Source organism: Amphiura filiformis, chromosome 16 (genome assembly GCF_039555335.1).
Source record: "Amphiura filiformis chromosome 16, Afil_fr2py, whole genome shotgun sequence".
Lineage (NCBI taxonomy): Eukaryota > Metazoa > Echinodermata > Ophiuroidea > Amphilepidida > Amphiuridae > Amphiura > Amphiura filiformis.
In genome coordinates, this window is record NC_092643.1 from 32,756,378 (window position 1) to 32,900,556 (window position 144,179).

The 144,179-nt window shown below is 36.5% G+C and overlaps 6 protein-coding genes across 6 annotated transcripts in view; all 6 read left to right on the plus strand.

The window, feature by feature from the left end:
* The window catches only part of LOC140136566 (solute carrier family 23 member 1-like), an 8,465-nt gene extending 3,889 nt beyond the window's left edge, over nt 1-4,576 (plus strand). Inside the window, exons 4-7 of the mRNA XM_072158262.1 lie at nt 110-253; nt 688-783; nt 1,636-1,833; nt 4,201-4,576. Coding sequence (XP_072014363.1) covers nt 110-253; nt 688-783; nt 1,636-1,833; nt 4,201-4,271 — 509 coding nt within the window. The 3' untranslated portion in view covers nt 4,272-4,576. The remainder of the gene's footprint in view (nt 1-109; nt 254-687; nt 784-1,635; nt 1,834-4,200) is intronic.
* A 15,235-nt stretch (nt 4,577-19,811) lies between these two features.
* Nucleotides 19,812-22,239, plus strand: LOC140172570 (solute carrier family 23 member 2-like). Its single transcript, XM_072195713.1, has 5 exons — nt 19,812-19,912; nt 20,276-20,364; nt 20,662-20,723; nt 21,147-21,328; nt 22,233-22,239. Exons 1-5 carry the CDS (start codon nt 19,812-19,814, stop codon nt 22,237-22,239), a joined length of 441 nt encoding a protein of 146 aa, XP_072051814.1.
* A 13,668-nt stretch (nt 22,240-35,907) lies between these two features.
* On the plus strand, nt 35,908-50,353 carry LOC140172571 (solute carrier family 23 member 1-like). The gene is made up of 13 exons (XM_072195714.1): nt 35,908-36,190; nt 36,987-37,144; nt 37,779-37,867; nt 38,542-38,603; nt 40,363-40,544; nt 41,844-41,964; nt 44,162-44,318; nt 45,199-45,452; nt 45,763-45,880; nt 46,731-46,874; nt 47,459-47,554; nt 48,696-48,893; nt 49,941-50,353. Exons 1-13 carry the CDS (start codon nt 36,032-36,034, stop codon nt 49,997-49,999), a joined length of 1,797 nt encoding a protein of 598 aa, XP_072051815.1. The 5' UTR covers nt 35,908-36,031; the 3' UTR covers nt 50,000-50,353.
* Nucleotides 50,354-56,417: 6,064 nt separating this feature from the next.
* LOC140172572 (solute carrier family 23 member 1-like) lies at nt 56,418-76,719 on the plus strand. Its single transcript, XM_072195715.1, has 13 exons — nt 56,418-56,603; nt 57,443-57,600; nt 58,270-58,358; nt 60,222-60,283; nt 61,058-61,239; nt 62,349-62,469; nt 63,744-63,900; nt 67,085-67,338; nt 67,672-67,801; nt 68,648-68,791; nt 69,383-69,478; nt 73,095-73,292; nt 76,580-76,719. The coding sequence occupies exons 1-13, from the start codon at nt 56,418-56,420 to the stop codon at nt 76,717-76,719; spliced, it is 1,917 nt and encodes a 638-aa protein (XP_072051816.1).
* A 575-nt stretch (nt 76,720-77,294) lies between these two features.
* On the plus strand, nt 77,295-83,778 carry LOC140172574 (solute carrier family 23 member 2-like). The gene is made up of 5 exons (XM_072195716.1): nt 77,295-77,480; nt 77,849-78,006; nt 78,832-78,920; nt 81,786-81,847; nt 83,614-83,778. The coding sequence occupies exons 1-5, from the start codon at nt 77,295-77,297 to the stop codon at nt 83,776-83,778; spliced, it is 660 nt and encodes a 219-aa protein (XP_072051817.1).
* A 20,139-nt stretch (nt 83,779-103,917) lies between these two features.
* LOC140135884 (organic cation transporter protein-like) overlaps nt 103,918-144,179 on the plus strand; it is a 45,200-nt gene continuing 4,938 nt past the window's right edge. The window contains exons 1-8 of the mRNA XM_072157545.1: nt 103,918-104,029; nt 135,499-135,855; nt 137,709-137,801; nt 139,325-139,462; nt 140,862-141,058; nt 141,836-142,091; nt 142,489-142,643; nt 143,985-144,119. Coding sequence (XP_072013646.1) covers nt 135,511-135,855; nt 137,709-137,801; nt 139,325-139,462; nt 140,862-141,058; nt 141,836-142,091; nt 142,489-142,643; nt 143,985-144,119 — 1,319 coding nt within the window. The 5' untranslated portion in view covers nt 103,918-104,029; nt 135,499-135,510. The remainder of the gene's footprint in view (nt 104,030-135,498; nt 135,856-137,708; nt 137,802-139,324; nt 139,463-140,861; nt 141,059-141,835; nt 142,092-142,488; nt 142,644-143,984; nt 144,120-144,179) is intronic.

Consider the following 144,179-nt stretch of genomic DNA (forward strand, 5'->3'; position numbering starts at 1 on the left):
ATATAAAGCGGCAGTTTGATACAAAACCAAAGGTCTTATAATCAACAGTTGTAGGCACATTTTCATCATATTTGTAAATAAATATATCAAATGATTATTTTGTTTTCAGCCCTGGCAATTGGAGTAGGTTTATCCCATCTACAATTCATCGATCTAAATAGCACTCGTAATTTGCTGGTGGTTGGGTTTTCACTCAGTGGTGGTTTTGGGATTCCACTGTGGTTGTTAATGCATCCTCACGCGATTCAAACAGGTTATTATACTTATACATCGAGGGTTGAGAGCCAGAAATTCTCAACTCACAACCACTTGCTCCCACAAAATAAGCATACAGTCGCCAGGGCACTGTAGAAGATATAGTCCATTAATCATGACAAAATTCAATAGAAAACAAAAGACATTGTGGGGGAAATATTGATTTTTGAAGACCAAAGCACGGAGCCAACTTTATACTCACTTTGTGGGAGCTGGTCATGGTGCTTTCTGGTTCTGAACCCTCGACATGGACTTTTCAGCATGTTCAGGTAAAACAATCGTTAGAACATCATTTTTTGGCATATGGAAAGGTATTAGACTATGATTAGTATTAGGTCTACGAATAATAGCCTTACTGATTACGAACCGAAAATAAAAATCATCTCCATTTATGTAACAAACCTTCATTGCTCATATCATATAAACGTGTAGGTTCATCTGATTTAGACAGCGTCTTGGCAATTGCTTTAACAAATGATGTTTTCGTTGGAGGAATGATAGGTTTCTTCTTGGACAATACTATTCCTGGTAGGTACAATAGCTTTTTCGACTTGTATAAGTACCTTTCAAACCACAAGTAAACAATACGACCTAATTTAAAGGTGGTTCAAAATGTCGGTTGAAGTGTACTAAGGACGCGTAGAAGGGTCGTAAACAAGATATTTAGGCCTAATTACTGATTTTCAGTAACAGCTAGTAACTTGAGCATCTTACGTCAAAAGAGCTATCACAATGACGACTGACCTGAGTTGTAGGTAACTTGTTATCTCAATATTTTTATATGATGCTGCGATGCCGATTTTCCCACATTTCGGCAGGTCTTCATTTTTGTGCAAAATGTCGAGATGCCGATTTGCCTATAACTCGACAAGTCGTCACTTTGTTGCAAAACACCAAGATGCCGAGTTGCCTATTACTCGGTAAGTAGTCATTTTGGTATGCCTAGATAACGAGTTGTCTACAACTCTCAGATAGGTGTATCCTTGGTATAAGATATGAGACCAGTGTAAATACAACATTGAGCAAGCAGCTTTCGAAATGAACCTGTACGATATGTCAATAGAATATATCTTTACTAGGTTAATTCCGTGCTCGAAGGATAAATCTGCAAATCGTCATTTTTAAGTAAGATGTTGAGATGTGAACTCGGCAATATCGAGATATCGAGTTTATCATTGATTTTAGCTTTTCATATCACTCAACTGGATAAATAAATTTTAAAAACTTGACACACTGTTTTCATCAAAACTATAATATATGATAGTCATATGAAGTAAGACAAAATTTAATTCCCAGTTTTAATTGCCAATCTCACATTTTCAAATTATTAATGCCAATTTCACAGGCAAATCTTAGCTGTAACGTTCCTGCTACTTTCAGGTACCTTAGAAGAGCGTGGTATCCTGCAATGGTTAGAAGCAGCGGATGAAAATGACCCGACTCTAAGCTCTATAAAAGGTTACGATCTTCCGTTTGGTATGAACTACATAAGACGATCAGCACTTTGGAGATATTTACCCTTTAGTCCAACATTCCAAGGTTTTCCATGGGATAAGGATTCAGTGATCCTATCCAAAGGTAAATATTGTACATGGAATAGAATTCATGATTGTACTCTGTAAAACTAGTTTTTTAATGAATACAAATACACCAAAAACATGAAATGCGGTCGTATTATACAGGGAAGAAATTCTTAAGGGATCTGGAATGAGCGTTTTGAGCGTTTCGACAGTATTTTTTGTGGGACATGAGAGCACATCATACATATCGAATTGCAATCTGAATACGAAGAATGTCTTTATGATATCAAATAATTTTCATTTTTTGAAATTCATGATATAATATAAATTTTATGACAAATTATTTGAATAATTTGTAATATTTTAATAAAATATCAAATTTTAACAAATTTGATATTTTTCACATTTTTGATATATAACACTCCTCGAAGTAAATTTTAAAGTGTATGTTGCTGGGAGGAAAATCCGACCATCAATTGAAAATTTTGACCTTTCATATTGAAGATTGTTTGAAGGATTTTTTGGTGTTTTGGGAACAAATCCATATCTTCAATACGAAAGGTCAAAATTTTCAAATGATCGTCGGCTTTTCATCCCACCTACATACACTTAAAGTATAAATCATCAGATTTATAAAGTTCGAGTACTGTTAAATATCAAAAATATCAATTTTTAATTATTTGCCATAAAATGTGTATTACATTGCGAATTTCAAAAATATCAAAATTATTTGATATCAGAAGGACATTCTTCGTATTCAGAATGCAATTCGGTATGTCTAATGTGCTCTCATGTCCCACAATAAATACTGTCCAAACGTTCATACCCCATCCCTTAAGGGAATCTCCAAACGAGGTCTCGAGGAACTGACGGTCTGCACAACATGTGGAAGGATAGGTCTTTAGAGTTAACAAATCAGGTACTTTAAGGTTTTAAGAAACAATTAAATCCGCGTTAGAGAGGAAACCCCGCCAGATCAGCTTTTCTGGGGTTAGCCAAATCTGCCTGGTTATCAAGTTGATCAGTGACAAGTATATTTCTAAAATTTGATAGGTGCGAATTGATGCAATAACATTAAAACATCAATTAGCACCTATCAAATCCAGAGTGAAAAATGTGGGATTTCGTTAAAAAGGGGGCCCTAACTAAATAGAGCAAGTATGATCTGAGATCAAATGGTATCATGCTACATGTATAGCAGAGTGATTCATCAGAAGAATACATATGTGTGAAGTGGTGACGAAATGATATCAAAGGTTTAAAGCCAGAAGCATCTATGTCCAAAATTACATATTACTCATTTCGGCAACAAATGGATGGTTATGCCCTCCATTTGTGGATAACTAACTGTTTAAGTGACTGTATATACCCCAAAGTCACTTACATTTAAATTTTATGGAGGGCAGAAGTAATCGTCCATTTGTTGCCGAAATGAGTAACATGTAATTTTGGACATAGATGGTTCAGGCTTGAAGCCCTCGATATAATCTCTGAATGTGCTGGAGGACTGGCTGCCTGTTCAAAATTAAATGTGGATGTCAAAATAATATTTTTGGGGGACATACGAGGGTCATTGAAATGTTCTGTTTCCACCCTCATATCTCAGCTTCTGCATATAGTAGCCCTTTCATATTTTCCATGATTATAACTTAGGGCATAACAGTAAAAATTGGATACTAGTGTATTTTTTTAAAAGTTAAAATGCATTTTAGTACTTTTCATATTAATGTTTGGTTACACATGTGATTTTAATTTAGTTTTTTTACGGTTTCCCGTGTATCAAATATGATTTTGGTTCTGAGGTCACCTACAAAAATCTATTAATATACACTCCATTGTATAATCATGCTAAGTTTGCAGAAGTTACCATATAGCCTACAGAACAAAAGTTATAAAAGAGGAAGTAGAACTTATTGAATAAACTGCGTTGGTACTTAGCGTAGAAACGAAACACTCACAAGAATAATGTAATAGTTTGTAATGCCGTAATGGAAATTTATATAAACATCTCAAAAAAGCAAGTAACCCCCCTTAAATAATGGCCTTTATTCAAAATCGGGCTATTGTAATACAAATCTGTAAAATGCGTTGGAAGTAGAATTTATGTCTGCGTATTTTGACACCTCACTTGATACGATAACCCAGAAAACAATAAAACACAATTTAATGTAGTGAGGTCCTGATCTGAAAGTTACACTTACAACAATACAAAAACACTCAGATTATCATTACTCAGATTTCTTTTCATTTTACAAAATGTGCAGAAATAAATTCTGCTTCCAACGCATTTTACAGATTTGTGGTACAATTGCTCGTTTTTGAATAATAGTCATTATTTAAGGGGGGCTAGTTACTCTTTTTGAGATATGTAAAGAAATTTAAATGAAGAGTTTTGACAAATTGTTTTTCTTCTGGTTTTGCCTAGATGATACTAAAGTTCAGAATGCTGATATCCAATTGGATGTGAACGACGAGTGTGAAGACCAATCAATCTAACTTGGACATGACGACTAGACAGAAATATATTAAAGATCATATTGGTAGTATTTAAGGATTATAGGACAATTGAAGTAGGTAATGGGGTCGCGCATTATATATGATGCACAAGAACATTTACATACGATGTGGAAACGAAAGAAAGAAAAGTTAACCCATAGTGTTTTAATTAGATTTAATTAGACAACTTATAAATGGCCTGCGCATCATTGAACCAAAACCAAGAGCATGTGCCGGCATGGGGCTCGTAAGCTTGTAACTGATGCTTAATCATCACCAGCATATTATAAGTAGTTAATGGGGTTACGTATCCTGTACAAGAACATTATAAGGCCAAAAAGAGTACTCAAAATGTTCAAACTCAAAACTAACATTCAACACGCCATGACTATGTTTACTAATTATATGTATTAATTACACAATTATATCCATCAAATGCTTATAAAATATAATGATTCTGCATACCACAATAGAAATATCAATAATTTCTGCTAGTTGTATTCAAAATAAAGTACTGATTGAGGCAATATGGCTGTTACAAGTGAAACATGGTGAAATCAAAACGGATATTCTAACAAAACTATAATATATAGACTCGTGCGATGTGCTTTATAGCGAACTATATTAGTTAAAATAATATAAACGCTAAAAAGTCCCCCCAAAAAAAAAGTATATCAAAGCACTATGGTTTTATCTGACATTACTAAATGACCGATGTATCTCAGAATTGTTTTGATTTCAACATGTAGCAATCGACTTCCAGCACAACTATGCATAACAATAGAGAGTTGTGAGTAGCGTTCTGAGTAAATGACTCTAGCTAAATGTGTTTGACCAATTTGTTCAGTCAAATAACCGTGCCACAGTATACAACTTTATTATTCAAGTTGAAAACCCGAGAAGGAAACGCTAACAGGCAAATTCTCCAATACGTCATTTGAATTATAATTTGTTTAGACAATGATACATTCCATTTCGAAAAAATCCCGAAAGCCATTGCGATTGAAACCCCAGATGCAGCATGCTGATGCGCACATTGCTTTATTGGCTACTGCGCAATGTACACTAATAGCCAGAATATAGTCAAGTGACTCTAAAAGTGGAGTAAACTAGCACTGACTCTCAAAAGGAGTCACCTGACTGTCACAAGAGTCAGTTGACTCTACCCGTGGAGTCAATTGACTCTACATTCGTCGACGGAGTCAAGAAATTTATGACACTGCAAGAGAGTCGGACTCTGGAATAGTTTGGCCGTTGACGCGCGTTGTATATTCTCCCATTCCTAAGGGTTCAGCCTAAATTTCGTCATCCTGTCGTCTGACAGGATGAAGAAATATGGCGTGAAACTCAAAGTAAAGTCTCCTATTCCGGCATCTTTATGTACATGGGTATCATTATTTTGTGCTAATTCAGAACTGTCGGAGTGACCCTGTAATGGAGTTAGAGTGACTCTATAATTGGAGTCTGGGTTACTCTAGAAGCAGAGTGCAACCACTATGCGACTCTATGTCTAAAATGACTCCATATTGGAGTCAAATGACTCCTGTGTAGAGTCATCAACGGTGACTCTTCCGCGGAGTCAAGAAATTTATGACTCTTCAAGGTAGTCAGATTACTTTCAATATGGAGTCATTTTAGAGGTACCCTGACTCCAGTTTGGCTTTCAGTGCACGCATCTATCGAAAAGAATTATGGGATATACCAAAAAGGTGTATTAGTATGATGAGAGTTATGTCTTTTTGAAGATATCTGTCAATTGTTGTGTTCAGAAATCATAAATTATGACCTAGGGTGACAAATATGTTAGCCACATCTGGAGATAGAGTTAATGACCTAAAATGTTCGCCGCCCCGACAGGCTATAATTCCACAATAATACTTACCTTTGTTGCATGTATGAATACAAATGTTTGACATATTGGGCAAAATGCTGTATAGCCAGGAATATGTTGTACGCGTGCACATTGGAATGGGCGAGTTTACGGGTGGGGTATGTGCGGTTTTGTGAGAGATTATTTTAGGTAGTCATGTCTTCCATAGGGGCGTATGGATTTCAACTGGAATAGCTCAATAAACCAACTCTATGGTGCGTTTCTTTGTGTTCTAGAATTTCACAATCTCATCAATTCAATAACTTTATATGACATAAATATGAGTCGATGTTGATGCACACAACTCGAAAGATATTATAAAAGTCACGTCAAATTACAAATCAAATAATTCAAAAATATTACTCTCTTCAGCTTCATTATTTTCTAACAATGGCGAAATTTGTAATGAAGAGATTTATGCAATTTAATCGTTCTCTGTATCTTTTTAATCGTGAATCGTTCAATCTCTAAAAGGGGCACTTCGTGTTCAACAGCCTCATCTCCCATTTGCTCCAAAACGATTTACATTTTCATACCATGATAAAATCAGGACTACATAATGTCTGTGTGGATAACCTTTCCTGTAGACTCGCTTGTTTGACAAAGACATCATCCAATAAGCCCAATCGCCATTGTAATGGTTTTTGAGAGAAGTTTTGGGACGCTTTGACATCTAACAAATCTAACCATTTTTCTGAATTTCCCAATAGGTCAAAGGGCAAAGTGTCCCAAAAATGCAAAAAATGCCCCACAATGCATTGCAAACTTCCAATGCCGATTTGGCTTATTTGCATATTCTAATTGTCGACAAATTACAAATGAGAAGTCATTTTGGGTTTTTTCATGGATGCTTGAGAGGATGCTGGAATCGCGTAATGCCCTTTTAAAGCAAATGACTTTGCAAAAACCTTTTAAGGTTCAAAATTAAACCTCTTACAATTTTACAATGATATCGTATTACATTATGATCAAACACGTTAAAACTCTAAAGATAACAGAACATACTAGCATATCGTTTTGGTCCATTTAATATTGCCTTTCAACCATTAGTAGTTGAAGCAATGTATATTTGAATTTTATGGATGACTAGAGTAGACTAATAATATTGGGAACACGTTTTATGTAACGAGAGATGGATGCACACAATTAAAAGAGGTATACATATGAATACATGAATACAAAACCCACCCAAGTCCATGGGAAGTAATTTTAAGAGAAAAACACGTGTATTATTTTAATTCCTTCAGTTATATTTACCTGGTCAATATGGTAAGTCTTAGGTGCAAATGAGTGGGTTAAACTGTATTAAGTATGACGATTAGCATTTCAGGGACTTCGTGGGGTTCACTTTAAATTTTGGACTTGGGTGGTTTTTTGAATCATATACAAAGACAACAATGTTTGAATGAGATTATCACTAGTAAGATAATACAAAATAAAGCACACAGGTATGTATAATGTTGATAAGCATTCTGCCATGTAATATAAACCACACACTTTCCTTTATTAAACCCATTTTTTTCAAAAGTCACTCTGAAGCAATGAATGTGTTACAAGCGGACTTTTATACATACTGGATTTCAATCAATGTGTTACAAGACTCAAATCATGGACTTGGGTGGTTCTTTCATACATGCTCTTTTTCACATGCTCAATAGACACAGTGGATGAATTTGAGTTGTTTTTTCATACATATGACAGGCCTATGCATAGCAACAAAGTCCCATGCTTAAATCAATTTGGCCACAGTATGGACTTGGGTGGCTTTTGTATTCATATATTCATATGTCTGGTGAAGTATTTGTGATGCGATCAAGCAAAATCAGTCGGAACTCGGAAATATTAAATTTTCAGTTTCTTATAGGATAGTAAAAAGTACTTACAAATCTGGATTTTGCAGGAAATCCCGTTGAAGTTGAACATCCAGTTCCAAAGATATGATCAATTACAGAGTTTCCAAAACAACGGGAAACAAAAGGAAATATGTCCCTTGTTTGGCTATATCTCAAAATCAATATTTCCGAGTTCCGACTGATTTTGCTTGATCGCATCACATTAAGTTCATTGTAGAGTAAAAGGTGTTTCTGTTGTTGAGATCAACTGATCCAATGGATTACCATTTATGTCATTACAGCTTATTGTCTTTTTCATCACGCGTTCATAATGCTCAATTGACAGTGGTTCAGTTCTTATAATCCACAAGGCCTCGAGCTGAAAGACGATGCTTCTCCTCTTTCTCTTTCCTTCCCTTCGTCTGCGCATGGAATTAGGAGACAGGAGGATCCACAACGATACAGATTTTGTAATTATAATCCTTTAAACAGAACAAAGAATAAAAATAGAGTATCTATCGCTTTGAGCTCATTCCTCTAGCCGCAGTTAGTAATCAGTAGTTACAATGATAGGAACAGCAATATCATATCAATGCATTCTTTTGTGTAGTAACCCCGGGGAGTAATTTTAAACTTAAAAAGAATTTTTGTATCACCATGATCCACCGCTCTTTGATCCTATAAGAAACAACTCCTTTAAAAATGTGCGTCGTAAGCTTACATCGCAAAATATGTAGTAGTAGTAGCAAAACTTTATTTATTCAGGGTAAACTCAATTCAGTAATATGATACGGGTCTCCCATAAGACCCTGATACAAAACAAATTAAACATCATGACACAATTTCGATTATACCATTATATTTTTATTATTGTAACTACAAAGCAATGTAATAAATTTATATGTCATGCTCAATAAGCTTCAATAGGAGTTTATAGTCTTCGACCTAATTTCCTGTAACCTAGGGAAACAAACATCGAATATATCGTCACCCTGCTACAATAATTGCCTAAGTCATTTTTGTAATTTTGAGAACAAAGTTTGATTATTACTTTTTGTTCAAAGATTAGTGAATAAATATATTTAAATGCATGATTGAACCATATTTTGTACTTTGTTCTCATTAAATTACTTAGGCAATTATCGTAGCAGGCTGACGATATGCGAAACCTATTTGTTATTTGAATTGGGTTAAGGGGGTACTACACCCATTGCATTTTTTGCATTTTGTGGAGAAAAAGAAATTGGACAAAGTGGTATGCAAAATGAAGGGGCAAATCTTCTCGTTCAATTGGTGGCATCAGTATCAATGAAGCTTCTAATGGTATAAGCCAAAAATTGGTACATCACTGATGTTTTAAATTCACTTCATTTTGGAAAGCTTACTATCAACGGATTTCGTTAAAATTTTGGATAATTGTTGCTAACACATTAGGGAAATAATGTTGATATGTAAAATGGGAATAAGTGGTCCCTGATTTCTTTTATGACTTCATGAACTTGGTGCTCCACAACTATCAAAAACGAACCGGTTAAAATGCTTCTATTTTAAATGTTGAGCTATATTTTGTATTTTGAACTTGCGACACTATTTCACTGAAACTTTTTCATCAGTACCCATTAGAAGGACTTTTAGTAACTACGGTGTTAGCGTTTTCTTCAAACCGACCCGCACACTAAGACAAATCCTCGTGTCACCCAAGGATAAGACAGATAAGAAGGACATTACAGGTCCGGTATACTACATCCCATGCCAGGGCAAAACTGTTACCGGTACCGGACAGTGCAAAGAAGCCTATATTGGCGAAACTGAACGCTCTCTGAAAACACGTTTTAATGAACACAGGAGACCCAGTAGTACAGCATCAGAGGTCTCAAACCACATCCACATCGAGTCTCCGGGACATTTTGTGGTCTTGGATAAAGTCCGCATACTTGACAGAGACAGCAGGTGGTTCCAACGCGGAGTCAAAGAAGCAGTTCACATCAAAGCCAACCAACCATCTCTCAACAAAGACGTGGACCGGTTCGAGCTTTCAGGAGTCAACGAGTCTGTTATCAGGTCAAAGGTCAAGAAAATCACGACCTGATACAGTCACTCACTTGCTGATGAAAGATGGAGTACCATCTGAAAATTCCGAGGTAGGAATTAATTCCTTGTGTTTGGATCAAAAGTTTGAATCAAAATCATGATTTCTACCAACACAGATGAACTTTCATGAACAATATACTTCTAGTGTGCTTGTATTACATAATGTACCCAGTGTCAGTTAGATAATCCTTACAGTTACTTGGTTAATTATTACTCCGGCCTAATTGGAGTTAGCAGAGCCAAACGCCGCCAACGGCAATGCAGTGGTCAATTACGTAACAGGGGGATACAAAACCTTCAAAACCACCCGCCCACAATAAGTGTGACAATATAACGCACGTATGAAAGCAGGTGAAGTATCAAGGAAACTTGACTCCGAATCCGCGATGAATGGCTGCTAACGGTTTTGTTTTGCATGTGTCGTCTGTTTCAGAGATTATTTACACAACCTTGGAATTAACAGCAAAACTTCGCCGTTTTGAAAGCTCATGTGTCGTATGATTTTTGAGAAGTAACGCAACATAATTTCTAAAATCTGCAATTATATATTCTTATGAAATATTCATAACATCTACTAACGTCGTTGATAACAAAGACTGACTCTGCTGGATAAACCATGTAACCCTATCTATATTAGACTTTTCCATGTTTTTCTCATAAAGTGTTATTTCAAACATTTTGTTTTGATGACTTGTCACCCATCATAACGTAAAAAATAATATTTCTCAACATAGGTTTAATGAATTCACCTAAAAGTAACCTTTCCTGTAATGAACCTCGGCCTCTACTTTGGGTAAAATATTTATGACGATCTTATTCCGACAGCTTGATTCTAGAAGAGCTTTTCACTACGCAAAACGGGTAAAATGTTCGGGAAAAGCATTCGCAATATACCATGATGAAGCTGTTGGCACCAATGAAATACCTACTATTTTAATGTAACGCGTTAAATTTTTTATTTAGATCTAAGGTAGAAGCTTTCAATATAACGAAAACCAAGCCTTCTCCCAAAAAAACCTACAGAGAAGTTAAGAAACGAAACCCTTATACGGGACTCCTTGAAAATATTACTTGCATAAGATGATAATAATTGGAACTTTTTTACATTTTCGTCATGAACAAGCGATTTGTGCTTCAAAGCGCATGAAAGTTGTAAATAGATCGAGCAGACTGAAAACTGAGGGCGACATACCAATATACGACCCAAGACCCATACATGTTGACCAAAGTGTTATACAGGAACATAATATGGATACACTTTATCTATTCAGTTTATATTTTTTTTTTTTTAATTTAATTATAATTCTAATCATTACAAAATGAAGATTTTGTGTCCCTGCCGTATATGGAACCCTATTGATATTCTTCTTGAGTTTGGTATCTACAAGAAAAAAATCACATTGATTTAAATGCGACGATGCATTTTTTGTGTTTTACATTTTAAATTTGTGTTTTAAATTTACATCAAGGCCCGTAACCATTAGTTTGCGTGAGCGGATATTGACCACTTGACATGTGACGTCATTGCCCGACGGTATGCGCGCGAATTATGGCAATTTCCATTGTTCTTTGCCCATTGTTCTTTGTAGTTTGCTCAGGGCACGTGTATTTTAAATCGCCCACCATAAAGCCATTGAACATTGTAACAAGCATATCATAGACCAGTCCCTCGCCTTTGTTGATAAACAATGATGTCAAGTGGTATCAGTTTTGTGAACCGGATACCCCTAAAATTGTCTTTTTGGCTAATTTGAGTGGTTTAAAATGAAGAATTCCCTTTTTTAATTTGAGGAGGTACACACCGGAGTCTGAATACATCAATAGTTTATTCGTCCTAATTACCTATTGCTTATTCGATGCATGATGTATCTTTGTTCTCGCAAGTACTGTAATTCTTAGAACAGAAAAGGTTTGGGAGTGCACTTGTGGGAGTGTTAAGTAGGACACACCGTGACTAGATAGAGCTGATAATGACCATCTTCAAAAGGCATTACGTGATGATACTTAATCAGATTTTCTTTCCCCAATCTATAATATTTCCCTATCCACGCCATACAGCTGGTTATTTCAATAGATTTCAACTGATATTTGTGACGTGTCATGTCAAAAGGAGACACTTTTGGGCAGGATCGGAAATGGAGAAATAGACAAAAATCTGCCCGGGGTGAAGTTTTCACAATTTGGGTTTGTTGCGAATTTGTGATGTTATTAATGTTTAAAATATTGTCTGATAGTTTCAGACTGGAATATAACTGGCATCTTATATTTTTTGAGACATTTTTCAAGGTTATTCCTACTCTCAACATTGTCAATAATATATTTAAAGGCCGATATCTCAATTTCCATTTTTATAATACCATAACTTACGAACTCAATATCTTCGCTTAGGAATGTCCCATTTCATTGGGGAAAACAGCGTTGTGGAGCAAAATATCTCTATATTTAAGATATGTAAAAACCTCAAAATTGATAGCCTGCCCAAAAGTGTCTCCTTTTGACATGACACGTCACATTTGATGGCCGAAAAATGTAGAGCGGAGTGTTGACACCGATACAATTATCTTCTTGAATAACCAGTTGTCATGGTAGTTCAGTGATCTGACATTTTGGTATATCATAAACGCAGGTGTATATTAAACACTTTGGTCATTGTATTTTGTTGCTAAAGTTTAGTTTTTCTAGTCCTTCCCATTCAATCGATTTAAATAGACTTTTTTTATATCATACGATGTTAATGATATATCATGATGTTTTTGTAGAAAAGTATCGCTTTATATCGCTTTATATCCGCTAAATCTGGGTATCATCGCGGCGCCGTATGAATGGAACAGTCTACCAGAGTCTGTCAGACGTGCCAAATCTTTGCAATGTATCAAGAACTCATTGAAGACATATATATTTAATCTTTGAGTACATTCACTGTTTTCTTCAAATTTTTGTTGCTGAACACTGTTGTATAGATTATGGTGTATTTCAAACATGTTTTATTATGAAGTGACATGAATTTTTGTTATTATATTTGCTGGACATGATGTTTTCATCATATATATTTTCTTTAAACTGTATTATAATATGTAATGACTTTAATATGTAATTTATAGGTGTATTCTTATATGCTTTTGATGTAGTTTAATATTTTAGCTATGTTCTTCTGTTTCTTTTTTTTTTTTTTCATATGTATGCGCCTTCGGGTTGTGTTTTCAATGTAAGGCGTGTTTTATAAATCCCACTTATTATTATTATTATTATTATTAATCTTCCCGGAAAATCTTCTCACAAATCTTTCGAAACATACCAGTCTTTAAATCGGCGCAAGTTGACTGTTAATTAAACCAGGCCACAATGTTCTACAAAATCCAGTTTAACTTGGTCTACATTCAGCTGCCATCATATCTCCAAATATCAACTACAGCAAGTCGCACCCAACATGGTTTCAATTACCAGCAGCCATCCTCCAACGTTGATGTCTATGTGTATTCATATTACCCAAGAGCAGTCCGCATTTGGAACAAGCTACCCATCTCAGCAGTGAGTGTTCCATCAGCTGAGATGTTCAAGACGGCAGCTCTTCCAGCCATCAGGGAGATGCGGACGCCACCAACCCTAAAAAGTCTCTAAGCATCACGTCTCACCAGCACCAGCACACCAGTGTATGCACCTTCTTTGGCACCTTTTTGAGTTCATCGTTTTAATTGATCGTCCTGCACCCTGAGTTTCCACCGCACCGGATGAAAAGGTCATCGATCACCACTCCTAGTTTAGCCAGGATGGCTGCTATAAGGAGGAAACTACTGAAGACTGAAGACTGAATTGCCAGGTTTTGTAAATCATCTGCGGGAGACGAAGGAAGTGAAACGAAACCGTTTTACCAGAAATTTGCAGCCATTAATCTTGGATTATAAAGTTAGACTTATATTTGCTCAGAAAAGTCAAGTTTCCTCGATCGATATATAAAGCACCTGCCCGGCGTTAAAGGCTATGAATATGGTGGAAAACACTACCCTATAATAAGAAAAATAACATGCTAATCATGATCTTTTCTGTTGACATCCACAAATGTTCCCATTTTCGAGTACTCGGATTTATGAGTGTTAAGGAAAATTATTTTGTAAGCAAGATGTTACCCGTAAGATCATACGTGTTGTGAGTGACTCGTGCCTTTCGAATTTCGTTTCAGTACACGTATACTTTGTAAGTGTGAAAAGCACAACATCTATTCATATAACTTTTATTTGTATTCTTGAAATGATCTACTTCACTACTGCGTCAAAATCCTTAAAAGTATTCAAGGTCATCCTGGATCTAATTGTCATGTTCTTCAACCTAAAGACCTTATTTAAAATCTGTACCCGATGCTCTATTTGTATGTTTGTTTGTTTGCTAGACCAAGTAAGCCTATGTATTTGTATGTTCTTTAAACGCGCGTGTAGGTGGGGTGGGGGTGTGTGTGGTGGGGGGGGTGTCGGTACGAGTGTCTTATTTTTTGTGGTCATTGCTCCTTAATCTCAAAAGCAGATGTAAAAGGTACAAAAGGTAAGATACATAAAGCATTCAAAATCACTTTTTATATTCAAAGAATAATGGCTTGAAGGCGAAACGATCGATTGTAAAGATAATTACAACATTCTTGAAATTTGAGAGAGAGATATGTGATCATTGCCTCTTGAAAATAATTCTTTAGCTGTTGTCACTACCTCGTCAGGTCGTACAAAGAAACCGAGGTAATTTGAAAAAAGAACCTACCTACTGTAAATCCGGGTACTATTCTTAATACGACAGATATTCCCATTCACCATCCAAATGCTTTGGTCAGCGAATTTGGCTCAACTACGGACATGTAAACGTCACATAACGAGTAGCCTGCATCTGAAGCTGCAGTTAGAATTATGTTCGCCACGAAAATAGCAGTGATCGTTGAGGTAAATCTATATGCCAAGAGCGCGATTGTTGCCACTGTTCCTGATACAACCTCGAAGGTTATAAGATCTCTGGACAGAAAAGGCACATAGATTATGTGTCCAATTAAGGGATGGGGTATGAACGTTTGGACAGTATTTATTGTGGGACATTAGAGCACATCAGACGTATCGAATTACTCGAAGTAAACTTTATAAATCTGGTGATTTATACTTAAAGTGTACTCTCTAAATGTGAAAGAGTGAAAAATCACTCAAAAAGAGTGAAATCTCACTCTTTCTAAGAGCCATCTGAGTGACAACTCTTTTAGAGTGAAGCTCACTCTCAAGAAAGAGTGAAAAAATCACTCCGGAAAAGAGTGAATCAGAAAAGAGCATTTAGGCCAAAAAAAATATTGTTGTGTTGCCCTCAACCGTCCTACCCTAAATCCTGAAAAATCAGGGTCGCAATTTTTTTTAATTTTTTTTTTAATGATGATTTTTACAGATTTGTTCAAAAACTCAACGTTTTTCACTTAAAATTAATATTTTATTGTAAGACTAGTCTTTAATTGTTGTCTAACAGGTATCCAAAAGTCAAAATTGACAAATGTCCCCTAATTGAACAAGCATTATTTAATATTTGAGGGGAGTTTAAAAAACGGAAGGTTTAACAAAAAAAGAAAAAAGAAAAAAAATAATAATAATCCGACCGTCCTACCCAAATTTCCCATTTTTCAACTTGAGGGCAACACAACAATATTTTTTTGGCCTTATTTATTTATTTATTTATTCATTTAGGCCTATTTTATATACAAGAATATCACAGCAGTTCATAACAGCTACTATGTGCTTTAAATTGTTGTGAGGCTAGGCCACAGGTTAGGGTAGGGCACGATCTAGGACTGTTGAACTGGTCTAAAGCTTAAGCACATACACAATGTGTCGAACTTCAGTGTGGGATGAATGATGAAAAACTATGGATTTAGTGAAGCTAATAGTCAAACTGTTCACACTTGGCAAATACCATGTTTACAGACCACAGTCTGGAGAAGCGTGATGCGGCGTAACCTACATAAGCTTACATATGCGTACATGTAAACCGGCAACTGGGCCGGTAACAAACTGCTCACATATGACTTAAGCTTACTGCCGCCGTTGTCTCCAGAACAAGTGTTATGACCTATACATAAATGTAATTACTATTGAGTATGCTGTCTATTTCTTCATCAAATCCGCTTTCTTTTCGCCATTCATTCGCACACTGTTCGATATCTTGTTACACAAGTTCAACAAACATCGGCCGATTTTCGGCTCTTCTGATTGGCTGACAGTTCACTCCAATAAAGAGTGAGATTTTGCGCCACTTTTGAGCGAGTGAGGCTCACTCGAAATCGCGAGTGAAATTATGTGTACTGTTTTCACTCTTTTAGAGCTAAAACCCACTCTTTTAGAGCTAACTTAAATTCACTCTGAAATTCAGAGTGGTTTTTCACTCTTTTACATTTAGAGAGTATGTAGGTGGGATGAAAAGCTGACTGAAACTGAAAATTTTGACCTTTCGTATTGAAGATATGGATTTTTTCCCAAAACACCAAAATTTATTGGGTCTTTTGGGAAAAAAATAAGAAAGGTCAAAACTTTTTAGGATATATTATTAGATTTATGAAATTTACTTTTACTTTTACTTTTAATAATTTGTCATAAAATTTGTATTATATCGTGAATTTCAAAAAATGAAAATTATTTGATATCAGAAAGACATTCTTCGTATTCAGAATGCAATTCGATATGTCTGATATGCTCACATGTCCCACAAAAAATACTGTCGACACGCTCAAAACGCTCATTCCAGATCCCTTAAGTTAGTAAATCCAGCAGCTGTTGCTAAAAATGAAGCTTCATATGGAGAAAGTCCTTTGACCAAACAATGAGGTATGAAATATACAATCCATCTGGTAAACGTGCTAGTAATACTGAACAAAATGATGAAGAGGATTGTACTTCATATGACGAGAATTAAAAGTAAAATGAGCTATTCTAAGCTATTCTAGTTGAGTTGAAATCCGCACACCCCTATGGAACATATGCCCTTAATCTCCCAGACTAAGGGATGCAGATTTAAAAGCAACCCCATTGAAATTCACACTCTCTGTGTAGAAGATCAAGGTCATGTCTTCGATATGGGGTGTATGGATTTCAACTGCAATAGCCCACTATTATTTCATATTAACTCCCAATCAAGCATGTTTGTAAGAATATTAATAGCTAGATGTCATATACCGATTCTAAGGCCTGTGTCGCATGTGTAAGCATGTAATCATATCAATTAAACGATTTTGTATTTTAAATGAAACATACTCTTCTAAATAGCGCCAACCATTTTCTTTTAGACAGAATATCGTTTAACTTTACATCATTGAACCATCTGTGTACTTTCATTGAGTTGTAAAAAATCCGACAATTCAATGAAATGGATTTACATTTTAATGAAAACAAACCCGAAAATAACTCCGACCATGTTCTTTTCATTTTCTGATTAGCATGTATGTTTCCGTATAACATGACATCATTGAACCAGATGCGTACTTTTATCGAGCTGCAGCTAGTAAAAAGAAATTACAGAAAATTCGAAGTCATTTGCACTTTCAATCCCGGGGGCACTCACTAAAAATGGGTGACGGGGATGTGCATCCACATTGAACCCCATTTTTCAACTCCCTCCTTTTTGTTTTACTGAACTATATTTTTTATATCTTGACCCACAAATTTTCTGTCTCACGGAAAGAACCCCTTTTTGGTAAGATTTTCACCAGTCTCACCCAAAAACATCCATTTTTGGAACCTTCTCACCAAAAGACTCACTTTTTGGTGTCTAAGCTCTCACCAAAAGACCTCTAATATCGAACTACTGTCCGCATATCCCCATCACTTCCAAAGTCGAGTGCCACCCCCTCCGGCCCACCCCTGCAAATGTCAACTTTTGGAACACAATATGCAAACATTAATTGTTTAGATATAAATGTATGCGAAGCATATTAGAAAGTTCCTATAGAGTTTTTTTTTTTTTAATTTTAACCCATTCTAAACGTTGATCAGGCGGCATAGGACACGCAACACGGACGTACGAGGCTGGCGAAGATACAGGGCTGACAGCCCCATTCACAATACACGGTTAGCGATTATAAATGGACAATTAACATACTTGCAGTGGGGTACTTTGCAGAACCCCAACGGTTTTAGAGTAAGATAATTTTGCTTTGACACCACATAACAAATTTAGAATTGTTTGTGAAGATTTCATGATTATGTGTTAATCCAATGGCGACGTCAAAAATAGCGATATCGCATCCACCATCATCTGACGTTGATGGCATTTTGGCTCGACGAACACAAATCAGGCCGATAACAGCGAAGCAGAAAACTAAAAGCAAGGACGATTGTGTATCTGGCTACATAGGTTTTCAGTTTTCCGCTTCCCTAATCCTGACCTGATTGGAGTTAGCCGAGACAAAATGCCCTCAACGGCTGCAAGGGGCCAATTATAATAAAGCTCTATACTGTTTTCAAAGCTGCTTTTTAGAGCGTTTTGTTTAAAAAGTGTCCCATAAATGTGTGTACAAAATCAACCCCCCTCCCTCGACCTGCCTTAAAATGCTTACTCCACCCTTTTCTGACTTCCGAACAAATCCCCCACCTTACATACGGCTCATTATTACCTTGGGATATCCCCTTTCTGTATTTCCCCAGTTGCATAATAAGTATATCATTATGCTATCCAAAAACCCGACCCAAATTAATGCAGAGTTTAGACTCGAGAAAATTTAAATTTATTTGCTTTAATATGAAATGACACTTGTCATATTTGTTTAGAGGTGCAGTTTCAGGTCACTGATTATTTAACTATGTTGCTTTTTGATGGTATTACCCTTTTGTCAGTGTCAAGTGACCCCCGGGACCCGAGACTGAAATAACTATAATTTTATTTTTACTTTTTATGTAGCGTCAGCTGTTGTTATTATTACCAGACAAATGAGGAATCCCCATAGAACACATTCACGCGAAATAAGGATGCAGCAGTCTGATATATTCTTGCAAGGTATGAATAGTGATACGCAGGATGGTGAAAAGGGGGAGAAAACTTGAAATCATGAGGGAATAAAACCGCCTGTAAATTATACACGACAAGTGGTCTATGGACTGGAAGATGTGCCGCCGTGGTATGCTACCATTGCGTTTGGATTCCAGGTACTGTATACCTTCGGTCTTCCTCCACCGGAAGATAGAGGTTGTTCTCTTCCTGCTCCTTAACTAGAATAGTAGTAGTGTATAGTAACATCACCAGAACGCACGTTCCATAGGGAGGCTAACTTTGAAACAGATTTGGTAAATGTATTTTTGTACCTGCAAACATGAATATATTGGCAAATGTGATGCGATCAAGCAAAATCAGTCGGAACTCGGCAATATTAAATTTTCAGTTTCTTATAGGATAGTAAAGTGCATTTACAAAGCTGGATTTTGCAGAAAACTCCATTGAAATTGAACAACCAGTTCCAAAGATATGAGCAACTAAAGAGTTCCCAAAACAAGAGGTAACAAAAGAAAATATTTCCTTTGTTTTGGCTATATCTCAAAATCAATATTTCCGAGTCACAAATATCCATCCTCCTTTTACATCAAAGTAGAGCGTTTATACTCAAATTCCTCGATCAACACAAGAATTAATTTGGGGGGGTGCTTTAAAGACATCAGATGAATTGACCTTCGATTACGTTTGTACTTATTTTCACAGCAATTTCTAGCGAGTTTTGGATCTATCATTGCAGCTGAAATAATAATTGGTATTAAGATGTGTATGTCGTTTAACACGGTGCTTATGGGGCGTTTAATGAGTACGGGATTCCTAATCTGTGGCATTGGAACATTTCTTCAATCTTCATTTGGATGTAGGTAAGAACCCAGACACAAGGACCGCTGTGTAAAAGAGAAAGATTATCATAGCAAGAATGCTAACAGTGTATCAAGTACGTAGTGTTCGATGTTTGAAATGTAGTGTCGTCACAGATATTGTTGCCTTTTTTTCAGAGCAACGTGATTTGAACGGTTCTTTTCAGCGCAACCATTATAAAGTAGTTTTTGAACAAGCTATCGTTATGTAGGAGTTCCTTTGAGGGTAACTCTATACATTGGTCGCGTGCATGCATGCATAACTCTCAGAGAAAAGGGTTAGTGCAGGTGATATTTTTAAAGCCCTCCGCTAATGCTAAAGTATATCTGAATAATGAGCAAAGATTTGCCATTTTTTCTATACAGATTGGCAATTATTCAGGGTTCAGGTGCATTCCTCGTTGCAGTAGTCACTATCCTAGACCTGAAGGGTCCTTGTCCTATTGTTACGCCAGGTAAGTAAGGGACTGTGTGTTAAGATCAAACTCTTTTTAGCTTTTCATTTCGTTAACTTAATCAAACAGTGTGTTGGTATGTATTCGTGTGAGAATTGGAAAATGTATATTTGACCTTGCGTCTTTACGGCTCGTAACAATATGTAAAACTTTTATAAAGTATAATAGTGTCTTACGCCGAAAAGAATGATCCAATGCGCTTTAACTCAAACAAAACCAAAATAATACCATAAATATTTCGAAATATATTAACCTCTGGGTATTTTTTCTCGTTTTGTTAATGTGTTTATCTTTTAGGAAACGCTACACAGGAGGAACTAGACAGTGCTGATGAAGAATGGAGAAATCGTATGCTGGAGGTATTATCTTTTCTTTCCAAATATTATTATTCCTCTTCTTATAAATAATATTGTCAATATTTATATAATATTGAATGGAGTTTCATGTGATGCAAGAAAATATTTTTCTTCCGAGTGCAATATACTTGTATCGCACGAACATAAACCATTCAATATTATTATTATTTATATCAAACTGATTTGGTAAAAAATAATAATAATATTGAATGATTTGAATTAATTTGACTGATTTGACGTAGCCCAGTGCGAGTATGATGCACAGTTAAAGCTGTACAATTTTGAAAGACTACCATAACAATGTCATGGTAAAACAATTAAGAAACATACACTGCGGATTTAAGTTAAATGGCTCCTGACATTTCACTCGCCTTAAGGAATACAATCAAAAGTAAAATCAATTGTTTCAATTTTCTTCTTTTCTAGATTTCCGGTGCTATGGTGCTCGCCTCTTTTGTACAAGTTGTTCTCGGTTCAGTTGGGTGCATCGGGATGCTTGTGCATTATGCTGGGCCTATGACAATAGCTCCTGCCGTGGCATTGGTCGGAATGAAAGTTGTGCCCATATCTGTTGTTATGTGTGGTGACCACTGGGGAATTGCAGCAATGTATGTTTAAAGGGATCAATGAACAAAATATATCAGATATGTTTTATAAACTGAAACATTAGAGAATGAAAGAAACGATTTCACTCTACACTTTTTTAAAGTAAAATGGGCTATTCTAGTTGAAATCTTATTCGGATAAATACGATTTGAACTGATTCAATTCAGAACAATATTATTATTACGAACTCTCCCGCGTTACAGACAAAAAACTTAAATGAACGAAGCCCTCTAGTCATAATAATACAAAAGGACGCTGACGTGGACGGTTTAGTAGTGATCGGTTATTTGTCCGTATGTTGTAATCACCAGGGTAATCAATTAAAATGAATTAAAATAGTCCGTTTCTGATAATTATTAAATATTTTACCTGTTTGGGATAGGGTTTTTGTTTATGTGGGGGGTGTGTGTGTGTTTCGACTAAATAATGAAACTGTTATAACGTTAATGTGATATTTTCCACAGGACAATTGGTTTGATAATATTGACGTCACAATACTTGGCCTCATTTAGTATCCCAATACCAGCTTACAATTCACAGAAACGTTTTTATATAGGTAGAGCACGAATCTTCCAATTTTTTCCGGTACGTTGATGAAGAAGTACATACATGAGATTACGGTCGAGTGCAGATCCGTCGCAACACGCTTTTCAATACGGAATGCTAACCTCATCGTGACATCGTCCAAGCAGCAAAGTTCATTTCCAATTGAAAAAAGCGTTATCCGACGGATCTGCAGTCAACCATTCTGTGATTATTATATAAAAATAGATTAATCGTCAATCTGACCTTCATAGAGTGGTATATAAAGTGGTCAATAATATCATGACGATGACACTGATGCAATGATAATGTGATCATGGAGCTGATTGTTGTTCTTATAATTGTTATTACTATCATTATCAGATCATAATCGCAATCATAGCAACGTGGATATTATGTGTGATATTGACGGTAGCCGACGTATTTCCCGATGATCCGACTAATCCCGCGTATAATGCACGTACCGACATTAAACATGACGCTCTCGTTGGTATGCCGTGGTTTTTAGTTCCTTATCCTGGTATGTAAAGGTCTATAAAATAATTTGTATGAAACAATTGAGATGTTTTTACGAGTCATCTACGGGTCAATCCATACCATATCAAGGAGGGCTCCTACCTGACCCTCAATATTTTACTCATATATTGTATCTGAAGAGATGTTAAAAATTTGCAATTTTGAGGTATGTAGCTCTTACGGATGTTCTGTGGCAGCCGTAAAGTTGGACCCAAAGGCTGCCTTTTGAATAAATTTCATCTTTTTATTCACCCTATTCGGCAAAGCAATTCCGAAAAGTTGATAGCCCTGGGTAAAATGAGTTTTTGTAATACTGGGGAGAGGGGGTCGAAACAAAAGCACAGCTGTTTACGTTCCGGAGGTTGGGTCTGGGGTGGGTTCTTAAAGGGGAATATTGGAATGTCATCTTTCCCTGGGTAAGATCAGGCAGCAAGCCACTAGGCCACGGCTAGATGGTGACACGAGTAGCTTTATTTCACCTTGAAGGCATGAATAGTCTTGCAAATACGGGATAACTTCCCCTAGGCCATCTAGTATGCCTGAATTAGTAGGACTACAACTGGTATCTACTGGTCAGTTTATATTCTTTATTTTTACATCTGTTATTTTTATGTGGGCCTTTAAGGATAAGGAAAGGGTGGTAGTGTGCCGGTCGGAATTTGTATTGATTTGTTGTCATGTTTAATTGAAACACTTTGGGTTGGTAAACTGTTCATTCTTTCTGATAAGGAAAAGCATAAACGATGGCAACGTCACGGCGCTTAGCTAGGATGGAGGATTGGCATCGAGCAGCAGGAGGCATAAGTGATAAGGGGACATACGCTATACATCTGCTTGCATAGTTTTCCTGCGGTTTTGTGTGTGACGTCCCTTTTATGTACCCCAGAGATGATTGGAACAACCTGTGTAACAGCTGCTAAGCAATGCGTGTTTCTAATTCCCACTGCTCTCATTTCTTTCTCCTACCTCCTCTTATCTTCCTTTAATCTCTCCCGTAATCTTTTCTTCAATTTTTCTGAACTATTTGTCTTCAACGTTGTACCTTCTTCAATAAAAGCAATTTTATTTTATTCGTTTCACCAGGGCAATGGAGAAGACCACATTTTACTGTCGGGGCCTTTTTGGGCGTAACTACTGGAGTTGTTGTTTCTGTACTAGTTTCAATTGGAGATTACTATGCATGTGCAAGGGTATCCTCAGCACCAAAGCCTCCTTATCATGCTGTAAACAGGGGTATATTGATAGAAGGCATCGCCTGTATATTTGCTGGTGCATGGGGCACTGGCATCGGAGTGACTTCTTACAGCGAATGTATTGGAAACATTGGACTTACCAGGGTCTGTATAACATTTGAATACGTGAACAAACATATGAAATAGTAGTCTACTACTATCATTAATAACATAAATTCATAACGACCGTCAAGTACAATTAGTAATAATTGACATGATAGATAGATAGATAGAGAAACGCTCCCTGTTTTCAATTTCAGACTTTGTATCACTCAAGTATTTTAAATTGATGGAATGTCTCGTTTAAAGTGTGTGACGGGTTCAGAGGAAACCTAGGATTCATAACCTGTCTTCGCAGTAATAAAATTTGGAAGAAGAACACATTATGTACCATAAAAGGTTGTACCATAAAAATGTCCAAACATTCTAAAACCAGCAGTCGAAACATTTGATTTCAGGTTATGATAACCTTGGCATTTTTTGCTAAGGTTGGGGCTCTAATTGCTACTATGCCATACCCGATCGTTGGTGGTACTTCTCTTTTCAGTGGAGGTAAGAGCATCACTTTGCCTTTAGACTTTAGGGGACAGATCACAGCTAGTTATATATAATATTTTGCTACTGCGTTTTATTTATTTTGTTAAGGGATCTGGAATGAGCGTTTTGGGCGTTTCGGCAGTATTTTTTGTGGGACATGAGAGCACATCAGACATATCGAATTGCATTCTGAATACGAAGAATGTCTTTCTGATAACAAATAATTTGATTTTTTGAAATTCACGATATGATATAAATTTTATTTTTCACATTTTTGATTATAACAGTCCTCGAAGTAAATTTTATAAATCTAATTATATATTCTTAAAGTGTATGTTGGTTGGAGGAAAAGCCGACGATCAATTAAAAATTTTGACCTTTCATATTGAAGATATAATATAGTATAGTATTGTATAGTTTGTGGTGATCAGTCAAACATTCAATTGGCAGGGGAAATCAAGCAAATATTGCTTCACAACGCCTCTGGTAACGCCCTTTCCTACAAACCAATTTTTCGGTTATTCGTGGGGGAAAGCCTCTGGACGAGAAAATCCGCAAAAGGCGTGCGGGCAGCTCCATCCAGAAATTGTTAAACACTTTAATTTGGGGCAAAAATAGTGTAATGTTGCAAATTACCACAGCATATAACCTTTGTTCTAAAAGAGTGTAAAATGGAAAGGTATTGCGCGCTTCGTGCGCAATTGTCCCAGTAAAACAGGCCACAAATTATGACCATCAGAAACATTTTCATCGCCGTTCACTGCTGATATGCCACATGGGACACGAATATAAAAGCAAGTGTGCAGCCTGTATGGCATATATAAACTGGCCTCAAAAAGAAACTTATAATTTTTCACAAGGTCATATCTTAAAATCCTCTCCATAAAAATGAACAAAAATTGCACACAGGATTACTTCAATACTCTACTCTAAACACTGGTCAGTAACCAAACAGTTTTCCAACTGACACAACAGCAAAATGCACTGACATGCAACACCTTCCTGGACCACTTTCACAGCGCCAGTTTACCTGGAAACGTGACAGCTTGATAATCAATCCCTCTGGCTCAATATCGGGACTTTTTTATTTACAATATTTACAATATTTATGGCCAAATTAGTGTGAAAAAGGCTAAAAGCGCGGCTTTCATCAATCTTTTCTTGCGCTTGTCCTTGGCTTTTGCCAAGCCAACGGTCCAATTGCAATATGCTCGACTTCCTTAACCCTTTCCTCGGGGTCTGTCACTGCGATTTCAGCTCTATAAAATAATGTCCTGATGATGCTTAGTTCATGAGCGATAGGATGGTGTGAATCAAAATGGAGGTATTGATTCGTGTGTGTGGGCTTTCTGTAGATGGAGATACTCACGGATCCGTCAGCGTTTCGTGAAACTTTGGTATCCAAGAAGGCGAGGTATACATTAACTTCCGATTCACTTGTGAACTTGATATGCGAGTGCTGGCTGTTGATATGCTCCGTGAAAATGTACACATCGGTTTCGCTAATGATTACGTATGTGTCATCCACATAACGAAGCCATACGGATGGTTTAACAGATGAATTGCGCAAGGCTCAAAACTCAAAATGTTCCATAATACAGGTTTGCGATCAGCGGACTGACCGGACTTAGTCTACCCATAGTACAACCCCCACATTGTTGATAAAATTGTCCTCGGAAAACAAAGTAGGTGGTGCTGAGGCAGAATTCCAACTGTTGTATGACTTGGTCAGCGGTAAGCATTGTCTTTTCTTTCCAGCTGACGTCCTTTAGCAAATCCTTGGCTACATCCAATGCGCTATCCACGGGGATACTTGTATATAATGCAGATACAGCATAAGAGATCTGAATTTCACCCGGCTCAAGGCACAAGGATTTAATACGCTCAATAAAAGATTCAGTGTTTTTAATATGATGCTCACACAAAGTATCTGCAAGGTACTTAGCGGATTCAAATGTTACTGAATTGATGCTCGAGACAATTGGTCGGAGAGGTGCTCCCTCTTTATGGACTTTCGGTAGCCCATAAAACGATGGCATACAACATGATGAGAGGTACAACTTGTAATCTGAAAGATTACCCTCCGACTTAAAGTCGTTCAGTATTTTGATAAGCTTATTTTGGTAGGTCTTGGTTGGGTCTTTCTTAAGCTTAACAAACGTATCTCCACTGTCTAACAAAGTATTAGTAATCTTCCGATCATACTGTTCAGGGTCAAGTACAAAAGTAGCCCTGCCTTTTCTGCAGGCAAGATGGTAATGCTACGATCCTTCTTTAGAGTGTACAAAGCATCCCGTTCCTCTTTAGATATGTTGTTCTTTGGCGGTTTGGCAGATTTTAACGCACCTGTTATGCGAGCCTGTAATTCCGCCGCCGAATCATAATCAATACGAGTGGTCTTGTTGTATTGAAGACGCTTTATCGCGTATTCAGTTTCGGTGATGATATCTCCGACTGGTATATTCTTCGGAGACGGGGCAAAATTCAACCTCCGCAGTGCTTAAATTCCGCGAGGATAAATTCACAACCCACTTATCCTTGTTAAAGTTGGTATCCTTAGTCGAATTCCGGCGATAATTCCAAGTTTTCGGGAAGTGATTTCAGTCGCTCAAGCTTCCGAATATTGCGCTGTTTGAATTGCGGACGCCAGAACTAAATCGTGATCAAGGACTGGAATTGTCAACCCTCTACAACGCCCTCATTCGACCAAAAGTCGCCAATGATCAACAAAAGGGCATTACAACATCCTAGGACTTCTTCTGATGAAGATGTGTGTCACACATCGAAAATTCAAGGTTAGTTGGATTTTTGTGCTGAATGTCAGTTTAAACTTTTAGAAATTGTTTATTACAAGCACGTATGAACTTACATTCGAAGTAAGGGACAATAAAACTGTGGGTGCACTATTCTACTTCAGTGCCAATGAGGTTAAGAAAATCTACCTTACAAAGAGTGTGCTGACATTCAAAATTTATATGTCTCGTGGACAAACATTAAAATTGTGTATCGCTGTAAAATGTGCCATAACAACAGAATTACGGTAAGTGATAATTACTTCGTTTTTTCAAACAAGGTCACTAATGAATATATCATGTGTTTTACACCCTAGAAGTTCAATCAGGTTATAAAATAAAGATGGATTCTTTGCACTATTGCAATTGTTTGACTCACCCTGTATATTGCTTGTGGACAATAAACACCCTGTTTATGGACTGAACATCTTAGTGGTTTAAGTTGAGCACTATACAGTACGACAGCAACTTAGCTCACTTCCGGTAATTTTTACCGGCGTGACCTTTGCTGTTACGTAACGTAATGTTGAAAATCAGGTGGCAAATACAGTTTTTCAGAAAACATTAAAAAAATGGAATACACGAGTGGTTTCTCCCTTCATTTCCATATTGAGCCCATAGATAAGATATGAAACATGAGTATAAGGCAAACAGTAACGTGTAAAAGTTCAATTATTGTGGAGAAAATGAATGTTTATTGTGCGCGAAGTAGCCTAAAAAATTTTAAAAAATGCATGTCACGATCACCAAAATGGTTATATCTGCAACTATGAGCCAACGCCGGTCGTATGCTTTTCTGTAATAATAGATATTAGCTAACTTGAGCTTGTATTAAATTTTCAGCGAAAATGATTGGTGGAACAATCGAGTCGTAGGTTGGAAAGTTGCTTTCAAAACGGCTTCCCCTCGCAATCTTGCGTGACCATAAGTGACCAGTGTCAGCAGGAAAATTAACAGCCGGCCTTGTCCATATAATCGATTAATAATTGTCAGGATCGTCCAGTTGACTACAGTGATATTTATTTATTCATACAAAATACTGCTCTGTCATACAAAATATCGAAGTCAATATAAAACGTAATTTCAAGCCATTTGACTGAACTTACAAACAGTTTATAAAAGATTATTGTTGAACGAGACACTGAATTAGAAATAACATTGCAAAAGGTACGAGAATAAGTTAGCAGGTTGTGATGGTCTAGTGGCTAAGTCCGTGCCTGAAGTGCGTGAGGTTGGAAGTTCGAACCCTACCATAGCGGTTTTTGTGTTTTTTTTGAAAATATTTATGATATTAGTAAATAACTTTCAGGAAGGGTTTCTGATCATTTGAAGCAGAAATGATGAGGTAAAATGAAAGAAATCATTTTTTTTCATCTTGACCGCTTGTGGTGTTCTATTGAAGATAATTAAAGTTACTCTAGACAACGAAACGCTGATTCCAATTATGTGTATGTCTGGGTATGGTGTAAGAACGGTGTAAAAATTACAAATAATATTATGCCAAAATATCAGGTTTGAAATTCGTAAATTATGGCTGACGCTATCTTATTTTTTTTAATATGTAGGCCTACGCATAAAGAAAAACATTGCAAACGTGTTGCATAGAAATATTTTTAATTGATCATAATACTGACGGGCCTACACCATAGGCCTAACAGAACAAGAGAGAAAAAAATCGAAATACTGTAGGATTCGAACCTTCAGCCTCTCGCACTTCAAACCACGGCGTCAACCACTAGACCATCACAACCTGCTGTAACATGCTTGTATCTTTTGCAATCTTATTTCTCATTCAGGGACTCGATCAACAATAATATTTTTAAAACTGCTTTTAAGTTCAGTCAAATGAGGTGATATTACTTTTTATATTGACTTCAATATTTTGTAAGTCAATGCAGTATTTTACTTGAATAAAGAAATATCACTGGAGTCAACTGGACGATTCTGACGATTATTATTCGATATAATGACAAGGCCGGCTCTATTTTGCTAGTGACACTTGTCACTAACGGGACACGCACGATTGAGACACGGGCCGTTTTGAGAGTAACTTTCCAACCTACGACTCGATTGTTCCACCAATCATTTTCGCTGAAAATTTAATACAAGCTCAAGTTAGTTAATATCTATCATTACAGAAAAGCATAAGACCGGCGTTTGCTCATAGTTGTAGATATAACCATTTTGGTGATCGTGACATGCAATTTTTCTCATTTTCAATATTATTCAACTTTTACTTGTTTTTGTTCTTTGCACAAATGTTTGGTATCTTATCCGTGATCATGGTACACAATTTAAGCAAAAATCGACCCGTGTCTCCCATTTCTGGAGCTATTTCGCTAAAACATGTTTGCCGGCCAAATTTTCAACATTTAGTTACGTAACCCGTGTTCACCAACCCGTAAAAATTTTCTATCGAACAAAAGAGGTCACGAAGTTGCCGTCGTACTGTATAGATATTTAGTTCATGAAGAGTGTGCTTAATCTTTTGTAATGAAATTTGTATGCACCTTTTTTATACAATTTGCCGACAACTTATGCACCTTTGCATCACTAAAGTTGCAGAAATATTATCACATTTTGAGAACTTTACGCTACTGCGCGGCAGGTTAAGAGCTGGTAGGGAAACGTGTGTATTTCATTCAACATTTAATAAAGAGGTTCTGTGTACTTTTCTGGAGTTATCGAAAATGATAATTCAATTAAATGAAATGACATTTTAAATGAAACCTGCCCTTCTAAGTGCAAAAGGATTTTTACAGATATTAATTTCGTGCAATTGTAGGCACCTGTGCAATTGTATGCATTTTTACAGAGTTTGTATTCATTTTTGCATATCAATACCATCAATACCATAGACTTAATGACATTAATGATCATAGTGTGTACTTTCATGGAGCTGTAGGTAATTAAAAATAACGACAAGTCAATTAAATGAATTAGCGAAATACATTAGTGAACCAGACATGTATCAAGTGTATATCATTAGATTGATAAACTTTACGTCGGGGACTGTTTAATGTCAAAAATATCATTTTTTAATAATTCGTCATAAAAATTCTATTATATCGCAAATTTCAAAAATTCAAAGTTATCTGATATCAGTTAAAGCCATATTATAACATCGCAAATTACGCACATCATGGGTTTCTCTACCGGATGTTGAATTGTGGGAAGAAATTCCGGTACAAACAGACTTCCGGTAGAGAAACCCAGGATATGCGTATTCACCGCCGCGATAACAAGTTAATCATCACCACAAATCGTAAACAAATCGTTTCTGAGTTTGATTGACGGGTGACATCAGACACAAGCTAGTTTTTAATTCAGTCTCCGGATATAAGAAGAAAAAAATTATGTTGAGTGCAAAATTTAGTACCCTTTCAATTGAAAGATTATGGTTAGAAATCGTGTTTGAACTGCATAGCTTCCACTGTGAAATCATGTTACAGCAGAGTGATTCGTCAGCAGAATAAATATATGCGAAGTGCGTGGAATGACATCAACTGTGATGAAATAATATGATCTCTTAAATACCATTGAATATCTGGCGATGTTAAATTAATGATATATTTGGACTGTGTATAATTGTATCACCTTCCAGCGTATGTTACGACATCAATTATTAGGCTTTGAAACAATGTGGGTTTTTTTTTCTCCTTAATTTGTCCAGACGAAACTAGAGTTCAAAATGCCGATATGATCCAGTTTGATGTACATGATGAGCGATCAATCAAAATTGAACATGAAGACTAAATATTGTAGCCTGTATAATGTAAAGCGTAAATTGCTTCATTTTATACAAGTTTCTGCTGAGTATCTAGCTCAGCTGAGCTTGCTCGCAATATTGACATTATATCTTTCACTTTGAAGTTCAAATTTGTGTTTGTTTATTCACAATTATCTCAAACGACATATTTGTAGGCTATGGAAGATCATGCGTTCCGGAGGTTAAAATAACCAAGAAAATAAAGGTAAATAAATAGATAAATATTTACCAGATAATATTCGTTCATATAATATTCAGCTAGGCTGAAGAAGACAGTCAGACAGTCATTACTTCCTGGGAATGGTAACAGTTAGTTACCGAAAATATTACTAGGTAAATGTTTATTTATTTAATTTGCCTTTAAAATATTCTTGGTAAAAATAATAATTATCACAATCTATGATGCAATTTTATCAGTTTCGGCGTCGAGCAATGATTAAAGGAGGAAAGAGGAAAAGTGATCCCACCCGGGAATTGAACCCAGGACCTCTGATTTACGAGACCAGCTCCTTAACCACTTGGCCACGGGAGCTTCAAGATTAGGCAGACTGGGAATTCAACCTATAAGCGGTCACTTAGCCCTACTTCCTCCGTGCAAGTCATCCCGATGTGGCTCGGGCTTTGACAAGCGTAAATAATGCCGTCCTCACTGTAGAGGGACATAACATGAAAAACAGCGGCTTTTTTCGACAAGTAAGCATACAAGAGATTGTGTGTTATTTTTAGGGGAAACACTTATTGATTGCAAAAAAAGTTCCCTCCCTTCTCGCCATGTCAAAAATTACTTGCCGCCCACCCCCGGCATGCCCAATAATCTTTGCCCCTCCCCCCTCCTCAATTTTACCATCCCCTGGGCTCATTGCACAAGTGACAGGGAAACAAAATCATTATTTTTAATGAATATAATTAAAATTAAATTTAAAAAAATTAAAGATTAAATACAGTGTATCTGTGATATTGTTTAAGATGTATATTTATGGGTCTTTGGTCGTCGATTGCTATGTCGCCCTCAGTTTCCAGTCTGCTCAATCTATTGACAACATTCATACTACTCCCCGAAACACAAATCGCTATTTGTTTTTCGTGCTAAAAAGGAAAAGGAAGATGCACAGGGCAATTATTGCTTTATATAATTATAGGGGTAGTTCCCCATTAGAAAAAGGGGGCATCCCCACCGTCCGCCTATGGATGTTTTTTTTCCAGAAATTACTAAATGTTTCAAATGGAACAGGTAAATGTTTCCGGCAAAGGGAGTGACCGTCATTGGTCCTGAAAAATGAGTTACAGTAATGTGTGATGTGCCCTGGGTAATTTAATTTGATCATTTAACTTTGTTTGCAATTTAATGCTATTTCGTGAAAGATGGGAGCACCTTCCAAGTAATCATGCAAGAGTTTGTGTGTTAAGACATGTTTAGGGGAACACTTATTGGTTGCAAAAACAATTCAGCCATAATTTAATAATATCTTGGAAATCTCCTTATCGCTCAATGTCATCATAGTGTTGCACCGTTATGAAATGAACAAATGAAAACATGTTTTCGTGGCAGATCTGAGTTAGAAAGTTGTTGTAGGCTTTCCAATGTTTTTATAGTCAACAAAGTGATCTTTTCTTCCCAAAAGAGGAATATATTCCTCTGTTAATTTGCTGAAGTCTGGTTTATGAAACAACACATCTGTCAATGTAAGTAGCGTAGGTGTAAAAATTCTGTTTCCTGAAGAAAGCGAGTGATTGGTGAAAGCAGCACCATTTTTGGAAATTGTAATCTGTGCAAGGATTTGTGCGCAGAGGATATATAAATTATTCAAGTCTACAGTGATTTTCGCAGGACAAGTTTGAATCAGGATATACATCAGTCGTCCGGAACATTGAGTTGAGTGCAACAGAACTTTGTAATCAACAAGAAGCAGACTGTCGGATAAGTAGTTTTTAGTGTGATTGTTACAAGTCGTAAATGATTCAAGGCCAAAAACACTTTAGAATGCACTACAAAACACACTGTTTGATTAAGTTAACTATATCTGAATCTTTAATGAAAAGTCAAGTTTATCATTGATCTTTCAAATGAACATTAATACATCGACAATCATTTAGAATCAATAAAATGGAATGTTTTAACTGTTACTTAACCAGCAGCCTTCTTCTTGTTGTTGATTGCAAAGTTCTATTGCACTCAGTGTTCTTGATGTGTATTCTGATACACCTGTCCTTCGAAGATTCAAAAAGCAAACGAAATAAAAAAGGAGAAAGCCCAAAATCTGGTTTTACATTTTAGAAACGTGTAATATTTACTTATTGTTAAATACAATTATAGCTCATTACCAATAGTCATGATAGCATAACGTCTTTTACCCCTTTGATTCTGTTTCAAAACCCGGCGGTGAAGCATATTTTATTCGTGTTCACTCAGATCTTCAACGTCGCTGTTCTATTTGCAATAATACGTCCTGAATAAATTTGAGCTCGCTTAACATTAAGGGTTAAAAGCAAATTGGGCTATTCCAGTCAAAGTCCACGAAGTCCATACACCCCTATGGAAGACATGACCTTAATTTTCCATACAGGGGGTGCCATATGGAAAGGTTTCTATACGAAAACAATTACACCTGAGCACACATTTTCGTCCAAGAGCTCTCAAGCAAGCAGTGAATTGTATCCGCACAGTCTTTGATTACACTACACGGTTGAGTGCATAACAATGTAAGAGCTGCGGAGCTTCTAGCTGAAAATTGGTCTCTTTGATTGTTTTTTGTCGAAATCTCAAGTGTTCCCTTCATCCAATCAGAATTTGTTTTATATCAAACGAAAGCTGACACTTCCTCCTAAAAAGATTTTTCGTCAACTAGGTCAACAGATAACACAATTCAATGTTATAGCAAGGCGAATGTGGAAACTCTGTTGAAAACTACCTATCCAAGCACATTTTTTGACCAAAATGTAGGTTTTAAAAGTCAAAACCTCAAGTGCTCCTTACAATATTTTTCAAATTTTATGTCATTGAATAAAAAAAGCACACTTATATTGTCCATACACTACCGTCATTAGAATGAGCAATGGTCAAATCTCTTTAAATTGCAAATCTTGTGCAAAAGTCACTATTTTCTCCTATTTTGTCATACGGTTGTAAATTCAATGAACTATGACTTTGCTAAAGAGCGCTTACATGGATTCAACTGCAATAGCCCACTATTATTTCACATTAACTCCCAATCAAGCATGTTTGTAAGAATATTTATACCTAGATGTCGTATACCGATTCTAGAAATGAACTTGTTATAACCTAATATAATCATGCAGGCCCTCTTCTGGATACGTTCAATCATCAAGGACAGCAGAATATCGTTTAACTTGACATCATTGAACCAGATGTGCGCTTTCATTGAGTTGTAAAAAGCCGACAACTCAATTAAATGAATTTACAACCATTGTAATAATTCCAATCATTTTCTGATTAACATAATTTTTCTCAGTGAATCAGTTTAACTTGACACCAGTGAACCAGCTGTGTGCTTTTATCGAACTGTAGCTAGTAAAAGGAACAATAATCAGGTCATATGCATTTTCAAATCCCCACTCCTGCAAATGCCAACTTTGGGAACCCAATATGGAAACTAGATATAAATGAAGTGTGGGCGTAGCGAGCAGGAAATGGATATATGTGACCGTCCACCACAAAACGCTCGTAAAGTCGACGGTTGTATTCATATGTACCTCAAGTTGGCGCTGCATGTTTCTCATTTTGCTAGTGCCAGTCAAACACATTTTAAACCAATCATTGATCGTTTTGTTGAAGAGGATAATAAGCTTTTACTTATGTATAGAATTCGTAAATAGCTCTAGTCTTTGTTTGCTTTGGCTAAATCCTGTTCAAGTGGTGGTTAACCAACAATGAACAATGAAAGGACATTCCTGAACCTCGTTGACTTTGGGATGATTTGAAGTGACTGCCAATTATAACCATTTGATATTTAATACCAGCAATGTGGAAAAAGAGAAATAATGTAGCAGCGAAATAATGTACCCTTTTGCTGAAGGAGCAAAGTTTAACCAACTATAATTCGGCTTCTTGGTATCGTTTGAAGTCAAATGATATACTAATTTTAAGCTTATGATATATATATTTTCTAAACACGGAAGAAAACAAAATTGACCAGGTGGTGGACGGTAACATTTAAACGTTCATATAGAGTTATCTTATTATGGCCCCTTCCAGCCGTTGATGACTTTTTAGCTCGGCGAACTCCGGTCAGGCCGGAAATAACGAAGCGGAAAAAAGCGAAGACGAGTGTGTAGCTAACTACACAAGTATTTAATTTTCCGCTTCGCTAATTCCGGCCTGATTGGAGTTAGCCGAGCCAAAACGCCATCAACGGCTACAAGGGTTCAATTATAAGAAAACTCTATACTATTTCCAAGCATTTTTAGAGATTTTTAATTTTAAAATGTCATAAATGTGTGTCAGAAATCCCCCCCCCCCTCGATCTGCCACAAATTGTGTACTCCACCCCTATCTGACCTATAATTACTGCAGCCCCTTAATGAGTTTCAGTGTTTTCCCAATTGTATAATCAATAGTTCTGTATCCCGAAATCTGGCTATGAGCTAATGCAGAGTTTAGGGTCGAGAAAATTTAAGATTTATTTGCTTATGGAGTATTAATACCCTAAACAGGTACTCTAAAAAATGACACTTGTCATATTTGTTTAGAGGTGCAGTTTCAATGAGTATTTAGTTAGGGTACATTTTGAAGGTGACACCCTTTTGTCAATGCCAAATGACCCGGGATGCGAGACTAAATCGCTATTTATTCTTGCAAGGGAAAGTCCTGGTGTAAATTAGTAATTTTACCAGGCAATACTCCAGGACCTCTGACCTATCAATATTTCCTCAAAATAGAACCAGGACTATTTTTCAAGACATATTACACTCTCCAGAGAGTTTATCTGGAATATTGATGACCTTTCCACACTCTTGGTTAGTTACATCTATGTCCCCATGTAGAATGCATCGCCAGGGCAAGTCATCCATCAAAATAGAGTTTATGGTTATTATGCAGGCAAGGCATGTGTCCTCGTGTAAAACCCAATTAAAATAGCTATAATTTTTTATTCATGGTACATGTATTTTTATAGCCTCAGTTGTTGTTATCATTTAAAACCCCGCAGTGATTTATAGTGCGCTACGCACAGGCACAACGCCTAGACGTGATATCCACAAGCCTCAGCACATTTTACAGGTCTTATTACCACACAAATGACGAATACCCATAGAACACATTCACGGAAATAATGGCACAGGAGTCTGATATAGTCTTGCATGAACAAGTTATGTGTAGTGATACACAGGATGGTGAAAAGGGGGAAAAAAACTTGTAATCTTGAGGGAAAAGAACCGCCAGTAACTTATACACGACAAGTGGTCTATGGACTGGAAGATGTGCCGCCGTGGTATGCTACCTTTGCGTTTGGATTCCAGGTACTGTAAAAAATTATTCTTCCGTTGGACCCACTTGTTCTCTTCCTGCTCATTTCCTAATTATTATAGTGTAGTATATAGTAATATAATAATAATGCTAATAGTAAATCAATGGAACATGACATCGCAAGACGTACGTTTCATAGGCATGCTAATTTTGACACCGATTTTGTACATGTATTATTGTACCTGCGAACATAAATTGGCAAATAGGCATCCTCCTTTTACATCAAAGTAAAGAGGGTCTACTTCAATTCCCTGATCAAAACGAGAGTTATGAACGATTCGACGGTATCTTTTGTGGGACATGAGAGCACATCAGACATATCGAATTGCATTCTGAATACGAGGAATGTCCTTTTGATATCAAATAATTTTTATTTTTTGAAATTCGCGATACAATACAAAATTTATGACAAATTATTTTGATGTTTGATATTTTTTGATATTTAACAGTCCTCGAAGTAAACTTTCTAAATCTAATGATATGTACTTAAAGTGTGTGGAGCTGGGATGAGAAATTTGTCCTATCGTATTGAAGATATGAATTTTGTTCTCAAAAACACCAAAAATCATATTTCAATACGAGGACTAATAAATATCAAAAATATGAATTTATAATCATTTGTCATAAGATGTGTATTATATCGTGAATTTAAAAACGAAAAGGATACCAGAATGCAATTCGATATGATGTGCTCTCATGTCGCACAAAAAATACTGTCCAAACGTTCATACCCAGCCCTTAAGACATCAGATGAATCAATTTTGATTACGTTTGTACTTATTTTCGCAGCAATTTCTAGCGAGTTTTGGATCTATCATTTCAGCTGAAATAATAATTGGTATCAAGATGTGTATGTCGTTTAACACGGTGCTAATGGGACGTTTAATAAGTACCGGATTTCTTATCTGTGGCATTGCAACATTTCTTCAATCTACATTTGGATGTAGGTAAGAACACAGACACAAGGACCATTGTGTTAAAGAAAGTGTTAAAGAGTGTTAACAAGTCCGTACTGTTCGATGTGGAGTCGTCAAAAGTAATGTTAATTATTTTCAGAGCAATATTATACTTTGAACAGCTCTTTTCAGCAGCTTTCAGCACAACCATTCTAAAGTAGTTTTTGAATAAGCTATCGTTATGGAGGGGATAGCCTACTATGAACAGTTCCTTTGAGGGTCACTGTATACATCAAAGAAGTACCATTTAGAAAATTACGAAAACCAATGTAGGCGAAATTCTTATAGTTTGATAAGCTCGTAATCGGCGGGGCTTATAACATCGCGGATTAATATCAATATATTTTATTTTGAGAACTGCCTTGTGACAACTCGCCAGAAGTATCACAAATTGTTTTATAGGTCCTATATTTTGTCTATATTTTATTGAACACGCACAATATAGACCAGACAGGTCAACAATATGATCGCTCTTAACCTGGGTCTACTTTTCGGCGTAGTGGTCAAAACCTAACAATACCCGCCGATTACGAACTGATCAAACTATAAAACCCTCCATTAAGACTAATGCTAAAGATATGTATATCCAAATAATGAGCCAATATTTGTCTGTTTTCCCATACAGATTGCCAATTATTCAGGGTTCAGGTGGATTCTTCGTTGCCGTAGTCACTATCCTAGACCTGAAGGGTCCTTGTCCTATTGTAATGCCAGGTATGTAAGGGACTATGGGTAAATTTCGAATCAGGCGAATAATAATAATAATAATAATAATAATAATAATAATAATAATAATAATAATAATAATAATAATAATAATAATAATAATAATAATAATAACTGAAGTATTGAACTTTTGTTCACAACACACAAATTTGCTCACCTGAAATTTTCGATTCTTAAGACTACAATCTTCTTCAGCAGACTGATCCAATTCGTTGATCGATTTGATGACTCTTGACTTGTGACGTCAGAACTGGATCGTAGACTCTTGCTAAGTTGTAGCGCCCCCGGATGTGAATGACCTCTTTGACTCCTCGACAGAGAACCACGGTACTTCGAAAGAGGAGTCAAAGAGGCCATTCAACCTTTTTTGAATAAGGACGGGGTCTTTCAGAACATTATGTGCAACAGAACTTTGTAATCAACAGGAAGACTGACGGATAAGCAGTGTTCGAATTATATTTTTTACCTTTGGTGCACGTTTTCATCTGATGCAGAGCTATTTGAAGTGCAGTCTCAATACAATCACAATAAATTTACAATTTCGTAGGAATCTTCAATATGGGCCTGAACATAAAGCACATAGACTAAATAATAAGATGATACCATTAATATATGTTAGGCTCCGTTTTCTTTCTCGTTTTGTTAATGTGGCTATCTTTTAGGAAACGCTACACAGGCGGAACTAGACAGTGCTGATGACGAATGGAGAAATCGTATGTTGGAGGTATTATCCTTTCTTTAATCCGTATATCATTGGTAATATTTATATATAATAATAATATTTATATATAGGCCTAATATTGAATGGATTTATAGAGCGATTTTAAATTCATATTCTAAAATTAACAGAACCACGTTTTAGCGTGAATTTACGTCAGTTACACAGTTGTAAAGTTACGAAGTTGTAATAGTATTGAAAGACTACTGTAGTCTCCTCCGCAGCCAGTTTGGTTACGCTCCCTTCACACAAACAGTCTGCCAATGATAAGGAACTGGTCCTTTTTGATTGGCTAATGGTTTTCTGACGACGTCATCCAGCTTGACTTCAAACAAGGCTTTCAATTGGTCGATCGGCTAGACGGCTACTTCATATTCATAAGCAATTTTGACCCGGAAGTAAACACTTGCGAGATTGCATCGCTCGCCATCTGACTGAGGTCAATCAAGTTCCCGTATGTACAGCTCTATGTGGACCCAATACACACATATTGTACATGGAAAACACTGTGACAATACGTAGTGTATTGTCACGGTGAAGACCGTGCTTGGAAGAGTATGCTGTATGCTAGCATACGTATGGTCACGGTGTATAACGTTGTCAAAATACCACGTAATTTAGTACAGTAATAGCGCCCTCTGTTGGTCATAACTCACTTTAAAACGTAGTTTCAACGTAGTGAAGAAATATTTTAGGTAATATAACACTATAGAATATAAAAACTAGTATTTTTAGAAGTTACATTTCAAGGTCGTTACATTAAGGTTACTCAAGGTTTTAACATTAAGGCTGTTGTTTTTTAATTAGAGACAGCCCGTCACCCTTAAGGTTACTCCTTGTTGTTTGTTGATGCTTGGGCCCAGTATCAACCAAAAATATCAAGGCCGCAGGGCCGGTAGGCCTGAGGCCGGAGACTCCCATATGACGACTAAACACTCCAAGTGGGACCCCAATATAAGGGCCCCGCAGGGCTATAAAGCAAGAGTAACCTTAAGGATGACGAACTGATAACGAAAATTCTGTTAGATTTACGGACAGCTCGTCACCCATTACATAGGCCTACTTTTACACTTTTTTTTTACTCTTTACCCCATAATTTCCCTCATTCTTCAGGCCCTGCACTCTATCGGGGGCTAATTTATAGTTTAAGCTTGTTTGCTATTGTTTTTGGAGCAACATTGTTTTTTTATAAGCCACCCCCAGCCAGCCCCATACCTCATTTTGATTATTCTGCTTTTTATATTCTATGGGGTCGCATATTACCTCAAATATTTCTTCACTACGTTGAAGTTACGTAATTATGACCAACAGAGGGCGTTATTACTGTACTAAAGTACGTGGTATTTTGACAACGGTGACCATACGTATGCTAGCATACAGCATACTCTTCCAAGCACAGTCTTCACCGTGACAATACACTACGTATTGTCACAGTGTTTTCCATGTACATACGTGAGGATCAGGTGTACATACGTGTAGCCAATCAGAAACGTCGTTATAAGTGGCCATTGGCAGACTGTTTGTGTGGAGGGAGCGAAACCAAACTGGCTGCGGAGGAGACTAAGACTACTGCAACAATGTCATGGTAAAACTAGAATATGTACTTTTGGTTGTACTATAGTCCTTACTCTTAATATTAAAAAGAAGTATACACTCTAGGTTTTAGTTAAATGGCTAACACTGGAAAAATATGGCTCTTGCCATCTTTCTCGCCTTGAGGAATACAATTTAAAGTAAAATATATTTTTATGTTCTTCTTTTCTAGATTTCTGGTGCTATTCTGCTCGCCTCTTTCGTACAAGTTGTTCTCGGTTCCATTGGGTGCATCGGGATGGTTTTGCGTTATGTTGGGCCTATGACGATAACTCCTACCGTGGCATTGACCGGAATGAAAGTTGTGCCCATAGCTGTTACTATGTGTGGTGACCACTGGGGAATTGCAGCAATGTATGTTTCAATGGGATCAATGAAAATATATATCAGTTCAACAAAATATATCAGATATGGTTTTAGTTTTTTAAAAAACACTTTTCACTATACGCTACTAAAAAAGTTCTTATTCGGGTAAATACAAATTAAACCAAAAACTAATTCAATTTAGCTTTATTGCGGCACCGTGTGGAGGTTTGAGTTGAGTTGCCCGCGAACATTCACTGTGCCAGCTCTGCGGACCTTGCCGGGCTATTCCTCGCACTTCCGAGCGATTGCGATGGAACGCTTTTGGAAAGCGATGGGCAATCGCCTAATTTTGCGATGCATCGCCCGTCGCATTTGCATTTATACTTATCACGGCGATAGCGATTGCAGACGAAAATTAAAATATTCTAAATGCCAAAAAAATACATTTTTAAAACATCAGTTGCTGTCAATGATTATTGCTTTGAATTAAGTCATCACCAAAAGTTAATAATCGAGAAAGGTAAATTAATTAGTAATCGATCCAGTTGGTTGTTTATGGTTGGTTGACGCATTTATGTGTCAGGCAATATCGCTGGGAAGTTGAGATTTCTTCAACTAGCAAAAGCGACGTCGTTTTTGCCTCAGCGATTTGAATCGATTGATCGGCTCGACGCTCTGGAAATGTAAGTAAACACTGAGCAAAAGCGATCGAGTATAAATTCAGCTTTAGCTTTTATATTCTATGGTGACAAATATTTATTAACAACGTTCTTTTAAAATACGATTATGATAAATATGATTAAAAGCAACAGTGGGCGCTATTACTTTTTCTCATAAACTCAGGCGGCATAGGAAGCGTAACACGTGACGTACGAGGCTGGCTAAGATACAGGGCTGACAGCCCCATTCAAAATACACGGTTAGCAATTACAAATGGAAAATTAACATACTTGCAGTGGGGTATTTTGTCGAACCCCGACGGTTTTAGCGTAAGATTTTTTGCTTTGACACCACATAACAAATTTAGATTTGTTTGTGAAGATTTCATGATTATGTGTTAATCCAATGGCGACCTCAAAATTGGCGATATCGCTTCCATCACCGCCTGCATAAACTGCCGTATATGATCAGTTTAAGATCATAACTGACTATATACGGCAGTTAAGTTGGGAGACCAGGTTGAATCACCAGGGTAATTACAATGATATGAATGAAAATAGTCCGTTCTTAATTAATTATTTGAACATTTTTCCTGTTGGGTTGGGATAAGGTTTGTGTGTGTGGGGGGGGGGGGTGTTTCGATGAAGTACTAAAACTTTTTAAACGTTAATGTGATGTTTTGCACAGGACAATTGGTTTGATTATATTGACGTCACAATACTTGGCCTCATTTGATATCCCAATACCAGCTTACAATTCACAGAAACGTTTATACATTGGCAGAGCACAAATCTTCCAATTGTTTCCGGTACGTATAAAAAGGTTTATACATGATTATTATATAAATATAAAACAATCATCAATCACCTTAAAATGGTAGATAAAGTGGTCAACAATACCATCAGATGACTATGATGCAATGATGATATGATCCTTATGCCTATTGAGATACCCGCATGCAGAGCAAACAGTGGTTTCTTCTTCTTATACCCGCATGCGAAGCATGGACGGGTATATTGCCAAACTGTGGTTTCTTCTCCTCCTCCTCCTTCCATCAAACACTTCATTCTGTCAAGGCTAGCGCTAAAACTACAAGGGCCCCAGGGCCCACATGTGGTACACTTATGGACCCTACCCCGTAGATGTGCCTTTTGCCCATCTCGGCCCCAGAGGTGAAAGGTAACGGGCCCAGGGGTCGAAAGGTAAAAACACAAATCATGCCGTTTCTCATCAGATGAAACAGCCTCAGGGTCCTGAGTTGGTACACTGATAGCCCATAGGTACTCTATAAATACAAGTATACATGAGCCCCATATGTTATATATTATGGGCCCAGGGCCCCAATTGTTAAAAATAAGGAGCTCATATGTGGCACATGTATGAGCCCTAAATTGTAGATGTGCCTTTTGCCCATTTTGGCCCTAGATGTTCAAGGCTAGGGGCCCCAGAGGCCCAAACGTTAAAACAAAGGACCGGCCGTTTCTCAGCAAATAAAGTAGCTACAGGGTTCAGATTTGGTACACTAATAGGTCTTCAACATTATATTGTTATATGTTTATATGAGCCCCATGTGTCACACAATATGGGCCCCAGGGCTCCAAACGCTAAAACATAGGGCCAGCCGTTACTCAGTAAATAAAGCAGCTACAATGCCCTGCTTGAGTCAACCGTAAGAACTAGAGAATTATACTTCAACATACGTACATGAGCCTCATAAGTCAAATATTATGGGCCCAGGGCCCCAAATGTTAAAACAAAGGGCCGGCCGTTTATCATCAAATAAAGCAGCTCAGAATTTTTACACAGATAGCACATGAGAATTATATTGTTACTACATGTAACATAATTCCACCCACCCCACACACGTAGGACTAAACAGACAGATCCGTATTATAATATATATGATGGTAATTGGAAATAGCAGCGTGAAGCGCTAAGGCTGTTCCAGTTAAATTACATACCCATTGGCTGTTATATTTAATTTACATACTCCCTCTGAAATGGCCCCAAAATAGGCTGTTCCGTTTAATTTACATACTCCCTCTGAAATGGCTGTTCAATCTAATTTGCATACACCCTCTGGAATAGTTTCCCCAATCATATTGCATAGCCTCACTGCGAATAAGAGAGACTGACAACAGCAACCTATGGAGAGTAAGATGTGTGGTTGACTTAACGAACATAAACTTCTTCCCACCCACCAAGTCTGAGCCCCGTACAACCTACTACGTTCTCACATTAGCAGTCACAGACGAAGAGGCATATCTTCAGACAAACCTTCAGACATATCTACAGAGAATAGCGTATTATTATAAACATGTAGATATGTACATATATATGAGCCCCATATGTAGCATATTATGGGCCCCAGTTTCACTATTTACACATTTTTCGCCTAATTGGGCGACTTTTTAAAAATTTCTCTATATGTGGTTCGAGTGTGCAACCTGCATTAAAATAAAGCTCGTGAATTGGACTTTCAGTTTTTCCACATTTTTCACCTATTGTGCGACTTTTTACAATTTCTTTATTTTAAGTCCTCAGCAAATAAGGACTGTAAGTTTATCTACACCGATAACATGCGGGTATAGCCGTATTTGTGTACAAATATAAGGCCTTCTAGTTCTCTTTCCTCTTCCTTTCCTATCAAACACATCAAAGTGACAAGGCTAAAACTAAAACTATCAATATGTGGTAGGCCTACACTTATGAGCACTATCCCGTAGATGGCATTTTGCCCATCTAAGAGGTCACGGGCCCAAATGTAAAAATACATATCATGCCGTTTATCATCAAATAAAGCACTGATAGCCCCAGAGGTATTCTATAAATGAGCCACATTATGTCGTATATTATGGGCCCAGGGCCCCAAATGTTAAAATAAGCGTCAACAGATTGACAAAGCCAGCTCTAAAACTTCAAGAGCATTATAGCCCTATTTGTTTTCAAATATAAGGCCCTCTTTTTATTCTTATAATATTGTTATTACTATATATGACCATCAGATCATCATCGCAATTATTACAACGTGGATATTTTGTGCAATATTGACGGTAGCCGACGTATTTCCAGATGATCCGAGTAATCCCGCGTATAATGCACGTACTGACATTAAATATGACGATATCGTTGCTACGCCGTGGTTAGAAGCACCGTATCCTGGTATGTAACAGTCCGGTGGCAGATCATGGTAGGTTGGTTTTGCCATTTGTAGTACAAAATGAGATTTCAAATGGTGTAAAATTGTCACCCCATGGCAATTCTAGATATCCAAGGTCAATGACTACGACTTATCGTTGTGAAGTTATGAACAAAAAGGTCAAAGGTTAAAAGGAAATTCCACAGGGGTTAAAATTAAGGGAAATTACCAAATGAATTTACCAAAGGACGATTCCTGATTCGGCTGTCTGCTGAATTCATAACGATATGTATTCTGTGGTGTCAAAACGAGTAATGTATCAGTGTAAGATCATTTGTAAACTAACTATATGCGGCAGTTTAGTTGGGAGACCAGGTTTGGTGATGACATACCGGTATTTCCATGATCGGTAACTCAAGTAACGAGAAAGTAACGAGATTTAAAATAACAGTGCCAACAATTTGTGACCTGTTGGCTTATAGCTCCGGAACTACAAGTCGAAGGTATGTCACACTATACATTTTTCTGAATCCTTATGATCAGAGGAACATTAAAAACAATTAGGCAATTTTGAATCATGGCCCTGCCAAGGGCAATTCTACACCCCATCTTATTTTGTACAACCTATAGAAAAAGGCTTTAACTGGCAAAACCATCTAACCTGATAAAAAGAAATAGTTTGTAGCCGGACTATAACGGTCTATAAAATATTGTTTGAAACAACTGAGAGGATTTTTACCAATCATTTAAGGGAGATGGGACATACTGACGTCACACACAAATGAACTTTTGTAAAACAAGGAATCAGCGGATTCAAACGTTCAACAAAATTATTTGTAATGTATTTTCTTCAACGTTTCACCTTCTCCGATGAAAACAATTGAATTTTATTTATTTTTCTAGGGCAATGGGGAACACCATATGTTACTGTCGGGACCTTTCTGGGCGTTATTACTGGCGTTCTTGCTTCTGTACTCGATTCAATCGGCGATTACTATGCATGTGCAAGGGTATGCTCAGCACCAAAGCCTCCTAACCATGCTGTAAACAGGGGTATATTGGTCGAAGGTATCGCCTGTATATTTGCAGGTGCATGGGGCGTAGGCTTGGGAATGACTTCTTACAGTGATTGTATTGGAAACATTGGACTTACCCGGGTGTGTATAACATTTTAATATATACATGAACAAATATAGGTAATATTAGTCTATGATCATAGCATGTCATCAATTCATAACGACCGTCAAGTACAATTGGTAATAATCAATATAGTTTCAATTTTGCACTCCCATTCATAATTGATAAATAATATCTAAATATTATTAGTGGAATGTGTCTTTAAAAGTATCAGGATGCAACACTAGCCATCTTTAGCCATAAATTTGAGAGAATCATACATTGTGTTCCGCAAGGGTCTATTAGCGGTCCGTACATTCTTAAGCTATCAGTCGAAACATTTGATTTCAGGTTGGTAGCCGAACTGTGGCTCAAGTGACCGGAGTGGTTATGATAATCTTGGCATTTTTTGCTAAGGTTGGGGCTCTATTCTCTACTGTGCCATACCCAATCTTCGGTGGTGCTCTTCGCCTTTCGACTTTCGACGTTAATGGACAAATCTTAGCTAGATGGACATTTTTTTGCTATTGCATGTGATTTATTTAGTTGAGGGCTCAAAGGACAAATTCATTCTATGAAAACGCCTTCTGCCAAAAGTTTACCACGCCTATTATAGTGCTAACTTTATAGCATAATAATTGTGCAAAATAACAATTTTAGCATTGAAAAGCGCAATTTACTACTTTTTAATCTGAAGAGAAAACAACGCGAAAATGTAAATGATATTTACGACTATCTGCGCATGAACATACGATGTCAAAACATGGTTAGCAATCGGAAACGAGCGACAATCGGACCTTACATATTTCCCTGATTTTCTCAACAAAACGGAAACTGTGGCGTCATTGTAGAATGTATTTATCAAGTCATTTCTCTCTTTATCATACGTAAAGGAGAATATTGCTATATGTGACCGTACACCACGAATGAGCCGTAAATGTCCTCAATTGTATTCTGAGTTACAGTGTAAAATGGGCATGAAGGTCGTATTCATAGGTACCTCAATTTGGTGCTACGTGTACCTCATTTAATGAGATACACGTAGCACCAAATTGAAATACCTATGAATATGACCTTCATGCCCATTTTACACTGTAACTCAGAATACAATTGAGGACATTTACGGCTCATTCGTGGTGTACGGTCACATATTTAGTTTATTGCTAAATCATGTTATTTACTATTTTCTTGGATTCGGGCAATGCAAGGCGGTCCATTGATAAACAAAACCAAAGGTCTTATAATCAACAGTTTTTAATTTTTTTAATGTCAACCTATATCTCGTAAATAAATGTACAAAGTGTTTATTTTATTTTCAGCCATGGTATTTGCAGTAGGTTTATCCAATTTACAATTCATCGATCTGAATAGCACTCGTAATTTGCTGGTAGTTGGCTTTTCAATCAGCGGTGGTTTTGGGATTCCACTGTGGTTGTCCAAGCATCCTCACGCGATTCAAACAGGTTATTATACATGTATTTTCAGGCAAAACAATCATTAGAACATCATTATCAGATATACGGCCTATTAGTGCACACTTGTTATTGATTCAAGCATTGTGCACAGCCCCCGGGACAGCCATTACACCTATAAAAACCATCTGAAACTTCGTGGTTTCTACTATTATCGAACAATATTTGATAACGATGATTGTGACGAAGATAATGATGACATTAATATGATGATGATGATGATGATGATGATGATGATGATGATGATGATGATGATGATGATGATGATGATGATGAGGAGGAGGAGGAGGAGGAGGAGAAGGAGGAGGAGGAGGATGACATTAATATGATGATGATGATGATGATGATGATGATGATGATGATGATGATGATGAATGATGATGATGATGATGATGATGATGATAATGATGATGATGATGATGACGACGACGGCGATATTGATTCCCTGTGCCCAACATTTCCCATAACTTATTGTTGGGTACATGGAAGAGCATTAGACCATTACGAAACGACAACCAAAATTATCCACAGTTTATGTAACCAAATTTTATTGTTAATATCATATATACATGTAGGATCATCAGAATTAGACTCCATCTTGACAATTTGTTTTGTAAATGATGTTTTCGTTGGAGGAATGATAGGTTTCTTCTTAGACAATACCATTCCTGGTAAGTACTATGTAGAAAGTGTTTTCACCATAAACCGACGGTAATTACTGTTATATTGGTTGTAGTAAGCTGTCACGATTTGACCACAAATTGTCTCAAGCAAAACTCACTTCCTAGGAACTAAACGCCACACAAGAACATAAGATGTCTCATATCCCTGATTTTATGTAACTCATTGAACCAGCTGTGTCATATAATGCCTTTAGCTACAATGGCAGCCTAGTAATATGGTTACCTTAGTGACATATATCAACCTCAGTAGGGAATTCCAGTCGTAATCAATTCTGTTCAGAACCATAAACAAGAAATAATTTTCAAAATTAATTTGCTTTGGTGACAAGCCAAAAAATCGATCACCGTCTAGTACTTTCCCGGGAGTACTCTCAAGTATGCGCTATTGTAACCGTGACAGTTCAATTATGCGCTATTGTGATCTCGAAATAAACATACCGACATTTGTTAATCTCTCCGGTTATGTACTTAAACCAACCGGCGGTTGCTACTCAAGCATTCCTGAATATTAATATTCTGACAACCGGGCGGAACCGGCGGGCAACCGGTGGTCGAGTCTTGAATTGATCTCTAAGGCAGCATCTCGTATAACCCTCCTTATTTATAATTCCATAAAACATTTGATAAGATTTTCACAAAGTTTTAAATTAAATCAAATACTGGAACTTACATTTTTGCAACTTGCTACGTTGCGTCTGAAACCATAAGACTTCATCAGGCAACTGACCCGCTGGTCTGGTCATGTGACACTTTGACAATGTGAAGTTTGATAGTTTCAGACGCAACGTAGCAAGTTGCAATAAATGTAAGTTCCAGTATTTGATTTCATTCGAAACTTTGTGATTCTAATGACTGAGAATATTCACTATATGATAAGATTTTATAATTGATTTTGGCTTTCCATGTCACTGAAATGAATAAATAAAAATAAAAACTTGACACACTGTTTTTTATCAAAATTGTATGAATGTGATAAAATATGACATGATCTAATTCTCAGTTGAAATGGCCAGTCATGTTTGTCAAGCATATGTTTCATAATTCTGTATTTATTCACCACAGCTGCATTATTACCATTATAAAAAATAACAAGGGAAAATCTTTGATGTAATGTTCCTGATACTTTCAGGTACCTTAGAAGAGCGTGGCATGCTGAAATGGTTAGAAGCAGCGGATGAAAATGACCCGACTCTAAGCTCTATAAAAGGTTACGATCTTCCATTTGGTATGAACTACATAAGACGATCAACACTTTGGAGATATTTACCCTTTAGTCCAACATTCAAAGGTTTTCCATGGAATAAGAATTCAGTGATCCAATCCAAAGGTAATATTGTACATGGAATAGAATACATGATTATACTCTGTAACACAGATGCACACATCTTTTCGTATCTTTTAAGGAAAACAAAAATACCCAAAAACTTGGAATATTGTCCAGAAACATGCAAAAACATGCAAAATTATTCAGGGAGACTTTCAAGGGAGTCTCGAAATGAGGTCTTTAGAAACTGACAAAAGGAATAACATTTGCAAGGATTAATGCACGGAATAGGTCTTTGGAACCAGCAAATCAGGTACTTCAATGTTTTATAATCGGAGACTGAATGAAAAACACTAGTTTGCGTCTACCGATCAACTCCCCATAGCCCGTAAAAGGAAGTTTCACTCATCTGATTCCTCCATCGGGAAAAGGAATTGCAGAAAAAATATGCCTATAATTGAAAACCGAATTAAAAAGACTAGTTTGCGTCTGACGTCAGGGCGCGGCGTGATTGGTTGCAGTCCTGCGCAGTGCGGCATTTTTGGTCTAGTTGACAGGACGTCATACGCAAACTTGTCTTTTTAATTAGATCTTCAATTATATTACCTTGTGAAAGTAATAACGGTACAAACTGACTTCCTGTAGAGAAACCATGATATGCGTATTCACCGTCGCCATGATATTTCAATCATCACGACAAATCTTAAACAAATCGTTTCCTAGTTTTAATGTTCAGTCTCCGATTATAAGAAGAAAAAACATTTTACATTGAATGCAAAATTTGCGATTTTGATGAAAAAAGGAGGTCATATAGAAAAATAGTATTTATACCATTTTAAAAGATTGTGATTAGAAATCATGTTTGACTTAACAGCTTTCACTGTCAAATTATGTTACAGCAGAGTGATTCGTCAGAAGAATAAATATGTGCGCAGTGCTTGGAATTACATCAACTGTGATGAAATAATATGATCTCTTAAATACCAATGAATGTCTGGTGATGTTAAATTAATGATAAATTGAAAATGTGTATAATTATATTACCTTCTAGCATATGTTAAGACATCAAATATTGAGCTTTGAAACAATGATTTTTCTTATTTTGCCCAGATGAAAATGCTGATATCCATTTTGATGTACATGATGAGCGTGATGACCAATCAATCTAAATTGGACACGAAGACTAAATATTGTCTGTAAAGTGTAAATTGCGTCATTTATACCTCTATTGAGTGTCTTGCTTGCAGATTATATTGACATTATACCTTTCACTTTGAAGTTCAAGTTTGTGTTTATTCACAATTATCTCATACATATTTTCAGGCTATGACAGCTTATACATTCTTTTAAGATAACCGTGAAAATTAAATAACTTTCATCGCAGGTAAACTAATATTTGTTGATATACTATTCAGTTAGGGTTAAGAAGACAGCCAATCATTATGAAAGTTTATAATATTCTTGATAAAAAATAAACTTGTCATAATATTTGTGACCGTTCACGGCGAATGAGCCGTAAATTCCTCCCCGGTCAATTTTGTTTTATTTCGTGTTTAAAAATAAACATCATAAACTTAAAATGGTATATCATTTGACTTCAAACGATATCCAGAAGCGGGGTTATGGTTTTTGTTAAACTTTGCTCCTTCAACAAAATTATAGCTTTTTACGTTTTTACATGTGTCTCTTTTTCCACATTTCTTGCAATAAATATCAAACAGTCATAATTGTCGGTCATTTCAAATCATCCCCAGTTAAGTCAACGAGGTTTAAGAAAGTTCTCTCATTGTTAATTGTTGGTTATGCATACCTGTACAAAATACAATGCCTGGTAACCCACCACTTGAACAGGATATAGCAAAAGCAAACAAAGACCAGGGCTATTAAAAGTTCTATAGCCATCTAAGGTAGAAGCTTATTATCCACTTCAACAATAGGATTATTGATTAGTTTTTGACTATCAAAATGAGACAGATGTCGCGCCAGCTTAAGTTACCGATGAATACGACCTTCGTACACATTTTACACCGTAACTCAGAATACAATTTACGGAATTTACGGCTCATTTGTGCTGCCGGGTCACATTTATAAAAATCATAGTACGAGCGTAATAACAATAATAATAGTAACAATGATAATAGAATTGAATTGAATTGGACTGAATAGTAATAATAACAATAATGATAGATATATAAGACGAGTATCCCGGCCTGTATGTGTATGTTTATTGGGCTCCGACTCATAATCGGAAGGTTGCGGGTTCGAGCCCCGGTGACGCCATCGTGTTGTGCCCTTGAGTAAGGTACTTTATCTCGATAACTCCACTCCACCCATGTGTGTAAATGGGTACCGGCATTCTTAAATGCTGGGAAGGTAACAGGCTCGGTGTGGAGGAGGTCACTACAGCAACATTACATGGAGGAGTCTGGCCCAATCGCCAATGAAAGAGATATGCGTATTCCGTTCACTGTTTATATACAGGTTCGCCTCCTTTACCTTTTTTTGTATGAGTAAGGAATATAAAATCCAGAAGTGACAATTTGTCATTAGCAAACAGCGCATTGATATTAAAATGATCCTGTGACTTTCTCAGAGGGCGCTAATATGTCTAGTGATAGAGCTCTGGTATAAAATCAATAATTCATGCAGGAGCCAAATGCCATCATGTTTGTTAGTGTAGATTTATTCACACAAGGACACGAATACGAACACACAGACGAATGATGGAAGGTCAAGTGATTTGTCCATGGTTTTTGTGACTTCAAATACTACTTGCATTTCATTTGAAATTTTATACCTGTCGAGCATTTCATTCGTATTATTGACAGTAAATCCTTTTGTCGACAGTATTATTCCAAAAAATCATTTCCATTTCAAATTAAAATATTTTTTGCCTGTTTCCGGTGTCCCATGAACTTACCAGGGAGCGATTTTATTCTGAATTGTTCATATCCCTACACAAAGCACACACACATCCACCACCCTCACCCGCCCCCACAGACCCGTGCACAACACCTAAAATGCAATATAATGCCGAGAATGTTAACTTTGCTTTTAACGTTCACCCGGGAATCATTGCATATACTCCACCCAAAAGCAAGCAAACAAACAATCACAAACAAAACGCCTCGCCCAAACACCTCGGGTAGAGATTTTACATAAGGTAGTATATCTTACTATAAATAGGGAAATGTTGTGAGTAGTATGTGTATCTGTGAGTTCTGTGTTCTTAAATGAAGTACATTGTGGGTGTAATTATAAGTATAAAGCAAAATTGTGGGCGTTTTTTGATCTGTGGGATTACTCCCACAATGTAGATGTCTCCAAATGGCATTTTAGTGGCCAATTCCTTTCAATGTTAAAGTGTTCAAATTATCCCGAAAAGGTCCATTTTAGGAACTAAATCCACTTTTTGAATGTTATCGATTGAACCAACACCCCCCGCCTCAAATTAAACTTATCACTGGTATCTACGCTCTACGTGCCCGGATGTATGTTAAATAAACACACAATGATCATCCTCACAATTTAGGGGCTGTGCAATAATTATGAGTCCCTCGGGGGTAAAATTTACAAATAGTGTACCAAAAATTGCTTGCGGGCTGACAAAAACCTTTGCCCCCCCCATTCATAGGAACTGTCGCTTATTATTACGATGGAAATATTAGTCAAACGCATACGCGATGTTCATAACACAGCGTGCGGGACGGTGATCTACACAACAAAGGATAGTACCGTAACATGACCGAAGGAGTGATGCGTTTTGGCGACATCGGTGCCAGTAGTAAATTCCATTTTTCTTTACTTTGCCTGATTTGTTCGGCTCAAAAATAAAAAGGGCTATAGCTGAAAGTAAAAGCATTTTATGGCAAAGAAACACTAATCTATTTGGATTAACAGATAGAATGCATCCATGATATTATTTGAGATGTACATTTATTGGTCTTCGGTCTTCGATTGCTATGTCGCCCTCAGTTTTCAGTCTCCAAAATCTATTGACAACATTCATACTAATCCCCAAAACACAAATCTCAGTGTTAAAGTGTTCAAATTATCCCCAAAAAGGTCCATTTTAGGGAACTAAATCCACTTTTTGAATGTTATCGATTGAACCAACGACCCCCCCGCCTCAAATTAAACTTATCATTGATATCTACGCTCTACGTGCCCGGATGTATGTTAAATAAACACACAATGATCATCCTCACAATTAAGGGACTGTGCAATAATTATGAGTCCCTCGGGGGTACAATTTACAAATAGTGACCAAAAATTGCTTGCGGCCTGACAAAAAACCTTTGCCCCCCCCCCCATTCATAGGAACTGTCGTTTATTATTACGATGGAAATATTAGTCAAACGCATACGCGATGTTCATAACACAGCGTGCGGGACGGTGATCTGCACAACGAAGGATAGTACCGTAACATGACCGAAGGAGTGATGCGTTTTGGCGACATCGGTGCTAGTAGTAAATTCCTTTTTCTTTACTTTGCCTGATTTGTTCGGCTCAAAAATGAAAAGGGCTATAGCTGACAGTAAAAGCATTTTATGGCAAAGAAACATTAATCTATTTGGATTAACAGATACAATGTATCCATGATATTATTTGAGATGTACATTTATTGGTCTTCGGTCTTCGATTGCTATGTCGCCCTCAGTTTCAGTCTCCTCAATCTATTGACAACATTCATACTACTCCCCAAAACACAAATCGCTATTTTTTTGTGCTAAAAAGGAAGATCAGTGCAGTTGTTGCTCCCCTTAGAAATTACTAAATGTTTCAAATGGAACAAGCAAATTTTTTTCGGCAAAGGAAGTGACCGTCATTGGTCCTATAAAATGAGTTACTGTGATGTGCCCTGGGTAATTTAATTTGATCATTTTACTTTGTTTGCAATTTATGTGTATTTTTGTGTATTATGACATGTTTAGGGGAAAGACTTATTGGTTGTAGAAACAATTCAGCCATAATTTATTAATATCTTAATAACAAATAATCTACTTGCCTTCAAATAAAGGTACCTGTGAGTCAATTTACATAGCCAATAATGTAATATCATTCGAAGGAGATTTCGAGTACAACAAAGTGATCTGTTCTTCCCAAAAGTCTGATTTATGGTAGGACACATCTGTCAATGTAAGTCGCGTAGGTGTAAAAAAATCTGTTTCCTGAAGAAAGCGAGTGATTGTTGAAAGCAGCACCATTTTGGGAAATAGTAATCTGTGCAAGGATTTGTACGCAGAGGATATATAAATTATTCAAGTCTACAGTGATTTTCGCAGTTTGGATCAGGATATACATCAGTCGTCCGGAACATTAAATTGAGTGCAACAGAACTTTGTAATCAACAAGAAGAAGACTACCGGATAATTAATTATTAGTGTGATTTATAAAGTGTATTGTTACGAGTCGTAAATGATTTAAGGTCAAAAACACTTCAGAATGCACAACAAAACACACTGTTTGATTAAGTTAACTATATCTGAATCTTTAATGAAAAGTCAAGTTTATCATTGATCTTTCAAATGAACATTAATACATCGACAATCATTTAGAATCAATAAAATGCAATGTTTTAACTGTTACTTAACCAGCAGCCTTCTTCTTGTTGTTGATTGCAAAGTTCTATTGCACTCAGTGTTCTTGATGTATATCCTGATACACTTGTCCTTCGTAAGAAGATTACTGTTCAGCGAAGTCCAAAAAACAAACGAAATCAAAAGGAGAAAGCCCAAAATCTGGTTTTACATTTTAGAAACGTGCAATATGTACTTATTGTTTAATACAGTTATAGCTCATTACCACTAGTCGTGATATCATAACGTCTTTCACCCCTTTGATCCTGTTTCAAAACCCGGCGGTGAAGCATTTTTATTCGTGTTCACTTCGTGTTCACGTCGCTGTTCCATTTACAATACACGCCCCTGAATAAATGAGCCTCCCTTTATATGGGCTATTCCAATTGAAAACCATACACCCCTATGGAAAACATGGCCTTAACATTTGTTTAGACAGCAGAATATCGTTTAACTCGACATCATTGAACCAGCTGTGTGCTTTCATTGAGTTGTTAAAAGGCCGACAACTCAATTAAATGAATTTACAACTATTTTAATAACTCCAATCATTTTCTGATTAACATAAATTTTCTCATTGAATCAGTTTAACTTGACATCAGTTAACCAGCTGTGTGCTTTAATTGAGCTGTAGCTAGTAAAAGGAGAAATAATCAGGTCATATGCATTTTCAAAATCCCCTCTCCTTCAAATGCCAACTTTGGGGACCCAATATAGAAACTAGATATAAATGAAATGTGAGCGTAGCGAGCAGGAAATGCATTCCTATTGGGTTATCTTATTATGGCCCCTTCCCGCTGTTGATGGCTTTTTGGCTCGGCGAACTCCGATCAGGCCGAAAATAACGAAGCGGGAAACTGATAGTGAAGACAATTGTGTAGCTGACTACGCAAGTATTCAGTTTTCCGCTTCGCTAATTCCGGCCTGATTGGAGTTACCCGAGCCAAAACGCCATCAGCGGCTGCAAGGGCTCAATTATAAGAAAACTCTATACTATTTCCAAGCATTTTTAGAGAGTTTTAATATTAAAAAAAAGTGTCATAAATGTGTAACAGAAATCGCCTCCCCCCCAATCTGCCACAAAATTGCGTACTCCACTCCTTTCTGACTTGCTAATAAAATTTCCCCTCCTCATTTTACCCTACCCCATTATCTGGGGATAATTACTGCAGCCCCTTATGAGTTTCAGTGTTTTCCCAATTGTATAATCAGTAGGTCTGTATCCAAAAATGGCTATGAACTAATGCAGAGTTTAGAGTCGAGAAAATTTTACAATTTATTTGCGTATGAATTTCCTGTTTAGTGTATTGAAATGGCACTTGTCATAGTTGTTTAGGGGTGCATTTTTAGATCACTGAGTATTTAATTAGGGTACTTTTTGAAGTTGATACCCATTTGTCAATGTCAAGTGGCCCCCGGGATCCGAGACTAAAGCACTATTTATTTCTTACAAGGGAAAGTCCTTGTATAAATTGGTAATTTTGCCAGGCAATACTCCATGACCTCTGACCTATCAATATTTCCTCAAAATAGAACAGGGGCTATTTCTTCAAGACATATTACACTCTCCAGAGAGTTTATCTGGAATGTTATGACTTTTGTACACTTTTGCTATGTATTTACCTGGTTAGTTACATCTATGATGTTATAGGTCACATAGTGGACCCCAGATAAATTTGATTGAGGTCATATTGCTGGGAACAAAATAATGTCCCCGTGTAGATTGCATCGCCAGGACAAGTCATCCATCAAAATAGAGTTTATGGTTATTATGCAGGCAAGGCATGTGTCCTCGTGTAAAACCCAATTAAAATAGCTATAATTTTTTATTCATGGTACATGTATTTTTATAGCCTCAGTTGTTGTTATCATTTAAAACCCCGCAGTGATTTATAATGCGCTACGCACAGGCACAACGCCTAGACGTTGATCCACAAGCCTCAGCACACTTTACAGGTCTTATTACCTCACAAATGACGAATACCCATAGAACACATTCACGGAAATAATGGCGCAGGGGTCTGATATAGTCTTGCATGAACAAGTTAAGAGTAGTGATACGCAGGATGGTGAAAAGGGGGAGAAAACGTATAATCATGAGGGAAAAGAAACGCCTGTAAATTATACACGACAAGTGGTCTATGGACTGGAAGATGTGCCGCCGTGGTATGCTACCATTGCGTTTGGATTCCAGGTACTGTATAACTTTGGTCTTCTTCTTCCGTCAGACAGGCTTTCCTGCTTCGTTCCTAGTATAATAGTAATATAGTAATATAATAATAATGCTAATAATAAATCAATGGAACATAACATCGCAAGAACGTACGTTCCATAGCCAGACTAACTTTAAAACCGATTTGGTAAATGTATTACTGTGTCTGCGAACATGAATTGGCAAATATGCATCCCCCTGCATCAAAATAGAGGGTCTACTCCACCTGATCAAAACGAGAGTTCTTTTTGTGCTTTGAGGGTTCTGTTATGAACGATTCGACAGTATTTTTTGTCGGATATGAGAGCGCATCGGACATATCAAATTGAATTTCGAATACGAGGAATGTCCTTCTGATATCAAATAATTTTGATTTTTTAATTCGCGATATAATACAAATTTTATACAAAAATTATTAAAATTTGAAATTTGTAAATGTGTGATATTTAACAGTCCTCGAAGTAAACTTTCTAAGTTAATGATATGTACCTAAAGTGTATGTAGCTGGGATGAAAAGTCGACGATGAGCGCCGGCTTTTCATCCCAGCTACATACAATTTAAGTACATATCATTAGATTTATAAAAATTTACTTCGAGGACTGTCAAAAATATCAATTTTTAATCATTTGCCATAGAATGTGTATTATATCGCGAATTTTAAAAAAAATCAAAATTATTTGATATCAGAAGAACATTCTTCGTATTCAGAATGCAATTCGATATATCTGATGAGCTCTCATGTCCCACAAACAATAATGTCCAAACGTTCATACCCAATCAGAGAAATTAATTTTGATTATGATTGTACTTATTTTCACAGCAATTTCTAGCGAGTGTTGGATCTATCACTACAGTTCAAGTAATAATTGGTATCAAGATGTGTATGTCGTTTAACACGGTACTTATGGGACGTTTAATAAGTACCGGATTTCTTATCTGTGGCATTGGAACATTTCTTCAATCTACATTTGGGTGTAGGTAAGAACACAGACATAAAGACCACTATGTAAAAGAACAAGGTTATCATAACAAAATGCTAAGAGTGGAGTTGTCAAAAGTATTGTTGACTATTTTCAGAGCAACATACTTTGGACGGCTCTTTTCAGCAGCTTTAGGGAGCACGGTGGCCGAGAGGAACGGGCTCCGACTCATAATCGGAAGATTGCGGGTTCGAGCACCAGCTACGCCATCGGGTTGTGCTCTTGAGTAAAAGGCACTTTATCTCGATTACTCCTCTCCACCCAGGTGTATAAATGGGTACCGGTATTCTTAAATTCTGGGAAGGTAACAGACTCGCTGTGGAGGAGGTGTAGCGATCCCCCTATAGCAACATTACATGGAGGAGTCTGGCCCAATCGCCAATGAAAGAGAGATGGCACTCCGATCACTGTTTATACAGGATCGCCTCCTTTATCGTTAGTAGTTTTTGAACAAGCTATCGGTATGGAGGGGCAGCTTACTATGAACAGTTCCTTTGAGGGTCACTGTATACATCAGTCGCATACTCCCAAAGAAATACCATTTAGTAGTCAATTAATCTTCACGAAAATTAGTGTATGCAAAATTCCTAAAACCCTCCATTAAGAATAATGCTAAAGATGTGTATATCCCAATACTGAGCCAATATTTGCCTTTTTTCCTATACAGATTGCCAATTATTCAGGGTTCAGGTGGATTCTTGGTCGCCGTTATTACTATCCTAGACCTGAAGGAGCCTTGTCCTATTGTTACGCCAGGTAGGTAAGGAAATATGGGTAAGTGTCAAACTCTTTTAGGTTCAATTTCGAATTTCAGTTGAATCGTTCTGGTACTCCATTGTCCCATGATTTGGTATACTAAATAACATATAGATTGACTATAGAACACAAACTAACACTAACTAAAGCCTAACCAATATATAGAGTATTCGACAATATCATAATTTCATTCAATTAGGGGCAGGGTTGGGCGGGGATGAGTCTCACCGCTGTAGCCAAGAGGGAGGGTAGATCAACTATCCCATTCCCGCTGTTGGCTGCTGGCCGCCGGAATTTTATATCGTTTTTAGCCTATTTTGACCATTTTGGTCAAATTTTACTCCGCACCCTAATGTTACCATACTCCTCCCCTGTCCCCCCTGAAAAATTGATGGAACGAATAATTTCTTTGTGATCAAGCCACACTCATCACCAATTCGTCACTATTAAGGACTGGGCGATTTTTGTTTTATAGGTCACATAGGAGGCCCCAGATATAGTTGATTCAGATCATATTGCTGGAAACAAATGTCCCCATGAAAATTGCATCGCCAGGGCAAGCCATCCATCAAAATTGAATTCATATTATTGTGATATTATTGTGATATTATTGTGATATTCATATTATTGTGATGCACCCTGTATAATCTAAATATACCAAACTCGTGTAGTATTTGCTGGAGTAAAAGAACAAGGTGGCTTGGTTCAAATGAAGATGCTTTTGGCCAATCTAGGCAATTGATTCTTGTAGAATTATTCAAAAGATGTGTCCACGCTGTAATGGCAGATGACTATGACTTAACTCACAAGTTGAATGCAAATACATTTAGTCATAACAAAAGTTATGGAAACAAGCATAACCAATCTAAGACAAACGAGGGGGCGCCCAAGAAGGGAAAACGTAGTCTACTTTACCACAAAGTAGCTCAAAGTAGTGAATGAACCTCGCGTTTTCAGATAACAAAAGGTGGGACTGAATTGAAACCGAGAATAACTTACAATTACTCTAAGAAAACACTGTAGGATGTACAGTGGGTCAAAGGAACCTGTATTCAGTCAAATCAAGAAAAAGAATTTCCACAAAAGGGAAGTGACACAGAAAAAGTGTGTGAGGAATTTAAACCATTTGCGTTAGAGTGAGTTGTATCACTCTACCACAAACGGTTTAGAGTGAGTTGTATCACTTGATGATACATTAATAGTTGACGGAAATGTGCCCTTTAATGGGGATAGTTTAGCAGGTAATGCGTCTATCTACGGTATTGGAGTGTATCTCTCCACAAAATTAACTGACTTGGTTTTGGTCACATGGTCTGATACCATAGGTATCAGACCATATTTTCAGTGAAAGGAGATATCATGGAGTTAGGAAATGATTTAGCAGGGTGGAGGTTTTTCGTGACCCAATATTCATAGATAAACCCCTATTTTTAGGAGGATAATTGTGAGGAAAATGAGATATGTTCTGCATAGCATGTGCAGTTACGCGGATAATGAGTAAGAAGGCTTCCTGAGAATAAGTTGAGGATAATGAAAACCAAATTGGTGACTTGGGCTTCAATAATATTTGGAAAACATATTTGTGTCAAAGTTAAATGAGAAAGGATATAAACGTCCTGCTCTGTGGAATAAAAAGTTTGGATCAGGATATACATCAACAAGAAGACTGACGGGTAAGCAGTGTTCGAATTATTTTCTTACCTTGACACCCCATTGTGAATGCTGTGGCAATTTCAACTGATGCAGAGATATTTGAAGTGCAGTCTCAATACGATCCAAACATAAAGCACGTAGATTAAATAATAAAATAATACCAATAATTTTTTTTAATTTTTTTTCTCGTTTTGATAATGTGGCAATTAGGAAACGCTACACAGGAGGAATTAGACAATGCTGATGACGAATGGAAAAGTCGTATGTTGGAGGTATTATCCTTTCTTTAATCCGTGAATATTATTGTCATTATTAAATATGAAGAGCTTGTTTCCAAACCATGTCCACATGGTCCACAAACACATGTGTCTAATTTACCTGTGCGATATTGCTATGGATTGTGATGCTATAGGTATAGTAATTTCAGTTGGATGCACCATTACAAAGCAAACAGTAACTGGATGGATGCACAGTAACAATACTGTGTAAGGCCTTTGTTTCCCAACTGAGAACAATAGTCTGCATATTGCATAGCAGCATTGTTGTGGTAAATAATGGCTTGTTGATGGTACAACAAATTTTTAGCGTGAATTTATGTCAGTTATACAGTTGTAAAGTTACAAATTTGTAACAATATTGAAAGACTACTGTAACATTATCATGGTAAAACTAGAATATGTGACTATCCACCACACAACTGAGCCCGGATGTCGCCAGTGCCACTATTGAGATATGCTCCATTGAACAATAAACAATAGGAAATAATGGATTTATTGACTGTTTTATTGATTTTTCACTAATTTTTCATGTCAACTATTAAAAACATGATATACATCATTTTAAAGCTAATTTCAAGCAGAATATGCAGTTGTGCTGGATGGTCACATATGTACTTTTGGTCGTGAATTTTACTCTTAATATTAAGAAGTATACACTGCATGTTTTAGTTAAATGGCTAAACTGGAAAAATTTGGTTCTTGATATTTCACACGCCTTAAGGAATACAATTTAAAGTAAAATAATTTTTAAATTTTCTTCTTTTCTAGATTTCTGGTGCTATTCTGCTCGCCTCTTTCGTACAAGTTGCTCTCGGTTCAATTGGGTGCATCGGGATTCTTTTGCGTTATGTTGGGCCTATGACGATAACTCCTACCGTGGCATTAACCGCAATGAAAGTTGTGCCCATAGCTGTTACTATGTGTGGTGACCACTGGGGGATTTCAGCAATGTATGTTTCAAAGGGATCAATGAACAAAATGTATCAGATATGTTTTTAGTTTACAAACTAAAACATTAGAAACACCATTAGAGAATAAAAAGATACAAGATTTTGTTTTCACTATACGCTACTAAAATATAAAAAAAAGTTCTTATTCAGGTAAATACAACCCAAAACTAATTCAATTCAGCATTATTGTCATACTCCCGCGTTACAGACAAAAACTAAAATGAACGAAGCCCTCTGGGTCATATTAATACAAAAGGATGCTGACGTGAAATGTGATGCGTTGAGATATTTCGAAAGTCACCACCATATTGGATAGATGTGCCAAAAGCAATAGTTTATTGAGTACTATACTTATATTTAGTCATTGGAAATCGGGAGCATTTTAACAAATCATTTCTTTTTTACCTACTGGTATTACAACACCTGAATAATAATTAGAGACGCAGCCTATGTGATCTAATAAACTAACCTCTAACGTTTCCCTATGAACTCTAACCCTTCTGCAATATGGCGCCTATTGTCTAGACCTATGCTACATCATCCTGATTATTACGCCATTTCCGTTTTTCCCTAATTCATAGAAGTTTGCTGGCTATTGTTTTTGAGCGTTAATCGTTCATTTATAATAGTTATTATTTATGACAAGAAATAAGGTACCGCTATGATGTACCTCATTTCCTATCATTATACTGAACCGCTTGTCTTGAGTCACTGAAATTTCAGTGTAGTAATTGGATTCCTTGCCCCAATAATATACATAACTTTTGTTACCAGTGTGTTATTATTTTTGAGAAAAATACAAAATAGTCACAAAATTACCACAGGGGTGTAGTACCCCCTTAATACGCACTATATACGATTAAAAGCAACAGTGGGCGCTATTACTCTTTCTCATAAACTTCTTTATATGATCACTCAGTTTAAGATCATAACTGAGTTAGAGACCATGTTGAATCACCAGGGTAATTACAATGATATGAATGAAAATAATCCGTTCTTAATAGTTTTTTGAACATTTTACTTGTTTGGGTTTGGAAAAGGTTTTTGTATGTGTGTTTCGATGAAGTAATGAAACTCTTATAACGTTAATAATGTGATATTTTCCACAGGACAATTGGTTTGATTATATTGACGTCACAATACTTGGCCTCATTTGATATCCCAATACCAGCTTACAATTCACAGAAACGTTTACACATTGGTAGAGCACAAATCTTCCAACTGTTTCCGGTACGTTGATAAAGAAGTTTATACATGATTAATATTATATAAATATAGAACAAGCACCAATCACCTTAAATGGTAGATAAAGTTGTCAACAATACCATCAGATGACGATAGCGATGACTTTGATGCAATTATAATATGATCCTTGTGCCTATTGTTATACACGCATGCAGAGCAAGCAGGGTATATTATTATCCTGTGGTTTCTTCGTTCTTCTCTTTCCTCTTCATTTCCTAAACATAAAACTATCAATATGTGGTACACTTATGGACACTATCCCGTAGATGTGCCTTTTGCCCATCTTGGCCCAAGAAGTCACGAGCCCAAATATAAAAATACAAAGCATGCCGTTTATCATCAAATAAAGCACTGATAGCCCCAGGGGTATTCTATTTTGCAAGTTTACATGAGCCACATTATGTCGTATATTATGGGTCCAGGGCCCCAAATGTTAAAATAAACGTTAAACGTCAACAGATTGACAAAGCTAGCTCTAAAACTACATAAGCACTAGAGCTCATATGTGGCACACGTGTGGGCCCTTACTTGTAGATGTGCCTTTTATCCATTTTGGCCCCAGATGTTCAAGGTCACAGAGGCCCAAATTTTGTGTCGGTCGTTTGTCAGCAAAAGCAGCTAGTACAGGGCTCGGATTTGGTATACTAATAGGTCTTTATTATATTGTTATATGTATATATATTATATAAGTCCCATATGTAATATGATATGAGCACCAGGGACCCAAACACTAAAATATAGGGCCTGTCATTACTCAGTAAATAAAGCAGCTACAACGTGCTGCTTAAGTATACTGAATTACTGATAGCACTTAAGAATTATACCTTAACATTATGTATGTACTTAAATAAAATATTAGGGGTTAAATGTTACAACAAAAGGCCGACCATTTCTCGTCAAATAAAATAGCTTCAGGGCTGAAGGAATTATATTGTTATATGTATATAAATTTGTATGAGCCCCATATGTTGCATATTATGGGCCCCGGTGCCCCAAAAGTTAAAAAGAAGGCTGGCCGTTACTCAGTAAATAAACCAGCTACAATGCCCTGCGTTGGTATACTGATAGCATATAAAAATTATATCTTAACATATGTACACATGGGCCACATAGGTCAAACATAAATGGGCCACAGGTCCATAAATGTTAAAACAAATGGACTGCTGTTTCTCAGCAAATAAGGACTGCAAGTTTGTGTATACCAATAACATGTGGGTATCTAGTTGTTCTTATAATATTGTTATTACTATGCCCACCAGATCATAATCGCAATCATAACAACGTGGATATTGTGTGTGATATTGACGGTAGCCGACGTATTTCCAGATGATCCGACTAATCCTGCTTATAATGCACGTACCGACATTAAACTTGACGATCTCGTTGCTACGCCGTGGCTAGAAGCTCCGTATCCTGGTATGTAAGAGTCCGGTGGCAGATCATGTTAGGTTGGTTTTGCCATTTGTAGTACAAAATGAGATTTCAAAGGGTGTAAAATCGTCACCCCTGAGCAATTCGAGATATGACTACGACTTATCGTAGTGAAGTTATGAATAAAATGGTCAAAGGTTAAAAGGGAATTCCACAAGGGTTAAAATTAAGGGAATTTACCAAATGAATTTACCAAAACACGAATCCTGATTCGGCTCTCTGCTGAATTAATGACGATATATATTCTGTGGTGTCAAAACGAGCAATGTATCAGTGTAAGATCATTTGTAGACTAAGTTAGTATATACGGAAGTTTAATAGGGAGACCAGGTTTGGTGATGACATACCGGTATTTCCATGATCGGTAACTCAGGTAACGAGAATCAGTGCCGACAATTTGTGACCTGTTGGCTTATAACTCCGGAACTACAAGTCGTAGGTATGTCAAACTATACATTTTTTTCTGAATCATTATGATTAGAGGAACGTTAAAAACAATTCGGCAATTTTGAGTTATGACCCTGCTCAGACTTCCGCTCTCCCCATGGTTCATTTAGAATTGGGTAAATGAATCACGAAAGTACTCCGTCCTTCGGAGGGGACATTAAGCAGTCGGTCCCGTGTGCAGAGAGCCATACCTGTACATGTATCGCGCAGCCAGTTTCGAAGAGAGTAGGGTGTTAACCCCTGACCGTTCCCAACCCGTCCCAATGAAAATAAGCTTCAATAGAGGCTTTCTTGGATTATCCAGGGTTGTCAAAACCCGAACAAATCAAATCAAATCAAACCAGGGGTGACAATTCTACACCCCCATTAGAATAATAATCAGCAAGAAAAAGGCTTTAACTGGCAAAACCATCTAACCTGATAAAAAAAATAGTTTGTAGCCGGACTATGACGGTGAATAAAAATATTTTTTGAAACAATAAAGAGGTCTTTACCAATCATTTAAGGGAGATGGGACTGTTACGAGTCCTACTGACTCAAGGCCAAAATCACCTTTTACCCGAACTCACACGAATGCACAACACAAATACACTGTTTGATTTTAAGCTAACAAATCTAAGTCTTTAATTGAAAACAAAGTATGCTTGGTACATATAACAACAATTACAATAAAATCACACAATCAGTTTTATTCTATCGGTACTTAACCAGCGGTCTTCTTATTGGTGATTCTAGAGTTCTTGCAATGTTCTGAACGACTGATGTAATATATCCTTATTCACTTGTCCTGTGAAAATCAGCGAAGTCCATTGTACACTAAGAAATCCTTGCGTATAAAATCCTCATACGAAAATGATGATGCTTCCTCCAATCTCCTTTGCGCTGCTATCTCCACAAATATACCTCCTTGCGCTGCTTTCTCCACAAATATATCTGCTATCTCCACAAATATACCTCCTTGCGTTGCTTTCTCCAAAAATGGTGTTTCTTTCACCAATCACTCTTTTTCCAGGAAACAGGTTTCTTTAACACAGCTCCGCTGTTTTTGACAGATGCGTGGCCTTCACAAACCCAGCAAACTCCAGCAATTCGACAGAAGAACTTTAATCCTTTGATGAGGAAGAGCACTTTTGTATACTCGCAATCTCCTTCGTTGCTGTATTAAAATTAGCTCAATTATTGGCTATGTAAACTGGTTAAAATTTACTTTTTTGAAGCACGCAGACCATCACACACATGAGGAGTTTACTATCTCCCATGACATTCTGTAAAGTCCCAACAAAAGCCTCCAGCTTTTTATATCAGTACTGATGTAAAAAAACCATCATCTATTAATAAACCATTACTTCAATCACATTTTCACAACATTGCTGCAATCTTGGGATTTCCCAAGATTAATTATACACATTCACCTTTCACATTACATCACTTCCTGGGGGTTTTCCTGATGGTGCAATTATGAACTGGGGATTTCCACGTTCCAAACATAGATCTGACTTTGTTTACAATAATTTTGGGGGAATTCCAAAATGACTTTCCACACCATTATCTTGCACGTACAAGGGGTTTTCCCATCTCATGACATACTTTCAGCTTGTAAACAAAGTTAAATAATTAAATTAAATTAAATTACTCAGGGCACATCACAGGACATACAGACGACTGACGTCACACACAAATGAACTTTTGTTTATTTGTAAGTTTATACGACTAGTCCAATAAATTTACCACTTACTTGCAGACATTTCGAAAACTATCAGTTTTCTTTTTCGATAGTATTGTTGCAATGACGATCTGTATACAGCTGATTTTGACTGCTGCTTAGTAACTGAGTTGCCAGTTGATTTCTCTAAGTTATTAGATCTTCAAATATGTGCCTTAAGTTGTATTTGTTGATGGTATTGCCCTGCTTCCTTATGATTTAGTGATTGCTTCTTGTATCTCTTTTATATCTGTTGCTCTCTTTGTCCAAGATCCTAGCCTCTTCCCATTCAATGACATACTTGTTTATATCAACCACATGATCTGTAATAGTGGATTTATGGCTTACAGATTGCGATGCCTTTCTGGTAGCTGTTTTGATATTGTCGCCGATTTCATCAGCCTCAGTTTGATGTTCATCAAATATTTTCTTAATTTTCTGCCTGTCCCCCGACGTAAGCCAAGTTACAGTTCTTGCAAGGAATAAAGTATCATATGTACAATTGTGCGGTTCCCATTTGTTTAAAATCTTAGAAATGCTCTCTGACACACCTTCGACATAAGTAACGACAATTAACCCTTTCGCTGAGGGCGTTAACTTCATCTTTGGCAACAATTTCCGTCATTGCAACAATTCGAAACGACTGCAAGTAAGTGGAAAATTTATTGGACTAGTTGTATGAACTTACAACTAATAAATCTACTGTGAACAGTCCTGATAAATTTGATCAAGAAAAGGGCTGTCAACAGCCACGCATTCGGTGTAAGTTTCACGCAATTTCACGTCAACTAACAAGGCAACGTCACGGCAGGATGCATCGTTTGAAAGATTCCAAGATTGCGGGAAAATTTGCTCGACGCTATACACCAGCTTGCATAGTTTTTATTATTTTCTGGATTTGTTCTCCTTCCTACTCTTCTCTATCCCTCTTAATTTTATGCCCCTCCTCTTATATGATCTATTGTCTTCAACGTTTTACCTTCTCCGATGAAAACAATTTTATTTTATTCGTTTTTCTAGGGCAATGGGGAAGACCATATGTTACTGTCGGGGCCTTTTTGGGCGTACTTACTGGAGTTTTTGCGTCGATACTCGATTCAATTGGAGATTACTATGCATGTGCAAGGCTTTGCTCAGCACCAAAGCCTCCTAATCATGCTGTAAACAGGGGTATATTGATCGAAGGTATCGCCTGTATATTTGCTGGTGCATGGGGCACAGGCTTGGGAATGACTTCTTACAGTGATTGTATTGGAAACATTGGACTTACCAAGGTGTGTATAACATTTTAATGCATGAACAAATATAAGGAATATGAGTCTACTATCATAGCATATCATAAATTCATAACGACCATCAAGTACAATTGGTAATAATCAATATAGTTTCAATTTTGCACTCCCATTCATGATTGATAGATAATTCATATTAAGACTTTATGTCACTTAAATATCTAAATATTATTGATGAAATGTCTCTTTAAAATGATCAGGATGCAACACAAGCCATCTTTAGCCATACAAATTGAGAGAATCACACATTGTTCCACAAGGGCCTATTGTCGGTCCGTACATTCTTAAGCCATCAGTCGAAACATTTGATTTCAGGTTGGTAGCAGAACAGTTGCTCAAGTGACCGGAGTGGTTTTGATAATCTTTGCATTTTTTGCTAAGGTTGGGGCTCTATTTTCTACTGTGCCATACCCAATCTTCGGTGGTACTGTTCTTATCAGTGCATGTAAGTTCTTAATCTCGCCTTTTGACGTTAATGAAAGTCTACCACGCCTTGTAGTGCCATCTTCGCATAATAATTGTGCAAAATAACCATTTTAGCATCGAAAAGCGCAATTTACTAGAACTTATGAGTGTGATCTCTACAAGTCTGAAGAGAAAACAACGCGAAAATGTATATGATATTTACGACTATCTGCGCATGAACATACGATGTCAAAACATGGTAAGCAATCGGAAACAATGGAAATCGGACCTTAAACAGTGGCGTCATTTTCGGAGCGGTCTAGTTATACAGAATGAATATATCAAATTCAAAATGAGAGGTAACTTTACCTACCTGATCCATGCTGTGTCTGTTAAAGTCAAAGGGGAGGTTCTATCAATTTCACTTAGGCATTGGAATGTATTACACAAAACAATGTACTTTTCTGGATTTTTAGCTGCAATAAAGTTAGCGTATTAACTGGTCAGTCTGTTTGTATTGTAGTCCTGATATAGAGTACACACATTACAGTGACGCCTTGAAGAAATAATATCAATGCCAGGAGGTTTCAATTTCATCCAACCCGGTATTATTCTCAGTATTGTGTCTGTGGGGGTGGGGGTGGGTGTGTGTAGAAATGTATTTATTATTTAGTGTTTTCTCTCTTAATCATACGTAAAGGAGTATACCGGTATTGCTATATTAAGTATATTGCAAAATAATGTTATTTACTATATACTTGGATTTTGGGCAATGCAAGGCGGTCCTGTGATAAACAAAACCAAAGGTCTTATATCAACAGTTGTAGACATTAGTTTCAACTTTAATGTCGTAAATAAATGTACTAAATGTTTATTTTATTTTCAGCCATGGTATTTGCAGTAGGTTTATCCAATTTACAATTCATCGATCTAAATAGCACTCGTAATTTGCTGGTAGTTGGCTTTTCAATCAGCGGTGGTTTTGGGATTCCACTCTGGTTGTCAAAGTATCCTCACGCGATTCAAACAGGTTATTATACATGTAGTTTGAGGCAAAACAATCGTTAGAACATCATTATCAGATATACAGCCTATTAGTACACACTTGTTATTGATGATTCAAGGATTGTGCAAAGCCCCCGGCATAGCCATTAAACCTATAAAATAACCTGAAACTTCGTAGTTTTTACTATTATCGAACACAATTTCATAACGCTGATTGTGACGAAAATGATGATGACATTAATTGATTTTATTGACATGATGATTATGATGATGATGATGATAATGATGATGATGATGATGATGATGATGATGATGATGATGATGATGATGCACCCCACCGATGATGATGATGATGATGATGATGATGATGATGATGATAATGATGATGATGATGATGATGATGATGATGATGATGATGATGATGATGATGATGATGATGATGATGATGATGATGATGATGATGACGACGGCGGCGATAATGATTCCCTGTGCCCAACCTTTCCCCTAACTTATTGCTGGGCACATAGAAGAGCATTAGACCATTACGAAACGACAACAAAAATTATCCCCAGTTTATGTAACCAAATTTTATTGTCAATATCATTTATACATGTAGGTTCATCAGAATTAGACTCTATCTTGACAATTTGTTTAGTAAATGATGTTTTCGTTGGAGGAATGATAGGTTTCTTCTTAGACAATACCATTCCTGGTAAGTACTATGTACTAATGTATTTTTTTCACCATAAACAAGACTTGTTGACTTGAACTTTAACATCTTACATCAAAATGACGACTTGTAGGCAAAATGCTCCCTGGCCATTGTCATATGAATGCAAGATTTTGAGATCCCGATTTGCCTAGAACTCGGCAAGTTGTCATTTTGGTGCAATAGGTCGGAATGCCGATTTGCCTATAACTCGGCAAGTTGTCATTTTGGTTCAAAATGTCGGAATGCCGATTTGCTATAACTCGGCAAGTCGTCATCATTAGGTTCTACTGCCTTAACAGAATTTATCACGTTTTACCTACTTTTCCATCGAATTAAGCTGTCAAGATTTGACCACAAATTGTCTCAAGCAAAACTAACTTCCTAGGAACTAAACGACACACAAGATCATTTTATGTAACTCATTGCCCAAGCTGTGTCATATACTGACTTTAGCTACAATGACAGGCTAGTGATAAGGTCACCTTACTGGCATATAATAACCTTAGTCATGTTAGTAGGGAATTCCAGTTCATACTGCAGTTACTGTCCGTTTTCCTATACACAATACACAGTGCTCTCACCATTGACGCGTGACCTGTACAAATGATGTATGTTGGGAGAATGGACACTTGCCTAGTTAACATCACTGTGTAAAAAATAACCAGCCAATATTTTATTTATTCTCCAAAACTTCTAGCAAATATATTTCTCTAACATGACCTAAAATTACAGCTAGGTTAGATGTTCAGAAATGGTCGCACTTTTGTAAAATATGAGTGAGGGCAAGGCATAGCTAGCCAACTCCCCGTGTTATTTGAATGGAGATTTGACCGAAAATATTGGTATCGGACCGCTCACTTCTGAAGGATGCCACAAAAAAACCGGTAAAAGCTACATTTAAATTATTCTAAATAGGTTCTAGAAAATAAAGTTTTGTAACATGTCCTAAATTTTTAGCTAATTTAGGTGTTTGGAGAGGGTCGTACTTTTGTGTTTTAGGAAGGACATGTAAACGACAGATAACACCAAAAATATGAAGAAATTATTTCTAAACCGTGTTAAGGGATCTGGAATGAGCGTTTTGAGCGTTTCGACAGTATTTTTTGTGGGACATGAGAGCACATCAGACATATCGAATTGCATTGTAAATACGAAGAATGTCTTTCTGATATCAAATAATTTTCATTTTATGAAATTTCCGATATAATACAAATTTTATGACAAATTAATAAAATTTGATATTTTTCACATTTTTGAGATATAAGAGTCCTCGAAGTAAATTTTATAAATTTAATGATATATTCTTAAAGTGTATGTAGCTGGGAGGAAAAGCCGACGATAAATTGAAAAAAGACCTATTTTTTGTTGGTGTTTTGGGAAAAAAATCCATATCTTCAATACGAAAGGTCAAAATTTTCAATTGATCGTCGGCTTTTCATCCCACCTACATACACTTTAAATATAAATCATCAGATTTATAAAGTTTACTTCGAGTACCGTTAAATATCAAAAATATCAATTTTAATGATTTGCCATAAAATGTGTATTACATTGCGAATTTCAAAAATCAAAATTATTTGATATCAGAAGGACATTCTTCGTATTCAGAATGCGATTCGATATGTCTGATGTGCTCTAATGTCCCACAATAAATACTGCCCAAACGTTCATACCCCAGCCCTTAAGTCAAAAATCATTATGTTGCTCATTTTCAAGAATGCTGGTTTACAAAAAGCACGACATATTGTCTGATTTCGTGAACAAAGCCACACATAACATTGTTTCCTTTCGTTTCCTTTATAATCGGTTACCCAACTGAAGCTATGAATACCAGCTTTATTGCGATATCGCACATGAAAACAGTCACTTGTGCACAACCAGAGAAGATCCGATTTAATCAGTTGAGCTGTTTCAATGAGTGTTATCTTGGTTTAACAGCTTTTAATGGGGTTAAGTCCTGCAAAGGTCGAGATGAATTCTACTGTAGACATGACTGCATCATGTGTGATTCTGTTCAGGCAGAGGTACCTAATGGGAGCAGAATGTGGAGATAACGAGTTGTCTACAACTCAAGAATTGGTTGGAATTAAGTAGCTTACGGAATAAAGCCAGTGGCGTAGCTGCCGGGGGGCAGGGGCGACCGCCCCCCCCCCCGGCAAAAATTGCTTATTTGGGCCCCCGCCCCCTAGTGCAAGGTAAAAAGAGGAAAAGGAGGGAGAGAGGGGAAAAAAGAGAGAAGATAGAGGGGGAGAGAGGGAGAGGAAGGAAAGAGAGATATTGGAATCCATACGATATGCAATACCATACGATCATTATCAATAAGCCTGGCAAAATTGTATATTTGGGCCCCGCCCCCTAGTTTGGGCCCCCGCCCCATACAGGCTTGCCCCCGGGGGCTTGCCCTCCCCCCTGGAAAAAAAATCCCAGCTACGCCGCTGAATAAAGCTGTATATCCCTGCAGTAGAAGATTTATGTGCTGGACTTAATTCCGTGCTCTTTTACATGAAGGGTAAATCTGCAAATCATCATGATGATGTAACATGTTGTGTTCTCGGTATAATTGAAGACAGAATTAGAAAGACTAGTTTGCGTCTGACGTCATCTGTCAATCAAGCTCGAACACGGTTTGCTTACAAGTGTCGATTTGCTGAACGCGGCGATAAAACTGGCCGCCTTATAGTTAATTTTGCACCTTTAAACATACAAACCTTCTCAAAAGTTAGATCTTTATAGTAGGAAACTTTTTTCCCGAAGGCACCATGTCAACAATGCCTAGAAAAGTTGCTTTTTGCCTTGTAAAAGTACGTAATTTTTCGTCATTTTCTGCTATTCTTTTTCTCCGATCGGCATCAGATAAATCAATCTTCCTTTTACGCGCTATTTACCAATAAAGGATCGTATTTTGATTGACAGTGACGTCAGACGTAAACTAATCTTTTTATTTCTATTTTCAATTATAACTACTCATTGTATCGCAAAATATTACAAATCAGTATAGCAGCATCTCGTATAATTCATCTGATCTACAATTCCATAAAACATTTCATAAGATTGTATCATTAATTTTGGCTTCAAATATCACTCAACTGAATAAAATAAAAACTCGACCGTGATGAAGTAGGACATAATCTAATGGTCAATCTGGCTGAAATCATAGGCGTAGATCCCGGGGGATGGGGATAAATCCCCCTATTTTTGCAAGGGGGATGGTCCATACAATCATCCCCCCCAATGTTGACGCCTTATAATGGGTTTCTGATCAAATTAACCTCATATTTGCTCATTTTAGCCACCAAAATACAAATTTTCGCGCGCATTTATTCTACTTTTACAACATATTTAATCAGTTTAGCTTTAAAATAGCAAAATTTTTCGCGCGCTTCAAGCGCATTTGTAACATAAACTTATTATGTCGCTAAAAGGTGCTGGATTGACTATACTTCGAGAATTTTTTTTCAAACTCCACCCCCCAATGTCAAAAAGAAATCTACGCCACTGGCTGAAATGGTCAATCTGGCTTGTTTGGCCGCATACGTTTCATAATATGTATTCACTACAACTATATTATTACCATTATAAAAACTAATCTTTGATGTAATGTTTCTGCTACTTTCAGGTACCTTAGAAGAGCGTGGCATGCTGAAATGGTTAGAAGCAGCTGATGTAAATGACCCGACTCTAAGCTCTATAAAGGGTTATGATCTTCCATTTGGTATGAACTACATGCGAGGATCAAAACTGTGGAGATATTTACCCTTTAGTCCAACATTCCAAGGTTTTCCATGGGCAAAGGATTCAGTGATCCAACCCAAAGGTAAATATTGTATATGGAATAGAATACATGATTGCACCCTGTAAAACAGGTGCAAACATGTCTTTGTGGCTTTCTTTTAATTGAAACAAAATCACCCAAAAACCTGGAATATTTTCCTGAAACATGCAAAATTATTTCAATAATCACGACAAATCGTAAACAAATCGGTGACATCAGACGCAAACTAGTTTTTAATTCAGTCTCCGAATATAAGAAAAGAAAACATTTTCCGTTGAGTGCAAAATTTGGAATTTTGACGAAAAGAGAGTGATTCGTCAGAAGAATAAATATGTGTGAAGCTCTTGGAATGACATCAACTGTGTTGATATATTATGATCTCTAAAATACCATCGAATGTCTGGCGATGTTAAATTAATGATAAATTTAGATCTGTATACATTACTTTCCAGCATGTGTTAAGATATCAATCGAGCTTTGAAAAGAAATGGTTTTTTTTCTTTTTTTTCCCAGATTAAACAAAAGTTCAAAATGCTGATATCCATTCTTATGTGAATCAGTGTGTGCACGATGAACGTGATGCATGATGAATCTAACTTGGACACGAAGACTAAATATTGCAGCCTGTAAAGTGTCAATTGCTTTTATCGATTGGCTCCAAACAAAGGATTTGAAGCGGTGTCCTTCACCGTAATCATGGCGCAGTGTTGTCCATTCAATCAAATGTTGTCATCAACCTATTTGATCCTAGTGTATTTGTTATTGTGTGAGACGAACTGTCGCGGTAGATTGCAATCATGCTTTTGTTGAATGCATTTGAGAAGTCCGCCATATTTACGGTATGATGCGTCATTATGTACAATCTCTATGCCTTTCACTTTAACGTTCAAGTTCGTGTTTATTCACAAATATCTTAAATTACATTTATTATGAAAGCTCCGGAGGTTAAAATAACCAAGAAAATTTACATCTCAAAATAAGGTAAATAAATAAATTACTATTTCGCCTGTTAATATCTGTTAATGTAATGTTCAGCCAGGCTGAAGATGAAATTTAGCCATTTATTACTGCCTGGGAATGGTAACAGTTAGTTTAAAATATTAGCAAATAAATAATAATTTATTTGCCTTCAGTTTCCGTTGAAAGATTAATATTCTTGGTAAAATAATAATTGTCATAATGTTTATAAAATCATAGTAATAACAATATTAATCAAAGTAACAATAACAATATAATTAAATAATAATAATAATAACAATAATAATAGATGCAAAATATTTATATAATATGTATAACAACATTTTACTCATAGTTATCTATATTTTGAATAAAGTGCTCAAACCCAAATGGGAGGGCGCATAACAATTCAAAGCACCGACCTTCCAGAATAGGTAGTCGTTACTCTGAGTTTCAGAGTCTCAGAGTAACGACTACCTATTCTGGAAGGTCTGTTCTTTGAATTTTTATAATATGTATATGTATGTATAAGTCAGAATAAAAAAACACGGCATCCGTTCTGTATATTATAGAGTCAATACTTCCAATCAAATGTCCCTGATACCGGATACTTTTTATAGCAATACAAAAGTCCTGAGTTCGACCATCTCTAAATTCCATCCACTAATTGCTCTTTGAAACTTAATTTTGTTATGTCTTGACAAATCAGACTGTAGGTAAAGACGAATATCCCGGCCTGCATAAGTTAGCGTACATTCATGCGTATATTTGTTGTAAGAGTAAGTAAAATATCAAATCCTGAACAGACAATTTGTCATTAGCATATTATGTCCAATTGTATTTCAAACAGTGTATTGTTATTAAAATAATCCCGTGACCCGTGATTCTATTATAATAAGTTTGTAATATGCATCGTATTGAATAACTGGGAAATGTTGGACCAGCTGTATACTTTCATTGAGTTGTAGCGAAGTAAAAAAAGCAATATAATTTAATTCAGTGGATTTACATTTTAATGAAAACCCACCGATCTAACTAACTCCAACCATTTTATTTTTATTCTTTGAGTAACGTGTTTTTTCTCAGTGAACAAGCTGTGTACTTTCATCAAACTGTACTGTGTGAGCTATATAGGTATAAATATAATGACAAAAAAAATTCGAGTCATTTGCACTTTCAAGTTTTTTGACCACTTTAATGTGAACTTTGGTCCAGATATAAACATCTCAAAAAAAATAATTTTCCCCTTTAAATAATAGCCATTATTTAAACACGGGCTATTGTATTATAAATCTACAAAATGCGTTGGAAGTAGAATTTATTTCTACACATTTTGACAACATGGCTAAATATTGACGTCAAAGCGTACATTTAAATAAATGTAACCCAAGATTTGAAAGTTGCAGTAAATTCTATTGATTTGTATTCAGTGATAATGGAAGGAAATTTGTGTAATGATATCTGAATGTTTTTGTATTGCTGTAAGTGCAATTTTCAAATCTGGACCTCATTACATTAAATTGACCGGTTATTGTTTTCTGGTCTATCGTATCAATTGAGGTGTCAAAATTCGCATAAATAAATTCTGCTTCCAACGCGTTTTATAGATTTGTAATACAATAGCCTGTTTTTGAATAATGGCCATTATTTAAAGGGGGTAATTTTTTTTTTGAGATGTTTATATTTATGTGAGCGTAGCAAGCAGGAAATGCATATTTGAACGTTCCTTATTCCTAGAGTTTTCTTATAATAAGCCCAATTACCATTGCAACTTCCGGTTTTTGAGAGCAGTTTTGGGACACTTTGACCTCTGATATGTCGGGCAAAGTGCTGTAATTATTGATAATTAATTTATTATTGTAATAATGTTATCATTACAAATAATAAAATAATTAATTTATACAATAACCGAATTTGGGGGTTTGTTTTTATTCTAGTAACACGTTTTAAATTATATTTTGTACGCACAAAACCCCAATTTTTCTGAATTTTCCCGATAAGTCAAAGTTTCCAAAAACTGCCAAAATTGTCCCACAATGCATTGCAAACTTCCAATGCCGATTGGGCTTATTGGCCCCTTCCAGCCGTTGATGGCTTTTTGGCTCGGCTAACTCCAATCAGGCCGGAAGTAGCGAAGCGGAAAACTGAAAGTGAGGACGATTATGTACATGGCTGCACTTCGCTGATTCCAGCCTGATTGGGCTTAGCCGAACCAAAACGATAATTTAGTTTACATCGGGAAGACAGACAGAAAATTCGGAGAAAGACTCGAGGAACATACAACTGAGGCTGAAACAAAATCGGCGACAACATCAAAACAAGAGCCACCAGAAAGGCATCGCAACCTGTTATTCATAAGGCCACTATTTCAGACCATGTGGTTGATAACAATCATGTCAATGACTGGGAAGAGACTAAGATCGTGGACAAAGAGAGCAATAGATACAAAAGATGGATAAAAGAAGCAATCACCATCAGGAAGCGGGGTAACGTACATTATGAACAGAGATGAGGGGCAATACAACTTAAGTCACGTATTTGACGATCTGCTAACTGAGTAAAAAACAACTGGCAACTCGGTTGCTAAGCAACAGTCACAATCAGCTGTAAAAAGATCGTCATTTCAACCATAGTATCGACAAAGAATACTAACAGTTTTCAAAATGTCTGCAAGTAAGTGGATAATTTATTGAGCTAGTCGTATGAACTTACAACAAACAATTCTTTTATGATGAACTGTCCTAATGACTTTGTTCAAAAATCAGATAAAGTATAGCTTGTTCTATCTACAGCGTACGGTTATAGAGTTATGGGAAAATAGGTAACATTGTGACGTCATGGCCCTAGTAACATACAACGTCAAATAACGTTGTCAAACCGTTTTCATTACGACATTAGTTGTAACAACGTTGCTGTTGGTACTTATGACGTTATGATAACGTTCTGATATCTGGCTGGGACTAAAATAACTATAAATATTGCATGGTACATCTATATTTATAGCCTCAGCTAGTGTTATTATTACCAGTCGAATATAATTATTACCAGATGAATGACGAATCCCCATAGAACACACTCACGGAAATAATGGCGCAGGAGTCTGATATATTCTTGCATGAACAAGTTATGAGTAGTGATACGCAGGATGGTGAAAAGGAGGAGAAAACTTGTAATCATGTGGGAATAGAACAGCCTGTAAATTATACACGACAAGTGGTCTATGGACTGGAAGATGTACCGCCGTGGTATGCTACCATAGCGTTTGGATTCCAGGTACTGTATGAATTCATTCTTCTTCCTTCGTCGGACCCCCGGGTCGGACCATATGGAAGTTGTTCTTTTTCTGCTCCTTAACTAGTATAGTAGCAGTATAGTAATATAATAACAATGAATCAATGGAACATGTATTTAGATCGCCAGAACATACGATCCCTATCCAGGCTAACTATTTGGTAAATCGATTTGGTGAATGTATTATTGTACTTGCAAACATGAACATATTGGCATCCTCCTTTAACATCAAAGTAGAGCGCTTCTACACCAATTACCTGATCGATCAACACGAGAGTTCTTTTTTTTCTGTGCTTTGAAGACAGCAGAGCAATAATCTTTGATTAATACGTGTGTACTTATTTTCACAGCAATTTCTAGCGAGTTTTGGATCTATCATTGCAGGTCAAATAATAATTGGTATCAAGATGTGCATGTCATATAACACGGTGCTTATGGGACGTTTAATGAGTGCGGGGTTTCTTATCTGTGGCATTGGAACATTTCTTCAATCTACATTTGGGTGCAGGTAAGAACACAGACACACTGTGTAAAAGAGCAAGATTATCATAGCAAAAATGTTAACAGTCGTAATTTTAGATGTTTAATATGTGACACGATCTGGTCCATGGGGGCCAAAGGAGGCATTTTTGAGTTACTGTAATTATTACATTATGCATACAGTAGGCTATCATTTACTGAAAACCCCAAAGGTCTAGCATACTTGGTTCTAAAGTTATGAAGTTTATTTTCTTATCTATTTTATTGTTTTTACTCCATATTTTTGCCTTTATCTCAGTTTCAAATTTGCCGCTTTTGGCCCCCATGGACCAGATCATGTCACATAATGTAGAGTTGTCAAAGATATTGTTGACTATTTTCAGAGCAATGTGCTTTGAACGGCTCTTTTCAACGCAACCATTCTAAAGTAGTCCTTGAACAAGCTATACTATCGTTATGTAGGAGACAGCCTACTATGAACATTTCCTTTGAGGGTCATTGCATACATTGGTCGCGTACATGCATGCATAATTCCCAAAGAAGTGCCAAAGAAGTCATCTAATCCTTAAAACATATAGAACTATCGGTGCCCGGTTAGGTACCGATGACTCTTAACGTCAATCCATGGATTGTATCAAGCACAATATTAACATTTGCATAGTGTTATTGTTTTTCATTTAAATAAAAACGAATGCACTGTACAAATGTTCAGGGTACGATAAAAAAGTGCCATCGGTACCTCTTCGGGCTCCGATAGCACTATAGGATCAAACAAGATGTTGTGCCTAAAGCATAATTCTAAAGCTGAGTATATCCAAATAATGAGCAAATATTTGCCTTATTTCCTATACAGATTGGCAATTATTCAGGGTTCAGGTTCTTTCTTCGTAGCAGTAGTCACTATTCTAGACCTAAAGGATCCTTGTCCTTTAGTAATGCCAGGTAGGTAAGGGATTATGGAGCAGGCGAATCAGCCTGGGTAATCCACTTTCCCATAATAATAATAATAATAATAATAATAATAATAATAATAATAATAATAATAATAATAATAATAATAATAATAATAATAATAATAATAAAAATAATAAAAATAATAATAATAATAGTAATGATAATAATAATAATAATAAATGCTTATTTCGGTGGTTTTTAAGAACCACGACTGCTTTCCATATCCTCCTGTCCTGCATTGCCGTTCTAAGATCAGATGCTCCAGTGTCCTGTTAAAATACATCTACATATATAAGGGGTTGTCTGCCAGGGTTACTTGTTCCATGTTTGGGTGTCCAATTGATCAGATTGGCTACAGATTCGCTCTTACTCCTGAATCAGTGTCCAGCGAAGCGTGTCTTCCTTTCTCTGATCTTCTTGGAGAGTCTTGGAAGGTCTCCGTACAGCTCTTTATTGCTTATGTGCTGCTTCCAATAGCTTCAAATGGATGTTGTACACTGCCCTAAGCATGCGAATGCAACAGCTCTACGCCTCTTTAGATCGTTTGGTTTATGGTCCAGGCTTCACATCCATACGTTATCACAGACTCCATTGTTGCACTGAACACTCGCCTTTGGAGTTTTTAGGTTGAGCAGACATCCAGATCTTGCTAAAAGCTGTTACATGATCGAGTTTCTGAGCTTGTATTATCTCTTCTAGATGGAATCCAAGTGCTTCTTCCTTGCCATCTATAGCCTAGACTATGCCATAGTCTATTTTTGATAAATAAAAGCATGTTAATCATGATGAAAGCATTCAGTTGAACTCGAAATTATACTGATATTTAATACATCAAAATACTAGTATAAAATTGTTATGAAAAGTTAATATAATTATATTAGTGACAGTAAAAGTAAAGTGGCTTATATTATTGAATGCAAGTTATCATAATGTCATAATTGTATTGGCACTTCAATACTGAACAATTCTGATTTTAGAATCTGCCAGTTTATTAATCACGAAATTCCAGGTTAAAAATAGACTATGGACTTTCAATTTTAAACGGGATTTTGAACGGGCAAAGTCCCTAACACTCACACTGTCAATCATACTTGTTTATCAATCACATTTAACCGCAAGCAAATACAAGACGCGTTCATGCACATATTGACGTGTTCATGCAATTACGCAACACAAAGGCGGGGTAGGCCACATACTTGTGTACCATGTAGTTATTAATGGTAATGACATGTACCCGGAGGATTTAAACCATAACGAGATCTGGGCGACCAATCACAAGCCAGATCCATTTAAAGAGGCATTACATCATGGCCAATTTTAGTAGGCCAGATTTCCGACAATCTCATCCATAGAAGCTCATATACAGCCGTGTTAAGCATCTCTGACCGCAATCCAAAGTCAGTAGTCTACTTGGGAAGCTAACAAACAGAGGGAGTAGGGTGACTGAAAAGATCAGATGTGAAAATCTATCAATTGTGCACACATTAATTAAATCAGAGTTTTAAGCTTAATACAATATCCAGAGTATGCACAATGGGCAAGTGGACTACGGGGTAGTCTATCTATAGCCATTCTCAAGGCATAGTCGATCACTATTGCAAACAGATAAGGGCAAGTGTATCGCCTTGCAGAACATCAGCTAGAATGTCAAATAGCCCGTCGTTGTTCCACGCCATGTTTATCTCAGTTGTTGAGCACTGGTCTTGTATCCTTTTTACCTTTTGACTTCTCTGTTGATCTGTCTATAATTGATATGGTCTGAATCAATGTTGAAGGCCTTTTGCTTTCTTTAATTCTATGCGTTTTTCACAGATCTCAAACGCTTCATCTGACATCCAAACATGCTTCTTGCCACTTGCTCTTCCGAAGACCTCTTCCACAGTGTCTAAGAACTACTCATTCGGCTGATTTTTGAAGCTGTCTATGGCCAATCGGGTTGCAAGAAGTGGAACAAGTTTTCCTCCTATCGTGGCTTGACATTCTGCCGCAATGTCAGGATCTTTGAGCTTTTCCAAATAAAACTTGATTTTTGAGTTTTGCAAATTGGATTTTGCAAATACGGCCTAAACAACACGACTGTTTTTTCATTATTAAAAGAATTATTAAAAACAAAAAACAATTTATTAAAAAAATAATTATTAATTTGTTTCAATTATTAACTTTTTTTAATTATTCAACATATAAATTTATACAAGTACAATACAATGACAAATCAAAATCATAATCCATATAAGCAACATGCTGTATTAATCCAGCTGATTTTTAAAGCAACTTCTCATTCAGCTGATTTTTGAAGCTGTCTATGGCCAATCGGGTTGCAAGAAGTGGAACAAGTTTTCCTCCTATCGTGTCTTGAAATTCTGCCGCAATGTCAGGATCCTTGTGCTTTTCCAAATCAAACTTGATTCTTGAGTTTTGCAAAATAGACTTTGCAAATACGGCCAACACCACTGTTTTTTCATTATTAAAAAAGATTATTAAAAACAAAAAACAATTTATTTAAAAAAAATTTCAATTAGTTTTTTTTTTCATTTTTTATTACCTTTTTTTAATTATTCGAGATATAATTGTATACAAGTACAATACAATGAAAAATCAAAATCATAATCCACATAAACAACATGCTGTAGTAAACCAGCTGATTTTAAGGTGTCATTTATTGCTTTGTTTGCGCAAACTGTCAAGCACATCTGTATGAATACGGTATGTGATATTTGAATTCTTCTACACATTCGCTATAAAATGATCAATGCAAATTTTGCCAAAGCTCCCTACCATTCGCAAGATGTTGTGAACTACCAAATCACAACAGTTTAAAATAGTAGCTAACCTTAATGTTGCTATATCTTTTAGGAAACGCTACACAGGAGGAACTAGACAGTGCTGATGAAGAATGGAGAAGTCGTATGTTGGAGGTACTATCTTTTCTTTAATCCGTAAATATTATTATCAATCGAGACATTTTTCACGTAAGGCTAAAACTGGAAAAATCCCGGTGTCATCTCATTTTAATCTAAAATATATCGTCTGATTTTCTTCTTTTTTAGATTTCTGGTGCTATACTGCTTGCCTCTTTCGTACAAGTTGCTCTCGGTTCAGTTGGGTGCATCGGGCTTCTTTTGCGTTATGTTGGGCCTATGACAATAGCTCCTTCTGTGGCATTGACCGGAATGAAACTTGTGCCCATAGCTGTTACTATGTGTGGCGACCACTGGGGAATTGCAGCAATGTATGTTTCAATGGGATTAATGAAACCAAATATTTTAGATGTGTTTTTAGTTTAGAAACTGAAACATTAGAACCACCATTAGAGAATAAAGGTTACGATACTTTGCTTTCACTATTAAAACTTTCTTATTTTAGGTAAATACGAAAAAAATAAATACCAAAAACTAGTCCACTTCAGAACAAAATTATTGTCATGAACTTTTCCGCGTTACGGAAAAAACTAAAATGAAGCCCTCTGTAGTCATAACAATGCAAAAGGACACTGACGTGGACGGTTCGTAGTCGTTGGTTATTTGTCCGTATGCTGCAATCACCAGAGTAATCACAGTGTTATGAATTGAAATTGTCCATTTCTGATAATTATTAAACATTTTACCTGTTCGGTAAGGTAAGGTTTTTGTGTATGTGTGTGTGTGTTTGATGAAATAATGACACTCTTATAACGTTAAGGGGTGGGGTATGAACGTTTGGACAGTATTTATTTGGGATATTGGAGCACATCAGACATATCGAATTGCATTCTGAATACGAAGAATGTCCTTCTGATATCAAATAATTTTGATTTTTTGAAATTCGCAATGTGATACACATTTTATGGCAATTATGATTAAAAATTGATATATTTGATATTTAACAGTACTCGATGTAAACTTTATTAATCTGATGATTTATTCTTAAATTGTATGTAGGTGGGATGAAAAGCCGACGATCAATTGAAAATTTTGACCTTTCGTATTGAAGATATGGAGTTTTTTCACAAAAAACCAAAAAAAAATGTCTTTTTGGGGGAAAAAAATTTATATCTTTAATATGAAAGGTCAAAATTTTCAATTAATCGTCGGTTTTTCCTCCCAGCTACATACACTTTAAGAATATGTCATTAGATTTATAAAATTTACTTCGAGGACTGTTATATATTTTTAAAAAATGTGAAAAATATCAAAGTTTAATAATTTGTCATACATAAAATTTGTATTATATCGTGAATTTCAAAAAATGAAAATTATTTTATATCAGAAAGATATTCTTCGTATTCAGAATGCAATTCGATATGTCTGATGTGCTCTCATGTCCTACAAAAATACTGTCGAAACGTTCAAAACGCTCATTCCAGATCCCTTAATCTTATAACGTTAATGTGATATTTTCCACAGGACAATTGGTTTGATTATATTGACGTCACAATACTTGGCCTCATTTGATATCCCAATACTAGCTTACAATTCACAGAAACGTTTACACATTGGTAGAGCACAAATCTTCCAATTGTTTCCGGTACGTTGCTAAATAAGTACATACATGATTATCATAATTATAAATATAGAACAAACTTCAATCTTCTTAGAGTGGTAAATAAAGAGGTCAATAATATCATCAGATGACTATGATGCAATTATGATGTGATCGTGAAGCTGATTGTTGTTCTTATAATTGTTATTACTATGACCATCAGATCATCATCGCAATCATAACAACGTGGATATTGTGTGTGATATTGACGGTAGCCGACGTATTTCCAGATGATCCGACTAATCCTGCTTATAATGCACGTACTGACATTAAACAAGACGCTCTCGTTGCTACACCGTGGTTTTTAGCTCCTTATCCTGGTATGTAACGGCCTTTCATACTGCAGTTACTGTCCGTTTTCCTATACACAATACACAGTGCTCTCACCATTGACGCGCGACCTTTACAAATAGTGTATGTTAGAAGTATATTGCATTTGCCTAGTTAACATCACTGTGTGAAAAATAACCGGCCAATATTTAAACTATTCTCCAAGCTTCTAGCAAATATATTTCTCTAACATGACCTAAAATTACAGCTAGGTTAGATGTTCAGAAATAGTCGCACTTTCGTAGAATATGAGTGAGGGCAAAGCATAGCTACAATCCCGGACATAAGTCGTTCGAACACTTGTGTCAAAGTAGGACTGTTTGAGACCGTATTTCTGATATACTTGACATATTAAAATGTCGCTTTCTTTGACGTGAAATCTGAACCATTTCCTACTACTACACCCCCCCCCAGCCCCACCAATCAATGTTGGATGTTTCTAGGAGAAACAAAACAAAAAAAACAACCAACAACATTGATCAGGGGGAATCGGGCATATTTGAGGTACCCATGTTAAAGTGTTCGAACAATTATGACCGGGATTGTAGCTCATAGCTAGCCAACTCCCCGTGTTAATTGAATGGAGATTTGACCGAAAATATTGAGCTATATTGGTAACGGACCGCTCCATTCTGAAGGATGCCACAAAAAACGGTACAAGCTACATTTAAACTATTCCATGAAATTCTAGAAAATATAGTTTTGTAACATGTCCTAATTTTTTAGCTAATTTAGGTGTTTGGAAATAGTCGCACTTTTGTGTTTTAGGAAGGATATGTAAACGACAGATAACACCAAAAATATGAAGAAATTATTTCCAAACCGTGTTAAGTCAACAATCATTATGTTGCTCATTTTCAAGAATGCTGGTTAACAAAAAGCAGGCCATTGTCTCATTTCGTGAACAAAGGTCCACATACCATTGTTTCCTTGCGTTTCCTTTATAATCAGTTACCCAACTGAAGCTGTATTATAGCACCTCATAGCGATACCGCACATATAAAACAGACACATTTGCACAACCAGAGAAGATCCGATTTAATCAGTTGAGCTGTTTCAATGAGTGTTATCTTGGTTTAATAGCTTTTAATTGGGTTTAAGTCCTGCAAAGGTCGAGATGAATTATACTGTAGACATGACTGCATCATGTAAAATAATTTGTTTGAAACAATAATTGAGAGGTTTTTACATCTGCGTGAGATGGGACATACTGATGTTATATACAAATAAATCCCTTTGTTTAACAAGGAATCAGCGAATTTAGTTTTATAAAATAATTCTACAAGGTTAGCACGTGCGAGTATGTGTAAAAGGGGGCTGTCACCTCTCACGCATTCGGTGTGAGTTTCACGCATTTGGGGGTTTTCTCACGCCCTCACACGGCCGTTCGCCGCCTATGCGTGATGTTAACTTTTATCTAGAGCGCCCTCAGTTTTGACTTAAGGAGTCTTATTTAGTTAAAGTGGTGTAGGGCGATACAAAGAGTAAAGTCTCCAGCATACTTTCCTGCCGCTTGCCGCTGCGGCAAGCGGCAGGGCGTTTCAACCAATGACAAGCCTCTATTGTGTCCGTTTGTCTGCAATGCGCGTGCGCCACGCCGCTCAGCGGCAAGCGGCAGGGTAGTATGAAACCAGCATTATAATTGTAAACTACCGATACCAATTAGCACACAAAAGTATAGCGGTACTGTTGACTCAAAATTCCCATACCGCCCAACCCTACATAGTTACCGAATGTAATCGGTCGCCGATAATGGCGACGAAATGTCCTTTCGAAGTTGAAAATAGCCCATTTTGATCACTAGAATAGACCCACAAAAACACTCCCAATTATATTTTATTATTTTTTTCAAGTAAACCAGAAGCTTAAATTCATGCGAATCATACCGTACGGTATAGCGTATTTTAGTCAGAATATTGGTACATAAAATCAGTTAATATTCATCCTCGCTTTATTTACAAGTAAAACAGATGCTAATGATAATAATTTGTGCGAGCATAACAGTGTCACAGTCCATATACTTTGCAGAAATGATATGACATGTACTGATAATACACGCACTATAGCCACTCATGATACTGTACTACAGTACAGTATTGTAAACTGTACATAGAAACCCAAAAGTATAACATGTAGTGTGTGTGCGCTGACTGAAATCATTGTGAGTTGCGATTTTGTTGTCAAACCCTTACGAAGCATTAATTTGCTTCGTGTGAGATACGTACGATACGCTATGACTTTTCGCTTGTTTTTACCAATCTCGATAAATTCTCCATTTTTTATATTTTGTCCTTCCGTAGTTCTTTACAATGCCAAAATAGTGTATCGGTATGTTCTGATATCATCGTCGCACTCTTCCGAAGAACCAATTTGGTCCGATTTACAAATGTAACGCTACGCGATGAGTTTTAGCTTGTTTCAACCAGCTACGTAACTAAATGCTCTACGGGCCAAAATTTCCGATAAAATTCTACATTACATATAATTTTATGTACCGGGTTCCGTAGCAATTTACGGGTTCCGTGGCAATTTATGGGTTCCGTAGCAATTTACGGGTTCCGTAGCAATTTACGGGTTCCGTAGCAATTTACGGGTTCCGTAGCAATTTACGGGTTCCGTAGCAATTTACGGATTCCGTGGCAATTTACGGGTTCCATTGCAATTTACGGGTTCCGTAGCAATTTACGGGTTCCGTAGCAATTTACGGGTTCCGTAGCAATTTACGGGTTCCGTAGCAATTTACGGGTGCCGTAGCAATTTACGGGTTCCGTAGCAATTTACAGGTGCCGTAGCAATTTACGGGTTCCGTAGCAATTTACGGGTTCCGTAGCAATTTACGGTGCCGTAGCAATTTACGGGTTCCGTAGCAATTTACGGGTTCCGTAGCAATTTACGGGTTCCGTAGCAATTTACGGGTTCCGTGGCAATTTACGGATTCCGTGGCAATTTACGGGTTCCATTGCAATTTACGGGTTCCGTAGCAATTTACGGGTTCCATTGCAATTTACGGGTTCCGTAGCAATTTACGGGTTCCGTAGCAATTTACGGGTTCCGTAGCAATTTACGGGTGCCGTAGCAATTTACGGGTTCCGTAGCAATTTACAGGTGCCGTAGCAATTTACGGGTTCCATAGTAATTTACCGGGTTCCGTAGCAATTTACAGGTGCCGTAGCAATTTACGGGTTCCGTAGCAATTTACGGGTGCCGTAGCAATTTACGGGTTCCGTAGCAATTTACGGGTTCCGTAGCAATTTACGGGTGCCGTAGCAATTTACGGCTTCCGTAGCAATTTACGGGTTCCGTAGCAATTTACGGGTTCCGTAACAATTTACGGGTTCCGTAGCAATTTACGGGTGCCGTAGCAATTTACGGATTCCGTAGCAATTTACGGGTTCCGTAGCAATTTACGGATTCCGTAGCAATTTACGGGTTCCGTAGCAATTTACGGGTTCCGTAGTAATTTACGGGTTCCATAGTAATTTACCGGGTTCCGTAGTAATCTACGGGTTCCGTAGTAATTTACCGGGTTCCGTAGTAATGCTAAAATAACATACCGGTATATTCCGATTTCAACATCAAGTTCTTATGAAAGATCAATATTGGTTTTGTCACATGCGTAAGTTACGTAACAATACGCAAAGAGTTTTCGCTTGTTTTTACCAGCCACGTTACAACATTTTCTGCGGGGCCTAAAATCTAGATAAATTCTAGATTTCCATGTTGCCCGTAGTTCTTTGCGATGCTGAAATAGTGTATCGGTATGTTCCGATATCATCGTCGCACTCTTTCGAAGGACCAATTTGGTCCGTGTTACAACTGTAACGCTACGCGATGAGTTTTAGATTGTTTCAACCAGCTACGTAACTAAATGCTCTACGGGCCAAAATTCCCGATAAAATTCTACATTGTCTGTCTTGTTCTGTACTGGGTTCCGTAGTACTTTACGATGCTGAAATAACATACCGGTATGTTCCGATTTCATCATTAAGCTCCTACGAAAGACCAATTATTATGTACGCAACAATACACGATAAGTTTTAGTCTATTTTAACCAGCTACGTAACTTATTTTTTACGGGACCTAAAATCTGGAGTAAATTGTACATTTTGCTGTGTCGTACTTCTTTACGATGTTAAATAGGCTAAAATAGCGTACCGGTATGTTCAGATTCACCGTCACAGTTTATGTTTTGGTGAAAAAAGACCGAATTTTTCCACCCGTCTACATTCGGGCCACTGACCGGGTCTTCAAGAATCGGACTTTCACTTTGGAATAGATTCAATTAAACTTACATTAATTGCTTTAGCTTAGAGACAAAATTATTGTTAAATTGAAGATATTGGACACTTTAACTATTATATAACCATGATCTAATGGGATTTTAAGGAAGCTTAACTTTCAGTAAGCTTAAAAACTTAACTTTCAGTAAGCTTAAAAACTTAACTTTCAGTAAGCTTAAAGCGTATTACGTGTCCATATCTTCAACATACTCATCAGTAACGGTGGGCATTCGCCGTGTAGGCGTCTGACACGCCACAAACGTATATACGAGACTAATAGTTTACCCCCTCAGTTTTCGTTGTTTTCGATAAAAGTGGACGTTAAAAACGGCCGTGCTCACGCCAAGGTAGTAAATTTGCACACATCATCAAAATATAGTTCTATCGCCGAGCGATTGCGATGAAACGCTTTTGGGAAGCGATGGGTAATCGTCGAATTTGGCGATGTATCACTCGACGGTTTTGCATTTATACTTATCACGGCGATAGCGATTGCAGACGATTATTATAATATTCTAAATGCCTCAAAATAAATTGTTCAATCAACAGTTGCTGTTAATAATTATTGCTTTGAATTAATTCATCACCAAAATTTAATAATCGAGATAGGTAAATTAATTAGCATAATAATAGATACAGTTGGTTGTATATGATTGGTTGACGCATTCACATGTCAAGCGATATCGCTGAGCAGTTACACCACATTTCGCCATAATTCATTCTAGAAACGCTTGCTGTTAGAATAAGAAAAATTTTAATGCTAAATTATTGCACATTCTAGGGAAGCGTGGTTACTGTTTTGAAATAACCGAGTGAGAGGGTTTTTAAGAAAATATTTTTCCTGTCAAAACTGAAGCATCCTCTGTATAAAAGAAAATATGAATATTAACTGCACATCATATATAACTATTCATGATACCCAATTGTGGCATATTTGAGGTCGTTTATGAAGCAGAGAATTTTATTTAAATTTTATATACGCCAAAATATTTTTTAATTGAGCAAGAATAAGGATAGAAAAACGTTAAAAATCTATGTATAAATAACATTAGACCCGGCAAAAGATTACTGTTTCGTTTTTATGGTATTCTAATCTTTTATTTCCCGAAGAAACATTTGGGGTCTAAAATGGATTTTTGATGTAATTGATAAAAACATCGAACGTGTATACAAGAAAAATGGTAGGTTTTTCTCTATAGTATTTTACTGACCATGGAAATGTACTGAGACACAAGCACGTGTCAAAATCGATATAATGTATTGTCCATATAGACGCCCAGTTATCATGCTTATCGTTGATTTTTTTGTATAAAACACGCAGTTAACCACAATTGAGCGCTAATAATACACATAAATGTTTTTATTTAAAATATAATTCCAAAATATGGTACGTTTTCTGCCTTTGCTTGTCACGTGGTAGGCCTATGTTGAAGTTGCGATTATATCTTCGAATAAGTTCCAAATGAATTCCAACAAGACAAGTAGCCGAGTGGTCTAAGGCGCTGATGGGTTTATAGTGTGTCCAAAGCAGTCCGCCGCCGTGAGTTCGAACCCCGCCTCCGCCAAACTTTAATGAAGTAAAATTAAAATTGAAATTTTACTTTTAAAAAATTTCATATTGGGGAAATGTGACTGGCAGAATTTATGTATGGCGTGGAGTGGTGTGCTGAGAAGTTGAAATTTCTACAACTTGAAAAAGCGACGTAGTTTTTGCCTCAACGATTTGAATCGATTGATCGGCTCGACGCTCTGGAAATGTAAGTAAACACTGAGCATGCGTGAGAATCGCTTTTCTGCAAAAGCGATCGAATTCAGCTTTAGTCGGTAAACAATATTACCGTCCCAGTACGCCCCTGTTCGATAATAGCACACGCCAAGAATATTCAGAAAAGTTGATGGAAAATGAGTTTTTGTAAAGGGTTAGGAGGAGTAGATATGGGAAACAGTGATTCTTCAGTTTTATTCACTCTACTAATTTGCTTTTTCCTAATCTCATTCTTTCTCGATTTTTTCTCCCACCTTCTCTTATCTTCCTCTACTCTCTCCCCGTGATATTTTCTTTAGTTTTGCTAAACTATTTGTCTTCAACGTCGCACCTTCGCCAATAAAGTTTTTACTTGTTTTACCAGGGCAATGGGGAAGACCATATATTACTGCCGGGGCCTTTTTGGGCGTAACTACTGGAGTTTTTGGTTCTGTACTCGATTCAATTGGAGATTACTACGCATGTGCAAGGATATCCTCAGCACCAAAGCCTCCTAATCATGCTGTAAACAGGGGTATATTGATGGAAGGCATCGCCTGTATTTTTGCTGGCGCATGGGGCACTGGCATCGGAGTGGCTTCTTATAGTGAATGTGTTGGAAACATTGGACTTACCAGGGTCTGTATAACATTTTAATACATGAACAAACATGGGAAATCATTACCGGTATATCATAAATTCATAACGACCGTCAAGTACAATTTGTAATAATCAATATAGTTTAAATTTTGCAATCCTAGACAGGAAGAATAGAGAAAAGGTCCATATTTTCAATTTCAAACTTTGTATCACTCAAGTATTTCAAATTGATGGGATGTCTCTTTTACATTATCTAAAGGGTTCAAAGGGAACGCATGATTCAACACTTGCCTTCGTTGTCATGAAATTTGGGAGAAGCACACATTGTGTTCCACAAGGGCTTATTCAAGGTCCAAACATTCTTAAACCAGCAGTCAAAACATTTGATTTCAGGTTGGTAGCCGAACTGTTGCTCAAGTGACCGGCGTGGTTATGATAATCTTGGCATTTTGTGCTAAGGTTGGGGCTCTAATTGCTACTATGCCATACCCGATCGTTGGTGGTGCTCTTCTTGTCAGTGGAGGTAAGTTCATCATCACCCCTTTGGACCTTGGTGGACAAATCTCAGCTAGTTAATGGACATATTTTGCTGCTGTATTTGATTTATTCTGTTGAGGGATCTTACCACAAATTCAGTCTATGAAACTAAAGCGGGTTCAGCCAATCTTGTCTATTATACATGTAGTGCCATATTTGCATAATATTTGTGCAAAACCAGTACAATATCAACAATTTTAGTATTGAAAACCGCACTTTACTAGAACTTGTGAGCGTGAGCTACGTACAGGTCTGAAGAGAAAACGCGAAAATTTAAGTGATATTTGGCCATGTGTCATGAACTGGGGTACCCAATAGGGTGTTGTTGTTTAATTTTGAAGTAAAAATGACTTATTTGTTATAAGTAAATAAGTGTCGTCTGTTTCAATTCTATAAATTTGCATTCATTTTAACGCCTAGAATGTTCTGCTTTATTAGATACCAAAAATATTGTTCTGAGTTTTCAATAAAACAAAGTTGCGAGTAATTATGTAAACGAAGATACAGGGTGGTGCAATCGGGATACGGAATTGGAATACGGTTCACATTTTAAGTCTATGGGAGAACATGTACACCAAGTTCATCAAAACTTAGGCCCAAAAAACATATTTGTCAAAAAAATCAAATGCGAAATGCGGTTTGTTTGGGTTTTTTTTAATCCATGTCTTCAAATGGCAAAAAAGCCTTTTTTTGCTGCAAATTGGAATGGGAATTTACAGTGGGTCTCTCCGACACACACACAAAAAATCATATTCAATATATATCCCCTTTCACCCTACAGATTAAAAAAGGTATTTTAACAAATGTGTGATGTTTTCTCCAGTAGTTTTTCACTACGCTCGTATGTTGTGTAATGTGTAAATATTTACTCCAATAGTGTTTTATATTATTTTTTGCGAATTTTCTGGGTTTTGGGGTGTTTTTTTTTCTGAAAAAAAAAAAAAAAAAATTCTAATGCGCAAAATAAACCGTCAAAAACATAATGCGCGCTACAGGAAACAAACTTGTTTTTTTTTTAATTAATTAATCTATGATCCAACAGTATGGGTTCTAGGGACACGGATAGCGCATCATCTTATATTGAAACACTAAATAGACCCTATCATAGCAAAACATACTGCAGTTACTGTCCGTTTTCCTATACACAATACACAGTGCTCTCACCATTGACGCGTGACCTCTACAAATGATGTATGTTGGAAGAACGGGCACTTGCCTAGTTAACATCACTGTGTGAAAAATAACCAGCCAATATTTAACTTATTCTCCAAACTTCTAGCAAATATATTTCTCTAACATGACCTAAAATTACAGCTAGGTTAGATGTTCAGAAATAGTCGCACGTTTGTAAAATATGAGTGAGGGCAAGGCATAGCTAGCCAGGTACCCGTGTTAATTGAATGAAAAAAAGAAAAAAAATATTGGTATCGGACCGCTCACTTCTGAAGGATGCCACAAAAAACGGTACAAGCTGCATTTAAACTATTCTCTGGCAATCATCATGATGAGTTGCTTATATAGTATGCCGAAATTGGGTACTGTAGGTGATTGACAAAAGGTCGCACTTTTGTGTTTTAGGAAGGATATGTAAACGACATATAACACCAATAATATGAAGAAATTATTTCCAAACCGTGTTAAGTCAACAATCATTATGTTGCTCATTTTCAAGAATGCTGGTTAACAAAAAGCAGGCCATTTTCTCATTTCGTGAACAAAGGTCTACATACCATTGTTTACCCAACTGATTCAGAAGCTGTATTATAGCAGCTCATTGCTATATCGCACATATAAAACAGACACATGTGCACAGCCAGAGAAGATCCGATTTAATCAGTTGAGCTGTTTCAATGAGTGTTATCTTGGTTTAATAGCTTTTAATGGGGTTTAAGTCCTGCAAAGGTCGAGGTGAATTCTACTCTAGACATGACTGCATCATGACTATACATTTTCTTAAAGGAAAAAGTCTATTCTTTCCAAGATCTATATAATAGGGGAACGTCTTTAGCAGTTCAGCGGTATTCCTGTATTTTTCACTCATTTTAACTGAAAAGTTCGTAATGTGTCATTCCGTGTATCATAACATCAACTACGGCCAACCTTATTAAAGTATACATAATTGGGTGGACCATTGCATCAACTTTGCACTAATATGATTGCGTTTTGATAGTAACTACTACTAGGGTTTAGATGTCGCATATTTTTGAGGAGGTGCTACTTGCTGGCATCTTTTTTCATGCATAAAGATTTTCACCTGTTTAATACACCCTCTCTCTCTCTGCCATATTTTGGAAATATTTGACATTTTCTTCATGGAGACTCTTAATATCATGCATAGCTGTACACATTATATAAATAATGTATTGCAATATTGGTAAATAGTGTTATCTACTTGGATTCTGAGCAATAATATTCGACACCAAAGGTCTCATAAGCAAAAGTTGTAGGCTTAGTTTCAACCTATATGTCGTAAATAAATGTACCAAGTTATGCAAGTGTTTATTTTATTTTCAGCCATGGTACTTGCAGTAGGTTTATCCAATTTACAATTCATCGATCTAAATAGCACTCGTAATCTGCTGGTGGTTGGCTTTTCAATTAGCGGTGGTTTTGGGATTCCACTCTGGTTGTCCAAGCATCCTCACGCGATTCAAACAGGTCATTATAGTATTTACTTTTCAGGCAAAACAATCGTTAAAATATCTTTATAAGCCCCGGGCACAGTCATTATAAAGTCACCCGAAACTTTGCAGTTACTACTAACACTATTTCATAACGATGAATGACAAAGAAAATAATGATATTAATGTATTGATAATGATTTTGATGATGATTTCGATGATGATGATGATGATGATGATGATGATGATGATGATGATGATGATGATGATGATGATGATGATGATGATGATGATGATGATGATGATAATGATGATGATGATATCGACAACAAAAAATTATTTCCAGTTTTGTAACCAAATTTCATTGTAAATATCATATATGCATGTAGGTTCATCAGAATTAGACTCCATCTTGACAATTTGTTTAGTAAATGATGTTTTCGTTGGAGGAATGATAGGTTTCTTCTTGGACAATACTATTCCTGGTAAGTAGTATGCAGGAAGTTTTTTCACCACAAACAAGACTTATTGACTTGAACATCTTACATCTTACATCAAAATGACGACATGTAGGCAAATTCTTACCTGGCCATTTTCATTTGAATGCAAGATTTTCAGATACCGACTCGGCAAGCCGTTATTTTGTGCCAAAATGTCAGGATGCCGATTTGCCTATAACTTGGCAAGTCATTTTGGTGCAAAATGTCGGGATGCCTATAACTCGGCAAGTCGTTAACATTAGGTACCACTGCCTTAACAGAATTTGTCATGTTATACCTAATTTTCCATCGAAATGGAAGGTAATAACTGTTAACAGTTGTAATAAGCTGTCAAAATTTGACTACAAATTGTCTCAAGCAAACCTCACTTCCTAGGAGCTAAACGACATACAAGATCATTTTATGTAACCCAGCTGTCTCATAATTATACTGACTTTAGCTACAATGACAGCCTAGTGATATGGTCACCTTACTGACATGCAATAACTTCAGTAGGGAATTCTAATTGTGATCAATTCTGTTCAGGCAATGAAACCTGCCTACAACTCGAAAATTGGTGTATACTTAGTGTACAATATTTATGAGATGGACTAGTGTAAAGACTCGAGTAATGAAGAATTAAGCAGCATACAGAATAAAGCTGTATAATACTTCAATAGAAGATTTATGTACTTGGCTAATTCTGTGCTCTTTTTAATACACAAAAAATAAATCTGCAAATCGTCATTATGTATGTTATGTAACAACTCATTGTATCGCAAAAATCGCGGTTGCAAATCAGTTAAGGCAGCATCTCATATAACCCTTCTTATCTACGATTCCACAAAATTTTGGACAAGATTTTATCATTGATTTTGGCTTTCTATTTTACTCAACTGGATCAATGAAAAACAAAACCTGTTTTAAAAATTGTATGACTATGAATGTGATTAAGTAGGACATGATTCATGGTTGAAATGGCCATTTCATGCCATGTTTGACAGGCATACGTTTCATAATTCTGTATTTATTCGCCACAACTTTTATAACTATAAAAATAAACATCTTAGATGTTATTTTCAGGTACCTTAGAAGAGCGTGGCATGCTGAAATGGTTAGAAGCAGCGGATGAAAATGACCCGACTCTAAGTTCTATAAAAGGTTACGATCTTCCATTTGGTATGAACTACATAAGAGGATCAAAACTATGGAGATATTTACCCTTTAGTCCAACATTCCAAGGTTTTCCATGGGAAAAGGACTCAGTGATCCAATCCAAAGGTAAATATTGTAAATGGTATAGATTACCTGATTGCACAATGTGAAACGGGTGCAGACATCTATGTGTCTTTCGTACTTTTAAAGAGGAAGTCTCGCCAGGTCTTTGGAACTAAAAAGTCATGTACTTATATTTATAATCGGAGACTGAATGAAAAAGACAAATTTGCGATCAATTCTGCACAGCCCGTAATTGGTTAGTACCGTGTAAAAAGAAAGGTTGAGTCATTTATCGGAGAAAATGAATTGCAGAAAATGGCGGGAAAATGACGATACTTTTACAAGGCAAATAACGCATATCCTGGAATGTCGAATTGTGGGAAGGAATTTCGGTGCAAATTGACTTCCGGTAGAGAAACCCAGGATATGCGTACACCACCGCGATGATAATCATCACTACAAATCGTAACAAAATCGTTTCTGAGTTTGATTAACAGATGACATCAGACGCAAACTAGTTTATAGTTCAGTCTCCGAATACATTATAAGAATAATAAAAATTTATGTTGAGTGTAAAATTTGGGATTTTGAAGAAAAAAAAGAGGTCTTATAGAAATAGAGCTAGTATTTATACCCTTTCAACTGAAAGATTATGGTTAGAAATCGTGTTTGAATTTAACAGCTTCCACTGTGAAATCATGTTACAACAGTGTCATTCGTCAGAAGAATAAACATGTGTGAAGTGCTTGGAATGACATCAACTGTGATGAAATAATATGATCTCTAAAATACCACTGAATGTTTGGCGATGTTGAAATAATGATATATTTAGATTGCATCACCTTCCAGCATATGTTAAGACATCAAATATTGAGCTTTGAAACAATGATTTTTCTTATTTTGCCTAGATGAAACTAGAGTTCAAAATGCCGATATCCAGTTTGATGTACATGATGAACGTGGTGACCAATCAATCTAACTTGGACACGAAGACTATTATTATAGCCTGTGAAGTGTAAATTGCGTTATTTATACCACTGCTGAGTATCTTGATTCCAGATTATATTGACATTATATCTTTCACTTTGAAGTTCAAGTTCATGTTTATTCACAACTATCTCAAACTACGTATTTTAGGCTATTGAAGCTCATACGTTCCGGAGGTTAAAATAACCGAGAAAATAGAGGTAAATAAATAATATTTGTTCATATAATATTCAGCTAGGCAGGCTGAAGAAGACAGTCAGACAGTCAATACTGCCTGGGAATGGTAACAGTTAGTTACCGAAAATATTACCAGGTAAATGTTTGTTTATTTGCCTTTGAAATATTCTTGGTAAAAAATAATATTATCATAATATTCATGACAATCATGGTAATAACAATATTAATCATAGTAAAAATAATAATTGAATTGAATTGAATTGAATTGAATTGAATTGAATTAAACCCTTTCTGTACAGACAGTCAATACTTCCAATAAAATGTCCCTAATACCAGATACTTATCTATTATAGTAATACAGAAGTCCCGGGTTCGACCATCTCTAAATATTCCACCCATGCCCACTGACTTTACTTGACCCATGAAGACAAATCACACCGCTTCTGTGGGTAAAGACGAATATCCCGGCCAGCAAAAGTTAGCGTACATTGATGTGTATATTTGGTGTAAGAGTAAGGAATATCAAATCCGGAATATCAAATCCGGAATATCAAATCCGGAATATCAAATCCGGAACCGACAATTTGTCACTAGCATGTGTCCAATTGTATTTCAAACAGCGTAATATCATTAAAATAATCCCAGAGGGCGATAATATTCCAAAAAGTCATTTCCATCTCAAATTAGTAGATTTTTGTTGCAAAATCAAGGTTGGATGTTTCCGGTGTCCCGTTTTTGTTCAAACCATTTAAACGAGAAGTGTCTCTGGCGTTAAATTTCACTGTTGTAATGAGAAAACTGATTAGTTATAAGCTTTCTTCTGATAGCAGAAGTTTGGGGATGAGGCTATCGATGAGGTCAATGACCTTTTAACAACATGACGAGTAGCTACATGATGACCTTGAATTGAACACTTGCTAAGATTTTGAGGTTCTATGTTTTGACGCAGTTGTTAAGTAGTTCTCTCAAGAATAAAAATAAATGTTATATGAATAGATGCATTATGCAGTTACTGTCCGTTTTTCCTATTCAGTGCACACACAGCGCTTCAATTGATGTGATATGCAATTAGGTATAGTATCGGGAACCTGACTCTTTTCCTGATTCGGTAGTTTGTTATCAACAAACTGCCGAACCAGGAAAAGTTTTTACTTTAGAAAACCTAATAAATTGGAAACTAATTGTTAACACAAAACGTGTAAACATATTTTAATTCCTGATATTAAACACAAAATGTTTTTGAGTCCCGAGCATATCGTCGGGTGCATCACATACTGGTCTATCTTGAATTTTTGACTTTTTTGAGAAAATTGGTATATAGTTCTTTTTTACGGAGCTCTTCAAATACAACAAATTACAGACCTCAATTTTCCTAGATAATTAGTTATAAAATGTTTAATTTAAACTATATATGATTTTTTCAAAATACGTATTTTCACATACTAAAAAAAAAAGAAAAAAACACGCATTTCTAGAAAATCGCAATTGAAAATCTTCGTATTAAGTTTACCTTTCTATAATTTAATTAGACTACGGATTTTCATGAAAGTGGTTTTAAATTAAAGCATACACTTAGCAGATTTATTTAAGTGGAATCTTTAATTATATTTACGTATGTAATATTGCTTAAAACTACACTTAAGTTGTAGTTCTGTATGTGAAATCGTTAATTTCCCGATATCGTATTGAAAGTGCATTACATACTGGTCTATCTCGAGATAGACCAGTATGTGATGCGTCTAAAGTCACATCATTGTTCGCGAAATCGAGATAGCCCACAAGATAGACCAGTATGAAACGAATTTTAAATACGATATCGGGAAATTAACTATTTCACATACAGAACTACAACTTTAGTGTAGTTTTAAGCAATACTGCATACATAAATATAATTCAAAATTCCACTTAAATAAATTTGTTAAGTATATGCTTTAATTTAAAACCACTTTCATTAAAATCCATAGTATAATTAAATTATAGAAAGGTTAACTTAATACGAAGATTTTCAATTGCGATTATCTCGAAATGCGTGTTTTTCGAGATAGACCAGTATGTGATGCGTCCGACGATATACATTATAATGACATGATAGCACAAAATTCTCTTAACACAAACTAAAATCCAAACCCCAGACAATTTTTGTTCCACTGTAATTCCTACTGGTGCCGTCCCCAGAGGTACACTGCATGCATGTTGCCCACCAACTACCCTTTGAGACAAAAATACATGTAGCTGTGTCATTTGATGCCTATAATGAATCCAATTTGCATGGCCAGAAAGCAAGGTTATCACAGAAATAATGATAATTACTTTTGAATAGTAACCTGCAAAATTCAGCAGGTGCCCACAATTATCTGTACGTGCATTGATAAGCTTTTACATTTCTACCCAACTGCTTGCAGTTCAAACCTGTAAACCTTAAATTTACCTGCATATGTTCATCTAGGCATTGCAGTAATCTGTAATGTGCAATTCCCATTAAGATTGTATGATTTGTGTTAAAAAGAGACCGAAACATCCACCATTTTCAGTACAGCTTGTTATAACCAACAGCAAATTTGAAATAGCAGTTCGTGATCATGTGACATGTATGCAAATTAGCTTCCAACTGCTTATAAGGTATGACTGCCTATTAAGCCTTCATTTAGAGCTTTATTTTGATGATGAAAAAAGCGGGAGTTTTAAAAACACGAGCTCTGAACAAAATATAATGCTCGCGCATACTGCCAGGTAAAAAACAATGGAAATTCTGATGATGCGCGCGCATACTGCCAGGCATTGACGCCAGAAGTCAACTCATCTATAGCCTGACCAATCAATGCAGCTATCAGCAAGAGCTAGCAAGCGAGGCAACATTTGAAGAGGCTTTTGTCGATAGTCTATTGATATGATAACAACTAACTAAATTGACATTGGATAATAATTGGGGCGGGCTATGATAACTGACACCAAAGTCACCGTACAAAGATAATTCTTTTAAAGGACCATACTGCAGTTACTGTCCGTTTTCCTATACAAAATACACAGTGCTCTCACCAGTGACGCGTGACGCCTACAAATGATGTATGTTGGGAGAATGGACACTTGCCTAGTTAACATCACTGTGTGAAAAATAACCAGCCAATATTTTATTTATTCTCCAAAACTTCTAGCAAATATATTTCTCTAACATGACCTAAAATTACAGCTAGGTTAGATGTTCAGAAATGGTCGTACTTTTGTAAAATATGAGTGAGGGCAAGGCATAGCTAGCCAACTCCCCGTGTTATTTGAATGGAGATTTGACCGAAAATATTGGTATCGGACCGCTCACTTCTGAAGGATGCCACAAAAAACCGGTAAAAGCTACATTTAAATTATTCTAAATAGGTTCTAGAAAATAAAGTTTTGTAACATGTCCTAAATTTTTAGCTAATTTAGGTATTTGGAGAGGGTCGTACTTTTGTGTTTTAGGAAGGACATGTAAACGACAGATAACACCAAAAATATGAAGAAATTATTTCTAAACCGTGTTAAGTCAAAAATCATTATGTTGCTCATTTTCAAGAATGCTGGTTTACAAAAAGCACGACATTGTCTGATTTCGTGAACAAAGCCACACATAACATTGTTTCCTTTCGTTTCCTTTATAATCGGTTACCCAACTGAAGCTATGAATACCAGCTTTATTGCGATATCGCACATGAAAACAGTCACTTGTGCACAACCAGAGAAGATCCGATTTAATCAGTTGAGCTGTTTCAATGAGTGTTATCTTGGTTTAATAGCTTTTAATGGGGTTAAGTCCTGCAAAGGTCGAGATGAATTCTACTGTAGACATGACTGCATCATGCCTTTTCTAACAAAATAAAACAGTGTCGGGGCCCGGGGGTGGGTACTCAGTACAAATGACCATACGGGGACGTGCCGCAAATATGGGTAGCATTTTCAGCCTTTTGGTATATCAATGACCCCTTTTTCAAAGCCTCTTTTGGTATATGAATGGGTCCTTTTTTCAAAATTTTCTCAATTTTTTCGGAAAATAGCCCAATTTTCCCCTAATCTATCCAAAATTTTCAAAATTTTCCCAAAATTTTGGGAAAGTTTGTAAAAACTAAGGCAATTTGGGTTAAATTCGGCTGAAAATTGGTATATTTATGGGTCCACTTTCAAATTCTCAGCGGCACGTCCCTACCAAAACCAAACTTGAGTATTTTGGAGGCGAGCTATAACAACGAGTAGGTTATGTATATTTATTGAGTTTTCGTCAACACACAGTGCTCCAAGAGCACTATAACTTTGTTACGGATGTGAGTAAATTTTGCTAGTTTTCTACAATGCAGTGGTACGATACGGTACGGTTTTATTTGTGGATTGATGAAGGGAAGGTGGTTTTAGCTTTAAGTATATACGCAAAGATGGAACAGTTTCGGCTGTCAGCTACTGTGGGACAGTCGAAGTTCAAGCGCGTATTAAAATCCTAGTTGAAAAGATCACGTCGCAAAAATGAACATTGACTTTTTTCATAGTAAATAAATCTCGAACCGGTATCGTATATCACCTGGATTTGTTGAGAAAAAAACCGGAAATTGTATTGTAAAGGGTAGGTATTAAACCTCAACAATAGCAATCAGTAAATGAGTTCCAAGTTCATGGCACTCTCTTCTATATTCATTCCGTCAAGGATTTGTGTTTAACAAGAAAGAGTTTTATCCCCTACGGGTGGACTTTTTGTCATTGAAATGAGAGGCAAGTTTTTAGCATTGACTATTTGATATTTATCAAACTTGCAGAATATTTCAATTGCCTGCAGACAGCGCGACAACTCGCGGTTGTGCTCACCAGTGGCATAACGCGAGTCATCAAATGGAGGGGGGCACAAACTGTTTTTCGGCAATTTTCCTATGGGATTCTCTTAATTTTCCGATCGATTTGGGCCCCTATGCCCCGGGCCCCCGGGGGGGGTTCTTCCTGGTTGAAGGTATACGGGGATGTGCCACGGTTTTGGGGTACCTTTTCAGCGATTTTGGTATATCGATGGGTGGGTTTTCAGTGGATACCAATGCGCCCAATTGGGCGCATTTGGGCAAAAATGCCATTAAAGCGCCCAATTATGGCAAATTTGGGTGCTTTTTGGGTGCTTTTTCTTGAAAATTGGTATACTAAAAAAAAAAAAAAACAGCAAAAAGTAGGTATAGAGAAAGTCAGCATCCGAAAGTCTGCGTGGCACAACCCCGTAAATTTTTTCTAAGAACCCCCCCCGGGCCCCTATAACGCTATGCCACCGGCGTTCTCTATGCTATTTCGCAATTGTTCAAGAGACGATCTGTGTCATTGCAACAATGTTGCCAGATTATTTTTCATCAACAGATCGGTAAAATGTGAGGCTTAAGGGGTACTACACCCATTGCATTTTTTGTGTGCATTTTTTTGCATTTTGTGAAGAAATGAGAAAAAAATTGACAAAGTGGTATGCAAAATGAAGGGGCAAATCTTCTCGTTCAATTGGTGGCATCGGTATCAAAGAAGCGTACATGCTTCTAATGGTATAAGCCAAAATGTGGTACATCACTAATGTTTTAAATTCACTTTATTTTGGAAAGCTTACTATCAACGGATTTCGTTAAAATTTTGGATATGTGTTGCTAACACATTAGGGAAATAATGTTGATATGTAAAATGGGAATAAGTGGTTCCTGATTTCTTTTATGACTTCATGAACTTGGGGCTCCACAACTATCAAAAAACGAACCGGTTAAAATGCTTCTATTTTCAATGTTGAGCTATATTTTGTATATTTAACTTACGACATTATTTCACTTGAACTTAATTAAGCCATAGGTAACAGGTTACCACAACCACACTACAACAATGTTGAAAAGGATTGTATTTTTTGTCACCTATACCACCATATTAGGTAGTTTTCCGTAAGCTTCATTTTTGTGATTTTGGTAACTATTTTATATTTATTTGCCCAATCTATCTCCACTAGGCAATCTAAATTGTACTCACAATTTACATCCCAAGGTATTTTAGTATATCAACCTCACACATTTCCATTATATATCCAGTAACAGAAAAAATATCAAAATTGATGCCTCATTATGACATGTATGATATCACAGACTATCACATGTATTCAAAATGGATGCCTGAATTTGACCTGAACCAAGTGACCTATAACCTGACCTTTGATGACCTTATAGCCTTTTTAAATCTCTTTTCCTAACAACACATTATAGAAGATACATACATGGTGTAGTGTTAAATTGTCTATGTGGAAGAGCTTATTTAATTTATTCAGTGTTATAATCAGTGAGTACATTTCTATAGATAGTATAACAAAGGATTTAATGTATTCTATTCATGTACTCTACTTGAACATGTTGAATAGAATAAATTATGGTTTCTTATGAAACATACATCTGAGTTACTAGGATACAGTAAACAAAAAATATATAGGGCTAAAATGATTTTCTAAAATGGTTTAAAAGCACTTTGTATGTAGAGATATTTTATAAGTTCAGGACATGAGGTGATGAACATATTTATATACTTCATAAATTTGCAACAAAAAAAAGAAGAGGGGTACTGATGAAAATCAGGGTATTATACCCCCTTAAGTTATTACCAATCGTCCCTGTTTATCAAAGACCCTTACATACTCTCGATGTTGAAGACATAAACAGGGCCGGATTTACAATAGTGCCAGATGGGCCCGGGCCCATGGCCCCCAAAATTGCCTTGTGCAGTGTGTGCATCTTCCATTTTAGCCGAAAAATGCCATGTTTTGGGCCAAAATAGGGTACAAAAATTGAAAAATTTTAGGCGATTCGCGCGCACTGGTCTGTTATATAGCAAAATTCAGCTTCAATGTAAGCTAAACTAGTCTTAGATTGAAAATTTTTCGCGCGCTACGAGCGTAAATGTCGTACTAAAATCCAAAAAAATTGGCTACTTGAGTGCACATGTCTTCCTCACGGGGCTTTTGGGGCCTCAAAGTTTTGGCATGGCTCAGGGCCACTAAAAAGGTAAATCCGGCCCTGGACATAAACTAGTAACGACAGTTCTTCTTATTAAGTAAGACTTGCTGCCAGAAACCTGTACGCAGTCGCCATAATCCTGTTCTTGACGGCCACAAATAATATAGTATCAAAAACATTTTTGTCATAAAAAGAACGAATGTCAATTTCGTTTGAATTCGTGTACATGAGGGTCATGATATATACTACTTTTAATAAAGGAAAAAAGTGCCGCTTTTTATTAAATGGGATATTTAAAAAAAATTGTTTTGATGTAATGGGCATCCCTTTAACTTGGTTTCACTATTGGGCTTGTCCAGGCTTTCTAGCCTATTGTTATAAATAAATGAATAAAAATAAAATTTCGATTATTAACATGAACTCTACCCTGAACAATATACGCACGCATGACACGGTGATCTGACCTTTTTATTCTGTATGAGTACATGCCGTATCGTATAACTTATGTTCATTTATGCACAACTATTGAAGCTTAGTGGTAATCCAACTTCAAAGTTAACACACGGGTAACAACATCGTGTAACTTCAACTCAAGTATTCGCAACGGTGCAACGGAATAGTTGTCTTCGTGAGCCAAAAGTTAGGTAATGTGCTATTGTTTTCAAACTGATTTAGGTTATGGTGTATACATACTTGCTTAGTTGAAATTAGGTTAAGTTTATGTGAGAGATCATAGATGACGTCTAATGTCATCTTAATGATAATCTACTTTAATTCAAAGCGCTGTAATATCGCTGCCACTGGTGAATCATCACAATCAGATCGCATCAACTAGGTCGGTTGCAGCTGATCCCGGCGCAAACATATCCGCACAATAGATTGTAACATCCACCAATTATCAGAGCAGCTCCCCAACTTCAATTGGGTGAAGGAAGTTTTTGATAACCAAACAACAACAAAAGCAGCGAGTATGAACTAGGACAAGGCGAGGGAACAACCGCTGCGCCAACTCGCTCACCCACAGATACTACATGGTTTATAGAGAGGAAATGGGGCATAATATTTTCCCAAGGTCACTGGTTACGGGCCTATCATCCCGAACCCATTTGGTGAGGGGTGCTTACCGAGGGAAAATAGTGTGCCCTATTTCCCCGATGTAAACAATGTAGTATTTTGTTTTATTACACCTCACTGTGATTCTGGGGACTGTGACTCCATAGTAAAATAGGCCTAGCACTCGTGATTAGAAATGGCCAATGATTGGCACGATTAGTTCATGAATATTTATGAGGTGTATGCAAATAAAATTAATCGTGATTTGTCTGTTAAAATTGACACTTCTGTTACAGCAACCATTAGGCACGGTTGTTTTATGTATATAGAATTGGCTTCATTATTAAGTAAATGCAAACTATAGGTGGCGCTCTTTATCATAGATCATATTTCTTAATTTGCAAGTGGTAGGTAATCAATACTGCCATTAAAACAGGTGGAATAGGTGAAACAAGCAACAAATTTTATAAACATATTTCATCAACAAATAAAAGGAATTATTTGTATCAAAAACCTGAAAGAGTAATTTCCAGTATTTAAATAGCGTCATCAATCTTTTCATAAATAGATACATTTTATATCGGTGTGTGGTGTGTGTGTGTGTGTGTGTGTGTGTGTGTGTGTGTGTGTGTGTGTGTGTGTGTGTGTGTGTGTGTGCGTGATCAGTCTGACACTGGCGATGAGCATTGCCTAAAACTGGGACTTAACGTCGACTCTCGCCAATGGACGAGACATTTTGTGGTTAGTGGAGTATTGAAGTACAACAAGGACAACCAAAAGCGATCATGACATATCATATATACACAAATGCGCTAGAAAAGGATTTACTGTCTGTCAAATTAACTTAGAGACTCGGTTTTTATTATTTATTAAAAAATATATATGGTTTAGAAAAAAAGTCATCGAAAAGAAAATGTTCTAGTGGACCTCGGACATTTTGAAAATGTTTTTCTTCATGTCGACTTTTATTCAATTTTGACTACATTTCGACAATAAAACGGGACCATACAATTATTCCTAATGATTAAAAACTTTTGAAAGGAAAGTCCATTTCAAAGTTAGGGGCGATTAAAATCGAGGTCACGTATTGGCAAATTATATTGATATTTTTACAAAAAATTTTTCCAAATATTGTGTCAATACTTAAATAACATTATGTTAAAATGTTTGAACCCAGCAAACACAGAAATGTTCTTAAAATGTTTTTTTTTAAACATTTTAATAACATTTAAATGTCGGGTTATACAAAGGTCATGAAAACGTTTTTAAAATGTTATTGAAAATATTTTGGGCACACATTTTTCGCAAAATATATTTTCAACCCCAAAATAACATTCTGTTTAGAATGTTTTGTATCAAGTTTTCAAGAATGTTTTTGGAATGTTATTAAAACGTTTTTATACCCTTTATATAACCCTACATTTAAACGTTTTCTGTAAAACATTTTTGTTTGCTGAGCAGTAGATTATCAAAAAATGTTTTTTTAAGGTTATGAAAACGTTTTATACTCTTAATATACCCTTTATATAACCCGACATTTAAAACGTTTTCTGACAACCTTTTACAACCTTTTGCGAATGATGTCGAAAACGTTTTGTGTTTGCTGGGCCTATAATAACATTTGTAATAAATATTCTTAATGTGGGTGAGAGGTAGTAAATTTAGTGTATATTATAAAAATTGATAGGCAGGAACAATGTTTAATACGCAATTCACTGTCAGGGCTCTTTGTGGATTTTTAAAAGACTAGTAAATAAAAACAACACATTGTACTTTTAAACACGTGTTAAATTTTGAACGAACAAAAAGCTTTCACAACATTATTATGTCTAAAACATTTAAAGTTAAGAATTTATTTTGTTTAGTAAAATTTCAAAGGTGTTTGGGTGCCTGGGGTTTGAGCTTAGCAGGACTTTTATTAACTCTCTTCACGCGGGTGTCGACTGCAGACGACAAGTTTCAAAAAAAAAATTAAATTCAAACATTTCAGTAATGTAAATTGTCATGACCATATTTGGAATAAGCATGAAAAATGCATTAAAATGAGTACAAACAAGCCTAGTATTGGTCCAGTAGTTTTTAAGATAGCCCTTGATATTTTGAGAAAAAATTTCAAAACTTCAACTTTTTTCCGTTGAGGCGCATGGCTACCACGCAGAGCATTAAAAGGATACGTTGCCTTTGACAATTAAAGATTCTGCTAAGATCTAAAGCTCTGATTGCTAAAAAACTTAAACAACATTGAATAACTAAAATTTATGAAACAGTTGTAAAAATGTTTGTAAAGTTTAGGAAGAAACAAGAAATGTCTTTAAAAAAGACAATGCCTCCATGATACCAGTGGGCACCTTTGTTATTAGTTAAGGAGACACTTATAATGCTAGCTTTAAGGTAACGCTATTGGATATAGATTTCTGTCTGATTGAAATATGTAAGTCCTTTCTCTCCTGATTACAAGGCTGAAAATTTTATTTTAATCGGATATTCGGTTACCAAAATATGGCCTGTCAAAATGGTGCGAAACCAAGAAGTTGGCAACAAATTTCTTTTATTTTTGTTATGCAATGCTGTCAGGTAGGCCTTATTTTCTAATTATATATGCAAGAATTATACAAAGTAAAATGTTCAGATCGGCTACAAAATAAGATATAAAACCCATTGATGCCTTTGGCAAATTTCCATTTGCATAATTAATTAGGGCCCTAATCAACTTTTCTAATAAGTGGCCCTAATTAATTATGCAAATTGAAATTTGCCAAAACGCAACCGTAATTTTGTAGTAGGTATAGTGTGTGTCCTACCCATGTTCCATGCCTCAGTACCATAGCTCTTTTAATTGTATCTGAAATCTTTACTTTGCATAATTCATGCATTTAATTAGAAAATCATCTGGTAACTGGACTTGTCAAAAATATAGAAAATAAAAAGAAAGTTGTTGCCAATTTTTTGTTTTGGTTTCGCGCCATTTTGACAGGCCATATCTCAAGAACCGAATGTAATCTAGCTACAGGACATAAGCTTTAATATATTATTTAAATAGAAAGAAAATCTAAATTTGTGCATTAGCCAATAGGGCCACGGTTTTGCAGATAATTCTGATATAGGCCTATAAAATAAGACCTTCAAACTTTCAGATATGAAGAGTTCCAGATGCAGGCAGCCGTTTCTGTTTTTTAAATAAAGGCCTAAGTTGTATCAAGAGTCATTTCTCGTGGATTTTTTGACTGAAAATTACGATTGTAACGTTTCAGAGTATTGGGGTAAATGGAACGGTGGGGTAAATGGAACGCTGAAAATACAATTCCCTCAATGTTCGTATCAGATTCTTTTATGCTTGTTTATTATATTTTGTATTCAGGACTAAAATAATATTAATATTATTATATTTAGGGGGTCTTTTCATATGCCATTACTTTTTTGTATGTGTAATTGAATAAAAAAATCAAAAACATTGTTTTGTTTTGTTTCCTTCGTTCGTGCTTTGTCTTGCATCGAAATATCAACACCTTCTTTGTAAGAAGTATTGTGTGGGGAAAGATGATTCTTGCATTTTATTTTTATTTTTATCTTAACAAACAAAAAGCAAATTTCTCAGTCATAGTCTTGAAACGGTCATGGGTATGCATGCAAAAATATTGCAACAGTACTCAGTAGAATGTAAAAAACTGACATACATAAAATGACCAACCACGCATGGGAATTGGGGAAGCAAATACTTTAAAACGAATTATTCCGAATTATATCAACGCAATAAAATTGCAATACTTTAGTACATGTATTTGAACAGCAATGAAGCCGGCCATAGGCGCGGCTAGGCGTATCATACCATACATTGCAGTTCAAACAAGGATTCTCTAATATGCATCATGATCATGATTGTGGCCTAGTCGAGCTAGGCCTGCATGCCAGTCGATCTGCTGACTCGCCGCGGCACAAAAATACCTCCAATTTTGCACAAAACAATCCATGATGTCAAATTATCACATCCAAAGTGTCGCCATGAACGTCAGCTTCAACTTCTCCAGCCAAAGTTTTTGCATTGATAATCAGGTTTCATGTAATCATGAAATTAAACCTTGTTTGATGTGTATTCCCATTGCCACAGCATAACGGTTTTCCAACTTGTCTTCTACGATAAAGCTGCTGATGAGCGCTGAGGCTACAACCTATAATTAAAGACCGAATTTAAAAAAGACTAGTTTGCGTCTGACGTCATGACAAAGGCGCGCCGTGATTGGTTGCTGACCTGCGCAGTATGGTATTTTTGGTCTGGTTGACAGGACGGCATACGCAAGCTAGTCTTTTTAATTCGGTCTTCAATTATACAACATATGAGTTTGAAAATATTCTAATGCATAATTCATGAACTTGATAGATCCACGCCATTGGCGCCACGTGCTAGGTGTTTCTAGAATCCCTATAGAATAAGATTAATTTTAATGCTAATTTATTGCACATGCTGAGGAAGCGTGATTACCTTTTTGAACATTCGGAAATGGCGATAGGCGAATTTATGTATGGCGCAGGGAGGTGGGGGATATATATTGGGCTCTAAATATTGGGCGGAAATTAAAGTACTTGTCAGAATATAAATTTGTACAATCGGCCTACATGCCGCGCAATGTGCGGCATTTTGGGTGTCAATTTCAAAGCAAACTACCTCCTGCGGAGGCAGAAAAAAAAGAAAGCAAAAAAAAGAAAGAAAGAAAGAAAAGATGTGCCAACTATTAATTTCGTTGATTGTAGTTATCATATTTTAATAAATCAGCGTTATCAGTGTATGAGTATTATGATGAGTTGCATGGTCATGGTCACAGTGAATTAACTCCAACAGAATCAAGACACCAGATCCCTAATACCAATAATTATGACCAAGACTGAATTAACCGCTTATTTACTTCCTCGTTAGAATCCGTTCACAAACACTTGTTATGGGGGGCCTGATGTAAAAAGGGGGCCCTGAAAAAATTTGACCCACCTAAGGGGGGGCCTGAAAAAAATGACCACAAATTTTCCTGGAAAAATTGAGTTTATATGCTTTTCTATGGGGTTGACCCATAATTTTTTCAAAAAGGGGGCCCTGAAATTTTTGAGGTCTGTAAAGGGAGGGGGGCGAAAAATTTTCGCGATGACTTTTTTTGGCATCAGGCCCCGCCCTTACAAGTGTTTGTGAACGTTCCCTTACTTGTATTTTGTTGTTGGTGAACTCACAAGTGAGATATTAAACTTGAATTATGTACAGCTTTTATACGTAAATCTTTTCTTTTGGGGTTGGTCCATGATCCGTAGAAATTGTAAATTGTTTTTGTGACTTTAAATACTACTTATACAGGGTGTCCCAGAAAAAGTTACCGGGCCAATGAATTTGGACGTTAGTCCAGAAATAGACATCAAAATCCAAACATCAAAACATCAGCGTGTAGCCCATTTTATTCTGCTTCCTATACGTAAATTTTACTGGAATCGGTTGACTGATTGCGAAGAAATGAGCGATTACATAACGCATACGTCAATTCACTTCATTCCAAGTTTGAAAGATAGATCATTCAACAAAATGCGCACTATAGTGGTTAACTGTCAATGGGCTTCATGTTTTGTTCTGTGAAATCCTGTTCGTCCTTTTTAAACAATCTGTTTCTTGCAAAACATTTAATTAGGTTTTGTTCAAATTTGAAGACCCGCACGATATTGAAAACGTAAGTTTGCATGTAAGATGATGTTCGGTACTTGTAAATATCCTTTTTCGTTAATGTTGATTTAAATGTTGCATAAATAATTATTGCATAAAAGAATTCCAGCTGGCTTAAAAAAATCTCACATACATTAAATTGTAATGCAATCTTTTTAAAACTGCAACATTAATGGTATCAAAAATCACATGTAAACTGTAAGCACTTGATCATTGTCATTCTTGGCTTAATGCTCTTTGGAAAGTTAAAATATAACAATTTGCACAACCTAAAGAATTAAAGTTGGAAAGCTTCCAACTGCAGAAATCAAAACTTTCTCGGACAAGCTGCTTTCTTCTTCAGTGAAACATGAATAACATAACACCGTCGGATCATAAAATAAATAATGTGGACTAAATTTAATGAGATACACAAACTTCAGGAAGCGGTGAGCTAGTATGAAAAAAGTGCCTGTGATCAAACTTGGAATGAACTGTATTGATGCGCGCATTATGTAGCCTAATCGTTAATTTCTTCGCAACCAATCAACTGAATCAAATAAAATTTCCGTACGTGATGCACAATAAAATAGGCTATGCGCTACATTTTAATTTTTTTGATTCTGATGTCTACTTCTGGACTTACGGTCAATTTTATTCACTCGGTATTTTTTTCTGGGACACCCTGTATTTCATTTTTAATATCTTAAAACTGCCGAGCATTTCCTTCCTTTTATTGACAGCAAGTACTATTATTCCAAAAAGTCATTCCCATCTCAAATTAGTAGATTTTTGTTGCAAAATCAAGTTTGAATGTTTCCGGTGCCGAACCAAGAAAAGTTTTTATTAAAAAAAAATTAATACAGTGGAAACTAATTGTTACACAAAACGTGAGTCCTATAACGACATGATAACACAGAATTCTGTTAACCCTAACCCGCCTGAATACTACAAAATACTACTTGATATATGCGCTGTTCGTGCATGCATCCCACGTGGTGTGATGACGCAATAGCCCTAAGTCATATACCGTATTCACTCGATAGTTAGCACATGTGCTTACTATCGAGGGCTTTTGAAAACGTGCAAAAACGAAAAAAAAAATGAACAGCGCCATCCACAAAAGTGACAAAAGTGTAAAGGGTTTTGAGCAAATCATCGATACACATAGCTATATACGAACAATTAAACCTACGAATTTGTGTGTTAACTACATTAGCTCAGTTGGTAAAGCGACAGACTTTGAATCATCTTAAGAAGAGCGAGCTGAGCAGGAGTTCGAGGCTCGTTATGAACTTTTCCGTTGCTTTAAAAAAGCATCAAAATATTCCAATATCTTTTTTAAGTTATGTAAAATTGTGTAAAATGTCTATCCTTTGTGGAACACAATTTCTGTGTAGCATGGAAAATCATTTACATAGGATGTGATAATTTTGTGGAGATACAGAATGCTAGAACAAACAAAATGATATTTTTCTGGAATGTGTACACCGTACGCTTGGTATTCCTACTGATTTCGATACTGAAATAATTCTTAAGATGATGTTCTTTGAAGATTTATGTTGGCATTTCTAGAGTCTGTCATTATAGGCAAACATGTAGGCTCATTTCGCAATGTACAAGACAAGCCACGCGCTGTGTTGTAACTGTGCTTGGATTCGTACCAGGGTCTATTAATCAACGTATTATTCATGCTTGCTCAACTGAGAATTTGTATACCAGCAACTCGCATGGTACAATGGGTGGAAGCCGTTTAGGGCGAGTTTCCCGACAGGGGTCTTATTAAGCCGTAGTCTTAAGGTGGCCTCGAGGCTACTAAGCCTAGCCCGCTCTCGAAGCCCGAGTCTTAACTCTAGCCGGATTTCTTCAACGCAAATTTAACCTAGTCTTAGTGGCCTTGCAGGCTTAACGCTTGACAACCTCGTCCCTTTCAACCAGCGACTTAATTGTATAGGCTGTTGAAGGTAGATGTACATGAGCTGTGGTCCTCACGGTTTACCGTACATACTGCAGTTACTGTCCGTTTTCCTATACACAATACACAGTGCTCTCACCATTGACGCGTGACCCCTACAAATGATGTACGTTGTAAGAATGGGCACTTGCCTGGTTAACATCACTGTGTGAAAATAACCAGTCAATATCTAAGGTATTCTCCAAACTTCTAGCAAATATATTTTTCTAACATGACCTAAAATTACAGCTAGGTTAGATGTTCAGAAATAGTCGCACTTTTGTAAAATATGAGTGAGGGCAAGGCATAGCTACCCAACTCCCCGTGTTAATTGCTTTTTCCCGAGGAGTGACGTCACGACTTCGACAGCAGATGAGCAGCTAGTACTGTGCTCCGTGCTTGCACCCTCCATCTGGCGATGTTAGCACGATTGTATTAAAACAAGTTCTGCCAAGTTAATATAGAAGTTCCAGAGAACATTTTGGTGTTAAAACTGTTTCGTCAAGATGAGTCCTAAGCCGAAAAGACTGGATTCGAGTCCAACAAAATCGCCGACAGCAAAAAAGCAAAAGCTTAAAGGCCCACGAGATACAACCGAGGTCGAAGGTCAATCGGATCAAAACATGGATGCCCCCATGGGTCCACGGAAACGTTCGCTGTTGTCGGAACTAGATGCAGCGAATGCTATTTCTCAACAAGACAAGAACTCTCCGCCACAGTGGTTCATTGAGTTTGAGATGCGTTTGGATAGTCGTCTTGAGAAATTGAATTCCTCGATTTCAGAGAAGATAAAATCCTTGGATTTTGATATTGAAACTCTTCGGGAAGATATTACATATTTGAAGAAGGAGAATATTGCTTTGGTTGATAAGTTAGACGACCTCGAGAACCGATCTCGTCGCAATAACTTGGTCATATTTGGGGTCCCAGAACCCACAGATGGTGGTAAAGAAAGTTGTTGGAAAACTGTTGCAGACTTTTTTAAGTTTGCTGAAGCTGAAGAGCAGGATTTTCTTTGTTTGGAAAGATGCCACCGTACTCCAACTTATAAACCAACTAATCAACAAGACAAGCCAAGGATGATTCATGTGAACTTTTCATCATTTGTTGCAAAGGAGAACATTCGGAGAGCATGTTTGCAGAAGTTGAAAACTGAGCAATACAAAGGTAAAAAGATCTTCGTTGGGGATGACTTGTCTCGTAGAGTCCAGGATATGCGTAAGAAGAAGATGGATCAATTCATCAAATTGAAGAAAGAGAACAAGAAGCCCTTCTTTGTCTACCCTGCCAAGATAAAGTATCGTGACCAGCTGACTGGTAGAGTTACTACTGTTGATTAAACTTTTATCTAGGCCCTTTAAGAGCATGGTTCGCGGAGTTGACTGACATTGACTGTTTAAAATGTAAGAAAAATGAAAACACTTTCTTACCATGCTTTTCAAGTCTTTGCATTACAATTGTGTTTGGCTCAAATTTTAGATGACATTTTGCATTTCATCTCTGGACATTGACTTTAAGTTTTCAAGTGAAATGACATTTGTGTTTTAAAAAGAAAAACAATCCTTTTTGGACTGTTAATCATGTTGAAGTTGTTTTCTATCACACAGGACTTTGAAAACAAATTTGGTATATTGCAATGTTTTTACATCGCTAGATTTTGGGTTGCGCATGTACGATGTTGCCATCTTTTTGCAGCGCCTGTCTGGTCGTCCCAATTTGCCAGGTCTGGTTTTCTGATCTGAAGGCTTGGCTCTTGTTTTTGGTGCATCGCGCTCAGCGTTTTCGTCGGTTAATCATGTCGTTTTTCTTTTTTCTTTTTCCAATCATTCCAATCACTTCCAATTTTTTGGCAGCATTTGACACTTTAAATCTGGGTATTATTATACATGTGCATGTTTTTATTTATGAATCCAATTGTGTTTCAATACATGATCATGCAGCCATATATTTACTGTTCATATTTTTAATTATCGGTATAATTTGTAGGATATCAGTGTGGTGCGTCAGTAAGATTATACATGTTGTGCATTATATTATGTATATTGAGTTTTTGAATACACTGTACATTTATAATAAGAGTTGCCATGTGTGGGTATTTTTGATACATCATCATGCCGCATAAATTAAGTACTTTTAATTGTAGAGGGATCCAAGATAATGCTAAGAGAAGAAAGGTGTTTCATTATTTACGTTCTATTGATTGTGATATTATCTTTCTTCAAGAAACACACTCTTCTGCTGATGATGAAAACTAGTCCGAGGTGCTCTGACGATAACACTCCGATCGCCAGGCAATCTAGTCCGAGGTGCTCTGACGATAACACTCCGATCGCCAGGCAATCTACGTTATTAACGTCAGAGAAGGACTACGTCCAGATTAGGAGGGATAATTGACTGCAAACAAATTGCCCCATTTTCTTTTACTTACTTGCTATGGCTTATTCCACGGTCTCATGTAGTCTCCTCCATCATATGAATATTTAGAGCTACATTTTAAACTGTCATTGTGTCTAAATCCGCAGTATTTTAACGATAATCACAGGCACTAAATCGTTCAAATTCATCGATAAATTTTTTACATGAGTGCTATTACGCATGCGCAGAAGATTGGATTTCGCCAATGACGTAATTGGATATCCCTGGGCGATATCATATTATTTCGTTTCATTCCCACTCAGGCATGCACAGTCACGCATAGCCACTCAAGTTCTTCCTTTTAATCGTATAAATTTAAAAGTGCTTAGAATTGCTTAGAATTTTAATACTAGTATTAAGACATTACCTTTTGTAATTATTATAATTATATTCTTTATAGTTGTTTATTACTGGTAGAATGTTCTATTCTTATTAATTAATTAATTATCTGGTAGAATGATTTATTCATATTAATTAATCAATTAATTAATTAAATTTAATTAATTAATTAATTAATGAATTACTTACTTAATTAATTAATTAATTAATTTTAATTAATTAATTTTAATTAATTAATTAATTTGGTTCTTTTTTTTTATATATAGGTTACTTAGCTACTGGTATTAGTATTTGTGACTGTGATATTTTTGTTTCTGTTTTTTATTGCTTCGAATTTTCTTAAGATATTCCTTTTGTAATTTTTCATCGGCTTATTTAAATGTTTGGTTTTTTTAACAGAAATTACGGGGTTTTTTTATTGTCTTGTTTATTTGTGCATGAAGAGCCAGAAATATGCCCCTCCCCAACTCAACACAAAAGCTAGCAACCAACCATGAGAGTTACAAAATAGCGCGAAAAGGAATTATTGCACCACCCCTTAACTGATTAATAAAATATTTATCGCGATATAGGCCTATGCACAAGTATTATTTATGAAAACAGCGTGCAGCACGACTCTTAATATTAAGTATGCCTACAACTAGTGAAACCACTGAACTATTTTGTGTAAAAAATTAAAGCGCCAAAAACCATCCGCACAAATAGTAGCATATAAACCCACCAAAACGGTATAACGCTCATTAAATCGGTGTTGTTGTCGAACTAATCCTCCTAAAGCTCGTATTAAAAAGACAAGTAATAAAAAGTTAACTAAATGCTAAAAAATGATGTAGGCCTAGGCCGAAAAATTGTGTATTATTTTTTTGTCCTAGACACTCAACGATAAACCACTATCAAGTATGAATAAAAGACTGTTAATTGTCCAAATAAATCAATTTATAAACGTTGAGGAAGTTGTTCATTTTGTCATTTTGTAAAACAAAAATTAAAATAACTAACCTGACAGATTTCAGGATCATATTCCAAGATTTATTTTCTCATGCCGCGCTCGCCCAGGCCTGCATGTTATGCCGTCAAGAAAATCAACCCTTGGCCTACATTTTTCAACATGCAATATAATTCCAATGTGATAAATAGTGAACGTTGCATTGAAGATGAGGATGCTTGGACGATACAGATATTAAGCACATGTTAAATGGGGGTGGGGTATGGGGATGTCCCAGTTTGTTTAACAAGGGCAATTATTATTTGGCCAAACAATTTTGGTCACCTGAGGTCAAATTATTAAAAATTATCATATGCATGGGCATCAAGTGTAGAGTCAACATTTAGAGCCAAAATTTTGAGAGGTCATTTTCGGGTCACCAAAGGTCATCCGAGGTCAAATGAGTAAAAACTGTCATATGGGCATGAGACTTGGTTAATACAGTCAACATTTAGAGCCAAATTTTTTGAAGGTCATTTCGGGGTCACCAGAGGTCATTGGAGGTCAAATTATTAAAAACTGTCGTATGGGCATGAAACTTGGTGGGTACAGTCAATATTTAGAGCCAAATTTTTGAAGGTCATATCAGGGTCACCAGAGGTCATTGGAGGTCAAATTATTAAAACTGTCACATGGGCATGAAACTTGGTGGATACAGTCACCATTTAGAATCATATTTTGGTAAGGTCATTTGGGGGTTACCAGGGGTCATCTGAGGTCAAATTTTTAAAATGTTGTATTGGCATAAATTCTCTGTCGAGATTTGATCAGCAACTTCAAAAATTGGTTTGATTTACACTTATGGATTTCACGTTCAAGTCATTAACTGTTTTGACCGTGATATCATCAAAATAGGGGGTATAATTTGCACTGTCCGCGAAATTTGGATAAAAGAGGTACTTGGGAAAAAGCGGCGATAAGTTTATGTAAATATTAAGTGTCATTGAAAAGGGGTGTTTGAAATTCTTGTCATTGAAAACCACAAAAAAGTGGTTGTTTTTGGCCAAATTTTGTCCTCGACAGTGCATGAAAAGTTGGGGTAAATTTGATGAAAAATCAATTTTGCCAGGCTTATTGATAATAATCGTATGGTACTGCATATCATATGGATTCCCACATCTCTTCCCTCCTCCCTCCCCCCCCCCCCTCTCTCTCTCTCTCCTCTCTTTTTCCTCTCTCTCCTCCTTTTTCTCTTTTTTCCTTGCATACTAGGGGGAGGGGTACCAAATAGGCAATTTTTTGCCAAGGGGAAAAGTCCCCCCTGCCGTAGACCACTGGTTCCCCCTCTCAAGTTGGAGATAGCACATTACCCATAATTTGTTTAATGTCATCTATGGTACATGGGAAGACATGAAAGAAGCAGTCCAGAGCACAGCAAAGAAGTACATCCCTAGAAAGATGAAACGGAAACAGCCGTGGATCTCTCAGCAGACCTTAAACCTAGCTGATGACAGGAAGAGAGCAAAGGCAGATGGAGGAAAGGAAGAATGGGCACGCTTAAACAAAGAGGTCTCCAAAAGAGTTAAGGAGGACAAAAGAAACTACATCGAAAGGAAGTGTGTGGAAATGGAAAGATGTAAGGGTGACTCAAAAATAGCTTTTGGTATTGCCAAAGAACTTACCAAGAAGTGGACCCCAGGATGGATGTTATAAATGATGAGAAAGGTAACACTCTTACCGAAAGTGTAGACATCAAAAGGCGATGGGTTCAGTATAGTTCCCAGCTGTTTGAGGCACAAGATGACAAGGTGTATGTACAGTGTGAAACGAGTGAGGAAGAACCTCCACCATTGAGATCTGAAGTTGAGCTTGCCATGGAACAAATGAAAATGCTAAGTCACCTGGCATTGATAATGTAGCTTCTGAGTTGTGGAAGGCAACTGGGATCGAAGGGATAGGCCTAATGTGGCGTCTATGTGGTATCATCTGGAAAAAGAAGAAATGGCCGAGAGACTGGTGCAGGGCAGTATTTATTCCACTGCCAAAGAAGGAAATTTGAAAGAGTGTGCCAATCACCGGACCATCAGCCTGATTTGTCATGCAAGTAAAGTGCTTCTGAAGATCATCATCAAGAGAATGAAGAACAAAATGGAGCAGGAAATATCTGATGAGCAGGCAGGATTTCGTGAAGGAAGGGGTACTAGGGACCAAATTGTCAATATCAGGAATGTGATTGAGAAATGCAGAGAGCATAGACTTCCTCTTTACATGTGCTTCATAGATTACAGTAAAGCTTTTGACTGTGTTAGCCACCCTCAGATGTGGGAAACTATGAAAAAGATGGGTTTTCCAAGTCATCTTGTGGATCTGATCAGCTGCTTATATGAAGACCAAGAATCGGCAGTCAGAACAAGTAGTGGAGACACAGATTGGTTCAAGATTGGAAGAGGCTTACGACAGGGCTGTGTGCTATCACCAAACCTATTTAACATCTACTCTGAAGACATAATGAGAACAGCTTTGGAGGGGTTTGAAGGTGGAGTGAAGTTTGGCGGTACAAGAATTACTAACCTGAGGTACGCCGATGATACCACTCTTATTTGTAGCAGCAGAGTAGAGCTGATTGATCTTTTGAAGCGCATCAAAGAGGCCAGTGAAGAAAAACACCTTCTCCTGAACACAAAGAAGACAAAAATAATGGTTGTAGACAGAGAGAAAAAGTGATGAGTTTGTGATAGATGGACAACAGATTGAGGAGGTGAAGCAATTTGAATATCTGGGTTCAATGATTAACAACAGTGGTGACAGCACAACTGAAATTAAGAGAAGACTGGCTATTGCAAGGACAACTGTGCAGGGCATGTCAAGCATATGGAAAAGCAGAGGCCTATCCATTGACCTCAAGGTACGCCTACTTCGTGCAACTGTGTTTTCCATTGCCACTTATGGATGCGAGTCTTGGGCTATGACCAAGAATGATAGGAAAAGAGTAGATGCTTTTGAGATGTGGTGTTACAGGAGGCTTCTACGAGTGACATGGAAAGACAGGAGAACAAATTCCTGGATCCTTGACAAGATTGGTACAAGTCTAACCATCAGAAGCGGCATAATGGAGAGAAAGCTGAAGTACTTTGGCCATATTGTCAGGAAACATGGAGGTGTAGAAAAACAGATTTTGCAAGGGGCCATGGAAGGCAAACGAGGAAGAGGACGTCCACCAACATCTTGGACTAATGACGTGAAGCTGGTTTCTAACCAGGGAATGCAAGGTGCAACACACTTGGCATCGGATCGAGTGAGATGGCGTACTCTTGTGAAGACCACAGCAGCGCTACACAGCGCCACCTGACACAGAGAGAGAGATGGTACATGTACTCTGTACAAAATCGCCCCCACCCCCGCCTTGGGAAAAAAATCCACTTTTTCAAAATCAGCCCCCCCCCCCAAATGAAATCCTGCGTACGGGCCTGATGATATGAGGGAATCTAACTCTCAAAATAACAAAATAAGGGCTGTGCAACAATTATGAGCCCTGGGAGGTCTGAAAATTGTGAAAAAAAAAAAAACAGTTGGGGAAGACAGTACGGAAACGCTTTAATATGCAAAGTTTCCTGCACGCTACACTCGCAACATACCTAATTCTAGACCATTTAAGGTTTGCAAATTGGGATCCCAAAATTTGGCATGTTCAAAGGGTGGGGGAGCAAAGATTTTTGGCGGCCCGAGGGGGGAGGGGGCAAGCGATTTTGGCAGGCCGAGATGGGGGGGATTTTTGGCGGGCCGTTTGGAAATTTAACCCCGGGGGGCTCATAATTATTTGTTTTTTATTTTACTTGGTCTAATTTATTTAATCCAAAATAAATTAACACATAAACATAAATCAATAACAGTTTATAAATCATAGTAATAAAAACACTGCTTCCTCATAAATAGATTTATAAAATGGGAAAACAAAATTAAGAAGAAAAGAAAATGCACAAATTCACATAATTAAAAGTAAATACTTAGTATAAGCCTAAATAAAGATATGATGATGATAATAATAATAATAATAATAATAATAATAATAATAAAAAGAAAACAGTAAATATTTATACATGATTAAATGTGAATACCTATCCCAAGAAATAATTCATTTACATTACTACATTTGTATAACACTGCTATTTCAATTTAATCGGCTAAAAAAACCGAAAAAAACCCCATAAAAACAAAAATGTACGATCTTTTTGCGATATCGCCCAACCCTAAACTCAAAACCAGGAAGTAATTTGACAAAATTGAATGCACGTGACAGTGCAAGATATAACCGAGCTAATATAACTTAATTTCTGCTTCTAAGAGGAATTACTTTCTTTAAAGGCCATGGATGACTTATAAAAAATATATGAAATAACTACTGGAGCAAGGCAGGAGGTGAGCATGAGGTTTCGAATAAATCGGTTGCGCACGTAAAGACCCACGGCGCTTATGGTTGGCTATTCGGGTCATTACGTGTATTAATACGTGTATTCGAAATTTCGAATACGCGTAATAGAATAGGCCAATCAGCGTTGAGTTTCGAGAACGTGGGAGGAATTTTTAAAGCCCGTGTATTTAAATCGAGGCACGTAAACAACCTCGTTCACTGCAGATAAAAATTCGGAAATAATTTTAATCCTCACCGTGCTACATCACGCCGTTTTTTGTAAGAAAATGACGGGAATGAACAGAACATGCTAAAAGATCAGAGAATAAAGTCGTTTTTGGTATTTTCATATCTTTTTAGGGGAGAAGGGTTAAAGGTAGGCCTATCGGCTTCCTTGATACAAAATGCTTTTTCAAAAATTCTCTTGGGGGAATTAAAATGCATTTATTCCGTGTTGAAATATTTTCTAATGTAGCAAATAATAGATAGGATACACTCCACTATACCAACTTATTCCGTCCTGGAATAAAAACATTTTAAACAGCGGATAGTGTATGTAACAAATGAATTAGCAATATCTGTATATATATGTCTCCACACTGAATCCTAAAGTATTAGGCTAGGCTAAATATAAATTATAATAGGAATTATTCTTTGAAAGTAGAGAATATTAGAACAGTGACCGTATCCTGCCCCTAAAGCGGCCGATACCGAACAACACATGTACACAGCCATGCCCTTGACCTGCGGTTCTCTAAATTCTGAGGGATTTGCATGCTGGTCAGGTACAAGATAAATATACAGAGTGACCTTCAACTTCTCCGTGTTTGGTCAGACCTACTGTATAGGCGTATGCTGCATGGGGTATATCCTGCATAAGTTAGTGTTCATGTATGTTCAAACCTGAAACTAGTATAGGCCTACCTCAGGTTCAAACACATGTTTCACACTGAAGTGTACGCTGCATGACTGTATGTTTCTGTTTTCAGGGATGATTATCCTAATGTCTAATAAATGATGGGGGACAGTAATTTGGTAGTATGCACCCTTACAACACTCATCGCGCGGTGTTTCTTTATGCAAAATAAAAGTTATGCAAAACATCATACTTTGTAAGTATGTAGAAATGAATGCTATATCGGGTCCGTTTCAAAAGCTTCAAAATAATCTTCATTCATATTCTTCTGCCGCTTCTTATAGTTTATTCTTATGATAATTATAAGCTTTTTGATTATTAAGTGAAGTTTGTTATTAGTGCACGAGGACAAGTGCCAATTGCGTTGATATCACATGCGGGCAGTCTCACGAGGTCGAAATTGTAACCCACGTTCTCGAATCTAAACGCTGATTGGTTGATTCCATTACGCGTATTCGAAATTTCGAATACACGTATTAGTACACGTTATGACCTGCTTAGCCAACCATAGGCGCTGCCCCGGTTTGGGCCTATACTATATTACGTAGCGTTGTAGTAGACCAGTGGGACAACGAAAACGCTACGTGAACGAGCTAGATGAAAACATGTGGAAAAATCAATGGGGCGAGCAAGCTTGGTTTTCCAGCTATGCTTCGAATAGTAGAGGTGTTGCCATTTTAATTCGTATTTCTGCATCCCCTGTTTTTCATTCCCATTATAGTGACCCCAATGGCCGTTATTTGATTGTCTCAATTGAAATTAATGGCTTATCTTTGGTTTTGGTTAATATTTATGCCCCTAACACTGATGACCCAGATTTTTTTCTTGATGTGTTTGCCAAAATAGACCAATTTAATTATTCATCTTTAATTGTGGGTGGTGACTTTAATGCTGTGTTGGGTCCAATGGATTATCAAGGTGGTAGACAACAACATTCAAATGCTAAATCTAGTGAAATGATTTCTGTTTTGATGGAAGAATTTAATTTATGTGATATTTGGAGAAGTTTCCATCCTAATCTAAAACAATATACCAGGCACCAACGTAGCCCAAAAGTTTTATCCAGGCTGGACTTTATCCTGATTTCTGACAATTTTATGAATAACTGTCTCCATTCAAAAATTGTTCCAGGTGTACAATCTGATCACTCGATTGTTACATTGCAATTTAATGATGGTCATCCTATTAAAGGCCCTGGGTATTGGAAACTTAATACCTATTTTTTACACAATGATGCTGATTTCATTAAATTGGTGAAAGAGAAAATTAAAGAATTTAAGAATATTCATCAAAATGCAGAGTGTAATCCTAACATTTTATGGGATACTCTCAAGTGTACAATTACAGGTGTCTGTATGGAATATAGTGCAAGGAAAAAGAAAGAGAGAAATGCTCAGAAAACAAAGTTATTGGATGAAATTGAAAAGGTTAAAATTCAGATTAATAATACCAATAATCCATCAAATGATTCCTCTTTTATCCAGTTGGAGGATCTTGAGGCTCAATTAAATAAGATTTTGGATTTTGAAACGAAAGGTTTGATGATTCGTTCCCGAATTCGATGGGTGGAAGAAGGCGAAAAAAGCACTAAATATTTTTGCAATTTAGAGAAAAGATCTTGGGAGAGAAAAAATATTCATAAGATTAAAAATGATTTTGATGCCTTCATTTCTAACCATTCTGATATTATGAATGAAATCCAAAACTTTTTCCAGAATCTATATACCAATCAAACTGTTGGGCAGAATGTTGACAATGACACCGATAAATTTCTTGATAGTATTGAAATTCCTAAATTGACTGATGAATGTAAACAATTATTAGAAAATCCTATTTCAAAAAAAAAAAAAGAATTGTATGATACTCTTACTTCTATGAAACATAATAAGGCTCCAGGCTTTGATGGTTTTCCTTCAGAATTTTATATTGTGTTTTGGCCTGACATTTCTGATATGTTGATAAACTCCATTAATTTTTCCTTGAGAGTGGTCATTTGTCACAATCACAAAGAAATGGTATTATTACATTACTCCCTAAGAGGGATAAAGATCCTCTCTTGATTTCAAATTATAGGCCTATTTCTTTGTTGACTGTGGATTATAAAATTCTTGCTAAAACTTTAGCAAACCGTATGAAAAAATATTTGACCACTCTTATTGACCCGGATCAATCCGGGTTTCTAAAAGGGAGAAATATTGGTACTAATATTAGATTAATTATCGACATTATTGAATATACCGAAACTAACAAAATACCAGGGGCAATTCTTCTCCTAGATATTCAAAAGGCATTTGATAGTGTCAACCATGTGTTTCTTCTGCAAGTATTAAAACGCTTTAATTTTGGTGATAACTTTATCCATTGGATCAAAACACTTTACTGTCAAAGAAAAAGTTATGTTATGAATAATGGTTTTCTTACAAAGGCCATTGATATGAATAAAGGTATTTTTCAGGGTTGCCCGATTTCGCCATATTTATTTTTGATGGTGATTGAAACGATGGCAATTGCTATTCGTCAAAATGCCAGTATTAAGGGCATCCCCATTGAAGACAGAGAATTAAAAATTTCTTTGTTAGCAGATGACTCAACCTGTTTCTTGGATGGCTCACCCGATTCTTTTCAAAACTTGTTTGATACCTTAGATGCTTTTGCTAAGTGTTCTGGCTGTCATATTAATCTTTCTAAATCTGAAGCAATCTGGATTGGCTCCAAAAAGGTTCCCAAAATTTTCCCCTTTCTGAACAAGGTCTGTCCTGGAAAACAAATCAATTTAAAACCTTAGGTATTAATTTTTCCCTGAATATTAAATCTATGTTTGATCTCAATTATAAAATCAAACTTAAGCAGATTGAAGGGACTTTAAATTGTTGGAGAGCTAGAAACCTCTCGATGATTGGCAAAATTTGTGTCATCAAATCTCTCCTCCTCCCGCAACTTCTGTATCTTTTTTCAGTTTTATGCATCAAAATTCCAAAATATTATTTTAAGGAGCTTAATAAATTGTTGTATAAATTTATTTGGAATGGGGGCAATGATAGAGTCAAAAGAAAATGTTTATGTAATGATTTTTCAATGTGTGGCCTGCGCATGATTGACCCATATACTTTTAAAAAAAAAAAAAAAATGTCCTGGGTTAAACTGTTGTTGGATAACGGGTATGTTAGCTTATGGAAAAAAAATTGAATTATCTGTAATGGATCATTATGGTGATATGTTATGGATTTCATATGCTCCAGAAAGTATTTTAAATAAGTTAAATTGTAGTCAATTAGCAGATTCTCTTAGAACTTGGTACATGTACCGTGAAAGTGCTGTGAAAGTTAATTTTGATGTCAACTTTTTTGACCTTGGTGCTTGTCAATGTTTATGGTATAATAGAAATATAAGGTCAAAATCTAAGCAGTACTTTTATTATGAAGAATGGTGTGACAAAGGTATTTTGCTGGTAAATGACTTACTTAATCCCCCTCCCAGGTAGTAAACTTTATGAGGAATTAATTTTGGATTTTGATATTTCTCCTCGTGGCAGACAAAATACAATTTTCTGATGAAAAACATTCCCAGTTCTTGGCTTGATAATCCAAACATTGGAATTTTAGATGTTTTCAATCGTGTGGTTGATAATCTTCTCAGTTTTCAAAAATTCCAAAACATGCTTATTCCATCATGATTGAAAAATGTATTCCTGAAAAGCGTATTGGTGTTTGGAATTCATTGGTTGATGATTCGCAGGACTTGGACTGGGAAGAAATCCACTTACGTAATTTTAAAAGCTCCATTGATTCTCGTCTCCGTTCATTTTACTTTAAAATTTTTCATAATGCAATTGCGTTTAATGATTTTCTGTACAAAATTAAAAGGCGGGATTCACCATTATATGTACTTTCTGTGAAAAGATGCCTGAAACAATTACTCATGTTTTTTGCGATTGTGAAGTGGTTCAACCTATTTGGAAGGATTTGCTTATCATCATTAGAAATAAGCATGATATTAATTTTTCCATTTCAGTTTTTGACAAAATGTTTGGTGTCCCTGATGATCAATTCTTAACTTATCTATTTTTATGTGTTAAGTATCATGTATTTGTGAGCAAGTTTCAAAACAAAAAACCAAATGTTATTAGCATTAAGGCCTACATTAAGAATAATAGGGAAACAGAATATTTAATTGCGAAAAAGAAAGGTAAACTCAGCTACCATTTCCGTAAATGTAGATTTGACCTGTAATACTTTCTTTTACGTTAGGTAATGGCTGCATGATCATGATATACATGTATATTTTGAATTACCCAACAATGTACAAATGTACTTTCATGTGTTAAAATTTGTTGTCTGCTGTTTTTTTTAATTTTTTTGTGATTATTGTAATTTGTTGATAATTGTTTTTCTCATTATAAAAATCTAATAAACATTGAAAGACAAAAAAAAAAAAAAAAAAACTCCCCGTGTTAATTGAATGGAGATTTGACCGAAAATATTGGTATCGGACCGCTCACTTCTGAAGGAAAAAAAAAAAAAACGGTACAAGCTACATTTTAGGTATTCTCTGGCAATCATCATGATGAGTTTCTTTATATAGTATGCCGAAATTGGGTACTGTAGGTGATTGACAAAGGGTCGCACTTTTCTGATAAATAAGTGACAGTGAACATGAAATATCAGCGCCCATAAACCCAAGTTAGTAGCTAGTTAGTGGAGGCCGTCACGGGACTGATTATTGATTATTGAAGTGCCTTATTAATAGATACGCACGATTTAGGGCAAGAAAAACAAACCGGGACACTTTTGGAGACATCATCATCATCATCATCATCATCATCATCATCATCATCATCATCATCATCATTGACATCATCATCATCATCACTTTCTACATTTTTTCTAAACAACATAGGGCCTACCGTTTTAATAAGATTTTTTTCTTGAAATGCATGTAACTATAATTATTGTTTAGAGCGTGATGAAATAAAACATCACGATTTTCATCACAAAACAAATATAATGCATAAGAAATCGTTTGTTTTAGAGCGTGATGATGAAATAAAACATCACGATTTTCATCCCGAAACAAAGTAATACATAAGAAATCAATTTTTCGAAATAAAACATCAACATTGTCATCACGAAACAAAGTAATACATGAGAAATCGTTTGTTTTAAAGCGTGATGAAATAAAACATCACGATTTTCATCACAAAACAAAGTAATAGGCCTACAAAAGAAATATATTTTTCAAGAGTGATTGAATAAAACATCACGATTTTCATCACGGAACAAAGTAATACATAAGACATCGTTTGTTTGATTGCAATCAACCGCGACAGTTCGTCTCACACACATAACAATGCCCTGCGATCAAATAGGTTGATGACAACATTTTATTGAATGGACTGCACTGCGCCATGATTACGTGCACCGGTTCAAATCCTTTGTTTGGAGCCAATCAATAATTTCACGTACAGCCTCTATGCAAATTAGAGTTTACACACGCTGCAGCTGGGGTAATCGACCGAAGCTTGTTGCCGTTAGTGATCGAATGCATGAGCTTATTTGCTTTACTGAATCGATTTACTGGATTAATTTCCTGTTAACTGGGTTTAATGCCACAAAGGTCGAATCGCCTTTGCCATGGACCATGACTGCATCATGACTAACAAGGTTGCCGTCTCATTATCGCAATGTTCCCCGCGCAAAGACTAGCCTGGACTCGCGGTCTTGTGCTTGGGCTTATACCGTACACAACTTGATGCAAGAATATTGTGTCTGTTTTTGTGTCTTTTATGTATTATTTTATTTCCACTTGACTTTTATGAGTCCAACTTGTATGAATGATACGCCTATGCTTTATACTCGTGATTTTTTCTTTGCATCCCAAAAAGGATAAAACTGTAAGCCTAATGGAAAGGAATCTGTGATTCCCCTAAAAAGGAAAGCAACCAACGTGCTATCTACTGCTGATAACAGTAGTCTTCTCAGATCTCACATGAAGTTATCTCTTGGTACAATATTTATAAATATTTAAGTAGAAGATAGCAATATTATATGCATCTTATCCGTAAATTCAGTTTTAATACTGCATGCATTATTGTTTCGTGTCAAATATTTACTATATCTTTACCAATTTTGTCCTTCTTCTATTGGTATAATATAGGCACTCCAAAATAATATTGTAATAGGCCTACTTATGAAAAGTACGAGTATCAAACTATTAAGGCTTGGATAGGGACAGGTGGTATCATATAGGTCTTCATATTTGATGATGATGATGATGATGATGATGATGATGATGATGATGATGATGATGATGATGATGATGATGGTGATGATGATGATGATGATCATGATGATGATCATGATGATGATGATGATGAAAGAATTTTTTTTTAATTATATCGTTGTTAAAAAACACATCATTCAAAATGATTAGGTCTTATGATAGGAACAGCTACTTAAAAAAATTCAACTAACTCAAATGAACATTAAAATAAAATGCTGAAATGTTCAACTAAATCGAACAATTACCTACCCACAGTGGCGTAACTAGACATTTTCATTTGGGTTGGGTTGGGGGAAAGCGGGGGCAAACATAATAAATGAGGGGCAGTCATCGTTCATGCTGTTTGGGTTTGTAAGGGGTGGAGTGGGTCTGAGGAGTTATGGGATCTGCTTGGAATGTGTCCCCGGAACATTGGCGTAGATTTTTTTTGACATGGGGGGGGGGGGGAGGTGGGATTGAAAAAAAATTATGGTACAAATGCCATATTTAAGGTATTAAAGCTGGTGACATATAGGCCAATGGTACAAAAGTGGGATTAATGCAATTTATTCAACCTTAAAAATTGAGTTTTTAAGGTTAAAATGACCAAATAATGAGGTTAATTAATAACTCTCAGAAGTAGGCCTAATTTACCTTTTTTCATGGGGGGTGGAAGAGCCCCTGCTCCCCCCCTAGACGCGACTGCTTACTCATGTTAATTGAAAGACCGTCAAAAATATGAAAGATAAACTTTGCGTTACAATTTACATAATTTGTAAATTGAAATAGACCAAGGCTTACGACCTAAGACCTGCTCTGAGGCAGGGCCAAGAAAAGCCGCTGTAAGCCTGGTCTAACAGGCTTGCGTAGACTACGGCTACAGAAGACTGATTTCGAGAAATGCAAATTTTACTGAAGCCTGGGGCTAATCCTACAAGCCTGGCCCACGGGCTAACGAAGCCTCGAGGCTATGGTAGCCGTGCTTCGGGAAATACGTTTTCAGTTAAGCCTGGTCCTACGACCTCTTAAGCCTTGAGGCTAGACAAGCCAATTGCTAAGCCACCCGTCGAGAAATTCGCCCTTACAGTCCCTCCATATAGAGGCCTTGCATGTGACGTATCATCCCGTAAATATGGCGGATTACTCAAATGCATTCAATAAAAGCATGATTGCAATCTACCGTGACAGTTCGTCTCACACACATAACCCTGCACTACGATCAAATAGGTTGATGACAACATTTGATTGAATGGACTGCACTCCGCTATCACTACGGTGAAGGACACCGGTTCAAATCCTTTGTCTGGAGCCAATCGATAATTTCATGCAGGGCCTCTATACAAGGTCCCTGATTCAATAAAGCACACAATGTAACAGGCACAATTGAATCGGAGCGGGATTTTACATGTTACACAATGAGCGTGTTTATAGTGAGACAATCTTTCCGTTATTTAGCTAAACTACCGCGCAGTCTAGATCTGCAATGGTTAGTAAAACATAAACAAATGTAGACTGCGTGGCAGTCCAGCTAAATACCGCATAATCTGGCTTACTATAAACACGCTCTTTGTTTTTTTTATTTTTCGTATTGCACAAAATCATAAAAGTATAATGGATAAGGTTAAAATTATAAAATGCAAAAGATTTATTTGCGGTTAAAAAGCATGTCCATATCACGTTTAAGTCGCAGTTATTGTGTCCTTCTTGATGTAAAACGAAGTCAGTATTTTGAAATAGACTGCGGAACTTAGTCTTCAATGATAGTCATTTGATAGAAGGGAACCATCATCAGAGCCTTTGAAAAATATGGAATTTCTGTAGAGTGTAATGGCAAAGAGGACCATGACCACCTCATTTTAACATTGAGGGCATACCCAACTACATTGTTTAATAAACAGGCCATGACCCCAGTATGAATAGAACAAAAAGAAAGAAGAAAAAGAAAAGAAAAGAAAAAACAAAACAAAATAAAGCAAATAAGAAACAACTTAAAAAGAAACAAAATGAAAAACAAAGCAAAAAAAGATTAATTTATCAAGAAAAGCTCAAACCCCAAAATAAAAATTAATCAACGGAAAAGTTTATAACGAGCCTCGAACTCCTGCTCAGTTCGCTCTTCTTGAGATGATTCAAATTCTGTCGCTTTACCAACTGAGCTAATGTAGTTAACACACAAATTTGTATTTTTGTTTTTTGTTTTTGGTTGATTTGTATGGCGCTTTCAACTACTGAGGTTATTTGCGCCAGTACTCACTCCTTTGTCAAGTTGTACCTGTATAACTCCATTCAGTCACAATACATAATTTTCTGCATCACTGCATCTTATTTATTTCTATCCTCTTCATGTCTATCTCGTTGATATCTCCTGCTGTATCTGCTCGTACACTAAAATCTAGTCTGCGTGGTAAAAACCAAACGGTGTCTCTTCAGAGCCACACCAGGCTGAGTCAGCCGAGGAAGGGCTAAAACGTGGTCAAATTACTTTGCATGATCCTACGCTAGCTTGACTTCCCCGCATCCAAGCCTGTTCCCCAGAGCCCAAATTAGCGTTATCCATCCGATACCACGTGGAGGTTTGGGTTGAGTTGCCCGCGAGCAATTACTTTGCCAGCTCTACGGGCCTTGTCGGACCACAAATTTGTAGGTTTAATTGTTCGTATATAGCTACGTGTATCGATGATTTGCTCAAAACCCTTTACACTTTTGTCACTTCTGTGGATGGCGCTGTTCATTTTTTTTTTTTTTTTCGTTTTGCACGTTTTCAAAAAGCCCTCGATAGTAAGCACATGTGCTAACTATCGAGTGAATACGGTATAGGCACGGTTTCGCTGGCCAGCGAAGCCCAAGACCCGTGGCAAAGTGTCGCCGACCGAGTGCTTGGCATGCGAGGGGTCTCGGGTTCGAATCCCAGCCAGAGCAAACAACTTCTTTCCTTCTTTTCTCTCTTTATTCTTTCCTTCTTTCCCTTCCCGTCGCCGAAAAGCCCTTAGGGGGTTAGGGTTAGGTTACCACTATCGAAACTCAGTATAGGCTTCCTTAGGTTACCACTATCGAAACTCAGTATAGGCTTCCTTAACCCTAACCCGTCTGAATACTACAAAATACTACTTGATATATGTGCTGTTCGTGCATGCATCCCACGTGGTGTGATGATGCAATCGCCCTAAGTGATATATAGGCACGGTTTCGCTGGCCAGCGAAGCCCAAGACCCGTGGCAAAGTGTCGCCGACCGAGTGCTTGGCATGCGAGGGGTCTCGGGTTCGAATCCCAGCCAGAGCAAACAACTTCTTTCCTTCTTTTCTCTCTTTATTCTTTCCTTCTTTCCCTTCCGTCGCCGAAAAGCCCTTAGGGGTTAGGGTTAGAGTTACCACTATCGAAACTCAGTATAGGCTTCCTTAACCCTAACCCGCCTGAATACTACAAAATACTACTTGATATATGCGCTGTTCGTGCATGCATCCCACGTGGTGTGATGACGCAATCGCCCTAAGTGATATATAGGCACGGTTTTGCTGGCCAGCGAAGCCCAAGACCCGTGGCAAAGTGTCGCCGACCGAGTGCTTGGCATGCGAGGGGTCTCGGGTTCGAATCCCAGCCAGAGCAAACAACTTCTTTCCTTCTTTTCTCACTTTATTCTTTCCTTCTTTCCCTTCCCGTCGCGAAAAGCCCTTAGGGGGTTAGGGTTAGGTTACCACTATCGAAACTCAGTATAGGCTTCCTTAACCCTAACCCGCCTGAATACTACAAAATACTACTTGATATATGCGCTGTTCGTGCATGCATCCCACGTGGTGTGATGACGCAATCGCCCTAAGTGATATATAGGCACGGTTTCGCTGGCCAGCGAAGCCCAAGACCCGTGGCAAAGTGTCGCCGACCGAGTGCTTGGCATGCGAGGGGTCTCGGGTTCGAATCCCAGCCAGAGCAAACAACTTCTTTCCTTCTTTTCTCTCTTTATTCTTTCCTTCTTTCCCTTCCCGTCGCCGAAAAGCCCTTAGGGGGTTAGGATTAACAGATAATTTTGTTTAATAACAAGGTTCCACTGTAATTCCTACTGGTGACGTCGCCAGAGGTACACTGCATGCATGCTGCCCACCTACTTGTACCATATACCACTACCCTTTGAAACAAAACTGCATGCAGCTGTGTCAGGTAATGCCTATAATGAATCCAATTTGCATGGCTAGAAAGCAAGGTTATCACAGACTAATTTTGAATAGTAACCTATGCACATGCAAGTGCATGACTGCAAAATTCAGCAGGTGCCCATAATTATCTGTACGTGCATTGATAAGCTTATACATTTCTACCCAATTGCTTGCAGTTCAAACCTGTAAACCTTAAATTTACCTGCATATGTTCATCTAGGCATTGCAGTCATCTGTAATGTGCAATTCCCATTAAGAATGTATGAGTTGTGTTAAAAAGAGACCGAAACAGCCACCATCTTCAGTACAGCTTGTTATAACCAACAGCAAATTTGAAATAGCAGTTCGTGATTATGTGACATGTATGTAAATTAGCTTCCAACTGCTTATTAGGTATGACTGCCTATTAAGCCATCATTTAGAGCTTCATTTTGATGATGCAAAATTCATTAGATCTTCAAGTATATTAGAGCTTCATTTTGATGTGATAATATAAAAAGTATTAGAGCTTCATATATCGACTGCCTAAATATTTCATATAGACCTTCAAATTGATCAAGCTCATGTATGTTACTGCCTGTGTAACTTTGTCTAAGTAACAAGCCTGATCCTGGGTCAGGCGAAATTTCTATAATATCACGTCCGTGCTCTAACTGCCCTACCGTTTGTGTAAGCGGTTACTTTATAGCCTGACCAATCAATGCAGCTTTATCAGCAAGCGTTGAGCAATGTATATAGAACATTATTTTGAAGGAACTTCCTAACAAAATGAAACAGTGTCGGGGAAAGAAGCTGGAGGCGAGCTATTACAACGAGTAGGTCTGTAAATTTATTAAAGGAAGTCTCCGGCAATCACAACATTATTCCTTAGGCCTATATGTTAGAAAAATAATTATCAAGCACGAATCACATGGTTTTATTTAAAACAAACTCATAGTGACCATAAAAACGAATAAAAACATCCGTTTCTCAACACGCGATATTCAAAATTCCCGGGCGCCGAGTGCAATGACGTCCCAGTTATACAATGAAGGCTGACGACAATTAAACACAAATAACCATTGCGTCATTGCACAATTTCGGCGCGGGAATTTTGAATATCGCTTGTTGAGAGACGACTGTTTTAATTCGTTTTTATGGTCAATATGAGTTTGTTTTAAATAAAACAATGTGATTCGTGCTTGATAATTATTTTTCTAACATATAAGGCATAATGTTATGATTGCCGGAGTCCCCCTTTGTTATCGTCAAAACACAGTGCTCCAACTTTGTTGCCGGTAGTTATATGTGATGCGATAGTCGGAACTCGGAAGGCAAGGCTAATCCAATGTGAGCTGACAACATTTCCTTCCATGGACACTGAATACAAGACAATAGGATTTTCCTGCACCTTTCAAATCTTGGGTTACTTTCATTTCATGTACGCTGCGACATCAATAAGGTGACCATTGCAACACATGAGGTGTCATAATGCGCAGAAATAATTCAACCGTGTTGGAATAATGGACATTAATTAAATTATTAAAGGGGGTAAGTACTCTTTGGTAGATGTTTATATTAGGGATTACGGTTGTGACAATTAAATTTTGCTATGCAGTAGTATGGTATTATTTGTGGATTGATGAAGGGAACGTGATTTTGAGTTACACCCGGCGTAAACTTACGCTAACATTGATCAAAATTCCACAAATATTTTCCCTACTCCTACCGCGTGTCTACACCTAGCCTACTCCTAGCACTACGCCGACTAGTTCCACCAAGTATTCACTTCTGGTCGGCGTAAACATTGGCTACCACTTCCGGTGTTTCTGTGACCTTTATCAATCACGCGATATGTAAACTTATGTAATTTCTTAGTTCTGACCAACAAAAGGTCAAACTTACTCCGGGTGCCAGGCGTAATCTCCGTTTACATTGCAACTTACGCCTGTCGGAAGTTACACCCAGCTCGCTGCTCCTGACTTTTGTCAGGAGTAAATCGTCGGACGTACGCCAGGCGGAACTTACGCTGACCATCGTTCACACTGCACCTACCGCTACTCCTAGCAACTTGCGCCGACCAAGTTCCGCCGGGCGTACGTCCGACAATGTGAACACGACTAGTCGTGTTCAGATTGTCGGACATAATCTGTGATTAACAAATAGTTGAACTGTTTGTTGCACTCTCTTGATGCTGCGTACTTTGAATGAACATGTGCACATGCATTGTTTATAATTATGATTATGATGATATAATTACCATTAAATGGCCACATGTGTCTTTTGGTAAAGGGCATGTGATTGTCAGAAGACAATAATTTATACAAATTACACCATGTATTTTCGTGACAAAGTGCACTAACATATAGTTGTCCCGAAAGTATGCGTTTGTATTTTCGGGACAAGTATGTGTGCAGTATAAATAGCCAAGATATTACTTTTACCAATTATGAGTCCTTTTCCAAAAGACAATTGACACCTATGGCTGCTTAATTGGATTTTTATTATAATATAGACACTATATGTTCACAAATTTATACAAAGTACGTAGCATCAAAACAGTGCAACAATTTGTCACAACCACATTATCGGTTGCAAAATTTGGAGTGTATACACAGAGATGGAAACGAGACTGTGGGCAGTCTATAGGCCTAAATATTAGTGATAGGTTTAGTATATAGTATTAAAATCCTAGTTAAAAGATCATGTTGCAAAAATGAACATTGACATTTTGCATAGTAAAAACATCTCGAACCGATATCGTATGTCGCCTGGATTTGTTGAAAAAACCGGAAATTGTACTGTAAAGGGTAGGTATTAAATCTCAACAATACCAATTAATAAATGAGTTCCAAGTTCATGGCACTCGCTTCTATATTCATGCCGTCTGGGATTTGTGTTTAACAAGAAAGAGTTTCATCCCCTACGGGTGGACTTTTAGTGATTGTAATGAAAGGCAAGTTTTTAGCGTTGACTATTTTCCAATTGCCTGCACACAGTTTGACAGTGCTCTAGTGGCGTAGCGTGGGTCATCAAATGAGGAAGGGGGGGGACAAGTCGTTTTCCGGCAATTTTCTTAATTGGGAGGCACGTGCCCCCGGGCCTCTATGACGCTACGCCTCTGGTGTTATGCTATTTCGCAATTGTTCAAGAAACGATCTGTGTCATTGCAACAATGTTGCCAGATTATTTTCCATCAAGTAAGCCTGCCAGAAGCCTGTACGCAGTCGCCATAATCCTGTTCTTGATGGCCACACATAATATAATCTCAAATACATTTTTGTCATTAAAAGAACGAATGTCAATTTCGTTTGAATACGTATACATGAGGGTCATAATATGTGCTACTTTTAATACAGGAAAAAAGTGCCGCTTTTCATTAAATGGGCTAATTTCGATTATTAACATGAACTTTACCCTGAACGATATGGCGAGTCAACAATCACGGCAATTCACAGTAGCACGCACGCATGACACAGTGAGACCTTTTTTATTCGGTATGAATACATGCCGTATCGTATAACTTATGTTCATTTATACACAACTATTGGAGCTTAGTGGTAATCCAACTTCAAAGTTGTAATAACTTCATCTCAAGTATTCGCAACGGTGCAACGGAATAGTTGTCTTCTTCAGCCAAAAGTTAGGTAATGTGCTGTTGGTTTCAAAGGTGATTTAGGTTATGGTGTATATGTACTTGCTTCGTTGAAATTGGGTTAAGTTTGTATGGGAGGTCATAATGATAATTTACTTGTACTTTGAATAATAGTGTAACCTACAAATAAAAGAATGGATTTATATAGCGTATTTTGCAGAGGATTCAAAGCGCTACAATATCGCTGCCACTGGTGAATCGTTTCTCAGTTTGTGTGTGTGGTCGGTTACATTGACGATGAGTACTGCTTGAAACTGGGACTTAACGTCGACCGAGACATTGTGTGGTTTATAGTGGAGTAGTGAAGTACAACAAGGACAACCAAAAGGAATATTACCAGTACCTTGCACATCATTTTCGGTGATCGTTAGAGTGGCACTTCTGTTTTCGACAGATTTTACCTATCATGGAATTGGACGAGGTCTTCCGATATTTGGGCAACTGGGGTCGTCATCAGACTTTCATTTTCATATTTATGAACATATTTTGCTGCGTCTTTCCGGGGTGGTTAACTATGTCGGTAATATTCTTTACTGCTGATCCTGAAGACTACCACTGCACTCCTCCAGAAGGTTACTATCCCAATGAAACTATCCCAGGACTCGTAGATGGTGATGGTGTTGATCGTGTAGACAAGTGCAATATGTATGTCGTAGATAATGAAGGTATCGTGACTGGAAATTTAACCACTTGTCTAAACGGCTGGGATTACGAGACTACCGTAACAGGGGAAACTACTATGATAACAGACGTAAGTAGTGATATTTTATTTAAACACTATGGACCAAAATGGCCTCATCACAATGGCATAGTTCAATAACTTCAATTAACCAATTAATAACAATGTTTGCAAAATTTGACCTCAAGTTTTTTGTATCCAAATTTTCAAAGATCATTCAATGAATTTACAAATGTATTGGGGTTGAAGATTATTGTGCCCTAATATAAGAGCATGTTGTGGATCCTAGTGCAAGTTTCTGATTTGTGTATGTTATGTCTTGTCAATCAGCTAATTAAGAAAACAAGAAAAAAAGATATGGAAAAGAAAAGAAAAACATGACATATAGGTACAAAAATCATTCTCCAAAACTTTTCATCGTTTAAACTAATTTGTTGATCTTGATATTGAACTACTGTAAAACCTCGTCTACAATCATATAGAGTGCTTTTGATGAAAGCTAAATCAATCAAGACGCCACCCATCGACACATTTATAATATTATGGAGTTTGAGCAAATTAATTACCGATACAAGTATTATACAAACAAATAATATTGTAAGATCTATTTATTGTATTGGCATATTTACGACTGTTTCGTATTAATTTAGCTTTTATCAAAAACATTTGATATGCTTGCGCTTGTAGGTGAGCTTTTACCGTATGTCATTTGAAATAAGGCCATTTTAACTTTAAAGTAAATATTCGTTCTTAAAATAACTTCATTTTCAGGTTTTTTTCATCACGCCCTTTGCAATTTAAATACACTCTGGTGGCATATAAAAAGAACAAGCTATTTCACGGCTTGGTTATCAAAAACTACAATTCATTTTAATGGTAACCTCTTTAAACGACCCAAAATATATTTTAGTAATAATTTTCATTATTTTGCTCTGCATGTTTCTAGCCAGTCACCCATGCACACTATTAATAGTTGTGGGAAATAGTGATCCCAGGATAGCTGAAATGTCTATCGACAAACTCTCCCAGCTGTCTTAAACAGATTCTGGGGTTTTGACTTTTGTACATGCAATAACATTGCTATGGTGAGAAACATTTTAAAATGGTAACTGAAAGCAAATAACGAATACAGTCGTAATTGTCCATTATTGTCACGTAGAACTGATAATGTTAATTTACTTTAATGGAAGCGCTGGTATGTACTTTTCTTTACAAAGTTTATGTATGAATGCGTTTGGTGAGCAATATGTAGATAAAATGTTAATTCGCCTGCAAACAGCCTGCTAGAACGAAAATAAAAAGCCTCTTTTAAGAGTTTAAGAAAATCCTGTTTAAGATAAAAGGGATTTTTCTTTAAAGGAAATTTTGTCAATGGAATTTAGTTTACTAACATACGTGGCCTTGAGATTAGAGCATTCGCTTCTGGTGCATACCGTAAAACCTCGTCTACAAGCATATAGAGTGCTTCTGATAAAAAAATTTAATTAATCCAGGCGCAATTATGAAATTTGAGCAAATGAATTACAGATCCAAGCATTATACAAAAAGTATTATTATAAGACTAATCTATTGTTTTGGCATATTTACGCATGTATCGTAATTTATGTAATCTAGCTTTCATAAAAAACACTATAATTATATGCTTGTAGACGAGGTGTAAAACCTCGTCTACAAGCATATATATACGTAAATATGCCAATAAAAAATAAATTGGTCTTACAATAATACTTGTTTGTATTATGCTTGCATCTGTAATTTATTTGCTCAAATTCCATAATGGGGAAAGCTAAATTATTCCAGGCGCCATTATGGAGTTTGAGCAAATAAATTTTTCATTAAATGTCATTAAATAAAGGAGCAGACTTATATTGTCCATATTTTGGCTTCATTTTAATATAATGTTTGTTCATTTTTTTATACTGTAGTTTGACTTGGTATGCGACAAGTCACTATTGGCAGAGATTGCCGCGTCCCTGTTTATGGGAGGGGTTCTCGTCGGTGCACTTCCAATTGGTCAGGTAATTTATACCAGGGTCTATACTTTAATATAATATATCTATATACTTCTATGTAGTATATCATGTCTGGGCAACCTTCTTACCTCACCCAGCCAGAAATAACCTATGAAAAAGTGAGTGGGTCGTAGATTTTATGGCCATTAATGGACGATTTTGAAGTAAAAATTATTAAATTTTCTACCCATTTGTGTGTATTGATTTGGTTAAGTAACACAATTTCTGTATAACTTTTTTGATATTAAATAATGACAAAATTGCGATCAAGTCACAACGTACACTGCTGAAAAAGTCATCCGGAGGATCGTAAAAATCATCAAAATTCCGGTTTTGGCACCTTCGTTAGTGTCATAGATGTGCTAACATAGCCTGCAATTGGATAAGCTAAAAGGAGAGTATTAAAGACAATAGAAGACAAATTTGTCATTTCAACAATTGAATGACTTATCCTTCACTTTTAGGCAACTTATAAACAATTTTAATGATGTAATACTTGCGCAGGGATCACTGAATGGGCCTTTAAGGAATCGTTGCACAGCATTTTTGTGGGGCCTGCTGTATACGAGGAATGTCCTTCTGATATCAAATAATTTTTATTTTTTGAAATTTTATAATAAAACTTGTATGGCAAATTATTACAAATTGGGGGGAAATCGTCAATACTAAAGGTCAACAGCCTCCCAGCTGCATACACTTCAAGTACATATCATTAGATTTATAAAGTTACATATCATTAGATTTATAAAGTTAACTTCGAGGACTATTAAATGTCAATAATATAATTTTTTTATAATTTGCCATAAAATAGATATTATATCACAAATTTCAAAAAATCAAAATTATTTGATATCAGAAGGACATTCATCGTATTCAGAATGCAATTTGATGGTATGATGTGCTCCCATATCCCACAAAAATACTGTGCAAACGTTGCTATCCGATCCCTTTAGTAGGAGTTCTTTATCTTCAAGAGCTAAGAGTCTCGCAAGCCACAAAAAGTTGTCGGCGGGCCGCGCGTAACCCGCGATTGCCTACCACTCGTTGTAAATAGTATAATTTACATCCCAATAAACAATACCGCAACACTCCTCTACAAAATACAAGTTGCATGCAATCCGAGCTAATCCGTATAGCTAAAAGAGAAACGTATGGGTGGATAATCAACGTCCCTAGTTATTACCAGAGCTCTGAGTATTTGGGGTTAAAAACCAAAAAGCTAAGGGGACTCAATGTATTCGTCGACGAGTGAAAATTAGTTAGTTACAAAGGAAGCGGATGTAACAAGAACTTCAATTCCATGTTGAAAAGTGTTGTAAATAATTGTTTTCGCTCTTTTCGGTGTGGTTCCTGAGTGGTTCCCCTGATCACTCCGATGAATGGATCACTCTTACATTTAGTGAGTACCTTTCTTTTACATTTTGGTACACATTTTATAAAGAGCCTAGCTTATAAAGGGCCTAGTGTTTTGTTTCATTAATCATAATTGTGCATGTGATGTAAACGTAACTGTTTTATTGCTTGAACAGATCCCAGACATTGTAGGAAGAAAGCCAGTATTCTTTGTGTCTTTAATAGTTGAGGTAGTGGTTGGTGTTGGTCTTGTATTCGCTTGGAATTACTACGCTATACTTGTTCTTTGGGTTCTTGCAGGAATGTTTCGAGAGGTAAGTCGTTATATACTTGTAAGAAATCGGGTTTAAATGCACTTACATGTAATCGAATTGAACATGTGTACTGACAGCAGCATATCATGACAGCGCTCTTTTTTAAAAAGTCATAGTTCATTGAATTTACAACCGTATGACAAAACAGGCGAAAATAGTAACTTTTTGCACAAGATTTGCAATTTAAAGAGAATTGACCATTGCTCATTCTAGTGACTCTAGTATATGGACAATATAAGTGTGCTTTTTCATTTAATGACATAAAATTGGTAAGGAACACTTTGACTTTTAAAACTTACATTTTGGTCAAAAATGTGCTTGGATAGGTAGTTTTCAACAGATTTTCCACATTCGCCTTGCTATAACATTGAATTGTGTTATCTGTTGACCTAGTGACTAAAAGTGTTTTAGGGGGAAGTGTTAGCTTTCGTTTGATAAAAAAAATTCTGATTGGATGAAGCGAACACTTGAGGTTTCAACAAAAACCAATCAAAGAGGTCCATTTTTTAGCTAGAAGCTTCACAGCTCCTACATTGCTATGCACTTAGCCGTATAGTGTAATTAAAGACTGTGGTGGAGACATTCGCTGCGTGTTGTTCTTTGCTTGGAAGCTCTTGGGACGAAAATGTTTGCTCAGGTGTATCGAGGTTGAAACTGTGCGCATGATGGTTTATAAGAGAATCGTTTTTGTAAAAAAACCTTTCCGTATAGCAACAAAACATAAAAAGCACTCAGACAGCAGCATTACCTCAAGAACTTCAAATCTCGTGTTTGGAGCTCTTGTGATCTAAGGGCAGCCAAATTACGAAGAGTTACACATATCGTCAGCCTGCTACGCTAATTGCCTAAGTCATTTTTTGTAATTTTGGGCACAAAGAACAAAATGTGGTTAAAGTATGCATCAGTTACGTAATCACCCTAATCATTTTGGATTATTCCCTTTCATTTGTATCATTATCATTTGTTCGTGTGCAAAGATTGGTGTTTAAATGCATGTTTGAACCATATTTTGTACTTTGTTCTCAAAATTACAAATGACTTAGGCAACCAGTGTACCAGGCTGACGATATCCTGATCATTTTATTGCCGCAAAAATGTCTTCATTCTTATACCATTATATTTACAAATATATGATGCTGCATTTCAGCTCACGCACCTTTTTTTGCAGCCACGATTTCATAAATTGTCCGTGTAGCGATTTTCCAATACCTTTGCCTTGGTATGTTGAACACTCCAATTCAAGAAAGAAATATGGTACTTATTTCAAACTTCGGAACACAACATATGCCTTAATGAATCTCGTCAATGCAAAAATTTCTACCTGATTTCACAGCCTCGAAGACTACTATTTCTTACGTGTTATTGTGTCACTCTAAATTTTCGATTCCATAACTTTCAGGGCTTGTTTGCTACTGGGTTTTGCATCTTAATGGAAATGTATGTTCCAGAGAAAAGGGCACTTGTTGGTTCTCTTCTTAACGTTATATGGGGCATTTCCATGACCACACTTGCTGGAGTTGCTTATATATTTCCAAATTGGAGACATATGCAACTATTTATGTCACTGATTTTACTTCTAGCTCTACCATTTTACAAGTAAGTGCTGAGATTTTAAGACACATCATTTACCGTATGTGACTTTTTATTCCCTGTACTTGGGACTAGTGGGAGGAAGACACACGAGAGAGATGTAAGCCACGAAAAACTCCTGTGAAATGCATGAAAACGTACCAAACCAACACAATCGTACATGAAGACAATTCCTGAAAAAATGAAATTGATGCTAAAATTACAACAACAAAAAACTATTATACTCCCCACCTAAAAAAATCCCGATGCTAACAAAAGCGGATGCTTAAAATGTGTGTGCAGCAAAGACTTTACTTACAGGTTCTTGATCAGATTGACAGCATCGCGTAGCCAAGGGGGCAACGGGGAGAAGCTGGCCCCCGTGAGAAGTCTTGGGCCCTCTTGCCCGCCCCCCCCCCCCCATGTGGGAGGCTGACCGCCATAATATTTAAGATTTTACGCCTTTTTCGTACTTTTTAGCCCATATTTGAACATTTTCGTCAAAGTTTTCCCCCTTGAAAGTTGTTGTCTACGCCACTGATTGGTATATTGGCTAATCCCGTTGTTCTCTGAAAATAAAAAATTCTGAGCACTATATGAAAGACTTGACTATCGAGCTTGGTGGAGAGGGGATAACATTATAACGATGCATTATATAATCCAAATGGCGATAATGCAAATTGGCTGAGAATGTGTGTTTCAGACCCTTGCATTATGTCGTTTATGGCATTACGCATGTACGCGATGCGGGGAAAAACTACCTACGTATTTTAAAAGTGTTCTTTTCAATACCTTTCAACACATGTTAACACAAGAATCTGTCCGATGGTTGATTTCTCAAGGTCGCATTGAAGAAGCAGAAGACGTACTTCAGTATGTTGCTAAATTCAACAAAATCTCATCACCACCAAAGCGCTTTCTTCAAGAGCTTGATGAGTTAAAGCTTGTAAATGACCAAATTGGAGATGAACATAAAACGAATTTGCAAATTGATGACGATACAAAAGAAGTCCACAAGACAACTAAAGGTGGATACGACAAACTTTATGACCAAACTAAGGTAAGTTCAAATTAATGAGTTGTAATTGCATATTGCCCTACCACAACCATAGGCGGCAGAAGCGAGAGCACGCCCCCACCTAAATTTGTGCTGGGGGAGGCGACGACCCCTAAAATCATAATAGAAGGAAAATAAAGCAATAATTGCCCTGTGTATCTTCCTTTTTAGCACAGAAACACTGTGTTTTAGACTCAAATAGTCAAATAGAGTAAAATTTCTAAATTGGGGCAAAAGATTCCCAGCATGCGCCCTTTGTATCGTAAAATACATTGCGGAAAGTTATACGATGTGAATATCGTATAATATGTGAAGTGGGAGTCATTTTTTATTTTGTTTGTTTCTTTGTTTCTTTGTTTGAATGTATGTTTTTGTTTCTGATAACTTACTATTTGATTAGGAAACAAATCAGCGTGAATCTAAGAAAAGCTACGAAAACAAGTACGATGCCTTAGAAGACGAGAAAACCAACACAAAACTAAAACAGCATACATTTTTAGATCTATTTCGAACACCTGTGTTATTGAAGATATCAATGATTCTTTTTGTTAATTGGTGAGTCTATCTTTAGGCTAATGAAATGAAATTATTAGTTTCTCGTCACCCGCCCTCATAACTTTTTCAAAACTTTCATTATTTTCATATAAAAGTCAATTATCTGAAAATTGAGATGAAAATAATCTAAATTGAAACTCTCAAAATGTGTGACATCCCCTGCTGATCATAATCAGCCGTTTTTAAGGATTACCTCATCATGTTTCTGTGATTTCAAAAATTGCAAATGTCTTTTCATTTGAATAAAAACAAATTCAAATCTTTTCTCAATCTGTTGCAAAATGTCTGTAATGATGTTTTTACCTGTCTTTTATCAATAATATAGGTAATAGCCATATAACTGAAACTTTTGACAATAATGAAATTGTCCAAAATAATGAATAATGAAATCATTACCTCATATTTCACTGAAAAAAAACGTGACGGGAAACTAATCATTTTATTTCATTTCATTAGCCTTATATTCCGCAATGGTTTTGGCCGAAAAAAAATCTCCAACATACCCTGCAAACACAAAACGTTTTCGACATCATTCGCAAAAGGTTATAAAAGGTTGTTAGAAAACGTTTAAATGTCGGGTTATATAAAGGGTATATTAAGAGTATAAAACGTTTTCATAACCTTAAAAAATATTTTTGATAATCTACTGCTCAGCAAACAAAAATGTTTTACAGAAAACGTTTAAATGTCGGGTTATATAAAGGGTATAAAAACGTTTTAATAACATTCCAAGAACATTCTTGAAAACTTGATACAAAACATTCCAAACAGAATGTTATTTTAGGGTTGAAAAAATATTTTGCGAAAAATGTTTGCCCAAAATATTTTCAATAACATTTTAAAAACGTTTTCCTGACCTTTGTATAACCCGAGATTTAAATGTTATTAAAATGTTTTGAAAAAAACATTTTAAGAACATTTCTATCATTGCTGGGTTCAAACATTTTAACATAATGTTATTTAAGTATTGACACAATATTTGGCAAAAATGTTTGTAAAAATAGTTTACAATAACATTTTTGGAAAACATTAAAAATATTGGTGTAGTGTGTTTTCATACAAAACGTTTTAAAACATTATCATGACCTTTATATAACCCGACATTTTAATGTTATTAAAACGTTTTTACCTAAACCAAAAGCCAAAATATAACTTATTTAAAACGTTTTTAAAACGTTTTTGTGTTTAAGGATAGTGCTTTGGCTATAGTTTTTTTTACCATAAGTACCTAATTATCTCGCTATAAGTAATTATGAATGTGTGAAAAATTTTGTCAGCTGCATGCATTTTGAATTAGGAACGTTGCAAACTCTAATGATTTTGTTGTATTTCAATTCTCAGTTTTGCAAACAGTATAGTTTACTACGGTCTCTCGTTGGACAGCTCACATCTCGCCGGAAATAAATATTTGAATTTCTTTCTCCTTGGTTTAGTGGAAATTCCTGCGTACATATGTGCATACATAAGCATGGAAAAGTGAGTACATTTCTCTTCGTATAACACACAGTACTGAACAAAATATGAAGTTAATAATTA

Excerpts from the sequence above, each read along its gene's own strand:
- LOC140172570 (XM_072195713.1), top strand. The coding sequence starts at position 19,812 with ATGTGTATGTCGTTTAACACGGTGCTTATGGGGCGTTTAATGAGTACG. Across the intron at positions 19,913-20,275 it reads CAATCTTCATTTGGATGTAG|ATTGGCAATTATTCAGGGTT; the intron begins GTAAGAACCCAG and ends TTTTCTATACAG. Across the intron at positions 20,724-21,146 it reads GGAGAAATCGTATGCTGGAG|ATTTCCGGTGCTATGGTGCT; the intron begins GTATTATCTTTT and ends CTTCTTTTCTAG.
- LOC140172571 (XM_072195714.1), top strand. The coding sequence starts at position 36,032 with ATGAACAAGTTATGTGTAGTGATACACAGGATGGTGAAAAGGGGGAAA. Across the intron at positions 37,868-38,541 it reads TTGTCCTATTGTAATGCCAG|GAAACGCTACACAGGCGGAA; the intron begins GTATGTAAGGGA and ends GCTATCTTTTAG. Across the intron at positions 45,453-45,762 it reads GAAACATTGGACTTACCCGG|GTTGGTAGCCGAACTGTGGC; the intron begins GTGTGTATAACA and ends ATTTGATTTCAG.
- LOC140172572 (XM_072195715.1), top strand. The coding sequence starts at position 56,418 with ATGGCGCAGGGGTCTGATATAGTCTTGCATGAACAAGTTAAGAGTAGT. Across the intron at positions 60,284-61,057 it reads GGAAAAGTCGTATGTTGGAG|ATTTCTGGTGCTATTCTGCT; the intron begins GTATTATCCTTT and ends CTTCTTTTCTAG. Across the intron at positions 67,339-67,671 it reads GAAACATTGGACTTACCAAG|GTTGGTAGCAGAACAGTTGC; the intron begins GTGTGTATAACA and ends ATTTGATTTCAG.
- LOC140172574 (XM_072195716.1), top strand. The coding sequence starts at position 77,295 with ATGGCGCAGGAGTCTGATATATTCTTGCATGAACAAGTTATGAGTAGT. Across the intron at positions 78,007-78,831 it reads CAATCTACATTTGGGTGCAG|ATTGGCAATTATTCAGGGTT; the intron begins GTAAGAACACAG and ends TTTCCTATACAG. Across the intron at positions 81,848-83,613 it reads GGAGAAGTCGTATGTTGGAG|ATCATCATCGCAATCATAAC; the intron begins GTACTATCTTTT and ends TATGACCATCAG.